At 37.8% G+C, this 144179-nt stretch overlaps 1 protein-coding gene across 4 annotated transcripts; it reads left to right on the plus strand.

The window, feature by feature from the left end:
* Window positions 1-46596: 46596 nt before the first annotated feature.
* On the plus strand, window positions 46597-107810 carry TRIQK (triple QxxK/R motif containing). Of its 4 annotated transcripts, XM_070942129.1 has the most exons (7): window positions 46597-46685; window positions 49144-49187; window positions 52797-52887; window positions 57574-57670; window positions 67466-67545; window positions 95520-95605; window positions 102850-107810. In XM_070942129.1, exons 5-7 carry the CDS (start codon window positions 67485-67487, stop codon window positions 102961-102963), a joined length of 261 nt encoding a protein of 86 aa, XP_070798230.1. In that variant the 5' UTR covers window positions 46597-46685; window positions 49144-49187; window positions 52797-52887; window positions 57574-57670; window positions 67466-67484; the 3' UTR covers window positions 102964-107810. The 4 variants fall into 4 exon arrangements, with proteins under 4 accessions (XP_070798230.1, XP_070798228.1, XP_070798232.1 ...); XM_070942127.1 differs by lacking the exon at window positions 57574-57670; XM_070942130.1 differs by lacking the exons at window positions 46597-46685; window positions 57574-57670 and adding an exon at window positions 46831-46897.
* Window positions 107811-144179: the final 36369 nt, after the last annotated feature.

Below are 144179 nucleotides of genomic sequence, written 5' to 3' on the forward strand. Positions count from 1 at the left end.
GGAATCTAACATATATTATCTTGAACTTTTGGAAGAATACTAAAAATAAATTAAAAAGTAAAATCTGGTTCTCATCTTGGTAATGAAAAAAGCAAATAGTAAATAATAATTTAAAGATTTTAAAAACAGAAACAGATAGAAGAGGCTTGATTTGGGCATTTAACATTTTAAGTGCGAACTATGATGATCAGAGCCAGTATTTTCTCAAGGTGATAGCAACTGAATATTATGTTCATTTAAATTAAACTAGTTCCTTGGATAATAACAAAATAATTAAACGAGTCACCAAGGACAGAGAACCAATTTATTTGAATCATGTTCATAAAATCTACAGCAAGAATCTACAACAAGAGCCTGAAGGTAAAACAATAATATTGTTAGGAAGGGAGAGACATTTTGTTTTTAAAAACACCTTGATATTAAAAGGTCTCATAGTTTGAGAGTAATAGAAATACAGTAGCTCCTGGTTTTTATATTTGTATCTGTTTTTATATTTTTATGTTTTTAAAGCATCTTAACCTCAAAAGTAAATGTTTCATTTTGGCTGTCTTTAAAATAAAACAAAAAGCTTGCAAAGACAAAGGAAACAAAAAAGAATCCAAAAGTGCTTATTTTTTTAAAGTCAAGATAGTGACCATGCAATCACATCCTTTTTTTAACTTATGTTCTGATACACATAAAAAAAAAAGGATACTAGAGATTAAGTTGCATAAAATGGAGAAAAAAACTTGAAATCAGAGTACCAAAGATTCCGTTTCATACATTTGGTTGCAAAAATTGTTTTGATTTACAAATGAAATTTCCAGGCATCTCTCAATGCTGTCAAATATTTATGCAAAAAGACCATCTTCTGGTGGTCTGAGGAACACAATGGTTGGCTTCCCACAATAGTGTCATTCATGTACACTCCTATTGCCAAAGGCACAAACCCTCCTTGCTGTTTTTGATGAACTCTTAGCATATTTCATTACAAGCCCTTTCTTCTCCTTTTCCAAGCCCATTGGAAGTCACTATCTGCTTATATTTTCTGTAATGAAGAAAAAAGAAATAATTGCAGAGAAACTGCAAATAAAAAAGGATTGCAAAGAATATGGCAGCTGTTATGCAAATAATTTCTCATTTCTAAAGAGCATTTTTGAAGTAAAATAGTGTGCACAAAATAAAGATATGAATATGCAATGTATTCTTTCCTTAGCAATCCTAATACAAAGCAAAGCCATCTTCTTTTTTCCTTATTGAATTGAGATTTAGATCAGATGAAAGCTGTTAAGAGTCTTCCCTGATTTGGCACTTCGTAAATGGATCACAACTCTTATAATTCTCAATCAATATATTGGGTGACAGTGGAGCCATAGAAGTTTAAATGATCATTTGCTTCATTGAATACATAATCCTATTATTTTCTAGCTGGAGTTTTCTTCATTAAGTTTTGGCAATCCTATTTGCCAAACAATATCCTTTAACTTAGGCAGAAGCCCTTTTGTTTTGCAAGTAGAGGACTCCTGGTTCAACTCCAGAATAAGTTTCATCAAGAAATGATGGAAAATATTTGGGCATGAGAACTGTTTTCAGAATGGGAAGTAAAAATCTAGGGAGACATATAGATTTAGATGGAATCAAATCATTTCCTACTTTCCAGATGTGGCCAAATCAGTTTTTGATATTTCCTTTAAAAGGGATACTAAACAGAATTGGTTCAGTGGAGTCTTCATAGGATGTGGTTCCCTTGTAGTTGAATTATATAGAATTTGGCTTTCTGGACCAATCATTTCATCCATATTGCTTATGTCCTAGATGATGCTAAAGAAAATATTACTTGAAATGGAAAGAGGATTTATTACTGAACCGCCCTCATCCCTGCCTTCCATTTGCTCTTTTCTGCCATCCCCAGCATAAATTTGGCAACACTGATTGTATAAGTGTCCAACTGCCTGTCTGTCCCATGAGTGCCAACTAAGAAGGATCTTATGGTCTCACATCAGTGCTGTGTCAGCTGCCACCTTACGCTTGCTTGTGTCTTGCTACTTTGTGGTGACAATCTGCCACGAATGCTGGGGTGGGTGATTGGGAGGGGGAATGCTTGGGGGAAAATGAATGTAACTTCTGTATCTTCCCAAGACACTGCCTCAAGGTCACCCGGCTGGGAAAAGAAGGCAGCTGCATACCAACTGTTCTGAAAACATCTTGCTTGAACCTGATTGGTCATGGAGGTGGGGTGGGGGGAAATCAGCAATGGGAATCAGTTAAGGGAGGGAAAAGTTGAACTTATAGATTTTGGTGCATGATTCTCCATTGGCTATACATTACTGCGATGCACTTGACTGAACTATATCTTTCTCAGGAAATGGAGCCAAGGATCATTTCTATAGAAAGGTTTAAGTGGTGGCAGGTCTGACAGGCTGACTGGACAACAATGAAGCATATGCTCCAGCTATTAAGAAGGAATCATTCCTGCTTCAGTTCACTATCTGGACTCTTTCACCATTTGAATGTGTTCCTTCATTTTGCCTAATGATATCTTTGGTGGCATATCTTTGTGGTTTTCTGCTTCTAGGCCAGAATTTGATATGTGAATTAGGATGGTGCACACCTTTGAAGACTGTTTTGATTTAATATAAGATGATGTAAACCACGATTTGGCAGTAGCTTACTTAAGAGATTCTCCACTCCTATGCATTCTAAACAAGTGGGATGAAATGATTACATTGCTTTGTTGCATTAAATGCACTTCTGAACATATAGGGAGCTTACCATTTAACCCTGAGCTACATATATTCTCTTCAATTGGAACAGAGATTATTTCCATCTATGAGATATCCAAGGAAGGATGCATCAGTACAGTTTCAGTAAAAGAAGTGGCATGAAGCATATCATCAAGTGGATTCCACATGTCTTGCACAGCTTTAAGATGAATGGTTTATGGCTTAAATCATTTGAGATTATCAATTATTTCATAGACACGGTTTAAAGATCTAGCTTAGAAAAATGGACATATCTTCCACATATAAGATTATTCAACAGATTTCTTGCAGACTGTGAAAGGAAGATGACATGAAAGGAAGTTAACACAAGTTACAAATTAGCAAAGGGTCTTCTGAATGGAATGATATTTATTTCCTGCAACCTCCAGAGCAGTGTTTCTCAACTTCAGTAACTCTAAAATTTGTGGACTCCAACTCCCAGTTAAGTTCATACATCTTAAGAGTTTTCTAGGTTGAGGAACAATGCTTTAGGGAGCAGGAATAACTCACATCAGAGAACACTGTCCAGATATTTTTCTCTTATCACTTAAAACAATCCAACCAAGTGAAGTTATGGGATCCAACCCATAACCCTAGTGGGTCACTAGGACCCGAGGTTTAGTCTCACCAGAATGTGAGAGAGAAGTTCCCTAAGGATAGGCTCCAGCATGAGTCCAAAAGCTCAGAAGATATAAACCTCTGTTCCCAGTGACTGACCCAGATTGGATCCTGCAACATGTCTTGGGACATGTATATTTGCCTCCATTTGCACATGAAGTTATCCCTGAACTTACATTCTGTGGCTAGATCTAATACAAACAATGAATAAAAGACAGGCAGTGTGGAGTGGTCTCTGATCTGTAATTCTATTCTTTCTATTGAAAGTCTCAGAAAAGGAATTAAATGATGGTCCTCATTATCCCAAGCACATATTTGCCCCAAAGATTATTCTTGTCTGCACACATGTCACCTTTTGACTTTAGCTTTGAGGCTGTCATTCTCAGATGTCTGACAACCTTATCCCCCACCCCTAGACAAACACATCACCCTATGGTGTGCTTTCCAGCATGCTAAATAGCCCTGCTGACCAAACATTCTTAAATTGTTTGAGAAGCTCAGACAGTTTCAACATCCTGCTATACCAGAGAACCCCACTTTCAAAATGTTTACATTCTTATGAATGCCCAAATTCAGTACGGTCTGTATGTGACTCTGCTTCTTCACCCTTAAAGAGCTTTAAGAAGTTGTTTTGGCTAAATAAAGATTATCTTCCTTGTTGTTATTTTCATGGTGAGCAAAGAAACAAATTTAAAACAGTGCTGAGAGAACTTTTTCTGTAGTAAGTTGTGACACTGTACTGATCATAGCTGATCTCAAATGGAGAGGAGAGCTCAAGGATATCGAAGGGTTCTTGGATCACACTTGCTAATGCGATAATAAATTGGTTAATCTTTCAGATGCCACAGTAACTGTTACAGTACAGTTTATAGCCAAATATTTTCAGTTCGATTAACCTGAATAGGATTCAAGCAGTTTCACTAAGTGCAGGATTGAAACCCTTCTTTTTTCGTTTTGCAAACTTGATAGTTACTTTGTTTTTCTTCCAAATGCATTTATCTATTGAAGATAATCAACCAGTCTTAAAGGTTTCTCCTTGATGTCTTTTATGCAACTAGCTTTAATTGAGAACCAGCCAAATCCTTTCACCACGGATGTATTTTTCAATATTAAAATATTTCTTTAAATGCCATTAATGTAAACCGTTGCTGGGCAGGCTTCGTGTTTTATAGACTGAATCGCATAAAAGGTCATTAAAGTTACAGGCTGTGCTTTACTTCCACATGTCACACAAAAGGTGTCTTAGGGCTAATTTAATGACACGTGAAATTGGTAAACACAGGGCAAGATGGTGGCTGCCTGCGAGGATCAGAAAGCTTTAAATTCTTCTGTAGTGATGGCAACTGCCTCCTCTGTCCTAGCAACATTCTGACCTGGAAGGCTGAATCAGATGAAATGGGCCAAGGAACCAAACAGGAAGTCAAGTCAGTTCAATAATAAATCAGATAATGGTCCGATATCATTAACACATGGTCTCTTCTTGAAGTTCACATACAATTTTCTTCCTTACTTTTCAGCATCACTGGAAAGAGCTTAGCAACCTCAAAATTACCCCTTGTCTGCTGCAGTTGTTATTAACAAAATCAGTCTACCATAAGTTTCCTCTAATTGGCTATCCATAAGTCCCAATGATACAAGGGATGCGGTGGCTCAGTGGCTAAAATGCTGAGCTTGTCGATCGAAAGGTCGGCAGTTCAGCGTTTCGAATCCCTAGTGCTGCCTAATGGGGTGAGCTCCCGTTACTTGTCCCAGCTTCTGCCAACCTAGCAGTTCGAAAACACGTAAAAGATGCAAGTAGAAAAATAGGGACCATGTTTGGTGGGAAGGTAACAGCGCTCCGTGCGTCTAGGGCATTTAGTCATGCCGGCCACATGACCACAGAGATGTCTTCGGACAGTGCTGGCTCTTCGGCTTTGAAACAGAGATGAGTACCACCCTCTAGAGTTGGGAACGACTAGCACATATGTGCGAGGAACCTTTACCTTTATCTTAAATCCCAATGAAAGAAGTTCTGGTTTAATCTGAATCAATTCATCTTTAAAATTATTTGCATTCTCATTTGTTTTGTTTTGTTTTACTTTGTTATTTGGCAAGTCCACCGTGCATGGTAAAATGCCCCTTCATGTTTGACACATTTCTAACATTGATTAGAAGTAGCTTTGTACATCTTAAGATAATTCATCTGGTGTCATATACAGTACCAATGTAAATCATTTTATAAAAGTTCTCTCTTAACACAATGTGAATTTCAGTCCTTTTAGTCACATTGTCTCCACACTTTGAGAACCATTATGCTAAGGATTGCTAGTAAGAAAAGGCTTACAAAGAATTCTACTCTATCATAGAACAATTTGCACTTGAGCAATATTTTCTGATGTAGTATTTGGAGATTTGGTAAACTATCATGGCATCCAAAAAAAGATACACCCAGGAAATCAAAATAAACTCAATCAGATTCAGCCATCGATTTTCCATATCTGGATCTAGATACTGCTTTCTAGCCAATGCAAGCAACTCTCTTCTGCTATAATAGCAATAGCAATACCACTTGGACTTAAATACTGCTTTATAGTGCTTTACAGCCCTCTCTAAGTGGTTTACAAAGTCAGCATATTGCCCCCAAGAATTTGGGTCCTCATTTTACCCACCTCGGAAGGATGGAAGGCTGAATCAATCTTGAACCTGGTGAGATTTGAACTGCCAAATTGCAGTCAGCTGGCAGTCAGCAGAAGTATCCTGCAGTACTGCATTCTAGCCACTGCGCCACCACGGCTTATGTTGAGGAATAGGCTACTAGGGCAAAACTGGCTCTGAAATTGAATGGACATGGAATAGGCAATAACTGTTGACAAACATATCTTCCTAGAACTTGCCTGCTCCCACTTTTTTAACGATCTGATGATCAGACAATATCCAATTTTAAGTACAGGATATCTCTCTTGTTGCCCATTAATTTCATAGAATGATTCTAATAGTGGATTCATTTTCTGCTTGGCCCATCACTAGCTCACTACTTCTCGAGTGCTGAAACTATTGCTATCTTTCCAGTCTCGGTCTCTTGCAAATGCATCTCAAAAGATGTTTTATAGCTTTGACTCACAATTGCTGTTTTCTGATCCAAGTTGTCTTAAGCCTTTTTGTGAACGTGGTTTCCAGTGCTTTGTCGCCTTCTAGTAGTAGATCCAGCTGGCACATCTCCTTTCCTTTAGCAGCTAGTTTTTAGACTGCTGTAGTTTCTGCTATTAGATAGTTGCTAGTTCATTAATTTATTATCTTGAGGTTGATCCAATGATGCATTGTGATCAAGCAAATTGATTTGGTGGCCTGAGAAATTTCAAGTTCATGTCTATCCTTGTTAATTAAAAAAAAAAAAAAACAGGAATCTGATTTGTGACAAACCAAAATCCACAGCCTACTTCAGAAATCCAAATATCCTTGAAAGGTTGCCTAGAAGAATCCACATCGCTAACAAATGGGCTAGATGGTCATCCACTTGCTAGTTAAACACTTCTGAACTGGCTTTGAATGATTCTTCTACATGAGATCCCTCTTTTACTTGACGACAACTGGCATATCTCCCAGTAGTGGTCTCCAGGCTACCCAATGCTAATTGTTCCTCATAAGATGACAAGATCCTTGTCATCTTTGGGCTCTCTTTTGGATTTGCTGCCTAATTTCAATATCCTTTATAAGCTGTCATGCTGAAAACCAGAAGCAACATTCTAGGTACAGTCTGACCAAATTAGAATAGAGAGGATTTCTCCTGATTCTCAGATCGCTAGGCTGCTGGTGCAGAATCCCGGGAAAGACAAGACGCTAACGCTTCAGTCAATAAACCTGGTTTATTTACCTGCTACACAATAGCTTCTGTCGGCGCTGGAACGATAACATGAACAAAGTCAGCACTGAAGGCGTCTGCCCCTCAGCTCCACCTTATAGTTCCGCCCTCTTCTAATTGCTTGCTGTGCGCGTGTTCATAATCCCTTTTAGCTGGAGGGTGTTTGAATCTGCCCCCGGTGCAATTCAGCGCGGTCGCAGGGTTATGATGTCATCGGGGTTTCATCGCTTTCGGCCGCTATCTGACATGAGCCGCTCCAAACCCTAACATGATCTTTGCTACATCCCACCACTGGTGTGTATAATACCTAGCTGCCTAATATCACCTCCTCCGTCACCCGTGCCAGTGACCCCTCCTGCATCGCCTATTATTCTCCTGTCAAGACATCAGGGTGTCGAGTGTTGCTTGACACTCGATACTGATTTTTGACTCAATTAACCCAGGAATCCCCAATTCCCGGGTTGTGGTCCACTACTGGGCCATCCCCTCTCCCCCCCCCGACAGTTCACCAAGCCGGAAAGGTTGGGGACTGCTGAATTAACCCATTCAATTTTAATGCTAATTATAATTAAAATTAGCTTTAACCAATTAATATTATCATCCCCCCCACAGTGTACATTTTATTTTACGTAACTTTTTTACAATTTTTCATAGGTGGTCTGCAGTGGTTTGCACATAAGAAATAGATAGAGCTTTGATCACACTATTGTAGCCACTGTCTTGCCTTTTTTTAATCATATCCTGCAGAACCCCCTGATCTGGGGGCAACCTCTTGATATGCTGGATAATTTTTGTTTGGACACTTTTGTTCAGTGGTGGGATTCAGCCAGTTCGGGAAAACCGGTTGTTAACTTTCTGAGCAGTTTGGCAAACTGGTTGTTGGAAGAAATCATTAGGGCAGAGAACCGGTTGTTAAATTACTTGAATCCCACTACTGCTTTTGTTCCTCACCTGCATTGGGATCAAGCAAATTGACTTCGTGGCCTGAAAAATTTCAAGTTCCACAGAGAGATTCCTCTGGATAGCAGTTAAACAGCAGCAACAACATTATAGGCGGATTTTTTTTTAAAAAAAAAATGAAATAGTACCTTCTATAACTTGCAGGCTAAAGAAGAGCTAAGGATTTAATTGTAATACAGCTCCGTTTGCAAGGGGGGGGGAAAGAGTGTCACTCAACCTTTGCTTGCTTGCCTTTGGTGAGCTGTAATTATAGGTTGACCTGCTGACTTACATGATATACCTGAGAAAAATAAGAGAAGTTACATATATCAAAATATGCCTTTATCCTTTATGTGCTGCTCAGTGTGAGATGGCAGGAGAATCATTATTCCATGTCAGCCTTTGTTGACAATCCTGTTTGGAGTTCAGGTAATGGAAAACTATCACACTGATTTGCTTCAGTTTAACCTAATCTTCCTGTCACACTACAGAGCTTTTCCATTATGCAGAGCTTATCTATAGTGATAGGTAAACGATTTGATGAATTCTGACGCAATCTTTAAAATAGCATTCTTTTAGAATTGACAATAGCAGGGGTGGGAAGGGGGAGTGGAAATGGCATCTGTCAAATGTCTATGGTAATTTCATCTTGCAAAAGTAACGTGTGTGTGCGCGCGCATGCATGCGTACATATTACCAGTTGCAGGAGAAGTTATTTTTCAGCTTCAGGATTAAAATTTGGTGGGTTTAACACTTCCTACGTTTCCGCCTCTTGGAGGCATTTTTTCACTCGTGTCACAGAATGCTGGATGATACCCAAACCAGCAGGATTCATCTTAAATTGCCTCCTGTGCACCATTTCAATTGGGTGTCAGCCAGGGGTGCTATTCAGCAGGTTCTGGAGAACCGGTAGTGGAAATTTTGAGTAGTTCGGAGGACCGGCAAATACCACCTCTGGCTGGCCCCAGAGTGAGGTGGGAATGGAGATTTTGCAATATCCTTCCCCCAGGAGTGGGGAGGGAATGGGGATTTTGCAGTATCCTTCCCTGGGAGTGGGGTGGGAATGGAGATTTTGCAGTACCCTTCCCCTGTGACGCCCACCATGCCACGCCCACGATAATAAAAAAAATTGAATTCCACCACTGGTGTCAGCCCATTGAGGTAGACCAGATGAGGAAATCAATTCCACATGCAGACCAAAACTTGACTTTATTGAGATAGGCTACAGGAACAAAATCTTGCAAGTGTTCTAATGCTTTTCCTCCCCTACTTCTGACTTAGGGACAAATCATCTCTCTCTCTCTCCCTCCCCCACTCTTCCCAGAATGCTTCTGTCCTTTGTTGACCTAAGGATTTCTGAATATTTGCTTCAAGGATATCTCACTACCTCTCTATAGGCAGTTTGAATAACCAATCAACATAAAATAAGATTCTCCCCAAGCAGCGAAATATTGAATGCCAAACATGAAGATGAAAATATTCTGCACAAAAATGGTGTGGTACAACCTAAAACAAAGGTTGTTGACTTCCGGCGGTGACATCATCGTGCCAGGAACAAGAGAACGGTGCCAACTTTAAGAGCAAGTCGTAAGACTTGATTGATGTTTGTTTGTTTTGTATGTTGTGTCATTGTATTTATTTTTGTTTGTATTTTTAATTAATAAAATTTAAAAAAAATAAAACAAGGTTTTGTGCAGAAGTTTCATTGAAATGAACTAGAGCAAGGTGTTTCCATTAATCCCAAATTGAAGATTGTCTATAATTACACATGGTTGAAGGGTTCCTTTTAGAATCAGGACACCCAATAGTATGGAACAATAGAACTTACTTTTAAATTTTAATGTCTATACTGCTATATTTTCATAGAAATTTATTACAGAAACATAAACTGGAATTTAAAACATTAAAAAATTACTTTAAAGCTATTGACAATGAAAAAGTCATTTGAAAAGTGTTTTTAAACTCTTAAGAAAAATCAGAAAATATCTTCTTTTGTTTCAACATTCTGACAAATCTGGGGTAGCTATATAGCAGGCTCATCAGCAAGAAAATCCATAGCATTTGAAGCCAAATCTTCTTACTGTCTTCAGAGATCAACAGAATCATATAGAAAGTGGTGTCTCTTAGATAACCAAGATTCAAACTATCTAGATTTTAAAGGTAAAAGTATTCATATTTGACTCAAAATGAATTGGCAGCTAATGCAACACTTTTATCACAGGAAATTGCCTTTTCTGTATCTTAGCACAACAGTGCTACAGTTGGTCTTCAGATCTAATTGTTTAGATAGATGTTAGAGGTGAATTGTGTCAGGACAAAGCACATATTCTTTAGGACCCATTCTTCTTTATAATAATAGAATTCTTGAAGAGCGTTCCATGTATGTTAACAAAATTTTACTGCTTTTCTGGCCAAGAGAAGAATAAACGATAGATACTAATTGACATTGTTAGATAAGAGAGTTTTTGGAGGGTTCATCATTATTAGGTCCTAATCTGAAATTAAGAACCACTAGTAGAAATGAGCAATATTTGTTCAGTTTTAAAATCAATTTTATGCTGAACTATCATCACATTTTTAATTTGCTGCATTTCAAAATAGCTATGTGAATTTTACATTTTTGTTTGTCGGTCTGCTAATTTTCACTTATTGAGCAACTTATTGTTCAATGTGGTGGGTTTGCCATGTAGGTAAATAAATTACAGGGATTCAAAAATTCCATAAGTGATAAGAATTAGGAAACCACTAATAGCAATTGCAAAAACCAAAGTAATTGGTACCTTATGATTCTTGATGAACGTATCTTTTCTTTTATGTACACACCAATATGCACCAAGACAAATTCCTTGTGTGTCCAATCACACTTGGCCAATAAAAAATTCTATTCTATTCTATTCTATTCTATTCTATTCTATTCTATTCTATTCTATTCTATTCTATTCTATTCTATTCTATTCTTTGCTGACTATTTATTTATTTATTTATTTATTTATTTATTTATTTATTTATTTATTGGTTCGATTTATATACCACCCTTTTCCGGAGACTCAGGGCGGCTTACAATACGTTAAGCAATAGCCTTCATACTTTTGTATATACCTGCTTAGTAGGGCTTTCGGCCCTCCCAAGCGGTGTTCTTTTTTATACAAAGTCAGTTTATTGCCCGCACAATCCGGGTCCTCATTTTACCTACCTCGAAAGGATGGAAGGCTGAATCAACCTTGAGCCTGGTGAGATTTGAACTTGCAGTAATTGCAGGAAGCTGGTGCTACTTAACAGCACTTTAGACTGCTGCGCCACCAAGACATTCTCACTGGATGGATAAGAATCCTTGACATTATGGCTTCACAAAAGTGGAACTCAGAAATTCTCAGCAGCCCTGTATTGAAGATAAAAGAATCATTCTGAAGATGGAATTAAAGCATAAAACGGAAAAAAAAGGAAAAAAAAAATAAAGGCAAAGGAAGAGTTTTAAAGTAAAGCAGGTGGTGTTAAACCAAGTCATTCTCTTCTCTGACTGACAGGTATGTGTCAACAGATCAGACAGTACTTTAGAAATGATTTAGAGTTTTAAGCAGAAGTATAGCTGGATCAGAGGTGAAGATTTTTAAAGTAACCTGCATGTGGTCATTTCTTGTATGTCAGACCCACAGGGCAGGAAATGATTAATTTCTCTAGAGTAATTTTCTGCAAAATGAAATGGTGATATCTTTTTAAAACTGAAAATGTCAAGCTTGTACAAAGAATGTTCTTGGGAGCTGCATTTGATCATTTGTTAACTATTATGCTATAAAATGTAGAAAATTCATGTGTAATGCTGCAAGTCTCTAATCTGGTTTAAAAGGTCAGTAGCAGCCTAAAAGGACTTGACATTTTCCCTTTAAAATCTGACTTCTGGACTCTGAGCTAACAGCATTTTGAGCATGAATGACCTAAAGGATAAATGCAAAAAGCTGATTTCAATTGAACTACTTAGAAAGCAGGGGATCTTCTAATTTATAAGATAGCATTCACAGGGCTTTTTGCCATTATGAACTCAATCGACTGAAAAAATGATTTCCTTGGTTATTCCACCAACTTTCTGAGCTTTTGTAAATTTTACACAGGAGGGGGTCAGTGATTGAAGCTCAGGATGTGTAACACCATGCTAAGAAACTGGAAACATCAAGCAGAAAGCTAAACAAACTAGCTTGTACGGTATCCTTCTGACAATATGTCCTTATTTTAGTTACTTAAGGCTGCAGCCCAGTGCACTCATTCCAAGGAAATGAATCCTGCAAAGTAAATTAAAATGTGTTGTCTAACAAATTAGTAGTTTGTTAGAAGAGTGCCATTTTGGTTGTATTGTCTCAGTTATGGAATGCCTTGCTTGGACACTTGTTAGGTGCTCATATTTGCTTGGTATATTACCAACTCATTTATTTAACAGATGAATGTGCCACCCAACTCATCTACAGACGCTTTTAGCTGCTGGTCCTTGTTGATCCCTAATATCTAGGTGTTTAAAGTTTTAACACTCTTTCTACATATGAACTCAATTACATTATTGAATACAATTAAATTACATGTATATCAAAGATGTAGATTGGGTGATTTTTATTTTTACTTCTCAGTATTCAACTGTTTAATAAATATATACAATCTTCTGGAGTCCTAGTGTTGCAGTGGTTAGACTGTGGTACTGCACAAAAAACTCTGCCCTCAGCCTAGAGTTCAATCCTGATGGGGCTCAAGGTTGACTCAGTGTTCCATCCTTCTGAGGTTGGTAAAATGAAGACCCAAAATGTTGGGAACAACAGGCTGACATTTGTAAACCGCTCAGAGAGTGCTGTAAAGCACTATGGAGCGGTATATAAGTCTATTGCTATTGCTTGTTCAATTAGTTATGTTCCAGCATCACTTGTGTGAATTCTGAAAACAATATTCCAGCATCTTTGGCAGACACCCAGCTGGAGAAGACTCACCTAAACTGTTCTTAATGTTTTATGACCCCAAGGAAAAATGTGGGTTAAAGATTACAGGTATACATATACATATACATATACATATACATATACATATACATATACATATACATATACATATACATACACACACACACACACAGATATATATATATATATATATATATATATATATATATATATATATATATATATATATATATATATATATATATATATATCAGGAGTATAAACTGGCGGCCCGCAAAGGCAAAAAACATTGCGATACATCACAATATGCCATGTGACGTGATTGAGTTTGACACCCGTGATATAGATTATAAAGTAATCTATTCCTTTTATCTTGGGCTAAAAATCAGCTAAGCATAGGATAATCAAACACAAAGAGATCAGTTGTAGAATTAAGCTATGCCTGAAACTTCAATGCAAGTCATGAAATGGACAATGTAGTCACAATATTAGATAGGATAGGGTATTTGACAGAGGCATATAAAATTATGGGAGATAACAAAATTTAGGAAATGCTGACCTAGACATCTGGTCATTTATGCTGATGTTCTCTCTACTGCATTCTTTATACTATAGTTGCTTTTCTCAGGTTGCTATTCTCCCATCCCAACCATATCTTGAAGGTGAGCAGGAAAAATAAAGCAGGACTAGAAATACAAAATTATGCAGGCTGTTTTCTCTTCCCAAATAAGTGGATAGCATGCTTTTATTTTTATTTTTAAAGCATGTTAAACTTTTAAAAGCTATCGGCTGGAATATGGCACAGTGAGAGGGCATTTAGATGAGCGTTCCTCAGACATAATGACTACATCTACATCAGTCACTTGGCATTGGAGAAATAGTCATTTTAACAGAGCATTATCACAGGATCAATGTCTGTCAGCTCTCCTTCAGTGTTTATTTTTGATAAATGTCTCTGCTCTAGCACAGCATTTATCCAGCAGTTAGGGGCTATTATAGTGTGACAAGCTCCTATTCCATTGTCATAGTGTCAGATTCTTGAAAAAGATAATAGGCATATTTTATTTCTTTCTTTTAGAATGTTAAAGGGGGGAAATGACATGGTTGTCCCTTAATTTTAATAAATGATGATAGAGGTAATTATAAGATTTCTCCCCCCTCTCTCTCAACCTCAAATGTAATGTTCGTCAACATTACTGGTTGATTGACTAATTTTTATTAGCTATATTTAGTTTGAAATCCTAAACCCATTCTCAGGATGTAAATTTAATTGTACTCACTGGGACTTGTTTCTGATATGCGTAGGATTGTACTGTTATATATTGTTTACCTGCCAAAACATGGAAGGGGTTTTATACAGTAGTTGAAAATAATAGATTGCAATCCAAAATAGAATCTAAGAAAGCAGGGGGAAAAACTTCAGATACCAATTCTTCTGTACATATTTCAAAAGTGAAATAGATATGACATGTCCGTACTCTGAGAAAAGGACAATGCTTGTTTTAAGTTTTAAATTTGAGTAGAAACAATGATATCACAAGTTGACTTGCCAGTAGAATGGATTTTTCATTGTTTTAATAGGTGAATAAGGTGATAATGAGGCTTTCAAGTTTTATTATTGTTTGTGATAAATCATCATGAAGCAAACTTGAGAATAAAGATCAAGCCTAGAATTGTTCCTTCCCACTGTAGACATAGTAGGACAGCTTTGTTAGTCTACGGTGGCAAAAAATCAGAAGACGCCTCCTCGCGTCATTTCTGACATGCCTTTTCATAAAATTTGATAGTTGGAAAAGACATTACCAGGCTCTTTTTTATTCCTTTCCTCTAATGGCAATTCCTATATCATGTTATCAGTTTAAATAGAAATGCTTGCAAGACAATTTTAATTAAGCATTGCTTTTCAGATGCTTAAGGATAACTTTCTATGTGCAATAGATTAATATATATATATATATATATATATATATATATATATATATATATATATATATATATATATATATGTAGGTCTTTGGTTATTCGGGTCTTCTCCCACGTAAAATTGGAAGTGTCTTGGCGACGTTTCGACGAAGTCTCATTCGTCATCTTCAGGCTGGTGTTCTCGGCTTCGTGCTTCCAGGTGCTCCTGGAAGCACGAAGCCGAGAACACCAGCCTGAAGATGACGAATGAGACTTCGTCGAAACGTCGCCAAGACACTTCCAATTTTACGTGGGAGAAGACCCGAATAACCAAAGACCTACATACAAACACCCGCGAAAACCTGAGAAAACATATATATATATATATATATAGAGAGAGAGAGAGAGAGAGAGAGAGAGATACATGATTGCACCAAAGAGCCCTCATAGATGTGGATGCTGTTTAGCTTGCCCCTAACCTGCACACGCCAAGAACCCCACAGTTGGTGCCTGAGCTGCATGCAACTTCTCTAGTGAAGCCAGCTTGCCCCTCTCCCCCAAATTGGCTCCCTCCTTGGATACTGGGGTAGACTGCTCCTTGCAAGTGGAGATTTCTTTCATCCACCCCACCCTTTCTGAAAACAAGCCTCAAGAAAGGCAGTTCTACCCATGCTGATGTGTTTACACATGAGCAGAAAAGTATTTGTGTGTTTATCATTGCCAATTGAAGCATCTTTCTTAAGCAGTCGACTTGTTCACAGGTTGTTCATGGCCAGATTATTGCTTTTTCACAGCCTTCTGCCCTTGAACTACAGTTCCCATCATCCTCAGTCACTGTGCTTTGACAGGTGATCAATTCAGTTTGCAGAGATGGCAGGGGACCATGTTCTGGACAAGAATCCTAACTGAAACATCTGTCCATCAATCTTCTGATAGATTACAATATCATAGAGGATACCTGAGGATATCCTATATCGGACAGTTAAAATTATACTTTTAACTAGCCTGATTAGGTGGCTCAGTGGCTAAGACACTGAGCTTGTCGATCAGAAAGGTCAGCAGTTTGGCGGTTCAAATCCCTAGTAGAGGTCTCCTGGGTGAGCAGGGGGTTGGACTAAATGACCTCCAAGGTCCCTTCCAACTCTGTTACTGTTACATAACCACCCTACATGAAAACACTAGTATAAAAAATAGAGAAGAGATTGATCACCGGCAAACCTGTGCAGGACATTGGGATATATTTCTTCATTTTTCTGTAAGGACATAGCCATCTGGTTGGTTTGCCCCATAAGATTATCATGTCACATACTGTATGTGACTTGCTGTATGCAATTATGAGATCATACATTTTACCACTTCAACTCTTGATTGGACGGAAGCATATCTAAAAGAAACTTTTTCATGAAAGATTGCAGGCTGGGCAAACAATGGTTGCAAACGAATGCGAAAAGTATGACAAAGCAGAGTGTTTTTTTTTCGTCTTCCACTTGACAATTCTAACTCCTAAAGCATCACTGTTCCCATTGAAAATAAAATTTGACAAAAATTCGGCACAGCGCTAATTTTATGTTTTACAATAAAACAGCTGCCAAATTAGTTCTATTGGAAATGACCTGTGTCAAAGCTGTAAATGTTCGCAGTGCCCTGCTGTGGCAGCCACAAATAACAGGACTGCTGCCCTCTCTATCCCTCCCCACACACCATCGCATTGCATTTTTAACCATTTAATCTCAAGACTATTTCCTGAAGTTCCTGCGACTCTTCTTTTATTCACCACCGAGTTTTCAGATGAAAGGGACAAATGATGGAGCTGGAAGTTTTTCAGAAATAATAATGATAATAATAATAAATGACTGCCTTTCCCTACCCCATCTATATAAGCAGATCTGTAAGCTTTGCATTTTTCACCATCTGGCCCACAGTGTGAAATGACATTAGTAACATGTCAGGTTTATTCTCTTGTTGAAAAGAGGGAGAGAAAAAGAAAGAAAAATACATAATCCTAATCTACAATATGAAGAGTATTAAAATGAAACATCTGCCCTACAGAAAAAGCTGAAGATGAACTTTGCAGTCAGCTGCTGGGCTTTGTCAAATACATGATTACACTGCTGATGGCTGTAAATTTCTAAGATGTTGACACGTTCTCTACACTATCTTATTCAAATGTTTTTAAGCACATGGCTTCCTTCTTCTTCTTCTTTACCTTGTCAGCTTAATTGTTGCCAGCATTATTATTTTCCTTAAGTTAACTTTTCTTCATCCCAAAGGCAAAGAATGCTAGGCTAGCAAAGTGGTAGAGGAAAAAATCATGACAGACAGAAGACCGAAGAATTTGGGTTTCTTAATTTAAAAAAAAATCCTAATGGGAGTAAGCAGCAAGGACGTTGGAAAAAAGGGGGAGAAGCATGCATCTCTTCCAAAGTATGCTATGGTTTTCAATGAACCCTACAAAAGATGTTGCACAAGTTCTAATAAAGGTAAAGGTTCCCCTCGCACATATGTGCTAGTTGTTCCCGACTCTAGGGGGCGGTGCTCATCTCCGTTTCAAAGCCGAAGAGCCAGCGCTGTCTGAAAATGTCTCCGTGGTTATGTGGCCGTCATGACTAAATGCCAAAGGCACATGGAATGCTGTTACCTTCCCACCAAAGGTGGTCCCTATTTTTCTATTTGCATTTTTTTGTGCTTTCGAACTGCTAGGTTGGCAAAAGCTGGGACAAGTAACGGGAGCTCACCCTGTTATATGGCACTAGGGATTTGAACCAATGGTGGGGTTCTCCTGGTTCTGCCCGGTTCCGCCGAGCCTGTAGTGGTGACGATATGACATCACCGAACTGGTTCTGTCCCCCCGTCCCCCCTCCCCCTCCCCCGCATTATTCTTACGTTTTATTTGGCCCCACTCCCAATCTATTGCTGCCTCCCGAGTCCCAACTGATCGGCTAGAAGGAAAAAAAACTGTTTAAACTCTTGCCGCGGGGCTTCAAAGGGCCGTCCTACAGCTGAACAGTGTTAAATGTCTACTCATTTGTTTTTGGAGGCACTGGTCTATCCATTTATTTTTGCAGGCACCGGTCTACTCATTTGTTTTTGGAAGCACTGGTCTACCACCACACTGCCTCCAAAAACAAATGAGTAGACCGGTGCCTGCCAACCTTTCGATCGACAACTCAGCGTCTTAGTCACTGAGCCACCACATTCCCTACAAGTTCTAATATAGATTCCCAAATGAATATGCTTAGAATATTAAAGACTTGTCTAAAAACAGAAAACTGTTGGGGTAGGTGGAGGGATTAATTCATCTTTATCACATGTCTTTTGCTACAGTAAAATTATTTTTTTTCACCATCTCTGACCCCGTTGAATAGAGTAGAATAGAATAGAATTCTTTATTGGCCAAGTGTGATTGGACACACAAGGAATTTGTCTTGGTGCATACGCTCTCGGTGTACATAAAAGAATCATAAGGTACAACACTTAATGATAGTCATAGGGAAACAGTCGATATAAATCTTAAAGATACCAGCAACAAGGTTACAGCCATAAGTGAGAAGAGATGGGTGATAGGAACGATGAGAAGATTAATAGTAATGCAGACTTACTTTTCATTTTTAAAATACTTTTCAAAATACGTTGCATTTCAATTCCTAGCCTTAATCCAATACAAGGATTTCTTTCCCTCTTCTTTCATTGAATGGTACAAATTTCCACTGCTGTTGAGTTGGGAGTTGGAGAGAACTTGATCCTGCTTTCATTCCGGTGCTCCAGGTGGAAACAGCTTAGCACCTTCAGTGATGATATCTTCAGTTTCTGGCACTAATTTCTTGAATAATGCCCAAAATGGAAACATTGGAAGTTACTGTATGCTAAGGAACAGGTTCCCACTGAGTTCAATTTCAACTCCAGGAGTCCGGTTCCTACTATTTGAACTGTGAATATGTGTGTGCGTGTATACGTACACACACACACTCTACTGGAAAAAAATTGTTCAAAGGATTTTAGTACAAATTGTTTGGGCTTGATAGTTTATCTAACGGATAAATTAGGAGGAGCAACCTCAATATTATACACTGATTTTTTTTTGTTTCTCCTTTTGTGTGTGTGTATGTGTGTATTATTTACATAGGTATTACAGAGGGAAAGGCTTGATACAAATTGTTTCAGTTGGAATGAGCCTTGCCAAAGAAAACAGACAGGCAGCTGTTTTCATTGCATATAATTTTTTTTTGTTAAATATGGCTGCACCTGTGTAAACACAAACTTTATTTCTAAGAAATGCCCCTGCAGCTGCAAAAGCTTTTAGAACCTTGCCAGACACGTTATTTTTATTAAAGCATGCTGCATATGAAATAGCTCTTGGCTTAGGTACCTTAAAAAATGTATACCATTAGAAACCTTGCACATTTTTAATGCTTATATGCGCAGACGTACACAGAGAAAAATGTGATTCATTGAACTCTGCCATAGGCTTAGCTTACTTCATTGTTTAATTTTTTACTAACTTTTTATCAGTGCCTAAACCAGCCCTTATAAAAGTTTTCAATTACAGTACCATAGTAATTTTTAATAGTCATAGCTCAGCAGGGAGATGGTAAAATCTCACCAGAATCTGTGAAAATTATTCTGTCTGAAGACTTCACCACATTCTTCAGGTTTCACAGAAAAATATGTAGAAAATTTATCATTATAATTGTACACTAATTAACTTGAATAACAGAAATGCATTGATTATACCATTTTTATTTTCTTATATATCATTACTTCTACTGTATGTCCTATATAGCAATAGCACTTAGCAATAACACTTAGACTTAAATACCACTTCTCAGTGCTTTACTGCCCTCTCTAAGCGGTTTACGGAGTCGGCATATTGCCCCCAACAATCTGGGTCCTCGGAAGAATGGAAGGCTGAGTCAACCTTGGGCCTGGTGAGATTCGATCTGCCAAACTGCTGGCAGTCTGTGATCAGCAGAAGTAGCTTGCAGTACTGCATTCTAACCACTGCGCTACTATGCCTCATATCACCATCAAGGGTCTGCCTATCTCACAATTGTTATCTGGCAGCCATTTGGACAGCAAGAATGCACATAGTTTAAGAACCAGCATCCATGCATTCTGGTTTTCATCTTCACATTTCCCTTTTGTGCTAAGTCCTTTTAGGTTGTAATCTTGAGGGAGTGACTGGTTCATTTAACAAACTGCAAGCCATGCTTATAAAAGGAAGAAGCTGAAATATGAATACATAATTCTGCTTATCTTTGTTTAGTTATTATTTCATAACATTTTTGAAAAGAGCACTATTTTTTTCAGTACCTTACTGAATGTTTTGCTTGCTAAGAGTGAAATACTTCACATGGCCATAGGCACATTTAGATTACAAATTTCCACTGATGTTATATCCCCCAAAATATTATTATTATAGCTTATCCGGAAGAATTCTGGGAATTTTTGCTACAGTTCTTATTCTGTTAGAAAACTATCTTTTAGGATTAAGATACTGAAAATGGAACTACAAATGACAAGCTAAGCAAATGATTTGGAAAAGGATGCTTTATTTAATATACAAAAGAAACTATCTAAAATTGTAAAAATTAAAAAGGAAATACAAATGCAAAACCAAGGGAATGACCTGGAATTTATTTTTCTTATTGGAGCTACAAAACAGGCTTGTTAAAGCCTTGAAGAAATCTGTGTAATGGGAAGAACTGAAGAATTGAAGAGAAATTAAAACCTACTGTACAACAATATTTTATTGAATTAAATATTAAGGTTATTAGTAGAAGTAGAAGGAAGGAATATAAACTTGGCTTATTTGATCAATGCATGTTGATTAACCTTTTGCATGTTCTGGCAACGTTTTACGATTTTTTTTTCTGACATCAAGGTTTAAAGGTTTGTTTTATGGATTTGCTTGTAGATAAGGAATGGGATATGAGATGAAGAGATATGTTTGCAACCTTATAAAGAGTATAAGGTTATTAAATGTATTTATATTTGCTGTTATGAAGTTTGGAAGTCATTCTTTTATATACTTTTCTCTTGTGTTTATTATGTTCTTTCTATTCTTTTTCTTCTTTCCTGCTCTTACTATGCTCTTTTCTTTCTCTAAGTTAAGTTTGTGTTAGTTTTTACTATTGTAATTAAAGTTCTTAATAAAAATTATATTAAAAATAAATGTTAATATACATGATCCCTGATCATTTTGTAATATAATTTTCTCTAATGTAGGCTTTTAAAAAGCAAATCAATGTAAAGCTCTTTTTAAGAAAAAAAAATCATTTAAATATTTAATAGAATGTTTTTATATTTCTTCTATTTTTATAGAATATTCACTAACGTACCATTTTATAGCTTCTGATTTTTGATCAGCAAAAGATGACCCCTAACTAGTCTGATTTCCTCTCACAAAGTCCAGTTAAATATGAATGTCCAAATTCATAGTGGGTGGAATCTGAGGTAGAATTCTTTTACAGCGACATGAATTTGGTTAAGTGCCTGGGCAGCTCAATTTTATCCATTGTTTTTTCTTAGAAAGAAGTTGTACAATATATAAAGTAGATTGTGATTCAGTCCCAGGTGAATAAGTCCTGGATCATAGCTCTAGGCATCTCTTTGTTATATAATACTGAGATATAAAGGGGCAGCCTCCTTTGTTGGGCTTCACTCCTGATGACTTCATGGACACTGTTGTACAATTTTCTTGGTACCAATACAGAAATGGTTTGCTGCAGTTTTGTTTAAGACATTTGATTTCCCACTTAATTTAACTGCACTTGACATAATTCATATGAAACCTTTTGAAGAAGCACTATGTGAAGCTTTAGTTTATTATTATTTACTCTTTTGTCTTGAAAATACAGATTATGTGGTAAAGGCATGATACCTTAAATATCCATGTCATGAAACTATCTCAGAAAGCAAATTAAAGTATTGTAAGTGACTCTTGGTGCTAATCATGCTATTTCAGATAACCCTCAGGTTTTGGCAAGTTCCCATTGACAAGAGTTTTTAGAAATTTAAATGATTTGAGGTTACTTTTTAATCGTAAGGATTCTGTAGAAATATATTACAGAGGTATATAGTACTAGACCTCAGTAATACTCATTAAAATATTTTAATGGACGTTTTGCAAGTCACTTCATTCAATGATCACCTTGTTATAACGGCGTTATATAGCTATAAAGCTATTTTATAAGGAAAGTATAATAGCACTATAAAAGTATAGGCTTATACTTATGTAATGGTAATAAAGAGCACGGACATTTTTGCCATGTCGCTTCTATTAACAATCCAGCTAAAATGGTGTTAAATGGAATTGCCTTTTTTCTTTACCATTTTATTGGATTTCATAGGCTTCTCGGCAGGAAAAGCCCTTTAATGTAGGGGTCAGCGTCATCAGCATAGTGTCTGTTTTTAAAGCATTCTTCCTCTCCTTGAGTAAGAGTAGGAAGAGACTGCCCACACTTACATCAGTGGGCTCTCTGCTTCTTCATCTCAGCTCAGTATGGAAGAAGAGAGGAGTTGTTGTTGTTATTAGTTGCAAAGTCATTTCTGACCCATCACGACCCCATGGACAACGTTCCTCCAGGCCTTCCTGTCCTCTATCATCCTCTGGAGTCCATTTAAACTCACGCCTACTGCTTCAGTGACTCCATCCAGCCACCTCGTTCTCTGTCATCCCCTTCTTCTTTTGCCCTCAATCTTTCCCAGCATTAGGTTCTTCTCCAGTAAGTCCTTCCTTCTCATTAGGTGGGTTTCACCTTCACCTTTGAGTTTCACCTTCAGGATCTGGCCTTCTAAAGAGCAGTCAGGGTTGATCTCCTCTAGGGCTGACCGGTTGGATCGCCTTGAAGTCCAAGGGACTCGCAGGAGCCTTCTCCAGCACCATAATTCAAAGGCCTCAATTCTTTGGTGCTCAGCCTTCCTTATGGTCCAACTTTCACAGCCATACATTGCAACTGAGAAAACCATAGCCAAGCAGAGAGTGAACCATAGTAATACAAAGTTCCAAAAGTGTTGCAATACCATTAAAGATAAAATCTAACTTCCAATCAAATATTTATTATGGTCATAGACCATCAGCAGCAGCGGGTAGTGACGGGAGCAGCATGGCGCTCCCATGTAACACCGCTCCTGCGCGAGCTGCACTGGCTCCCAGTTGTCTTCCGGGTGCGCTTCAAGGTGTTGGTTATCACCTTTAAAGCACTCCATGGCATAGGGCCTAGCTATCTTCGAGACCGTCTGCTGCTACCAACGACCTCCCATCGACCCGTGCGCTCCCACAGAGAGGGCCTCCTCGGGGTGCCATCAGCCAGACAGTGTAGGCTGGTGACCCCCAGGGGGAGAGCCTTCTCTGTGGGGGCACCTACCCTCTGGAATCAGCTCCCCCCAGAGATAAGGAGAATCCAAGACCTCAGTGCCTTCCGTCGCGCCCTTAAAACCCATTTATTTAAACAAGCCGGGCTGGCTTAAGATGAAATTTTTAACTGTTTTTTAAATGTTTTAAACGTTTTTAATTGGTAAATGAGTTTTAATTGGGCCAAATTTATATATCTTTTAATTGTTTTTAATATTTGTTCTGCATGTTTTTTAATCTGGCTGTACACCGCCCTGAGTCCTCAGGGAGAAGGGCGGTATAGAAATCAAATATAAAATAAAATAAAATAAATATAGATATAACCTCAGGGACATATCCAGGCATATTTCTTGGCAACAAGAAGGATGGGATTTGTCTTCTGGGATGTTCCCAAGTTTTCTCTGCTAGTCTTTTGATGAAGTATTAACCAGAACTGAACTCAGACCTCATCAATTAGGAGCTGCCATTTGCTAAGGCAACTGATTTTAAATCAATGTATAAAATGAAGATTCATTTAAAACTTTTTCTGTTTCCAGACTATGCAGACTGTCTCTGCAGATGCTGTACTTTCCCCTAGTAATTCTGCAAGGAACTTTTCTATCCACAGGCAGCTGTGGAAGCAGATGCTAGCTGGGGAAAATTAAGGGATTTGCACAAAATGAAAAACACATTTTGTTTTGAGTTCAAAGCAAAGCAGCCCCATCTGGAATTTTCCAGTGGAACAATCTGAATTGGAGGTGTTCTAACTGCACAAAAGTTAGATGGACTTCAGTATGCTATCAAGATGAAAATTAGTATGTTCTGAGCATTCCAGTTAAATAATGGTCATATTCCAGTATGACCTGCTTGCTCCCTTTTGACAATTAAGTCACAAAAGTATGTAGGGTCCTGCAATCCTTATTGCTGGTTGTCACCCAGAACTGAAAGAAAATTGGGTATTGTGCTAAACTTTAATAATATTTTTTAAATCCTTTATTATCACCTATAGGCCGTAAAGCATAACCATAAAATAAGTAGAGTTGTAATTATTAATAAAGCTAAAATGTATGGTTGGTCACATAATCAACCAAGATGTTTAGACTGGATTTGGCACTTTTGTCCACCTATCAAACCCTTCTCCAGGATCTGGGATAGGTAAATGTTGTTGTTTAATAGTATTAAAGGTATCATCGCAGGATGTAAGCTGTTTTGAATAAAGCTGCATTTTGCAATTGACTGTTGGTGATTTTGTCAATGTCTATGGTGTTCAAGTAGTACTCCAGATGTTTTGTGACTGCACCCAAGGTGCCTATTACTATTGGTATGTTTTACTTCAATTTGCAGGTCTTTGTAATTTGTGATTTCATGACATATTCTCTTCTTCTTGACTTTAGTGTTCTAGTTGGATGCCCAGGTATTTATAGTGATTGTCTTCATCACTAAAAACAGATTCTTAATGTTTTTCCATAAGGCATCTTGATTACGGACCATGTTAGGCAGTGATTCTATTGCGGTCATCTGTGTAAAGGCAGTGGGTAAGCTTAGCAGATGTTTTTGATGTTTGATAGCCATGGTCTGACTTGTTCATTATTGTTGTCAGAGGAATCTGTGCAATGACAAATAGTAATGATGATAGTGAGTCTCCCTGAAAGGTTTGTCTTTTGATATTAATACTTCCCAATCTATCATCACTGACCAACAACTACCATATTTTTCAGAGTATAAGATGCACCTTTCCCCCCCAAAAAAGAGGGTGAAAATCTGGGTGTGTCTTATACTCCAAATGTAGCCCTGCCCAGCTTCTCAAATGGCGGTTTCAGAGGCTATAAAAAGCATCAGAAACAAAGCTTCAGGAAAAAAGCCTCCAAACAGCGTTTCAGAAGGTTTTTTTTCTGAAGCTCTGTTTCGTAAGCTTTCAGAGGCAGGAAAAAAAGTTTTTTCTGAAATGGAGTTTCAGAAGTTTCAGAGGCCGAAAAAAAAAGCAAAAAAAAGCAACCACAACCAAGAGCTCACAACCAAGGAACCTGTTGTTAAAATTCACCTCTGGCAACAGCTGATTGGGGGTATTCCAGGAGGCCGATCCACCTGCCAATCAGCTTTTTTCTTATTTTCTTCCCTCAAAACTAAGGTACATCTTATACTCCGGTGCGTCTTATACTCTGAAAAATACGGTCTGTTTTCCATTGTGCCATTGATCTTTCCATAAAGCTTCTCTATATTTCTACTGACTCCCGTTATTTCTAGGCACTTAATTATCCAATCATGTGGCAGCGAGTCAAACGTCTTCTTGTAATCAATCCATACCACATTCAAGTTGTCTTCCTTCTCTTGCAGTTTTCCAAAATCATCTTGTCAATTAGCAACTGATTTTTTTTTTTGCTCCTTTGCAGTTTGGGCAGGTTTTTTCAGCCCAGGTGGAAAGAATTAGTTTTTAACCAGATGATAAAAACAAAGCATTTATTTACTATGAGGGAGCAGTTACTAGGACTTTGACATGAAGGCGGTAATTGAAAATAATATGAAATTAGCTGTGTTGGTCTATTCTTTTAATTACCCCCAGGATAGGCTGCATATAATTCAATTGGCACAAACCTAGATTTTTCCACCTTCTGTCTTGCTCAGGTAATAGACTATGAAGCATTTGGCCGTGGTAGGCAATTTAACAGGTGACACTGATCTTCTCTCTGGCAATGCTATAAGCATACTATTGCAAACTGAATCTGAATCGCATAATGGAACCATAATCCTGATTGCTGAAGCTGCTGCTGGTAGAAAGCACACTAAACGGCTTGGGTCTTTTCTTCTGGAAAAGGTCTGTTTCTTCTTCTTTGCTTGGGTCACTTCCAGGAATTTTCTACACTAGGGGAAATTGTCACCACAATGTTTCCTTGACCTTTAGGCTTTAGCCATACAGGCTGGCAAGCACAAATTCATACTTTGTTTCCCAAGAGGTTCAGCCAATGAACAGTTCTAATATGCTTTTGTGGTCCTCAGAAATAGCCTCTCCTTGAATTTATCCATGGCAGAATTGAGCTTAATATATTATCTCTGTGCTTAACAAGTTCAGTGTAAAGTAAAAGACTTAATTCCATTGGAGAAGAATGTCTTGAAGGAACAGATGTAAAGCTAAGTGTATCTTGAACAAGCACTGGACTACAATCTACCTCTCTTTTACGTTGTGGTGGAAATAACAGCAGAAGACTATTGGTAGGAAACTTCATGACAGCTTTGATGGCCATCCTTCACAATTAGATGGAATTTACTGTTTGTGTCTGTGCTCTGCTCAGAATCACCCCAAACCATATGGATTATAGCCAGCTCATGTGCCATCTGAGCAACATCAGCATCTTGGCATGAAGCCACATCCACCATGGGAGACCTGGAGACATCCCCTCAGTTTGCTCTGAGGATGAGAACCTGTGAATGAGGAAAGAGGGGTAAGATGCTCTTGCTCCAATTCAGAAGCTCAAATGTCTGAGGAAAAGGGAGTATATGTGTTAAGGTAAAACCACTCATCGTGGTTTGATATTTTCCTCCCTGTAGTAGTGACCTGTGTGATGAAGCTGATGTACAAGGAATTCTGATAGTTGGAGACAATCATCCATCAAACTGAAAATATGCTATCTAAAACAATAACCTGACAATATCTTTATTAGTTAAACTAACACATGTTGGAACACAGACACTCTAGTTCATTGCAAATAGCTGAGGCTTAGAACAAAATTTATTAGAAAAGAAAAGAGAAAGTAGCAATGGTATTGAAGATCAATGTTAGAATAGCAAGCATTTTCTAGAAATGGCTGTTGCCTTATTCTCTACTACAAAAAGAAAAACCAAAAGCCGTTTTTAGTTTAGAGCCCACATAAGAAATACAGTCTCCTGTGCAGAGAAGCACATTTGGAATATGTAGCTCCGATCACATGGGAAAATTCATGTTTTATTAAATCTAGTCCTAAAACATAAAACATTAGTTGATTATATGTAACCAAATGCTGCTGGATGTCCATGGGCAATTATACTAAAATATTAAAAACTATTTCATTGCTTGGGAGGAGAGAGAAAAATATAAAGCCGTATAATTTTGATTTAGCTGCTTCAATTTCCATTTTTGGACATTAAAAATGTATACAGTATAAGAAATACCATCTTCATTGCAAAAGGATATGAAACTGCTCCCCCCACCCAAGCCAGAATATCAGACCAATTTAATGTGGTGAGTTGCCAAATGTCACAAGGAGTTGCTGCTGCTTAACCTACTTAAACAGAGACAGAGTAAATCCCTCCATTAGCTTTTATGGGACAAACCCAGCAAAAACAGCATACATAGTTTTAGAGAGATTTTATTTCAGGCAGAATGTCTGTGGATATGCCTCAAAAAAGTCAACATGGCAGCCACAACCATTTGACTGAAGCTCCATCCTTTTTTAAAAAAAAACCTTTTTTACTTTTTCACTCCCTTCTTGCAGACTCCCCTGACTCCAAGCTATGTTGGAACATTTCTAGAAATAATAAGGAAAGTGAATTTGTTTCTGAACCCTTATTAATCATGGGGCTTTCATTCTACCCTAGCAAACATGGCTAACAAAAGCAAGGATAATGAAATTCTGAAAAAAAAAATACTTCATATTTGCACAAAAGCCCATCAGCCATTTGGCACAGGCATATAGTAACAAAATAAACCAAAAACATTGGGTAAGTGAACACCTTTACTTGGTGTTTAGCTGGGACTGGTCTATTCAGCAAGTATGGACAAAGGATACTGTGGTAATGGAGCCATGGACAATGGTGAAGGAGTGCCATCTGTATTTTGAGTCTAAAACTCTTGTTTCTATCCAGGACATTTTTTTCTTCTGTATCATTATGGGCTGGAACAAGTTGATATCCCAGAAGATGCTATGGTCTGATAGTGTTAAAAGGTATTGTTGCAGGTTGTAAGGTGTTCTAAGTAAAGTGGCCTTTTGCAATTGACTGGTGGTAATTTTGTCAATGACTATGATGTTGAAGTAGTGCTCCAGATACTTTAGGGATTGCACCCAAGAAGCCTATAACTATTGGTACCATCTTTGCTTTCTTTGTTGTTCTGCTTCAATTTGCAGATCTTTGTATTTTGTAATTTTCTCCAGTTCTTTTCTGTTTTGCTGTCTCTAGGTATTGAGATGTCCACTATCCAGATTTTTTTGTCTTTCTTATCAACAATTCTTAAGTCAAATATTGCAGATGCTTGTCTGTTTGAATTCTAAAGTCCCAGAACATGTGAGCTTCTTCATTTTCTATTCATTTGTCTATTTTGTATTTATTTATTTATTCTGTCATGGTTATGTAGTGTATATTGGAGGTGATGAACCTCTGAAAGCTATATGCAATGAAATTTCATTTTAATGCATGCCAAGTACATTCAAAGTAACAATAAAGTTATTCTATTCTATTCTATTCTATTCTATTCTATTCTATTCTATTCTATTCTATTCTATTCTATTCGCTAGCAAAACATCAAACTAAGATCCTTTTGAGAACAGAATATTGTTTCATTTTTGGAAAGAAATAACTGGTGCAGGAGTCTCTTGGAAAAAAAAGAAACATCTTGCTTAATAAAGTCCAAATCATTCTTTAGGTTTGCTAATAGAAGCAGCCATGGTTACGAAATTAATCAGTCCCTCCTATTACAGCAAATTGGTGAAGATTCTATTGACATGTCTTCATCTACATGTCTCATCAGAGGTGTCCGTGCCATTTAGCTACAATACCCCAGAGGGTTTATTCTTCACAGAATCTTATAATACTTCAATTAAGGGACACCAAGCTGCCAGCCAGACAGCCAAGCATTTATTTCTTGATGACTCCTTAAGTTGTGCCACAGGCCTATCATTAAGAGAATATTTTTCACAGCATGTTGCAAAGATCCTCGCGCCATTAAAAGGAATTGAAATAGCATCCAATTTGTTGTTTCCACCTAACAAAGATATTTTTCATTGCTGGAACAGCCATTAAAAACAATCTGTTTTATTGCCTTCTGAAAGATCACAGGAAGTACACACAGTAATTTATTTCAGGGATGACAATAGTATTAAAGGCACCATGAATTTGTAGGATTTTGAATAAATATTCAGAAAAACATTAGGGAAGTTTTGTTTTTATTGGTGTTCATTTATCATGTCTCCTGCTTAACCTAAGTTTATTGACACCCCTGACTGACCCCCAAACTCAGATACCTATACGATGCAGACAAATTAAAATGGAGCACAATCTCTGGGAGATTCTGGAAGCCCCCACTGCTATTCATCAATTCCATGTAAGTCTCTGTATTGCAGGCATCTGATGAACTAGATTGTGATCCATGAATTGTTATGTGATAATAAAGTTGTTAGTTATTAAGATGTCACAAGACTTATCTTTGCTGCAGAAGACTAATTATATAACCAGAGATTGCATTTTCCATAGCTCACATTTGCCTCTCTTCTGCTCCACTTCTCAAGATGACAACCTCATGTTGCCTCAGGCTAAAGCTGCGTCTGTTGTCCACCTATGTAAATGATATAAAGATGTCCTTTGGAATAAAAGATTTAAAAAGAAAAGGGAAGAAAGATATACACAATGCTACTGCTGTGAGACCTCCTGCATCGTATTGATGGACAATATAAGTCTCATAAGTCTTCATAAGCTATTATTTCTTCCATTCCTCCCATCCTTTGAGTGGTCAGCAGGGCTGATCAGCCATCCCAGAATGCTGCAGCACCAATAAAGAACGAGAGAGAGAGAGAGAGAGAGAGAGAGAGAGAGAGAGAGAGGGAGGGAGGGAGGGAGGGAGGGAGAGAGAGAGAGAGAGAGAGAGAGAGAGAGAGAGAGAGAGAGAGAGAGAGAGGGAGAGATTCTTGAGGAAATAGGAATGCTGTGGGTGGATGGTAGGAGCACTTTTCTTTGAAGTACCATCCGTAAAGTCACCAATTTGCCAATAGAAGAAATGTAAAAGATGGCTTCATTTCTGATGCCTCCTAAATGGAGAGAAGCAGAACAGCCAGAAGCTAGCTGGGGATATTCCAGGTCAAAGGAGGAAGTGGAGGGATCTGAATTGATTTACCATTTACCCAATAAAGTGAGACTAGGAAGATCAGCTGAAGTAGGAAGGTTGCATGCAGAGCAAAGGAAGAGATTAGGAAAATTGTGGGATGATACAGAAAGCAAGGACACTGTTGTTGTGTTCCAGTTATTAAACACTCTTTTTCTTATTCAAAAATTCCTGTATAGATGTTTCTCACTAAGGAAAGATTTGTATGTTGGGAGATAGCACATTGTGCTAGCATGAGAAATGAAAAACATCAGAGCAGATTGGTGACAATGTTATTCAAAGGAGCTATCTCCTAAAACACTTTAATACATTAAAAAACAAATGTGTGCGCTTTTCAAGCAGTATTAATTCCTGGCAACTGCCTGGACAAGTTGCTTAGTTTTCCTGGCAAAATTTTGGAAATGTTTGCCATTGCTGCCTTCCTAGGGTTGAGAAAGTGACTGGACCAAGGTCACCCAGCTGGTTTATGCCTAAGGTGGGGTTTCTAGTTAGCCATTTCTTCTTAAGCACTATACCAAAGTGGTTCCCAGTATATTAATTAGGAAGTATTGTTGAATACCAATTTTATAAAATGAATGTGTAAAACTCCTTAGACTCTAATCTAAGTAAAATTTCAATATGCTGCTATCTTTTCAAAGCCTTTTTAAAAAATGTGACTTTATCCACTTTTACTGAACAGCTCTCTCATGCTATTCAACAATTGATGCAATCCTACAGCCAATAAAAATCACAAACCCCTCTGGTTAGAGTATGAGCTGGTTGAATTTAATGTTTACTATATTGCTGTGTGCTCAAAAGTCTATCTCCTATCTTCCCACTTACATACACACAAAGACGAACCCAGTCATATTTTTCCATGAGATGGTACCCATACTTGAATGGTTCTAGGTTCCTTTTCTACGGCATTCCAACAGCAATACTGAGTTGCTAGACAGTGGAATGTTTCCCAATAAGAATACTGCTTGATAGGATAACATAGGTTATCATCTGAGATGAAAAGAATCTCTTCATTCTAACTAAGTTGATTCCCCTTAATTTAAACTGTTGAATTACGCTCATACTAAACATGTCGGAATGTCAACATTTATGATGCTTTTCCTGGATATGTGCCAACTTAACATTAATTAAATGTTATTGTGATATTTATGCCATCAGTGACATTTTAAAGGATGCTAAGAGGATGCTGTCAGATGATACTTACTTCAGCTATCAATAAAAAATCCTTCATTTTTAGTCAGCTTCAGTCGAAAAGCCAATCTTCCTCTTTGAAGAAATGGCCCAAATTATACCTAAGGTATTTCCTAACATTAAAACAAAGTTAAACATAGATTGCACATAAAACTGATATTTTAAATTATCAGGCTGACATAGAACTAATTCTGTGCTTCCTGCAGTGATTTTGATAAATGAATTATGACATGCTTCTCAATGTATTTTCTTTAGAAATATCTTGTCTAAAAAATACTATAACTATACAGCCTTGTGGGAATTCTATGGGACCAGAAAATCTCACTGTTTTTCTAGTGGGAAAAAATAATCAGGCTGAATTGTTTAACTATTTGGAGCAGCAACCTGAGCATACGTTGGTTCAGTGCTTAAACTAGGGCCCATGCTATATCTGTGACAGTAAATAAATTTGGATAATTAGTGCTAGTTGGGAAAAGGTCTATATCTGATGAAGAGACATGCCATTTTATATGGAATATTCTTAGAATATAAAATATTCCAAGATGGGGTGATATTTTACATGGTTAAATAAACGTTGTATCAGTCTTTTCTCATCTCATGTTTTCCATATTTATTGTACTTGCCAAAATCCAGTACATTTGGAGGGCAAATTGAGGAAAGCTGAATTACATGAATGAGAAGGCAAATATAATTTGGAGCTCTTGATCTCAAGGGGAACTAAGGCTAAATGTAGTCCAGGGGTCTGCAATCTTAAACACTCAAAGAGCCATTTGGACCTGTTTCCCACAAAAAAAGAAAACACCGGGAGCCACAAAACCCTTTTGAAAATCTAAAATGAAGATAACACTGCATATTTCATTTTTTACATTTATGCTATGTATAAAAAAACGATAGTGTGTTGCATTTATGAAATCAATGAACTGCTATCAAGAAAACAATTTTTTATTTCTGCATGCAACAAAAACATTTTGAATGCCGGAAGAAAAAGATGGGTCGAAAAGCTCAATAAATCACATGCCGATGGCTATCACACATAGGTGACTGTGATGCATATTTTGAGCGACAGGGAGCCGCGGCAGAGGGATGAAAGAGCCACATGTGGCTCCAGAGCCGTGGGTTGCAGACCCCTGATGTAGTCCTATGTGTCCCTTGAGCTTTAGAAAAGTAGATTTTAATCAATGTGGTACGATTATAAATAGCATTTCATGGCAAAAGAAACTAACGTTAAAGGGAACCCAAAATAAGGGAAGGTTCCTAAAAAGGAGTTATTAAAAAATACAATTGCAAATAGTTCCAAAGATGGAAAAATTCAACAAGAGAAGAAGCCAATATATAGGTACACATGCCACATAAAAAAGCTTAGTGAAGATATAAGAAGAAAAAAAAGAGCATGTATAGAAGATGGAAAGAGAACCAGTTAATTAAGGAAGGCTACTTAGAAGTAGCTTGGATATTAGAACATTAGGACAGCAAAATAGAAAATGAGCTGAAGCATACTAAGAATGAAGCATACAAAAGAGCTTATTCAGCTAAGTTTCAAATAATTAAATAAATAAAACAGAAGAGGATAGCAACGGTATACCAACAGCTCAATGAAGGAAGGAAAATACTAAAAGCTTCTTGATTACTATTTATAATCGTTTAGTCTTTTCCAACAAGTTAAGTATTCCATTCAACAGCAAGAAGAAGGAGAAAGACTGAAGCTTGAGGCTTAGAGAATGATGGTCAGGGAAAAAACTATTTCCTCTGAATGAGTAAATCTTGTTATATCTCCAGAACTAAATGAATTACTCTGAAGAAATTGACGGCCTGAACTTATGTAATAGCGGAGCAATTTTGGAGTAATGGTAAAGTACAGGATAACTGGAAAAGAACAGTGTGGTTCCTACCTTCAAAAATGGTAAAAAAATGAAGATTCAGACTAGTCAATCTGATAATGGGAGCTTCTAAAGCAGATAGTGATTGCCTCTCTGTGGAGTCACTAAGGAGGCCCTGAAGCAAATGTTCTGAAACCCTTAGGTAAACACAGAACACAGAACCATTCCTTAAGTCCTGGGAAGGGAGACTCAGGATGACTCACTGGAGTATAATAGCAATAGAAGCCTTATAGGCAATCCATATACATAATCTTCAGGCTATAAAAGCAATTGGGACCAGGATTACGATCACTAAGTGACATCATGTGACCATATCACTTAATGAAAATCCTGGTTGCTGTCATAGCTCTAAGGCCATGTTCCCAGGTGCTCTTTTAGGATAGAATAACAGAGTTGCAAGGGACTTTGGAGGTCTTCTAGTCCAACCCCCTGCTTAGGCAGGAAACCCTACACCACTTCAGACAAATGGTTATCCAACATTTTCTTAAAAATTTCCAGTGTTGGAGCATTCACAACTTCTGGAGGCAAGTTGGTCCACTGATTAATTGTTCTAACTGTCAGGAAATTTGGTTTGATAAGCAGGAAGAGGTGAGAATTCTGGGCAAAGGACCCCTGAATCCTCTGAGAAAGGATGATCAAATTGGAAAGAGTTAACCCTGAGAAAATTGATGTGAAATATAAACACACTCTCCAAATATCTGAAAGGATGTATATAAAAGGTGGTCAAAACTTGTTCTCTATTGTTCCAGAATTTAGGACACAGAGTTATAGACAACTGAAAAGAAGATTCTGAATGTATATTAGAATAGAACACATTAAGAGCAATTTGACAATGAAACAATTACTCAGACAGTAGGTGGGTTTCTCTTCATTGGAAGTGTTCAAGTGGAGACTAAACAGCCATCTAATAGAGATGGTTTAATTTGATTTTTGCATTAAGCAGGAATTGGACTTAATGATCTAAATGACTGGTTCTGACTATAAAATTCTGTAATTCAGAGTTTAGGAGCTTCTCAGAGGCATCTGAGTGGTTTCCGGTAAAATGCCGTTTTGGATGAAAAAGGTGTAAGGGATATTTCATCAAAGCAATTATGACATTCTCTTTCTAAATTAACCTTTCAGATCATTAATGTCTTCAAACTGCCTTTCTAATTGCATTATTTTCTTTTATCTTGTCTAATTTTTTTGGGTAATCTATCCAGAACAGATGCACCTCTTTTGGCAGAATTTTTATATCACTCTATAGAGACAGAGAAATAAATCCACCAGGAAGCATGCCTAATCTAAAAATTCTGGGAGGACATTAAAACAAGCAGGAGGAAGCTGGTCTGCTCTCTTAAAGATAATTTAATATTTAGGAGGGGGCAGAGAAAATGTTAGGTAGTTGTTTCTGCATTCCCATTCCAGCCAGAGGCCTGTTATAATGTTAATTTGTAATATCCAAAGGAGATTGCTTTACAGATAACTATAGATACAAATAAGATTATATGCATTTAGTTATGTAAAGTGTTAAAAACAATAATTTTTGAATAATTAAAAACAGTTTATTCTCAGTTACAATCATTGACCTGCATTGGACCAACAAAATTTCATTCCAATAGGTCTTCCCTGATCACGCTAGGGGCAAGTTTAACTAAAGCTATGGGCAGACTAATTCAGAGCCTGCCCGTTACTAACAATAATGTTCTTTTGTAATAGCCGTGCTGCACTTTTTTCTCAATTAATCTGATTAGGCTTGATTATTTTTGGATATTTTTTTTATTTTACATAAGATCTGCTTCATCTTATATTTATACAAAACTACATTGCTGAAGAAAGAAAGAGTGATATATGTGTAAAAAAATGGATTGCAACTTTAAATCCTACAATTTTGAGTCTGGTAGATACTCAAATATTCCATCAGTTAAAAGAAGAAAACGATCTATATTCTGATTCATTGATGCTCAAGAGGATTTGTTAAAAAAAAAAAAGAGTCTATTGTAATTTCAGCCTTATACCATACACCAATCCTGAATTAAATCCTGAATGTATATGTGTTTTAAATATATGAATTTGATATAATGTTTTATTAATTGTGATGTCTCTTTAGCAAATACTGTATGTCTGAAAGCTAAGAATATTTTGTGCAAGAAGCCCCTATGTATTTTGTAGTCTTCTGGCCAGGCTCCCTCTTCAAGGGACTAAAATGCTTTGGTCGCCCCACTAATGGTACAGTAAATTGCATTTTCTCATTTGGAACAATGTAATAGATTTCTCTACAGAGTGATATATCATGCAACAATTAGGAGCCCTGGGGAATTAGATGACCATTTAAAATTTTATCAGCTTGTTTCAATAAACTGTTAATGTGACCCTAATGTTTGGGAAGCACTTTAATATAATCAGATTTTAGTTGTTCAATCTACTGGCATTAATGGCTAACTCATTAATCATGGTGTTCTCATCGAGACCTTCGACTCTGTGCTAAGTTCAGTGGGCCAGTTCTTGCAATAATAAAAACTACAGGCAATCTTGTATGGAGGAAACAAAAAAAAAGAACCTTATTTCACAGGAAGATATTGTTTTGGTTGGTCTCCAGCAGCTGACTGGGTCAGTTAGTAATTCATTAAGGATTCTGAGGGAGAAATTCCCTCTACACATTTTATATTAGAAAATAACAAAATAAAGTGTATTCTGTTACATTAATTCCAGAATTAGGCAATTAAATAGAAACTATTAATACATCAGTCTTCTGTACCAACACGGCTGAGGAGAGATGGTGAAAAGTAACTTATGTATTGATTCATTTACACATACACAGCACAAAGCTACAACAAATGCAACAAGTTTCTGGAACTGGAAGCATTATTATGCAGATGCTTACAGAATTGTTGAAAATGAAAGCACTTTTGATTTTATTTCGTACTGACCATGCTTGATCAGGTTGTTGTTGTTGTTTTTGCACCATTCACATATCTCAAACAGCTTGCAAAGCTTTATCCCAACTATATTTGGCTGCTTTATAGAAATCATGCTTCCTCTGTCTGAACTGTGGCGTTTGTGCAAAGCAATTCTTTGAAAAATAGTTTTTGTTAAAATATTTTACCTATACAATAAAAAGCATATTCAAAGAAAAAATATAGAAATGTGAAAGAGAAAAGGGAAAAAAAGAGACAATGAAAAAAAAAAACAGAAAAAAAAAGAAAACATGAAAAAAATATAAAGTAATTCCAACCTTCCTCTTGGAAGTTATACATACTTGGAAGTTATAATCAAAGTGCATAAGGGGTTTCCAGTCGTTGATGAATGTCAATAGTGACCTTTCTGTTATCAAAGAAATGCCTTTGGCCATCTCAGCAAGTTTTGTCAATTTCACCAACCATTCCTCTCGGGGTGGGAGGTTGCAAAATGTTTCCATCTTTGTCCATATAATAGTCTTACTGTAGTAATCATATTTTGAAATAATCTTCCATACTCTTTTCCATCAATTCTAAAAGATCTGATTATGGCTTCAATTGAATATTAATTTTTAAGTTCTTCTGTATCAATATGTTTATTTGAATCCAAATTTTTTACATGTCCACCAAGCACTTGGTTGTTTGCTTACAGATGTCTCATTAACCAACTAGCTAACGTCATCAATGCTGGTGAGTGTGGGGTTTTCTCCCTGTTTTAAATAAACATGCCATATATAACTGCCATACAACAACACTGCGAGACATCAAAAACTGCCATACAAAACACTGCATACAAAATACTGCCATATGTCAAAAACACCTTAAAAAAAACTTACTATTAAAATCACACAGCATCACTGTAGCATCTAAACCAACTAAAGCCTTCAAAAATATCTTAAATAAACCTAAGAACCCAGTAGCCCATAAATTAAAAGGATAAATCATCTACAATTTACAGTGTAAGGACTATAATAGCTGCTATGTAGGATAGATAGGCAGAAAACTAGCAAGGAGCATCCATGAACATATCTAGCAGTCAGAAAACACAATAAAAACTCTTTAATTTCACAACCCAAGGACTGACTCAACCATAGTTTCAATTGGGAAACTGAGCATCCTAGACCAAGAGAAATTTGATGCTAGGGAATTTCTGGAAGCTTGACACTCAGAGAAATCAGCCATCAATTTACATATTGAGATAAATCACATACACAAACCATTCAAAAGAGACAATAAAACATTTGAGAAGGGAACAAAAAGATCAGAACATATCTCTCTAGCAGACAACACCCAGATAAACAGGGATTAACACCAGATAAACAATTAAGCAGAACAATATCCTAATCAAGGAACTACCAAGAAGAAAATCACACACCTACAAACAATGGCAGGGTAAGCTACTATACAATCTGGTATATAAACTGGGAACAAACTCCGCACTCAGGAGCACTAATGATGTTACCTAGGTGGGTAATAAAATGTCTGCAAGCAAGCAACCAAGAAAACACCAAATACTGTCAAATCTGCTTTTTCTGTTTGTACTAAGTATTCTAGTGCAGGGGTCCTGAATACCGAAGCTGTGAACCAGCACTGATCCACAGCCCACCAGGAACGGGGCCACATAAGCGAGCAAAGCCCATCCATGCATGCATGGGATCCAGGCAGCGCATGAAACCATGCATCCCTCGTCTGCAGAAAAAACATCCTGCACAGAACCGATCCCTGGCATCCAAACGTTTGGGAACCAGTGTTTAAAATCTGTTTTTTGCCTGTATCTGTTGAGCCATGTCTGTGAACCAAATTTGTTAACTTCTTAACTTACTCAATTCTATCTGTTTACTTGGCAGAATGGCTGTTTTCAGTGATCAGCTTTCATTGCAAACAAAATGGACCAATGCAGTTGTATTTACTTGCCTGTTATTAATATTAAAGAAATAGGGAAATCCCATGACATGATATTAGAACACATTGACACTACATACTGTATATAGATTGCCATCGTACTTTTATTTATTTTTATCTGCCTTTATTATTTTTACAAATAACTCAAGGTGGCAAACATGCCTTCCTCCTACTTTCCCTACAACAACCATGCAAGGTAAGTTGGGCTTTATGGCTAAAGCAGGACTAGAACCCATAGTCTCCTGTTTTTGCCACTAGAACAAACTTTCTTTTTTCTTTCTTTCTTTCTTTCTTTCTTTCTTTCTTTCTTTCTTTCTTTCTTTCTTTCTTTCTCTTTCTTCTTCCTTCCTTCCTTCCTTTCTTTTTATAAATCGGCATCATTCTTTTACATTGTACATACTGCATATTAAAATGTATTTAATAGACATGCTGTATATTAAAATGGCTAATTTAATGAAGCAACTCAATGGAATGCTGCTGTATTTGGTTGAAATTTTTTTTAAAAAACGTATCTGTTTCAAATGATCATATAATTTCAGGTTATTGTTCTGAACCTCTTTAGTTAGTATCTTAATGGGAATAACAGATTACCTTGATTTACATACTTTGATTCCACAAGCTTTTTTGGTGTCATATAAGGCAGCCTTCTCTACCTGGAACCCATTAGATGAAAACATCAATTTCTAGCTATATGTAACAGAGATATGCTTTAATGAAAAGGTAATTTAAATAATAATAAGGTAGTTGTCTTTATTCAAAAGTAGGATCTAGCTATATGTAAAGCCATTTTAACTGTTTTTTTAAATACTAATATTTTTGCAAATAATAATGTACCTTTATAACTCATGTCTTATGTCTTATATGTCTTATGTCTTAAAATATGTCTTATATTGGGGAATATTATATTAATGAATTGGGTCTAATTTGGATATTAGGCATCTTTAACAGCAATGGAAGAATTCATTTTAAAAACTGACTTTGAAGAGCTTTAGATTTCTCTAATGATACTGCAATCTAAATTATGTAATGCAATATATAAATTATTTACAGCACTGTCAGCATTGACTAATGCATATTTAGTCTACAAAGACAATTAAATAAACAACCAGTGTTAGGAAAAGTACTTTTATAGTGACTATTCACATGGTAAGCAGGCTTCAGAATTATAGGTTGGATAAAGGCTAACTTAAATCCTATTGATGCAAAGCTCGATTTTGGATCTAATCCAATGCATTAAGTTAAGTCACTAGTAATACAATACAAAAAACCTAGGTATACTTTAGTCTCATTTTGTTAAAGTTGAAACTGGAAGGTCTAAATGAATAGTCACTTGATCGGGAGATGGGCAACATATAAATTTAATAAATAAATATTTAATAAATTAAAGGTGGTCTCACTGATAAAGCAGATATAACAGAACGTTATTCTTACTCTTTAGATAGGAAATCAACTTGGTAAAAATGGACTGGACTTCAAATTTCAGAGTAAATTATGTAGCTAACAAATCAGATGAAATGGGCCAGCTACATTTAAGGACTGACATGCCTCACATTTATTAATCCAGAGCTCAAAATAAATATGTTGTTTGATGCATCAATTTAGGAGAAAGCTTCCAGGGGAGAAAAACAAACTCAAATGATTCAAGCAATTGCAAGAAGACAACAAAACTAGTATCTCTGACTCACTTCCATTTGAATCATGGTATCTAAAGATGGAGTTATACATGAGAAATATTATTTATGAGAGAAATATCTGAGTAAACCTGGGAAGGATTGTTAGATTAAAGTATGACAGCACTTGCTGGATGGCAATTTGAAGATGCAATGTTGGTAGACTGAAATACCATTCTTTGGAACTACCTGGAATTTGGGGAATGGTACTCCCAACACATCTAGAGAAAACCAAGGTAGAGAAGGATATTTTATATGATTGCTTTTGGCATGTTTCAAGTTCTGCGGGTACAGGAGCGCATGATACAACTGAAGAAGCAGAAAGGTTAATGAAAAGATGAATGTGAATCAGAGATGGACAGTGCTCCAGGGAAAATAAGATTTTAATTTAACCTGCACTCTTCTTCTACTTTAAAGGAAAACTCTCCTCTGTATCAATGGCATGAGTGGGTTTCCAAGAGTGGACCAATATGATATACGACTTGAGTGCAATACATGACAGCTTTAGTGCACATTATCTGCAGTCCATCATGGAATAATGTGTCACATTAGCTGCTGGAGCCCTCCTGGCTTGATTTAGGTGACTTCATCTGTAGTTAGTGGGCTATTTTGAACTACTTTGGTCAACTGACTCCCAGATTACATTGCTAGTGAATCTAGTTTGTTGTATGGGCATAAGAAAGCATTTAATTAAGTAAGGAAAAGCTAAATTATGATAGGAGAGATATTCAAAACTTCAGAATTACACATCTTTAAAATTCTGCTTTTTTAAAAATGAAAATATTTAATATTAATAAAAATAGATTTTAGAAGCAGGAAATGCAGCAGCAATATTTCAAAACTGTAATATGTATGTATGTATGTATGTATGTATGTATGTATGTATGTACGTATAATATGTAGTTTTCTTCCTGCAGTTCTCTCCTTGCGTACAAACAAGTTGTACTACTCATTAGCTGTTAGGTGAAGAGTAGACATAAATTTCCATAGCATTGACAAAAGATAGAACTCCACAATAATGCCAAAAGGAACGGATTAACAACATAATAAAAAATTAATGAAGGCTGAAGGGGAAAAAAACTTAAGTAAAATGACTTTACTAGAAGGGCTTTATTTGCCAACTTCTGGGATTTATTTGTTTAAGCATCACACTCAGTTTTTTGATTAGAATGCAATGCCACATTTTCATGTCACTCCCTTTGTCTCAGCCCCATCCCATAACAGAAGTAGCTTAAAGGTGTCTTTAGCTGATCTGCCTTTATCGTAGTGTTTATCCAACACACTTTTTGCAACAGACAGGATCTAGCACACTTTACAATGCTTGGGTTGCTAGACACTGTTTTATGGAATAATTGTGATCTGGCTGCAGGAGAAACTGGACACTTGATATCTTCAGGGGCTTTTGCTGGCAGAATTCCCAAATGGCTCTTTATACCTTTGTAATTGACTTAATTTTGGCAGTAACACTAGGTGCCATTGTGATGATTGCAAGCACACATCAATCTCAACTACTTAATTTTAACACATATGCTCTCTCTTGCTATTTCCTGGCAACTTTCAGGTACTGGCCATAATGTCAGAAGTCCTTGGTCACTACCAGAACTGCTATTCCCTTGCAAAGAATTGTCAGGCAGAAGCATCAGAACAGCCCTCTCTCGTATCATCCTGTGTTCCCCTGTCAATGGGATATCCATGTTCAGAAATAGTTCTAATGATACATAAGAGGTATGGACTACAGACTGTGATGCGAACAAGAAGTCCCTTTCACTGTACCCTGAACCTCTTTTTTTCTGTCACCTATTAATTGGGCACTTGTAGTTCTAAGTGTCAATCTAAAATAGCTCTTCACTGTTCCACTCCATTTTAGGGGGGGGGGTTAATAGTTCTTTTCTCATTAATAGGTGATGGTTGGTGGGAGTGGAAAAGAGTATGGGGAAATATCTCTGTCTTTATTACTTTATTACTGAAAAATTTACTGTCTTTATTACTGTAACAGAGTGGAGATAACAATGGGGTCATCACAATTTATGCTGACTTTTCTGGTTGCTGAAAAACTGATGGATATAACTTTAACTTGGTTACGGGAAAGCACTGGTTTTAATAGAAACATAGGATACAGGCTTATTATTATAAAACAACAGAATATTATTTAGGCCACTGAATTAAATTGATTGCCCAGTTCAGGAAACAAATTAAAACATCCCTGATAAATGGCTTTCTCGTCTCTGCTTGAACATATGCACTAAAGGAAACCCACACCATTTTGACAATTGATTGCATTGTTGAATTGTTCAAAGTGCTATGAAATCTTTAATTTTTTTTCTTAATTAATCTCTACCTACACACTGGAATGATAGAGGACAGATCTTGATTTTTTTTCTCTTATGATATCCTCAGATTGAATCCTGCAAGACCCACTGAGTGCCGTGGAACTTACTCCCAAGTACAGAAACCGAATTAAGTATCAGCATCTTTCAACAGTAGAAAACATGTTAAATCTATTTTTAAAGAAACAAAACAAAATAAAGGGGAAAAAACATGCATGATGCTCAAATATAATGAATAAAATCTGCCCCACTTCATGAGGAAATGTTAGAATGCTCAACATCTATGTTCTCAATAAGTAAATAACACATTCTTTGGCTACATTATGACCAGATTATATCTATTAGTTACTGCTGTGCACCATGTAAATCTCCAGATTCCCCTGGGAGATGAGAAAATCATTTCAGACTTCAATAACTAACAATCAGTTATTGCTCTGGGCAATAATAAAGCTGAATGCAATTACCTAAAGTGAAGTTAGTAGTGTAACAAATGAAATACAGATTTCTCCCTTTCTTTCTCTCTCAAAGTAAATGTAGCATCTCCTCATCACATACAACTGCATAGTGTCATAGTGGCCTTTAAAATGCATTATTTGAACACTCTGCTTGACTCCTTGAAATATATGTGATTAAAACTTACAGAAACAAAGATAGTCTTTATACCATTACTTGTGTGGTTAGTAAATGAGTTGAAAGACAAAGAGCTATAAAATGGAAAAAGAAAAACATTCTACTAATAAAGCAGGCATCTTTAAAATCTATGTATTTTTGCATGCCCTTCTTTATATAAGTCATAGTACTTTTTTTACACATACACACATGCACACACATTTGTGCAAATACATGCTTACAATACAAATAATTATAGAATTATTACTATGGATCCAAAAGACATTACAATGCATTTCTCTAATTGCAGTCCCACTCTCATATTTATAGCAAGCTTCTCTGAAACTGAAAGGACAGTATTAAACTAGAGCTTGTTTCTCCCCTTCTCTCTTTGTTTCATGATTTTTAGACTGTATATCTAAAGGCAGAAAGTATCTTACTACTAATCTAAGTAAACCACTCTGGAATCTTTTTAGTTAAAATCAAAGTAAAATGTCCAAATACATACCCATTAACAAATCTGATTTTCATTTCCTAAGGAAGCTAAAAAATATAAATAATCCCTTTGGAGTAAAAAGTTATACAGAAGACTAATTGTAGCTTCAGGAATTTGTCCTATTCAATTTTTGCTAGATCGTATTTTCATTTATATGTCAGTGCTCTGAATTTGGCTATAAAACAGAATTTGTAAGTACTGGCATGGGGAGAGACAAAAAAAATAAATTAAATGCATCTTCCAGTGAAGCAAGTACTACGAAGAATTAAATAGGACAAATTCTTACTCTATCTGGTTCATTGACAGTATAAACAATGCAAACACTAGTAATAATTAAAACATAGTTTCATGCTGAGATGAAACTTTCTAGAGCCTCAGTTGTGGGAAGTTTATGATTTTTCCATTTTTGTATTTCTGATCATAATTATGTCCCTGAGGCAGCAAGAGCTGGGACTTGTCATTTCCCATTTCCCTTCCCAAAACAAGATTAATTATTTTATATAGAAATCCAAAAGTTGATGCCAGAACAATAATAACTGTAAACAAAATATTTTATTATTATCTTTAAAATCAAGAATGCATAATTTAGTGGCATCGTTGAATAAATAATGAAAAAAAATCATATACTCTAGACAATTCAGGGTAAAGCCAAAAGGCAATGTTTAATGAAATATTGACTCACATTGTCAACAAAATGATAGCTGACAACTGTATGGATGACAGCATTTAGTAAAATGCTATAAAATCAATAGGGTGAAAGCAAGGGGTGCAGAGAAATAGACTCACTAGCTTCAAATAATAGAATATGAAGCTATTTGTCCTTATTCCCCACATGAGAGAGGTTTAAGTGATAGTGCACAACTTTCTAATGGCCAACTTTATTTTCAGAGGGTTCCCCTGTGAGGAGATCATTACATAATAACATTATTATATACTATTTCAAATTATACATAGTCATTCAGTATTTATTAAACAAATGTATATGGCCATGCAACTCATACAGCAACTCCGTGAGTCTTACACTGTCACTATATCTTTTCATTGAATCAAGTTAAGAGAATATGGATAGAAAAGCAGAGACATGGGTTCATAAATTGTGTCTCAATGTGCAAAGCTCTGTTGCATGTATACCCTTTGGTTGGTTACTGACTGATTTGTTTTTTGGGGGGTTTTGTTTCCAATTAGATAGTTTTTTAAAATCTTGATATATTCATCTATAATTTGCTCAGCATAGTTGTGAAGTCAGAGAGCTTCAAAATTGAAATAATAAATATCCTTTAAAAAAAGGACTATACCAACCAGTAAACCAGTCCTCCCATGAAGCAGAGCAAGGTATCAGAGGTATTCTGAAAAAAAGTACATCTGTTTATATTTATTTATTGTATTTTCTGTTTTCCCAGCTGAAAGGGGAAAATAGGCTTGAAGAATGTTTGGGGCAGCTCTGAATGCAAGGAAGATTGTTGTGTTTGGGATAACAATGTCTCCAAGGGCAAAGGTTTTTAAATATTTATATACCTGACAAGAAATAAAAGGGATACTTGGGGACACAATCCCAAAGGATGTGAAAATCTGCTCATTGTCTCTGAAGACTATAGCCATGGAGACTTAAGCTGGTGTTTGCTTGCATTGTAATAGAAAATGGACTCAGCTTTACTATTGCTGTGACTGCTACTACCACTGCTGGAATCTCTGCAGACAACTGCCTGTATCAAAAGCTTTTCTGTTACTACACAAGTACTGCATTTCACAATTGCTCCTATCAAGAGTCCTCAATTTGGTCCTGCCAAGTATTCATTTATTTACTGGACTTAAATATCAATGCATAGTAAATAAAACTTGTTCATTCTCTTGATGTTTAACCCTATTTTTCACCAACTAGACACATCTTACAAAACACTTTCATTTGTGAAGTTGGGCAAAAGTTTGAAATGGGCACACTTATCTATTTAAATGTCCACCTGAACTGGGGTATGACACCCTCACTGCTACACCATCCTGTCACACTAGGTCAAGCCCAACTTCTGCTGACTTCATGGATGCACACCTTGGCAACAAACAGGTATTGCCGCTATTGCGTGCTTCTTAGGCTGAGAGAAAGTGACTGTCCCAAAATCACCCAGCTGGCTTTGAGCCTAAGCCGTAACTTGAACAGTGTCTGCTGGTTTCTAGCCAGGTTCCTTACCCACTACACCAAACTGGCTCTCATGACTCCCAAGTCATAACTCAGTCCAACACCCTATTTCTCCAGAACCAGATGCAAGTATCCCTCGAGTTACGACACAACTGAGCCCAACATTTATGTTGCTAAGTGAAACATTTGAGTTTTGCCCCATGTTACGACTTTTCTTGCCACATTTGTTAAGTGAATCATTGCATTCGTTAAATTAGTAATGTGGTTGTTAAGTGAATCTGGATCCCCTGTTGTCTTTGCTTTTCAGAAAGTCTCAAAAGGCAATCACATGACCCCAGGACACTGCAACCATCATAAATGTGAACCAGTTGCCAAGCATCTGAATTTTGATCATGTGACCATGGGGATGGTGCAATGGTGCCAAGCAGTGGTCGGTTGCTACTGGTTCGCCCCAGATCGGGCGAACCAGTAGCGGCGGTGGTGGGAGGCTCTGCCCATCAGGGGTGGGTTCTACTTACCTTTACTACTGGCTTGCAATGGGATCGTGTGTGGACCCTAGCTTTGCTCATGCGTGCGCATGCGCAGATCACCAATGACGACATATGGGGCAGTGGGTGGGGCCTCCTGCCAGTTTTACTACCGGTTCTTGTGAACCGGTCTGAACCAGGGGCAACCCACCACTGCCGCTCACCCGCCGGATGCTTCTGCACATGCCCAAAGCATTGCACACAAGCTCAAATGCACCCACCATCGAACCGGTAGCAACGGGTTTTGAAACCCGCCTCTGGTGCCAAGTGTGAAAAAACGGTCACGTCACTTTTTTTTAGTGCCGTTGTAACTTTGAACGGTCACTAAACGTACTATTGTAAATCGAGGGCTACTTGTACTACAATTCCCATCCCACCAGCAGCTGATAGGCTGACTGCTGTACAGGAGGATCAAACACATCTGCGGGTTGGACAACAGGCAACCGCGGTAAAAGGTCTCAGCAGCCGGGGCAGCAGCTGAGAAGAAGTCGAGGGAGGGCGGCTACCGCCCTTCCCCAGTCAGCGGCGCTACCGAGAGCAGCCTTTGCCTCCCGCGGGGAGCCAAGAGAGGCGGGTCGTTTCCTCCTAACGGGGGAGGCGTCTCTCCGCCACCGAAGAGCAGCGGAGGCGGCGCTTGATAGGCTTGACTCAGAAGGTACCGAGGCAATAACCGCTACGGTTGGGAGCGTGACGGCTGTGGGGGGACGGGAAGGGCCGGAGAATAAACCGCTCTCGCTTTAGCCTGACAGCCTCGAGAACGCGCGCGCCTGGCAAGCCCGAAAAGACCATCCTAACCATAGCTCATTTTCGAGGAAGAGAGGGGGCGGACCATTCCGTTAGTCAAACTTCGTACGTCCTCTCTGATTGGTAGGGGAAGAAGCTCTTAGGTCGTTATTGGTTAGAATTTGCTGCCCATCTAAATAAGGTCTCGGCTCATACGTATTTTCTTCGGCGGGGGTGTTGTCTAGAGAGCGATAGAACCGCCATATTGATTTCGGGCAATATGTCTTGGGCAATGGGGTGGAAAGAGGAAGAACGGGCAAGGCAGAGCGTAAACTCTTCTCCACTGATTTAAATCTTTGCAACCCATCATTCAGCTTCAAGTCTCTCACAAAGGGAAAAGAAATACGGTGTTTTTTTTAAAGTGGGAGTTCTTCCCACTTTATTCCTTCTGCCATCCCTCTGATTGTTAGGACGTTGTTTTTCATATGGGTTTTCTTGCCAATCTCGCTTAATTGGAGGGATCGCTTTCCTAAAGTCGGATTGCTTTGGGAAAGTTTGCTGTGTTCGTCCGCAGTTTTTAGAAATCGCTAGCCAGGCATAGATAGGTTAGTGCCAACTTTGTGTCCGCTGATGGAGGAGAAAAGTAATCCTGATTATATCTAGCGGCCAAAGTAGATAGGCTACATGGTAAGAAGTGATTGAAATTGGGAAAATACAACTCGCCGTTTTGCAAACGTAGCAACTTTAAGATTTGTAGACTTCAACTTCCAGAATTCCCCAACCAGCAGCTTGCTTGCCAGGGAATTCTGGGAGTTAAAAAAAAAGTTTTTCCCCAAACACCATCACTCTGCTAAACAAATAATTCCCTCAACACTGTCAAACTATTTACTAAGTCTGCACTATTAATCTTCTCATCGTTCCCACCACCCATCTCCTTCCACTTATGACTGTATGACTGTAACTTTGGTGCTTGTATCCTTACAATTTATATTCATACTGATTGTTTCCTGATGACTATCATTAAGTGTTGTACTTTATGATTCTTGATGAAGGTATCTTTTCTTTTATGTACACTGAGAGTGTATGCACCAAGACAAATTCTTTGTGTCCAATCTCACTTGGCCAATATTCTATTCTATTCTATTCTATTCTATTCTATTCTATTCTATTCTATTCTATTCTATTCTATTCTATTCTATTCTATTCTATTCTATTCTATTCTATTCTATTATTCTACTCTATTTGTCCACAGATCTTAAAGTTGCCAAGTTTGAAAAACTTGATATAATTCATGAGATGTATTACCCATTTACTACCTGCTTTCAGCTTGATTTGAGACAAGGCTGGCAAAAGCTTCCAGCCTTGGATACTCCAAATGTGCAAACATTTCTCTTGAATACATTGGATAGAGATCACAGAAGGTATAGTTCCCAAAACATCTGGAAACCAAAATTAGGCTATAGATAAGAATTATCTAATTGACTTGCTTTTTTTCCCTTAAGAACTCTAAAGTTTTGTTCCACATCAATCCTCTTATACTTGAATTTGATAAGAGAGGATACAGCAGGAAGAGGTTAATTTTTTTTGGGTTGATGATGTTGGGTTTATAACTAGCTAGTTAATAACAAAATATTATCTTAGGGGTGGTGTCTATCTATGCAAATATGGATGCTTTTGGCCAAGGTGATTGAGTTTGTGAGACTATACCCCTTTTTTTCAGTCACAGATAGAGATAACAATGGTTCAAACAGTGAAGATCATAGAGCATGTTAAATTGTTTTCTCATTACTTCCTTTTCCCATCAAATTGCACACTTTGTTATTCATTACTATATAAATCCACTAGGACAGGACTGAGGGGTGGGGAGGGGTCTCTGAGCTTGCTTGTTTTGCTGGTGTTTCATTACCCAAACTAGGTAACTTCATCAGTGCTAGGACTGATGTTGATAGAGTATATTTGCGGAGTTCTAGAATAGTAAAGTTCAATTTAATTGGACCTTTGAAAGTATAGGTCCAAGATATTTTGTTGTCTATGGCAGCAATAGATAATCTTATAAATCATTAGACAGGCTTTGACCCCAAAGTGGATGGGATCTCACATTTTTATTTTTGAGCCATGATTTCCTGACAAATCAGAGGTATAAGGGATTATACATCATCTTAAACTATAAACCTCAATAGTTCGGCTTCTACAGTGTGCTAAATCAAGAACAAATGAACTTCTGTATAGCTGCATCTGTTGTATGAATTTAGTCTGGTTCTTTTTCTGTCTATTGCTTATGCAATCACCTGTCAAAAAATCCCTTTTTGAAGAGGTCAGAGCACTTGGAACCAGACCAAGGGTCATGTGAAATTAGTCTAAGAGCTATATATTATCTCCTTCTGTTCTAGATCATCTTCCTGAAGATACTCTTAGTGGTGCTATTGCAGCTCCAGTAAGTATTTTTCTTAAAACGTTGTGTATTCTGATGGATATTGGGTGATCCATCAAGAAGTTTTTGTTTTGGCAGTGGAGGTAATGGGCTAGGTAATTTTGGGGCTGAGGAACGAGCAAGCTCACATTTTTACCTTTCTATTATATCTTGTAATATATTTACGAGTATGAGAAGTAGTGTCACTAAACTCCCTTTGATACTAAGAAAATTGTGCCTGTAAATAGCTGTTATACTACGGAATCCAAGCTTGTGTTGGCAGCTTTTCTGCTAACTAAATCAGGGCTGTCTTAATGCATGGGCCTGATGGGCACTTCCCATGGGCCGCATGAGCATAGGGGTCCCATACTAATCTGTACATGTTAACCCCTCAATCAGCGGTGAAATCCGGCCGAATCTATCCGGCTCGTGTGAACCAGTAGCGCTGGTGGGGAGAGGCTCCACCCACCCACTGGGACATCATTACATCTTGTTTTTGACCCTCTGCACATGCGCAGAAAGCTCTACGCATGCGCAGAAGAGGCATACACGCTCACAATCCCGAACTGGTAGTGAAGGTAGATGCATTTCACTGCTGCCTTTAATGCACCTTGTATCATATACACCATATACTTCAATGCACCTTGTATCATATAAATACAGCAACATATTTATTACATTTTATTGCATTTTTTATTACTAACATGCAAATATACTACATTTTTAAAAAACTAATATGCAAATATATGTTGAATTTTATCGACCATTTACATTTTTATTCTTGTGAGTAGTTGTTGTAGGGGCCCCAGTACACTGCTTTGCACGGGACCCATAATGCTGTTAAGACGGCCCTGATCTAAATGTATGCAAGCATATAAAAAGTCAGTCTGGTGGCAAATTGTAGAGGGAACTGCTGTTGCTCAGTGCAATCTGGGAACATTTCATTGGATGCCAATGAGAAATAAAATTTTAAAATCAAAATAGGAGAAGGAGACTCAATATTGTTACTCTGTATTTATTACTGTATGTATCTAAATACTCTGTATTTAGCCAAGCTAAAAGGATCATATTGTGATATGAGTCCCTAAACAGGAAAACAATGAATTTAAACATGAGCAATGCCTTAGGGGTGCAGAGCTAATGGGATTTGGGCTTTTAAAAGGGAACAAGACCTCTGAGCATGTGTTTATTCAATACAAATATTCAACTGCCCAAACAAGTTTTGTCTGTATTTTTTAGAAACGTAGGTCAGTGGTTTCAAATTTCATGAATTCACAGTAATGACCAGGATAGATTGAAGGAATTTCCAAACCTAGCTGGTGTTTTAAACCTGTATCTATTCTTTTTCAAAACTGGTCATGTAAATGCCACATGCATGTATCTTTGTTTGCTTTTACTAATATTTTATACTTTATCTGTCTGACATATGCATATATAACACATTTGGCAAGTATTATTGTTGGCTGAACTTCTTTGGCTAGGTTTGGTTTTTTGTTCCTGTCTATTTAGAATATTTCTCTACTTTAGTGGAACTTTGAGAAAAGCAAAAAATCTCGGTCAGTACCTTCACACATGAAAAATTAAAAATAAAGAGCAGGGCAAACTTGAATGAATATGCATAGAGGAATTAATATTTCTTATGTTAAGTGTCCATTGAACTTTTTAATTTTAAATATATTAATGAGTTTTTGTTAAGATTACTTGGAGTTAATATTTACTGAGGAATATTGTCATAAATCCACAAATTCAGTTAGATACAAAAATCTTTAAGAATGTACATTGTGAAAATTGTCACTACTTGTTTTTTAAAAAAATATTCAATTTTTTATTTTATTACCGGTAGTCCATTTAGTAAAAAATGAAAGAAAGAACAATGAAAATACACTAAAAAGAATACATTATGTGTAAAATTAATAAAAATGAAAGAAAAAATGAAAGAAAAACCTCCATGAACTGATAACCGTCAGCTTATTATATATGCTGTATTATTGCTTATTCTTTTCTGTTTGTAATAAGAATGCCTCAAGAGTCTAATAACAGGTTCAGTTTACAAATATTTCATGCTGTCTTTGGCTGGATCTTGTTTCTTTTTCCAGAGCAGATGATCTTGGCAAACTGTAAATTGAAGCCAGAGCTGCAACAATTTTTCAACACATTAGCAGCAAATTTAGTGCTTATGATGAAGAGATAACAATCACATTAGGTTCAACAGTGGTGAGAGGGATGGCGTGAACTGTAGAAGTTCTGCAGAAGGCTTTATCGGCTTGTTTCAGCTCCATGTGGTAGCATTTGCCATTTCACTTCTCAAGCAAAACATGCCACCTTGTATGTTAGCTTTGTGATATACTCTAAGAAGAGCCAATCATTAACTTTTACAGTACTAACTTCAGCAGGTTATGAATATTGAACTGTGTAGTCTGTAGTTTATTGTGACTCTGTTGTCCTAAGACAGTGATGGTGAACCTTTTTGGCACCGAGTGCCCCGGAACCCTGGAAACTCAAAGACCAGCCCTCTCTGTAGGCCACGCGCTGTCGCCACCTGGTTTTCTGGTTTCCGGCATACGCATGCTCTCCAGCCAGCTGGCCTTTGCGCGTGCTGGAGCCCCGGAAACTGAAAGACAAGGTGACTGGCGGGGGCATGCGCGCATCGGCCACCTGGTCTTTGGGTTTCTGGGCCCCCGACGCGTGCAAAGGCCAGGTGGCATGCTGGAAACCAGAAGACCAGGTGGCAATGGCGTGCGTGCCCACAGAGAGGCCTCTGTGTGCCACCTCTAGCATGCGTGCCATAGGTTTGCCATCACGGTCCTAAGGCTAGGATTCTTGGTTTTTTTTCAGGATGAAGTTTTCCTTTAGTCTTGGAATGCCTGCACTTCCAAAAATAGGAAAAAAGGAAACTAGATTTGATTTTGTGCCGTTTGATTAAAATTAAATGTAGAAACTACTTTTCTTCAGGCATTTCTTTCATAATTTACTGCTTCAGTTTACATGGTAGCTTTTGGAAGTCTCAGTGGGCTGTAGCCAAGGCTTTTAAAAGGGTTGAATGCAACCTTGGAGACTTGGATTGTGCATCATTGCATGTTTTCAGTGCTTTAATTCTGCATTTTTTTATAAAATACATGAATGAACTGATACTATTTATTGGATTGTCTACACTTTAAAATACTGATAGTGAGCTGTTTCCCATGTAAACAGGGAAATGTATGTTGTGTCTAAACAGTCTAGATATTTACATTTTAGAATTAGCAGGCAGCTTAAGCAGTATTGCCAGTTACTATTTGAAAGGCCAGAGTTATATGGGGTCCCAAAGCAGACATAGAAATAGTGTACTGAAGCCTAATGTACTTGATGGTTAGACATAGCCTTCATCAATATCAAATGGACTTTTCTGGTACTTTGTACAATAAATAATAGATAAGATAAAATAAAATTAGACATCACATTACCAAAGTGGGAGTTATATATTACATATGGAAATAAATGAGCTGTAGTCCACTTTGGTTCAATGATGCTGCCCAGGAGCTAGAAAATATTGTCTCTGTTTCAGAAAAATCTCAATCTTAACAAGAATCTTAATCTTGCAATATTATGTAGTGATTTGATGTAGCTAACATTTGATCTACATTTGTTCTATAGAACCGGTAGTAAAACCGGCGGGAGGCTCTGCCCACCCGGCACAACATCATTGGTGATCTGCGCGTGATCCCGCTGCGAACCGGTAGTAAAGGTAAGTGGAACCCACCTCTGGTCTGTTGGACTGCTCTGGTCATTCAGTGAGAGATACGAACCCAATCAGATGCAAAAGGATCTGCAGATGGTCTTCTGACTATTAAAATGTGGATTGATATACCAGTTATAGGCATGGAGATGTTAATACCATTTCCCTGCCTTTGAACCTTCTATTTTGCTTAATGGAACACATCCCCCTTTCAGCCGGCGCAACGTGCAACATGCTCATTTTGGCGCAATGTATTATAATGTAATGTTATGCACATATATGTATAGTGGATTGTGTGTTTGTTAGTATGTTTTACTGGGTTAGGGATTTTCTGTTTTTCACTGTGAGTTATTGAGATGTGTTGGGAGGGTGCACTAAGGGAGGCTCAGCCAATCTCATTGTACACATGTTGTGCATTGGCAATAAAGATTTGAATTGAAATGAATTGAATTGTAATAACTATCTCAGTACTACCGATAAAAATTACCTCCCCTTTCAGGTTAGGACTTTGATTGTGGATCTTTGCTGTTACAGATATTTCAGCCTGTTAATAAATGTCAGGAAAGATCCACTGCACCTGTAGAAAAAGTATGACAATTTTGGCCCAGGCGGCTATGGGATTTAGGATCTTTCCCCACGATTATAGGCTATCCACTCAAACCTGAATCAGCAAAACCTAATGTTGCTGTGAATTTTTCTGTTCCTATCACTAGTGTCTCTCCTCTCTGTTTGATTTCTAAGGACTGCCAATATCTGGGGTTTTTCCCCCAAATGTATGGGGTAAAACAAAACTAACCTATTTTGCATGTGTTGAGGTTACCATTGGACCATGTTAGAATAAGAGGAAAACTACTGTGTTTCCCCCAAAATAAGACCCTGTCTTATATTTTTTTGAACCCTGAAATAAGCGCTTGGCCTTATTGCGATGCGCTCAAAAGCCCAATTGGGCTTATTATCTGGGGATGTCTTATTTTGGGGGAAACAGGGTAGCACTATTAGAACATTAGAACAAGTAAGGATGGCTTAGGTCACCTTCTAATGGGCTAGACACAAATGTGGGAAGCATAATGGAGATCAGGTAGGAAAAGAGGAGGTTGCTAGTTTAGACATGTTTATGTCTTGGTGAGAACATGTCCAGGCATGGAGAATTGTTTTGACAGACTTCCAAGGAAGCCCAAGTTTCCCTTGAAAATCCCTAGCTATGCTGCATCCATTCTTAAAGCTAAACTATGGCATTCAGAATTTTGATCTTTCCGGGCTTCAGATTCATTCTTCCCCATTTCTTTTTTTGTTGGTTGCCCAAAATCTGAATATTAAAGTTCAGAGTGCAGAAACATTTTATACAATAGTATATATTAGTACGTTTGTAATATTTTTGTAACATAGAAATTGCTTGGGTTATTTTCCTTTTTAATAACCCTCCTCCCTGCTTCCTATGGGACTTTTATATCTGTTTCAACACCAAGGAGAAAGCGTAAGCTGCTCTTACTTTCCTGTCTCATTTTTACTTTGCAAAAGAGGCTTTTCTGTTGCCATGAAACATGTATTATATGGGCTTGCAGGCAATATATTGTTTGACTTTCATATTTAAAAGCAAAATGCTTTGTTGCTGTTTATCAGTCTGGTTTGTATGTAGCCAGGTTTGGCAGATCACAGTTTTAGCAATAAGACTCTTGCGCTGTTGTGCCTAGAGTAAAGGGCAACTGTTGTTTTCCGTAGAATTGTGATGTTTTGGAATAAGAGATAATCCTCTAAAATAAAGCACATCTGGCAATCCAGTCTGTTGTCTGCAATGAATCCATCAGCTCTGAGTTGGACAGTTGCCATGGAACAGTTGTGAACTGAAAAAGTGTTCTGTGAACTGACATATGGTCACACCTGAGCTTTACTGCACATATATACAGCCTTCACATCAGAATGAATTCTCCCAAACTATGCAGAGTCTTCCATAGTATGGCATGTGCTCTTCCTCCTGTGCTTAAACTTTTTGAACAGTAGAAAGCTCAACAAAATGAAACACATTTTCTCTTCCGACATAAATAAAATAAACCCTGCTTCAATTCAAGCTCAGCTCATGGTGATTTCAAGCACAGCTCATGTAGGGTTTTTTGGCAACAAAAAATGTTTTGTTATTGCTCTTCATAGATTATTTTTTTAAAAAGCTTCTGAATGTAGTTTATCATACCAGAGCATCCCTTCTGAGTATGGAGTAGATCAGGTCTTTCTTAATCATATAAGATCACATAGCAAAAGAAATTAAATTATTAAATTAAATTAATTATCTTTGAATTCCAAGCACTCTTTTGGACTGAATTTTGCTGAATTTTTGTTGAAGTAACACTGTCGTGTTCCACTAAGATCCAGTGGAAAGGCAGAAAAATCTCTCTCACTTCTCAGGACGATGGCTGAATATATCACTGAAGAAATATAAGCTTGCTTAGAATAGATAAGAGATCAAGAATTCAAGGATCATCATTTTTTTTAAAAAAAATGTTATAAAATGTTCTTGTGAATCCTTACAAAATGCTCATGCTGTAATCCATATCTAAATTTGGCAGTTTTGCAGGCCTATAGAATGCAATTTTTTAAAAGCCAGTCCTTTTAGGTAGAATTGTCCCCGACTACATCGCAGTCAGCACTGACCTTCTGACCCCAAACCCTCCCTTTCCATTCCCCAATTCTCTGTGTCTCATTGGCCATCTTCCAAGTCACTCTCCCCATATCTACTACTTCAGCTCACAGGAATGTCCCCCCCTCCCATCCCATCTCCTAGGGGATAATATCTTCAGGGGAAATAAGTAGGTGAAGAGTCAAGCGTCCTCTTCCTTATGTCAGCATTGGAGTGAATGTAGTTTGGAGTGCTGACAGGTAGAAGAGTTCCAATTACCTTTGGAAGTTATTACTTTTGTATATAGAGAATGCCACATCTCCTTAAAGTGACAGATGTCTTGGCTTTGCCAGTTTAGCTTTTAATAATAACTCTCTGTGTTATTTTCTTTATTTGTGTTCAGGCTGTTTACATAATATGATCATCCTACTGGAACTGTTGTCACCTGGCATTTTGCCAGAGCCTACCGTACATCCAAGTAGAGAGCAGAACATGCTAGACTCTATTGCCTACAAGACTAGCCAGTTACATTCAGACATCTTATAATTGCTTCACCCAAAAGAATTGCCCCAAAGTTAAGGATATACAAGCTAGTCAACTATTCTATATATTGGACCACTTCACAGGCAGCAAAAGGAAGTTAGTGATGGCAGAGCTGCTTTTTCTCTCCTAACAATCACTGTTAGCAAGGGGTAACTCTGAGGAAGAATAGTTGTCTCCATGCCTTTGTTAATGAACTTCTGTATGGCTGGGCAGGAAGCTGGATTGAATAGAGCATTGATCTGATCAGGTTGGATTCAGGATTGTGGAGGACAATACATTAAGTCCACATCACTTATCACCTTAATTCTAAATGCTTGAAATAACACATCTGTCTCCAAAGATTTTTGAAATATTGGTGACAAAGTTATTCCAATGTGTAATGGTCTGTGAGAATAACCTTGGAAGACAAGAATAGGAGAAGGAGACACAGCCTAGGCTATGGTAAGACAAGATATGTCTCAGGCTGTAGAAGGAATGGGGAGCACCGGAAGTATCTCAGAAGGGACTCTCCCCAGTTCTCTGGAAAGCAAGGGTGAGAAACAAGAGAAGTGATTTAAAACTTGCAAGCTATGTAACCTTACAATAAAAGTAGTGTTAGACTCATGATTTTGGTTTCTTGTCTGGATTACCTTGAAGGGCTAACACAGTGAGACCTCAAAGCCAGCTTGGTGTCAGGCTTTAGGTCAATAGATTTAAACCAAAATCAATTAGTTTTCCCAGGATCAAATCATACCAAATCTATTATCAAGATAAATGAAGTGAAAGGAATGGGATAACAAGGACTTCTCCAACTGAACTATTTCCCTTTTAAAACCAAAATGAAATGAAAACCTAAAATGAAAGGATTGAGGCTTTTAAAACTGTCTTATTAATGGCTTTTCTCAGAATTAACAAGAAGGTGTATATTTTTATGGTAATTACTTATTTTGCTAGTGGTTTTTTTTTTTTTTGAATCTGCTTTCAGAATGCTTATCAGCCTGAGAACTGACCCTTATATCAGGGTTAGATTTGCTGGAAATCGATGTAAAACAGTCACATCATCCCAATATGCTGATATTCACTCAATTCTTGTCACTCTTCTTATTCCCCAGTACCCTGACTGCCTTGAATACAAGAATGGGGAAATACAGTAGTGGCATTATGCTCTACATAGAATATCATTCACATATTTAATTAAAGTTGAAAATTCATGGAAGGGATTTCAGAATATGGCAGCAGGAGAAGCCTCCTTCCCTTACAGGCACAATTATATCCTCAGATGTTAGTGTAATTATTGTTGTAAGCCTTCCTAAGCATATTTGCAGGCCTAGCAAGTCTTTGGAAGAACACTTACTTTTTTATGTGGCAGATGTTGAAAACTATAATACTACATTGCAAAAGAGAAGAGGACAGCTGAATAACATTTATGAAACATATTTTTAGTGAGCGGAAAGTATTCGTGTTGTTGATGTGCAAGTTCTATGTATAATTACACACATATGCAAGCACACATGTTTATTCAGTTATTTTCATTTCCATTAATACATGTTCTTTATGGCTAATAGTGTGATCCAGATTGGTCATTCTGTGAGCAGATGGTACCCCTTCCATTTATGGAAAACACTAGGATTCAACCGAGGCTTTCCACTGGAATCAGGCTAAGTAATATAATTTTCCTTGTCACTCCTGTTGCTCTGGAGAATCCCTAGTCTGGATGAAGTTTTCCACATTGGGACAAAGGAGGATGAAGAAGGAATCTTAAAATTGTTTCCATCAGATCCTGCTCACACTTTCCTTGTTTTGAACTTACTAGTTTATAGTTCTGATTTCTGTAATCGTTGCCTCCTTTGTGAATAATTAATTTGTCTGAATGACAACTCGCAGGAATTCCCTAGAATTTTTGGATTTATTTTGGTCTAGAAGTTTATAACTTCCCAGCTATGAACTTTCTAGCTATGGTTAAGTCTGTCCGTGTATTATGAGATGGAGTTTTCATTGGGTCATTTGATCGTTACTTGTGTTCAAGTATGTATCCTACCAGTCTTCTGTCTGTCTGCATCACCTTCTGCATCGCCATTGTACACAAACCAATTAAAGCTCTCCAAAACAACTTAAATAAACCAAAAGACCCAGTAGTCCAAAAAGAAAAAAAAAATCAGCATCTACAGCATGTGTAAGCACTGTGACAGTCACTATCTAGGAAGACAATTGTGGTGACAGTATCTTGCACTTCCTTCTGTTACATACCCACAAGAATTTCTTATCGGGTATGTTTTAAATTAATGAAAGCAGAAATTAGGAAGCTGTCCATGAATCACTAAATTTTCCCTTGTTGTATCAGCCTATCACCCTGTTTTCAAAGGTGATGGCTCAGGGAGGGGTGTCTTATCATTAAGGCATTATAATGCTTGCTCTCAGCACCTAATAAACATCAGAACACTATCTCTAAATATGGAGGGCTGATTTACCTAGATTCCTAATAAGCATGAATAGACTTACTGCTGTTCAATTTGTCGCTTTTGTAAGCCATCAAAGTTATTGACTACTGTAATATCTCAGGAAAATGAATTCCATGAACAAATGAGTTCTGTAAATTAATTATATGTTTCGTGCATTTCTGTAAGTTAATAAACATAGCTGTTTGCCCAACCTCATCTTGAAAATCTCTAAGGAAAGACATTCCACAGCTCAACAATTATTCTATTGCTGAATTGTATAAAGTCAGGTTTTTTTCCTTCATTTTTCTGAACTAAAATGTGAAACTTCTATAGGAATGGGAATAGTAACTTATCCATTTTCAAAGTCTAAGCATGTGTTCTCTTCTTCCTCCTCCCCTTCGCCTCACTTATTTACCCTAGATGGCTAACAATATACTGCAAACATAAAAAATATCCCAAAAAGCCTGCAATTCATATAAATAAATTTTAAAAAATTTCAAAAACCCTCACCAAGAAATATAAATGCTTCCGACCCCATATTCAAATCACAGAACACACTTCTCCTGTATAACATAGGTCTTCGGCATTTTCCTCAGGCCTCAGAAAGATGGGGATGGTCTAATTTTTACAGAGGGGGAGAGCAGCTAATAGAAATGCCTGCTTTTGTTGTTCCCTCATGCGACAGCCCAGTAAGGACAAGATCTATAGGAAGTGTATTGCATTTTAACTGGTTGAATGGGAACAAATTAATACAGGAAAAGGCAGTTCTCAGATAATTGGGTCTGGACCAGTGGTGAAATTCAAATTTTTTTTACTACCGGTTCTGTGGTTGTGGCTTGGTGGGAGTGGGAGGGGAAGGAGACTGCAAAATCTCCATTCCCATCCCTCTCCAGGAGAAGGATACTGCAAAATCCCCATTCCCTCCCCACTCTGGGGGAAGGATATTGCAAAATTTCCATTCCCACCCCACTCTGGGGCCAGCCAGAGGTGGTATTTCGAACCAGAGGTGGTTCTCCGAACTACTCAAAATTTCCACTACCGGTTCTCTGAACTACTCAAAAATTCTTATGTGTGTTTTATGTGTTTTATATATGTTTTAATAAAGTTTATAAATTTTTATTAAAAAAAAAAATCCGCTATTAGTTCTCTAGAACCTGCTGGATGTCACCCATGGTTTGGACCATGAGAAGTCTTAAACATAGCTATCACATTGAATTGCATCTGGAAATCAACTGATTACCAACGCAGCTACCAAACCAGCAAAATCATCAGCTTCCATTCTTCATTCTTCATATGATATCTATAGAAACTTAGAAATTCCTCCTTCCTTTCACAATAAACTGTGACTATGAATGGTCTTATGGTGGAATGTAGTCTGGATTCCCAAGAGAGAGGAGCTGCATTTCAGAGGGCCAAGAGATAGCAACATTTAGATAGTTTGGTTGGAGAAATGGAATAAGAGAGGTCCTCAGCAATTACCCAGAGTGTATCTTTAATAATGCAAGTATAGATTTCTGTCTATAGATGAGGAACAATTAAGGAAACTGCTTGGAAATAACTATACATGTCTTTCTTGGTTTTTGGTGCCTGACAGGACTAGAACCTAATTCTCTCTGTTGTCATTCCAACATCTTAACCTCCGCACTATAATGGCTCTCAAAATGTAGAAAATTGAACGCTTATAGTAATTAAACACAGTATATAACATTTGTTGCTGGATCGCTACTTAAAATCTTAATTCATTTTATTAGCTACAGATTCTTAATTTTGTTTCTTTCTAATGAAGAACTACCTTTTAAAATTTCATTATCTTCATGATCAAAAACACTTATTAATATTTTATCATTTTCTGCAACTGAAGGAAAAAGCATTAAACAAGATCCACTAATTTCCTGAATTTTTCTATGCCAGTAGATATTGCTATGTATACAGAATGTCCCTTTGGATATTATTATATTTATTAATCATTTAGTGCATATAGAACCATCAATGAATGAAAACAGTATGTGTGATTTATAGCTTGTACATTTGCATCTGTGTGTATGTATATATATGTAGCTCTCTATGTGTGTAATCAATGACTTCTGAAGATAGTGAGATCAGGAAATAAAATTCCTTAAAATGTAAAAACAGTAGGTCATTTACGGTGAGCGAGTTCCAATATGTTGCCTAAGAGAATATGTGTGTGTGTGTGTGTGTGTGTGTGTGTGTGTGTGTGTGTTAGATTTTTAAAGGTAACCAACCTTCATCTTTCCATTTGAAATGCTTAAACAGCAAAAGTGTTTCCTTTATGCATCTTTAAGGATCCTAATGTTAGACCATTCTAAGATGGAACTGATCATTCATACTTGATTGAATATAAATATACACTGTAAATAGTGACATAAATACTAGCTGAATTCAGATGCTGTTGAAACCAGAACCCTTTGAATGTTCTGGTTAAATTTTGCCCGTACTAATGTCTCAATTGACATTTCCAGGAGAAATTGTATACATGTACAAGAACATGTGGAGAGGCTTCCACTTAAATCAGTGTTCTGTCCCCAACCCCATGCACACACACCAACAGACGTTCAGGAGTTAAAGACCAAACCAGCCGGCAAAATCCTTTTCCTTATGATAACGGAACTTGGCAACAACCTAGTGGCTGCCTGCCAAGAGTTTATTATTTACAAAGAGGAGAGATAACTTTTCCCCACTTCTGATACATCAAAGGAAAGCAGCTCAATAATTACAATCAAGTCCACAGATAATCCAGTCTTAAAGCAAAAGTCTGGCAATGCAGAATGGTGTGAAAGCTTTCAGCTTTGTTCGTCACAAGGTTTGACTGGCCACCACGCTCCCTTTTATATCCTGTGGGGTGTGGTCCAGTGACTCAGCCTAATCTCGGGCACGCCCTTTCTTCTGTTGTGCGCGCTTATCTCTGCGAGGCTGGCATGGGTCCAGCCAAGACTCATTACCCTCATCACTGTCCATCTGTGGCTGCGTGGACATGCTTGGCCCTGGCCCTATCTCTTGCCCTTCGGTAGACACCGAAGGCATTGCCAGAGAAGAGGGTCCTGGAGAGGGAGGCCTTGCCAACTCCTCCCCTTCACTCTCGGAGTCCTCTCCTAACGATGACACAGGCTCCGGTAACGGAGCCACAACAAATCAGGATGTTGTGAATGCTGAGTCCTCTTTAGTATTCTGTATGTATGTAGGGATGCGGTGGCTCAGTGGCTAAGACACAGTTCAGCGGTTTGAATCCCTAGTGCTGTGTAACGGGGTGAGCTCCTGTTACTTGTCCCAGCTTCTGCCACCTAGCAGTTTGAAAAAACATTAAAAAATGCAAGTAGAAAAATAGGGACCACCTTTGGTGGGTAACAGTGTTCTGTATGCCGTTGGCGTTTAGTCATGCCGGCCACATGACTACAGAGACATCTTCGGACAGCGCTGGGTCTTTGGCTTTGAAATGGAGATGAGCATTGCTCTCTAGAGTCAGGAATGACTAGCACATGTGTAAGGGGAAACCTTTACGTATGTAGGCTTTCCTTCTGCAGATGTTAAAATAGCAACATTGGCTGAGGGATTATCTGCAATACTGCGCTGGTCATTGTATTTCCATTTTGGAATAGTATCCACCTCAAAGACCTGTGTGGGTTTCCATCTTACTGTTCTGTCCCCGTCTCACACACGCACACAAACAGACAGCCGGGGGTTAAATAAACTGGCAGACAACAAATTCTTTTGATAAGAGGATTGGCAGCAACCCAGTAGCTGCTTGCCAAGAACTTTACTCATAAACAAGATACACACAAGAATTGTCAAGTCCAGTCCGTAATTAAATCCAAGGCAGATAACGTTGTTTCCAAAGATGCAATGTGACTCAATAGTAATTAGTTTTGTCCGTCACAGAGTCTGAATGGCCACCTCACCCCCTTATATCCCCTGTGGGGTGTGGTCCGGTGACTCAGCTTAATCTCTGGCACGCCTCCTTTTCTGTTGTGTGCGCTTGTCTCTCCGACACTGGCGTGGATCCAGCCAAGACTTATCTCCTTCACTGTCCGACTGTGAGGAGATACCTGGCTCCTGGTCAATCTCTTCTCCTATGGGAGATACCTGAGGCATTGCCAGAGAGGAGGGTCCTGGAGGGGGAGGCCTGGCCAACTCCTCTCCTTCATGTTCGGAGCCTTCTCCCTCCGATAAGTCGGCCTCGGGGGTCAGAGCCACAACACTTACCTGCATTGAAGGATTCTTTAAAAAGACTCCCCCTCCCCAGGTTTTTGGTTAAGATAGAAGGAGGGGCCCTTTTGATGAACAGAACATAACAGAATAACTGAACTGAAGGCGGATGGGAAAAGATGGTTTTGTTCCCTTGGATGGTAATTTTATAGTGTTTTGTTTTTTCTTTATGGAATTGTTGCTTTTCTAACTTTGTGACTTTGCTCAGGACTGTCTAGAATTGTATGGCTTAGAAATTTAATAAATAGTACACGAATAAAATAAAAAGCTCAAATAAATAAGATGTTCCACTGGAATGGGGCTTTTGTGGAAAGAGAAAGCCTATGTAGGATTAGAACTATACATTTAAAGACATACTGGAGCAATAGAATCTCAACAGCTCAGGTCTTATTGTCCCAAAGGTGCTTTTCAAAAGGCAACTGGACTTTCTTTGTTTTTCTCATCCAAGAAGCTTCTTCGGTTCATTCCACTGTGGAACTCAAATTGTAAACTTCTGCATTAAGGGAATGTATGACTGGCCAGAGCTCAGAATTACCGTATTTTTAGGACTATAAGACACACCTTTCTTCCCCTTAAAAGGGGGTGAAAATTTAGGTGCTTCTTATACACTGAATGTAGCCCCGTCCACCCACTGGCCCCCACCCTTTGGGCTCTGCCTCGCAGCAGTTACCCCCTTGCAGCAAACAGCAAGAAAAAACAGCTCCTTTCAGCTTCAGCACAGTCTAATTAGCACAAGTTGATTGGATCAGTCTCCCGACTCTCAACTGTTCTGCTCTCAGCTGGCAGGGCTCTGCTGCTTGCTGCAAGGAGGTAAATTGCTGGAGCAGATTTTTTTTTTTTCCTTGTGCTAATCAAGCTATGCTGAAAACGAAAATGAAAGTAAAGCAGGCTGTTTGCTGCAACGAGGGAAAATTGCTCGAAGGCACAGGGAGATTTCTTTTTCTTCTTTTCCTCACCAAAAAAGGTAGGTGCGTCTTATAGTCTGGAGCGTCTTATACTCCGAAAAATATGGTAAATATTTGGGAGTCCTTCTCACTATGGGACTTATCTCTAAAAACCTCAGTCCAGGAGGAATATGCTTTCAAAAAGAAAAGTACTGACCAATTTGATTTATTATGTATTTTGCATTGTTTTTAAGTAGGGTGGTCATCCAATTAAGGAAATTATTTTTATTGCTGATCTGTGCCTTTAGCAGTTCATCAGTTTATCCATTGATTGCACTAATAAATTGGAATATTAGCTAAATCCTTAATATAGACTTTTTGAGCTAGTGTAAGAAGTGTGAGATAAACAACTTAATAAAAGTGCCATTGGGGTATATTTAAAAATGTTTCATTTAAGGATGGGATATAATTACTGTTGAGAGTTGATTGAAGAAGAAAAGTACATGTGCATACATAATGGCTGGCTAATACTGGATGAAAATTGGATGGATTTCTAAGCCTTGAAACAGGATCTAACACATTTTACTTGTAGCACAGAAGTAATACAGCATTACTTATACTACAAAAGTAAAAGAAATGTGAACCAATATAGAGAAAAAATAAAGAAGAAGAAAATAGCTACAAAAAGTGTGCAGAGATTCAAAAAGAAAAAAAAGAAAGATCAAGAAATAATTTCTGATCTTCTTTATAGCAGTTAAACTTATTCCTTCTGCTCCCTTTTTAAAATTTCATCACAATTTCCTTCTTCCCATGTTCAATCACTTTTAATCTGCAAATCCACAAATTACTAGTTCATTTCTCACCCACCCTCCAGTTTCCAATAAAAAGTTCATAAGATATTTCCAGTCTTTAATAAAAATACTTATTGTCTTATCTCTGATTAAACAGGTCAATCTTGCCACTTGATATCTTATGTAAGATTTTCTATAAATATAGAGTTCATGTGGTTATTACTCAGGTAAAACTTACAGTAAAGATTGGTTAAAAAATGTATAGGAAATTAAGAACAATGCAGATTTAACAAAACAAATGGTTTACACATAAACAAGGCATTGCCAATTTCTACCAAATTCCGTCAGTACACAATGCCTGAACATATTTTTTTCTAAATTCAGAAATAAAATTCCTTATTCCATAGTGCTTTGATAAAGTTTCTTTCAAATGTAGATTTACAGAAAGAGCCAAATGAACTTCTACTGCATTTCTACACACAGAGACCGAGTAGTGCTTGCCCAATTCAAAAATCAAACGTATTTCCAAATAATCTAGGACTGTTTCTAATAGAGTTGGTTCAGCAGAAAATGGGGCTGTGATGTGGAAGAACAAATCTTACATTCAGTTTTGCTACTGCTGAATATTTAAAGTTGATGGTAAAGTTCTTAGTGTTTTATAGCTTTAGCTTCACATAATACTTTGGATACTTTACTGTTATTTAATAACTCTGGTTCTTAAGAGACAGAATTGATGCATTTATATGTTATAAATTATAAATATAAATTCAACGTGAACGCTTCTTTTGGGGAAATCTAGCTTTTATCCATTTTACCATTTTTTTTTTCAAAGTCACTTTTTCAAATATTTGAATCAGACTTTGAATGTAACCTCAAAAGTTACAAAGTTATGTTCTGTTTCAAAAGTTACCCCCCCCTCTTTCTTTCTTTCTCCCTCCCTCCCTTTTGTTTATTGTGTTGAGAAATGAGTGGGTAGAAATGTTAAGATGGAGACAGTGTGCTGTAGCTGAATTGTTTCACTATGAAAAAGGATGCTGGCTCTTCTACTCTGCTCCTTATAAATTAGAAAGCCAGGGTGGAGACAGGGAAGTGGTACTTCTCTTTTGGCATTTTGATGCAATATTTTAATCCCAAACCAAACCCTTATTTCCACTATACATTGCCAGAGCAAAGAAAAACATTTACTTCTGCTATATTTGCCATCATTAGGACTTTCTCATGTTCATACAGTAGAAAAAGGGTTCAACTCATTCCTTCTTAAAAAAAAAAAAAGGAAAGGAAAAAAGAAGGAAGCTGGGTTAATTGTATAAAGAGGAGATGGTTTCCTTTGTAAAATATTTCATGAGCTGGTATGATGATTACAACAAAATTGTTCCTCAACAGGATGAATAAATAATCAACATTCTTTTCCTTATGAATCCATATTTTAGTTAACAGTCTTAGAGCAACTTGCAGGATTTTTTTTTTTAATCAGGGAAAGGTGATGAGCTTTGGTCCCCTGGGAATTCAATTGTGAAAACAATCTTGGTTTTGTACATGCTAATATAGATCTGTTATTCCCTTTCCACATCTATTGCAAGACATTTTAAATTGTGGCTGATCTTTTATGCAAATAGCTGTCTTATTAGACATTGTGGCTGCATGTGCTAATGTCTCAGTGGGTTTCTTGGGAGTTTGCTATCTAACTATCAAAGCAGTTGAAATGAATGATGATTACTGAGCTGCTCTGAAGAACAAAGAAAAGTCACAGCAGTTTTAGAGGTATTGGCTGCTACAAAATCAGTGACAGTTTGAAGCACATACACCTCTAAGTGCTTCATCTTACTAGCCCAAACTTCTTCTACTTTAATAACAACATTGACATTATGTTCCATTAAGTATTTTACTGGAAGTTAAAACATTTTTTTTCATTGCTGATGTTTTGTGGCAAATATTAAATTGCAGTAAGCATTTTTTTTAAAAAAAAAAGTTAGCTCTTTCTGATGAATGAAATAAACTATAACTTGGGTATAATACCTATTCATCTAATTGTCGGTTTTTATTTCTTTTTGTTCCTCATATCTGAAATTGAAGGTAGGATAAAGAGGGATGAAATAAAAAAAATGCATTTATGTTGTTTATCTGTAGTTCCATTGTGTGCGTGCGTATGGATGGATGGATGGATGGATGGATAGATTGATTTTGTACTTACATTATCTGTAGTTCGTGTGTGTGTGTGTGTTTTTGTGTGTGTGTGTGTGTGTGTGTGTGTGTGTGTGTGTAGACAGATGGACAGAGAAACAGAAACAGTAGGGGCAATTATAAATGTTCCATACAGGATTTATGAATAGTTTATGAATGATGCTCACAATTCAAAGAAAAGGGGATAAATCTATTAATATCTCTAGTGTATCTTTGAAGAGTTAAAAGATAATTAGAGCTTTCACAGAAGCTATAGTGTAGTTATTTTGAAGGACTGATTCTTTAGAATAATGTTGAAATGCCTTGTTGATGCAGGCATTCATCTGATATTCCATGGTTTAGAGGTTGTGAATGGCTGTAAATATTACAGATCAAGTTGATTCCTCCTTGATTTGCTAGTACTCCCCCACCCACCCACTGTATTGTTTAAAACTTCACAAGAATTCTGCCTCCCACCATTGACAAGAGAAGGAGGATTAAAATAAGTCATGGACTTTTATAAATATGCTTTTCTTCTTAAGGAGGGTGAAATTTGCTGGCAGGTGACTGGTAAAACCTTAAAGAAGCTAGCACTTGTTGCTTGGATCATTGAGAAAAAGAGGACAGAGCTGGACCTTTCAGGAATGTTAGGAAGAAACAATTGGAAAATACAAATACAATCAGGATAAATTTCATTTTGTCAAGCTATGTAACATATGTGACTTGAAAGAGATAGATTTAGTTTGTTTCACTACACATTCAGCACCAATCTATGCTGTGCCTTGAGGTTTTTCAACTCTATTTTAGATTTTATGATTTTCTCCATAACCAAATTCTGTCCTGTTTTTATTTTTCCTGTATGTATATAATTTATTGATTGATTGATTAGTTATGTTGATGCATGAGACCTGCATTTAAAATGGCTGTGAAGTTTCTTAAGCATTTTTTAATCTTTTACTATAGAGTTCATAAACACGGAAAAATGGGTAGAAAGGATGCCTCTTCTGCAAAAATACCTATGGATCAGTACAGAAAACAAATAGGTAAAACTTTCTTGGATTTTATCTTTATCCCATCTCATCTTACATAAAGTTTTGCATTAATACAGTTTCCTAATGAAAACACAGTGAATATTAATATAAATTTGCTTTCTTTTTAAACAAAAATCATGGAAAAACAGAATTGCTATTATGTTTCTACAGTGTTGCTTATACCAGAAGTCTTTGGATTGGGGTGGGTTACAAAAATGGTAAATAAATAAGAATAACTGAATGAATATAGACCGTATATATACATATACATATACGCGCGCGTGCATACACACACCAGTGGTGGGTTTCAATTTTTTTTACTACCGGTTCTGTGGGTGTGGCTTGGTGGGCATGGCAGGGGAAGGATACTGTAAAATCTCCATTCCCTCCCCAATCCAGGGGAAGGTTACTGCAAAATCCCCATTGCCTTCCAATCAGCTGGGACTTTGGAGGCAGAGAATAGATGGGGATGGGGCCAGTCAGAATTTTTACTACCAGTTCTCCAAACTACTCAAAATTTCTGCTACCGGTTCTCCAGAATTGGTCAGAACCTGCTGAAACCCACCTCTGACACACACACACACACACACGAGAATTAAATGTTTAATAATAATCGTAATAGTAAGCCATATCAAAAAGCATTATTAGGGAATCCAGGTATTATATGTTCAGGATAATTTTATGGTCAGTTGGGATAAAGTACGACTAACATATAACATATTAATTAAACTAATCCCTGATAAGGGCAGTTAGGAAGCTGTTGAGGATAGCAACAAAATGACAAGTGATTATTTCATTGTGCAGCCAGTCTTCCAAATTCTAATATGAATTCAAAAATTCATATTAGAATTTTAGCCTCCCACCAACCGGTCCGCTCGCACATAGAGGGCCTCCTCAGGGTGCCGTCGGCCAGACAGTGCCGGCTGGCGACCCCCAGGGGGAGAGCCTTCTCTGTGGCAGCACCTGCCCTCTGGAATGACCTACCCCCTGAGATACGCACGATATCAGACCTCTGGACTTTTCGTCGGAGACAAAAAACGGAACACACACTTATTCCATCTAGCTGGGCTGGCTTGATCCCATCCTCTCAGTTTTAATTGAATTCGGTTTTAATTGGGTTGTTTTAAATTTTGGGCCGAAATTATTTAATTGTTTTTTAAACTGTTTTTAAATTTTATATGCTATGTTTTATCTCGCTGTACACCGCCCTGAGTCCCGCAGGAGAAGGGCGGTATAAAAATAAAATAAAAGAAATAAAAAGAAATAAAAAGAAAAGAAAAAATAAGGAAAAACAAAAGTAGCAAACATTTAAAATGAATTTTTACTAATCAAAGAGTCAAAGTCAGAGGATATTTTATGATGCTCTTTCCTGTCTCCTCTATATGGGCTGTAAACCCATTTTTAAAAATTTTCTAGCAAAAGAATAAAATGCTGCATGAAAAGATTACAGCATTTATTTTTTTTTGTTCTAACAGTACATGTTCAGGAGCTTCAGCAACACAGGATTGAATCTACACTGGCTGCTATGTGGTTTTTCTTTGGTTTGCGGTGAATAATAGAAAGTGCTCCACAGTTTGTTCCTAGATACCTTTTCAACTGAAAAGCACAATTAAGATCTAGGAAACATGTTTCAAGGCACTGTGGAGTTTTCTGTTGTCCATTTTTAATGACAGATTTCCTTCGAAACTCTGTAGACATCAATGTGAATGTTCAAAAAGTCATAGTTTGTCACAGCAACAGAGTGGTCAATGCCTGGAATGCACTTCCTAACTCTGTGGTCTCATCCCAAAACCCCAAAAATTTAATTTAAGACTCACCCCATTCCTAAGAGGTCTGTAAGGCCATGCATAAAAGCACCAGCGTGCCTACCATCCCTGTCCTAATGTTTCCTCTATTCATATCTATTTTATGTATTCAATTCATGCTTATATTTATATTTATTACCTACTATATTTTTGACAAATAAATAAATAAAATGAATAGTGACTTCTGTACCAAGGTATTTATACTTCCCCAAAACTGATTTTTCCTATTTGCATATTTGTGCAATGAATAGCCAACCCCACCTTGAATTTACTACATGTTGCTTATTATCATATCTGCATTACAAAAGATGCAACAAACCTCAGTGAGCCTGACAACATTTTTGCTGCCTTTAAATGAGATGTTAGGTTTTTGAACTTGAAAATAGATTTGAACTCCTTAATCATTTTTCTTCTGATATGAAAATACTCAGTCATATCAAGTTCAGATGTTCCCTTTACCACACTTTACACATCATTCCATGTCTAATTTGGGGAAAGGATTTCATCAGTCCACTCAAGAGTTTGCACCTCTAATTTGATGAAAGTAAAATGTCTTTTTCTTGTTTTCTCTGCAGTTCTAATTATCCTCTGAAATCTGTGTCTGTCTTGTTGGGTTGCAGAACCAAACCAATTATAGAAGTACAGTTATACAGTTATAGAAGTGCAGATGACAGACTCAATAATTCCTCTGTAGAACTGTATCAAGAGTATAAAGTGAAACTTGCACTGATGATGAAAAATAAGTGATTCATTCCTATCTTAGGCTAGAATATTTTGTTTACACTCACTGCTTACCCTGGAGAAGCAGATTGTCTTATTCCCTGATATCTTGAATGTTGGAAGAGCATGGTCCAAGGACATGAAGTACCTAATGGCAATACTAGATGCTAAGTGTCTAGGATGCTACTCTTTCAAGGCAACTGGGACAGTTGGAGAAATGCCCACTAGCCAATTAGAAAGATGGTTCTGGGTGACTGGTAACTGAATTGTAATTTTGCAAAGCATCAAAAGCTGTCAAAGTTCGCCTCCAAGGCATATCTTAGTATATTTTACTGATGAAATTACCAGCAAAAATCTTGGATAAATATTTCCAACTCACTATCGGCTATTAAACTCAGTGTCATGACTTTGAGGAGAGATGCTGTATATATTTGTTTATGTATCATCACTCTTACATCTTAACTCAGCAGCAGACACAAACTGAATGTAGATAATTACCTCTGTGAGCAGCTGTGGAAAAGACAACTCTGAGAACTACTACAACTCAGAAAGCTCAAACTACCCAAGGAGCTGCTGGTATACTTCTACAGAGGAATTATTGAGTCTGTCATCTGCACCTCTATAACTGTCTGGTTGGGTTCTACAATGCAACAAGACAGACAGACTACAGAGGATAATTAGAACTGCAGAAAAAACAATTACTACCAATCTGCCTTCCATTGAGGACCTGTATACTGCACGAGTCAAAAAGAGGGCTGTGAAAATATTTACAAATCCCTCACATCCTGGACATAAACTGTTTCAACTCCTACCCTCAAAACGATGGTATAGAGCACTGCACGCCAGAACAACTAGACACAAGAACAATTTTTCCCCCGAACGCCATCACTCTGCTAAACAAATAATTCCCTCAACAATATCAAACTATTTACTAAGTCTGCACTACTATTAATCTTCTCATTGTTCCCACCACCCGTCTCCTTCCACTCATGACTGTATGACTATAACTTTGTTGCTTGTATCCTTATGATTTATATTGATATTGTTTCCTGATTGCTTACTTGTACCCTATGGCTATCATTAAGTGTTGTACCCTATGATTCTTGATGAACGTATCTTTTCTTTTATGTACACTGAGAGCATATGCACCAAGACAAATTCCTTGTGTATCCAATCACACTTGGCCAATAAAAAATTCTATTCTATCTATCCTATTCAACTGTGCAAATCCTTTGAAAGAAAGGATTTGCACTATACAAGCAGACGTGCATTAAAAATACCTCCTTTCTTAAGATCATTAAAGCAGCTGTATCTTTTTCCACACTTGCACAGTTGCTTCATAATCTGTTACTGTTTGTCTGTGCATTCAGTTAATGAGGCAGTTCTACCAATTTGCATAGGGCTGCTTCAATGTTTCAAAGAGATTGCTTCTATGAGCTTCTGCACGATCACTTTGAAAGGATTTGCATAGCCCTAATACTTGCTAAAAACTATCAAGCCCATATCATAAATATGGACTGTTTCCTAAAAAAGAGAAAAAAAATTGTCATATAATATTGATAAGAGAATAAAAATATATCAACCTGAAAAAGGTGTGCATGATAGCATGCTAATGCTGTGAGTGTCTGATAAAAATGTCTAGAAAACTCCCCTTGTAATCGAGTTTTACAATAGATAAGTTTGGAACACTACTTAATAACTTTTAATAATTGAACTATTTGATGAACTTTAATTACGGCAGAAAGTTGTAATTAATCACTGAATGAATTAATCATTACCAAAAAGTGTTCAATTGATGTCCAATTTTGCCATTAACCAATATTATGATTTAATTACTTGGGGAAACGGATGCTTTTGTTATAGTATACCATGCAAAACACATGCAGTAAACATTAATGGAATAATCGACACAAATTCTTAAACATATAAGTATATCTTCATAATAAGAAGTTTTCTTCATAAAATGTAGATTAAAAATGCTGCATATAAAATACATACTGTATGCTGTAATGCAACAAATATATATTTTAAAAATATCTTTTATTACCATTCAAACTGAATTTAAGTGTCCAATGTTCCTTTGTTCTTTGCCTTGCAAAGATAAGTGAAATAAAAATTCTTTCGCACATCTATATAATGGCTAGTTGTACAAACTGACTGTTCACTGTCAAAAGATAAATCCAGTAATTCACATTTTAAGAAACCACTTCTATTTTTCACATCCTTGTATTAATTTCGTACATAGAGTTAAAAGACTGCATTGTAAGAATGTTGGGATGTATACTATTTTTTACCAAACTCAGGAAGAACTAGTCAAGATCCCTAGTGGATCTATGATTGCATCATACATTGAACTTTTTTGTTCCACTGCCATAGAATTGTATTCTCTAAAGTCTCCCACTGTTATCCATAGTTTTTCCTTAGCTGTAAGTAGTACTGGAGAAGGAGATAAAAATTTCCAGTAAATGCCCAAATGCCATGTTTAGCCCTTCATGTCTGGACTGTGATATATATACCCTTAGGCATGACTAATTCTAGGGAAGTTTTCTGCAGATAAAAAAATGAAGGTGCCTTTGAATGCCAATTAGAAGGAAGCATGGATTCCAAATATATAACAGCAAAAATGGAATTTTGCAAAATTCTCAGCAAGTTCCTTGCTACGGTAGATTACCCACTGGAACATTAGTTCTGGTCACAAGATGAATGGATCAGAATTTTTGGTTATCAAATCCTAGCTTGGCGTTCCCTCTTTTCATATGACATAGGACTAATAACCTGCTCTTACGTAGCATTTGACAAATGTATGCTGTAAAGAGAGGGGCACGGTGGCTCAGTGGCTAAGATGCTGAGCTTGTTGATCAGAAGGTTGGCAGTTCAGCGGTTTGAATCTCTAGTGCTGCGTAATGGAGTGAGCTCCCGTTACTTGTCCCAGCTTCTGCCAACCTAGCAGTTCTAAAGCACGTAAAAAATGCAAGTAGAAAAATAGGGACCACCTTTGGTGGGAAGATAACAGCATTCCATGCGCCTTTGGCATTTAGTCATGCTGGCCACATGACCCACGGAGACATCTTCGGACAGTGCTGGCTCTTTGGCTTTGAAATGGAGATGACCACCCCCTCCCTAGAGTCAGGAACGACTAGCACATATGTACAAGGGGAACCTTTACATTTACCTTCATTCTTCATCTACCTTTTTCTGTTGCCAGTAGTCAAAAGTCAGGAAAAGAAAACAAGATATGCTTGCAGGAAACAGTCACTGCAGATGAATTGAAACAAGAGCCACAGTATTGTGATACACGTATTTTAACAAGAATGGATGCTGTATTCATCATGACCAATGGTGTAGTTCAAAAGAATTCACAACAGAATGATTAATACTTTTATTTTGTTGAATTAAATAAGAAATACATGACTGCATAGTTATGATTAAATTTTGCCAAGCATCCTTTGAACTGCTACATCTATCAAAATGATACAGCAGAAATGGGCTTGTTTCCAAGCAGCACTTTGTAACAATACTGTATTTTTAACCTGTCAACCACCTCAGTGTCACTGCTGTATCTTCAGTACAGTTATGAACAATAATATATAGTTTGAATTATAAAAGAAAAACATATCCTCTTGTTCATTTGTCAATACAATGATTGATGAAACTGCTCTAATGTCACAGAATAAAGATAAATATTCCCATCAATAAGACTGTTCGTCATGAAAAAACAATCCAAAATCTATTACTAAAACAATTATTATATTGTCTCAAAATGGATTCTACAGTACCTTGTTGTAGAAAAAAGGGCTATCCAATGGAATACATTATTTGATGAGATACTAAAAGGTGTTCTTATTGAGCCAGATCCTTGATGCAACTAATGCATTATTTTCAACACTGACAGAAATCTCCAGGCTTCCAGTAGAGTTTTTCTAATTCTTTTTGGTAATATCAGAAAATGAACTTAGAATCTTCTCATACAAAATATGCACTTTACTGTTTGATGCAGGTTGCATTACTATTAATCTTCTCATCGTTCCTATCACCCATCTCCTCCCACTTATGACTGTATGACTGTAACCTTGTTGCTGGTATCCTTACGATTTATATTGATTGTTTCCTAATATGATTTGATTGCTTATTTGTTCCCTGTGACTATCATTGTGTTGTACCTTATGATTTTTGACTAATGTATCTTGTCTTTTATGTACACTGAGAGTGTATGCACCAAGACAAATTCCTTGTGTGTCCAATCACACTTGGCCAATAAAGAATTCTATTCTATTCTATTCTGTTCTAGGCGGAGTTCCTAGATTAGAGATAATAACCACTGTGTCAGGTTTCGATGTCGTCTCAAATAAAATAAATTGCATTTCCAAACAAATAGTCTTTGAAGAAATCTTTCATTTTATTAAGCACGACAACCTGACCCGATTCTGGCGTAGCCAACGATGACTTCCTGACCCCAAACCTTCCCTTTCCGTTCCCCAATTCTCTGCGTCTCATTGGCCTTCTTCCAAATCACTCTCCCCATATCTACTGCTTCAGCTCCCAGGAATGTCCCCCCTCCCATCTCATCTCCTAGGGGATATTATCTTCAGGGAAAATAAGTAGGTGAGAAGTCAAGCGTCCTCTTGCCAGCTGCCCCCTCTTCTCCTTCTTATGTCAGCACTAGAGTAAATGCAGGTTGAAGTGCTGACACACTGTTTTCTGCATGTGGGTATGAAAGAGGAGTGGTGGAAAGCAAGGAACCGAGGATGTAGTGGGGAGAGGACTGTCTGTGTCTAAGAAAAGCTTTACATAAAAGAACAATAGTGGATTTTTGCTAGGAAGTAATAATAAGGATGTGATGAGTTTACCTTCATATTGTGATTAAATGTTTTGTTTCCAATTCACAAATAGCTTTCATATAATAAGAATATCAATAGACTACATGAGAGAAACCTAGAAATAATTCCATTCTCATCTCTGCAAATACAAGAACTCTCTCCTTTTTTAAAATTTTATTTAAAAAGTTTATTTATTATAACACAGTAAAACAATACAAGACATATAACACTTATATACAAGACTCTTTTTACAGCTTTTTAATAGTGGTCCTTCCTTACTATTTACTATTTATTCCATATTACTATCTGTCCCCATCATTTCATTTACAATATATTTCTCTTTTTCATTTCAATCACTAAATTGTATTTTACCAATTTTTCCCAATTTTGTTTTTGACATTTCTTTAACTCCCGTATTTTTCTTCTTCATTTTTCCTTTCCTCCAACCACTCATACCATCAATACCAAATTTTATAGTATTCTGTATCCTCTTTTTCTTTGAGTTCTTTTGTCAATTTATCCATCTCTGCGCATTCCAATTTTTTTTTTATCAACTCCTCCTCTGTTGGTGTATTTTCTTTTTTCCAATTTTGGGCATAAGCTATGCGGGCAGCTGTTAATATGTGTAATATTAAATATTTTATTTCCTTTGTATAATTTTCTGTAAAGATCCCTAGCAAAGAACTTTCTATTGCCTACAGATAAGGAGATTGGCATTCCCACATGTAAATTCCGTTTTTCTTCCTCTATTTTGACATATGATATACAGAAATCCCATTCATTTATTGGAAATTGTTGTGTAATTCTCTCTCCATTTTACTTTATTTTAAAATTTTGTTCTGTGCCATGCCATGATTGGTGTTCAATTTGTTCAATCTGTTCAATCTCAGAAAGTGATCTCTCTTTCTCTCTCTCTCTTCCTCCCTCCCTCTCTCTCTCTCTAACACACATGCACACACACACGGAAAGAGAGAGGTTACATTAGTTTTCAAGTCTGGAAAGTTTTGCAATTGTGCAAAATAAATATTTTATTGAACAAATAAAAATTATGAGGTTTATTTATTTAATATTGTGCTGTTAGGGAAATATTTTTGCAATATATTATTATATTAATCTTATAGTTACCTTTAATTCTTTTCCATCGGTGGAAATTCTATGTACTAGGGTTGAATGCGAAGTAATGCCTCCCATATTATAAATAATCAACAGATGGCAGTACTGATACGCTAGAAGCTCTGACGTGTTCCTTAGCATCTTTTCTTTCATTTCAGTTGGTGGACAGTTGTTGTAAGAACACGTTGCGTTGCTGTTGTTTGTGAAATAGAAACCGGCAGTAAAATAATCATTGGTATGGTTTAAGCAACCTGCCATGATTGATTTTTGATTGCCGAAAGAGTTGACATTCACTGCCAAAGGCAAGTTGTTTATGGTATTGATTATGTTGTTATAAGTGTATCACTAGGCCAGAAGAAGATGGTGAATTGGAAAGAGCTTATTTGGGTGATCAAGAACAAAGTGGATGATCTGTGACAGAAACTGACAAGTTTCATGCGAAAAAGGTTGAACTGATTTAGGTCAATTGGTGGATCTTTCAAAAGAAAATTGCTATCAAGTTTCACAGAAATGTGTTGGGTACATTACTAATGTTCTACTAATGTTGGAAGTTTTGTGCAAGACAAGTTCCTCACATGGCAGAAGGGAAAGCTTCAATAGTTGAAATTTCTCAGCAGTTATCCTGCTATGAGAATGAATGTGAAGAATATCTACACAGCATCATGACAGCTGATTAAATATGCCTTTGTCATTGTAACCCAAAAACATTATCAGTCCACGGAGTATTAACACAATGTTTCACCTGTGGGAGGAGGAAAATTATAACTCCAGTAACAAACCCTAGTTTAAATCATGATAATCAAAAATAAACTGTATTCCCAACTTTAAATATCAGGCTGTGCTCTTTCAGCTGGTTTGTTTGCCTGCACAGACCTATAGAAGCAAGCAAGAAGGTCCCATTATGAATCTATAATTCAGGATTTTAGACTCATTATTATTACATATAAATAAAGCTAGACAGCTGATTTTATCCAGGTGCTAGACTTCTGTAGTTTTGGACACGTTTTGTGGTTTGTTTTGTTGGGAATGGGAGTCTCTGTGTTGAAGAAGATGGTTTCTTAGGAATATTTTTGAGAGTTCCACTTGCAAGATTCTGGTTAAGAAGTTCCTGGTTGTAAGTTACATCTTAGGGTTCCAACTGGTTTTGCGTAACTTTCTTTGATTCATCCGTTTTCAGAATCCTGGCAGTTGGTCTGAAATAGCTGTTATAATCTCCCTTCTTAGATGGATTGTTTGGATTGTTCTACTGGGTCTACTGGTTTTATTAATAAAACCTATTTTGGTTCAATTTAGGGTTTTTTTTGTACTTCTTGGTACCATGCGCCATATGGTGGCATCCATATACTAAAATAAATTGGGCTTCAACACAAAAAAAAACCCCTATACTTTCATACTGTGAAAGGAATAGAAATCAGATAGAAAAAGGCATAATATAGTGTTCAATCTGGTGGAGTAAACAAATCTTCTCAACAATTTGTTTGGATTAATTAGTATTTCACTGAAAAAGCCTCAAAAGAGATATTATGTGTTAATTTCTACTTGTATTTCCCACTGAACTAAATCAGAGCTTTTGCTGGGGATTTCTGAAACCACAGCAAGCAAATCCATTAATGTTGTTTTCTTTATTTCAAATGAATGTGAACTTCGTTTCATTAAATTTTTCTTTTTTAAACATCCTGGACATCTTCAGTGCACTATTGCCAACTTCCTGTCTATCTGTTGGCAGAACTAAAATTTAAAAGATACACTTTTTGAATCATTTTAGAAGCAAGCATATAGATGATATTTAGATAAAGTGGGATTTTTATTTGCCATTGTTTTTCCCTAAAAGTTTAAATTAGGTTTGCTCTAATAATAAAAACTAACTTGCTCCGTATTTCAGCAACAAAATTCATGAAACAAAAAAGTTCACAGTTCAGCAACAAAGCTCATCAATAAAGTTTTTCAGCAGCAGAATTTTTATTACGTTCATTAAACAGCAGTGAAATTGAGCACCTTATAACTATTACAATTTTAAGAATATAATTCATATAAAAGCAAAGACTAGCCTCTATAATGTCAAGATCAGAGAAAACAATTTTCTTCTCTATTATGTGTTGGTCAGACAACATATAGAATACACCATCCAGTTTTGGACTTCTGAGTACACAATGATCGATTGAAGCTGACTTTGTTTTCAGTGGAACCAATGTAGCAGAACAAGGAGCTCTAGTGAATGGATCAGCACCTCAAAATTCCTCTTGATATGGGTGAAGATCTGGGATCTCCCACAAGTGAGCCATACAGAGGTTTCCACACAGAAGACCATAAAACAGTGGTCTCTGGTGGGATGTTAGAATTCTGAGAGCCAAGAAAATCCAGCTTTGCCTAAACCATGATTTGGACCCTTCAGACAGACACTGGGTTTGCCCATTTCCTTTCTTAATCACTTCTGGAAATTGCTTGTTAATTGCGTTTTGGATTTTAAAAATCTTCAAAATGACAAGTTTTATCATACTGGATTGCTTTCCTTCAATTCTCAGTTTAAAAAGTTTCATGTAAGTTTAATCTTAAGCAAAATGATCACTATAACACTGATTTTGGAAACTCATAAATAGATTAAGGGGCCAGATGAATGGAATTTTTTTTGAAATTAATTATAAGAATCCATCCTGATGCTTGTTTAAAATCCCATTAAAATATATGAATATTTTGAATCAAAATGTAAGAAATCTTCCTGTGGAAAATGTGGATTAGAGAAAACCTGATAAGAGGAGACTTTGAAGACTGAATACTAGAGGCAATGAGCAAGAACTATAGAGACCCACTAATGCGGAATGGAGAAAACACTTTAACTTCGGAAGAATTCAAGGATATTTGGGAACAATGCATGTAAAATTTCTCTTAAGATTATCTGCTACCATAAAAAAATGGATTTAAAAGAGGAGATTAGAAGAGGATACAATTGAAAGGCAGACTGTTTTGGATGTGGATTTAAAAATGTCAAGTTACAAAAATGAAATGGAGAAAGATGCTACACTGCATTTACAAACTGACTGATCTCTTAATGTAAGAGATATTTGGACAACTTTCTTAGACTTACAAAATACACATCTTAAACTTATGATGGAGTTTCTGAGCAGAGACAAAGAGAACATGAAAAGAAGTAAACTTTTGAGACATTATTTAAAGAGACTATAGATTTCCTTCTAAACATCTAAACACAAAAGGAAAGAATTTAAAATTGACTTATCTGATCAAGCTTGAAATAGATATGGTATTCTTTCTAATGGCTCTTATTGGGTTTTTCTTGACCAGGACTAAATGAGCAGGTTTTAATAATGTGTTTATAGAAGAGATAGGTAGAAGAGAGGTGGGTTTTTTTTGTATTTTCAGAGAAAGTAATAAGTTATGGTGTTAAAAATAAAGGAAAGTAAATTAAAGTTGGCTTATTTGATTAAGGTTAAAATGTAAAAGTTATTGTTGGTAACTCAGGACTTTTGCTGATTAGGACTGAATGATAAGGCTTTAAAATTGGTTCAGAGATGAGATATGGGAAGAAGAGAACTTTTGTTGGAATATTAGAGAAGTTCTGAAATTGTACTTACCATGATGAAGGGGGATGTAATTTCTTTAAATATCTTTCTTGTTTTTCTTTTAGGATTTTTTTTTACTGTTTACAATTTCTTTATTTTTCCCTCTTTTAAAAAATATTTTTTCTGTCTGCACTTTTTTAATTTATATTTTCCTTAGTTTGCATTAGTTTTTTTAATCTTTATATCTGCAAACTTTAATAAAAAATATTATATATAAAAAAGAACACTGTATCCACCTGAACTACACATTTGAAAATTCACAACCTGTGTAGATGGAGATAAAAGCATCAGAATGATAAAGGGCCAGGAAGGAAAAACTTAGGATGAATGGTTGGGAGTACTGGATACATTTAATTTGAAAAAAAAGACATCATAATTGTCTTTTTCTTCAAGTATTGAAAAGCCGTCATGTGGAAAACAGGGCAGACTTGTTCAACGTTTACAGAGAACTGGCTGAGAAACATATTTACATTGCAAAGAAGTATATTTCAGATGGCTATTGGAAGAATTTTGTAATGATCAGAGCTTTTACAGCAGTGAAGGAGATGGCCATCGAAGGTGGTAGGCTCTTTGCTGAAATCATTGATGCAAGATGTCAGAGATTATTTAGTAGTGGATTCCTTACATTGGGCCTGATTCTTATAGCCATTATATTCTAATTCTGGGTAAAATTATCATTTTGGGCAGTTCAGAAGTTCTTCTGGATGTTAAAAACCAAGAATGCCTTCATAACAGATATTGTAAAATCTCTCTGAAATGATCAAATGTGTTCCAGCCAATCAAACCAACCCAGTATAAAATTGGAAGCCTGCTGGAAAGGAAATGAATAAACAGTGGAATAATTTGAAATTACAAATGGGCGAGCCAAAATTTCGCCATGGAAAGAAAACAACTTGTTAGAATTGCTGGAATCAATAGTCAAAGATTGTTCCTTGACTTCATTCCATCACATGTCCTTGCCTGTGCCATCTGTGCTCTATATCAAACCGATAGAATTTGCAGGTAGATATTTCCCAGTGGCCTTCTGACAATTATTTTGTTGAAAAACCCTTCCCTTACCGAAGTCTAAGCCCCAGTAGCTAAACAGAAAGGCTTTGGAGTGGCATTTAACACCTAGGTAAACAGATGCGGAGTAATATTTAATTTTTATTCTGCATTCTGCACACACTGACATTTTCATGGCTGTCACTTTTCCATGATCTGAGATATGTTAAAATTTGCAAAGGTAGCATTCCATCCATCATTTTCAACACTTGCTTATTCTGTGCTTTTTTAAAAAACATGTCCAGTACAAATCATTCTCACAGTTCAAAGCTGCAGTCCCTTACTTGACTGATATTTTAGTTAATATTTCTCCATACAGTTGGAGCACATGATTTTGCATTTCTCTGCTCATGCTCCATCTGGTTATAAGTATCTACAGCCTCTATTCTTTTATGTAAACTAATATTGGTGTCATTTATTTTATGGTTGAATTGTTAAGGCCTGTCAAGTGACATTTATTTTGAAGGAAAGTAGTTTAGAATTACAAGTTCCCTGAAGATGATATAGTGCAAAAATTATGAGTGATCCAGAGAGATAGAGATGATACAGTAGTTTGCACTGAGGGGAAAAAATACTGTTAGCACAATTCCAAATAATGCCAATGAAGAGGAAAAATATGGAGGACAGCTGGGGAAGCCAATGTGGTTGTAGAAAAAAACTTTCTGAATACATGATTGCAAGAAACACATGTCTTCAGGCAGAAGCTAGATGGCCATTAGTCTACAATGCTTCCATTTGAATTTTTTTATTTAGTTGTATATTAGCATATTTGCTGAAATGGCCTCATGTAACTCTACAATTTTTCTTTTCTATTATTATTCTTCACAAGTAGATTTAGCAAGAGATAAAATGGATGCAGGAGTAAATCCATTTCATATGAGCTCTGTGAAACATCTTTGGGAAAATATTACCAATATTTCTCCAGTTAAGTGCCACCTGCACTTAATACCTTGTCCTTGTTTCTAAATCCAACTACAAATGGATTATAATAGTAGCTGATACCAGAGGCAAATTATATGTCATAGGAGCCTTCATTCAGAGAGCTGATTTGAGCTGGCCACAAAGACTACTGATTATAGAATTGAAAAGTGTCAAATCAGAATGGCAGCCATGACTGTGCAAAGCCTGTTGGACTTACTAGGTCCATGATGGCGAACCTATGGCATGCGTGCCACAAGTGGCACGTGGAGCCATATCGGTGGACACATAAGTATTGCCCTGGCTCAGCTGGAGCACACATGCGCATACAGGACCTTCCGGGCCCACCAGAAGTTTGCAAATGGTCCGTTTCCAATCTCCGGAGGGCCTCAAGGTGGGTGGAGAAGGCTGTTTTTGCCCTCCCCAGTCTCCTAGAAAGCGTCTAGAGCCTGGGGAAAATGGGCCTACCAGGCCCACTGTGCCATCATATGCCAAATGCGGGGGGAGCACAGAGGGTTCGCGTGTTCATGCGCGGGGGGTGGGGCGCATTGAATTGTGAGTGTGGGCACATGAATGCGACCCCCCCTCGCTCCCCCTGCTCTTGGCACGTGACAGCAAAAGGGTTAGCCATCACTGTACTAGGTAGACCAGGAAACATGACAAGTTAATTCTACTTTATTATAAAGCTACATTAACAGAACCTTGCAAATCTAAAAGTACAAATCTCATTTGCAGCCTAAGACATTAGGCTCCCATCCAAGAATCTTGGCCTACCCACTATCCAGCTGCAGGTTATGCTGCCTCTTATTTGACTGTTCCCTAGGCATCATCTCTTCACCTCTTCTCCCAATGTCTTTCCCATATACCATTACAAAGTAATCCCAAAGGTGCTTTTTCTGAAGGCAACTGGACTTTCTTGTTTTTTCTTTTTCTTTGAAGATGTTTCGCTTCTCTTCCAAGAAGCTTCTTCAGCTCTGACAGGATAGTGGGTAATGGAAGAATTTATATTCCTTGCAGACAGCTGCTCATTTGCATCCTTTTAGAGGGTCATTGAAGCACTTGGAGAATTATCTCTGTCCTCAGGGTCACCTGAGTAGTGCTCCTGGTTCCTGTAGTCTGCATTTTTCCCCCTTCTGGAAATCCATTCCTACTCCCACACCATTCAAAGGGTGTTCATCCCAAATTGTATAGCTAAAAGTCTGTAGAGATACTCAGTCTCAGCAGACCATGACCTGGATGACTGAGACTCTCTACAGACCATTACAAAGTAATGCATCACATGTAAACAGAAAGATATAAGCCTAATATTTAAAACTGCTTGAATGCGGAAAATGGTGGGAAGCTTCACATAGTATACACAACAATGAGATTCGTGGGCCTTTTGGATCTCTTTTCCTAGTTGCTCTCTTTTAGTATGCAACATAGAAACAGGAGCTAGAGGTAATCCTTGACTTATAACCTCAATTGGAACCAAAACTTCAGTTACTAAGTAGTGCAGTCATTAAAGCCAGTCATCACATAAAGTGGACCTGATTTCACAACCATTTTTACCACCATCATGAAGTGAATCACACAGTTGTTAGGGTTAGGGTTAAGTCAATCATATCTTTAAGCAAATCCCGATTTCTCCATTAAGTTTGCTTGTTGGAAGCCAGCTGGCAAGGGCCTAAGTAGGGACGCTTCAACCATTGTAAATGCAAGCCGGTTGCCAAGCACTCAAATTTCAGTCATGTGACCATAGAGGTGATGCAATGAGTGTAATTTTGTGGATGAGTTATAAGTCATGTGTTTCAGTACCATTGCAACTCTGAACTGTTGTTAAATGAATGTTTGTACATCAAGGATTATTTTTAAGCATGGATACAAGTGTGATTGCTTTGCAGAATCTCCACGCTAGCAGCAGACCAGAGGTGGTATTCAGCAGGTTCTGACCAGTTCTGGAGAACCGGGAGCGGAAATTTTGAGTAGTTTGTAGAACCGGTAAATACCGCCTTTGACTGGCCCCGCCCCCATCTATTCTCTGCCTCCCGAGTCCCAGCTGATTGGGAGGAAATGGGGATTTTAGTAGTAACCTTCCCCTGGAGTGAGGTGGGAATGGAGATTTTTTTTTTAATTTGATTTATATGCCACCCTTCTCCGAAGACTCAGGGCGGCTTACAGTGCGTTAAGCAATAGCCTTCATACTTTTGTATATTTTATACAAAGTCATCTTATTGCCCCCACAATCTGGGTACTCATTTTACCTACCTTAGAAAGGATGGAAGGCTGAGTCAACCTTGAGCCTGTGAGATTTGAACTTGCAGTAATTGCAGACAGCTGATGTTAATAATAGTGCTTTAGTCTGCTGCGCTACCAGTATTCTTCCCTTGCCACGCCCACCAAGCCACGCCCACAGAACCGGTAGTAAAAAAAAGTTGAATCCCACCACTGCAGTAGACGTACTTGGTTCTCAGGAAAAGATTTAGGTGAGTATGACCCGTGATAGGTTGCTTTGATTTGCATGTAGTACTTTGTATCAATTTGGCTTTCTGTATTTGTACAACTTTTCCAACAGGATGCCCTTCAAATATATTAGGACAAACATCTCCCAGAATTCCCAGTATCCAAACTGGGAGATATCAGTTTGGGGAAGCTCGCTTCAGCATATAGAAAAGGATTGCCCTATGGATTTAAAATTACAGTTTAACTTGTGCAAGCAGATCTCTCAGCTGAAACTGCAGAGGGAAGGGAATTAATTGAAGGTATACATATTGCTATACTCAAGAAAGGCTTTTATTCAGGGAAAGAAACCCTTGGTGATAGCATAAAAGAAACTTATTCACTTTAATGCATCCTTCTTGTTGGCTTAAAGCTGAAATACAGTTACTTGAAAATTAATTTACCTCTCATGAATGCCTGGCTGGATTATCTTTGTGGCATAAAATGTAATGATATGTCAGCCCTGAGCTCAGAATGCCTGGTGTCTGCTATAAAAAAAAAAGTTGTTCCTGAGCACTTAATGTTGTGTTAAATGATGATGTGTCCTTTGCAAATGTATTATTAGTGTCAAGCTGTTCCATCTCTCAAGATTGAGAAATGGCCAATGATTTGAGCTACCATTAAACCTGAATTAAAAAAAAAAGAAAGAAAGAAAGAAAGAAAGAAAAGGGCTGTGTGCTGGGAAGGAGGTTCATGCACACTTGAAGTACTTACGCTCTGGCTATATTCAATGCATATCAAAATGTTTCAGTTAGCAATAGACTCCAAAAACATCTTTAATCACAGCAATTGAAACTGTATTAAAGCAAATCTCTCTTCCTCTTTTATAAAGGAAAAATCCCCACATATCTATGGGTGTTAATAGTAAGATCCAATAAAAAGGGCACTGTGATATTGCTGATGAAGTTATAGTTTGATGGGTTTGCTATTAATTTAAATGCTAGTGTAGCTGGAGTCCTTTTATTTGAAGTGTGAAGTTTCATATTACTAATACAATTAGCTTTGTGAATATTAACATCCCATCTCCATAGGCTTCCAAAGAACGCTTTGTAATAGTGCCTAGCCCAGAGGTCTGCAACCTTAAACACTCAAAGAGCCATTTGGACCCTTTTCCCACAGAAAAGAAAACACCAGGAGCCACAAAACCCTTCCCGTGCCTGACTATTTCTTGAGCGGCCACAAAACTAGCATATGTAGTTGAATTAAACGGTCTGTTTTCTTCTGAAACTTTTCTTTTTTTGGATTTATCCATGGTTGGCCTACTGGGGGTTGAAAAGATCAATAAATCACGTGCCGGCGGATGTCGCACATTGATGGTTGTGACACATATTTTGAGTGACAGGGAGCCGCAGCAGAGGGGTAGAAGAGCCATATGAAGCTCCAGAGCCGCAGGTTGCTGACCCCTGGCCTAGCCCCATGGTATTAGTCAGAGGAAAACAGGGACCTGATACCGTAATGAGTCAACTGTTCTTCCATCAGAGTTTTGAGAAAACTTCCAAAAATAGGATTTATATATCATCTCTTCTTCGACAACTCATTTTAATTTAAAGGTATTCTTGCCAGCATAGAGAAATGTGAAAATAGATTATGATTAACTAGCATGTCAATTAACTGCAAAATAGCTTAAATGTTTCTTGTATGAGGTTGAAGTTGAAGTTGTACATATCTAGGACAATCCCATATATTTAGCACAAACATCAAATGTCGAATTCCCTTGCATGTAAATATGTTTTTCAACTTCATAGCATTAACGACGCCCAGATGGTGGGCAGAGAAACCTATCTTGATGCCTACAAAACCTACAAAACCTTCTGCCCTATTATGATTAAATTTCATACAGAGGCCTTCTTCTTCCTTTTCCCTTTTTTCTTTTTGAAAAATAGAAAGTTGTGATGCAAAGGACTCCTCTCTAACATGATCTTGTTTCTAAAAATGCCTCCAGCTTTTACTAAGCATTCTTATTAAATAACAATCATGATTGTAACCCAATGCTTCATATCCACTTTCTCTAGAAACAAATAGAAAAACAAGTTGTTCAATTTGCCCCAAATTTATTTGGCTTCTCACAGTGGCTGAAAACAAAGGACTGTGGTTATAGTTATAGTTTATAACTATACTCGGGGCGGTGAACAGCCAGCAAATAAAATACACAGATGCAAAATTTAAAACAATATTAAAATCCAATTAAATCAATTTGGCCCATAGTTAAAAACCCTATATTAAAACCCCTAATTTTTTAAAACAATTCTTTTTAAAAAGAGTAGGTCAGGCCAGCCCGGCTTGATGAAACAAAAACGTCTTTAGGGCAGTTCAGAAAGCAACTTGTTCCAGAGGGTAGGTGCCCCCACAGAGAATGCTCTTCCCCTGGGGGCTGCCAGCCGGCATTGTCTGGCCGACGGCACCCTGAAGAGGCCCTCTCTGTGGGAGCGTACTGGTCGGTGGGAGGCTACCGGTGGCAGAAGACGGTCTTGTATGTACCCGGGTCCTAAGCCATGGAGCGCTCTAAAGGTGGTAACCAGTTGAGAGTTGATAGAAGATGCTGATTTGGGTTGAAGGTTTTTGTATTTTATATTTTTATTATTATACAATATTGCATTGTTAAGTGTTATGAGCCATTGAGAATTCATTCATGATTGTGGCAGGACACAAAATTAATAAATGCATAAATAGAAGTGGTATAGGGAGTATAATGGAGTATGATAGCAACTATGGATGGATTGTTTTCTGGTAAATTGCTGTTAAGGCATCAACAATGTCTATCTAGTATAGCTCTTTGGTAAATGATAAGCCTTATTTCACTCACTAAACCAATTAGAAAAGAACTTATTTGAAGCTGATAAGCTGGAAGTGATGATATAAACCACCCCAAGGACACTAAATATGTTTTAAATATTTTTCTTTTTTAAAATATATGTCAAATATTAAGGGCATATCCTAAATATTGGGAATGCAGGATATATTTTCAGCAGTAATGATAAATTCAGAAATGTGTCTTTTTAGATTACCTCCTTCTCTGTAGATTTGCCTTGTGTACTGTGAATACTTTTAACGATGCCACATCCAATAAATAAAATAAATAGGTAAAATTACACTAGGAAAAGAGCTCATAATAAATTCAGACAGCAAGGATATTCAGTGCACCATGGATGAGAATGTGCTTGCTTTCAACTTTGATGTGTTTCATGAAAGAGATATTGAAAATAAAACCAGGGGGGAAAAAAATCACAATTTTAGCAAAGACATCTGCAAATTAAACCACACTTAAAAGGGAGCACACACTGAATAAATTAGTAAGTAGGAATTGGTGTTGTAGGTATCAAATTATCCCTAACATTTAGAGACAAAGAAGTAACAGCTGACCTCCCAGTGCTGGAAACACAAAAGCTGACTGAGCATTGATGCTATATTATCTTCTATTCCAAAACCATATGTGTGCTTATTTTGTCTTCTGGAGTGGCAGGGTTATATCCATTTAATAAAAGGTAAAATAAAGAAGAAGATAAAATGAGTTACCTCACAGAACAGGATGCATAGAAAACTTAAAGGAATGTAACAGGACAGCCTGATGTAGAAAAATCATGAATTTTTAAAAAAGTCCTTAATAAAAATTAAATATTAGACAACCTAAGCTGCATTGTATAGGAAACTATGTATTTTTATTACTGTGGTACAAGCACAAAAATATTCAGGACAGCACTTTCTTGGCAGATATAAATTGGAGAGAAAGTGCTGAAAGGGATTTTAAATCTGTAATGTTGATTTCTTTTACTGTATTTGTCAGTTTTTGGCATGCAGTAAATAACTCATTTTCAGATACTTTGCCTGCGTAATTAAATTTAGATTGTACATTTCGCATTTCAAATATTTTGACTCTTCCTTGTTTGTCATTCAATTGTGGCATAATTGGTGTGGTCTGTATAAATGGGCAATAAATTTATGGACTTTTGTTTGGGAGATCGAGCAATGAATAGAACTTGGTAATCATCCCAGGAGGAATTATCTTGAACATGCACGTGAGAATTAAAGAACTGAAATTAGTTTTGTTTTTGAATTAAAGACAATTAGATATTTCCAGGCGACCATAAAAGACAATGAATTGAGGAACAAGTTAGAAGCAAGTCCATTTGCAGGTGAAAAGAAATGTTTTTGAATTTGAACCAGCTGTATTTTCTATGAAAGAGAGTGTTTGCCTGATAGCATAATGTGCTCCTACGCATCGTACACTGTGATGATACTCAAGAAATAGTAATGCATTAATTTTTAGAGTTGCAAATGCAAGCAAGGAACAGCTTTGGCTGAGGATCGGGATGAAATGCTCCCGGTTCGGACTGGATCGTCCGAACCATTAGCGATGGAGGCGGGTGGTTCGGAGAACTGGTAGCAAAAATCCCTGCCCCCCCCCATGCCCAGCTAAGCCGTACAATAATCAGAGGCTTTTTTTAAACTTTCAAAAGCATTTTTTCTACAACCTCTTTGGCCAAAAAATGCTTTTAAAAGTAAAAAAAAAAAAGTCTCTGATGATCGCGCGGCTCAGCTGGGATCGTCAAAGTCTTTTAAAAGAAAAAAACCCTTTTTTTCTTTTAAATGCCTCTGACGATCCAAGCTGAGTTGCCTGATTGGCAGAGGTTTTTAAAAAAGCCTCTGCCGATCAGGCAACTCAGCTGGGATTGTCAGAGCCTTTTGAAAGCATTTTTTTACAACCTCTTCGCCGAAGAGGTTGTAGAAAAAATGGTTTTAAAAGTAAAAAAAAAAATTGGCCATGCCCACCCAGTCACATTACCCCCACCACCAAGCCACGCCCACAGAACCGGTAGTAACAAATTTTAGATTTCACCACTGCTGAGGATAATAATAATGTCTGTGTGGGCTGGACCAAGGGCAGGAGCTCAAGTGTCAACTAAGGAAGTCCTGAAGCTTACACGTTTGTTGTTCGTTTATTTTAATTTGTCAAACAAAAACAGGAATAATATAAAAATATAATGACAGGATGATAGACATTTTGGTGCACATGCACGCCCCCTCTAGGAACCTCTTAAGTATGACGTGAAGTCCACGGAAGTCAATTTGTGACTAAAATTGTGAAAATTAGTAGGTGAGACAACTGAAACAAGTAAAGCATTCCAGGCTTTGACAACTATATTATAAAAATCGTATTTTTTACGGTCAACTTTAGAACAATTTACATTGGGTTTAAAACGGTTGTTCGTGCGGGTATTATTGTGATTAAAACAGAAAAATTCATTTACAGGTAAAGCATTACTAGGTATAATTTAGTATGCAATACCTAAGTCTGATTGCAAACGACGCAGTTCTGAGTTATCCAGACCAAGAATTTTGAGCCTAGTAGCATAGGGAATTCTATTATGTACAGAAGAGTGCAAAACTTTTCTCATAAAGTACTTCTGAACCTGCTCGATCGTACTAATGTCAGATATATGGTAGGGATCCAAACAGTTGAACAGTACAGAACAAGTCATCTGCTAGATCAATACCACCCAGCTTATACATTAAAATGTCACCAGATCCTAATAGGCTAGTTATGCTTGGATTGCAGTAAACACAAAACACAAAGTGGAAGACCTGGTTAATAGCTGCAATCAAGACATAAAGGAGAAAAGAAACACCCTGATAAAGTAGCTTTAAGTCATGGGTGTCAAACTCTATTTCATTGAGGGCCAGATCAGCATTGTGGTTCTCCTCCGGGGGCTGGGAGGAGGAGGGGCATGGCCATGGTGGTAGTGGGCCATGTGGGATGGAGCAGGCACATCTGGTGGTCTATATAATGTGCCTCCCCCCCAACTCTGCCTGCTGCTGGTGCTGCCTGTTTCTTGGAGGGCCAGCTGCGGAGCCCCTGCTGCCGGAAAGCTCCCCCCTATGCGCACACACAAGCACACACACACACCTGAAAGGGTGGAGATTCTGATGTGGGTGTGGCACTTATCTGCACCCACACTGAAATCAGGTGGGCTGGGCTGAGGCGACGCTAGCCTAATGCCTCCTGTGTGCACAGGCTCAGCCCATTCCAGGCACATGTGCACACAAGAGGAGGCGGGCCCACACCAGCCCATGCCATCCCGGCAGGCGTGTGTGCGCTCCGCCTCCTGTGCGCACGTGCGCCTGCCCAGATGGCATGGGCCGGAACTGTGAGGGCGTGCGCCCACCTCCTGTGCGCACAAGCACCCACCCGGATGGGGTGGGCTGGGCCGAACCAATGCGGACCAGCCCCTTACAGTTTCTAGGATGGCTGGGTGAGCCAGATCTAACCACATCACGGGCCGCATCTGGCCTCCGGGCCTTGAATTTGACACACCTGCTTTAGGTGATTACTTAAGGCCAGTCATAAGCCAACTAAAATTCTAGGATATTTCCAGAATAGACTGATGTAGGGAATCTGGCTAAACTGTTGAACAAGTTTGATCCCTACAAAGACCACAATGTGAATAATCATAGCAGGCTAATAAGTGAAAAGTGATGGCAAGGTATCAAGGCACTTGATCATATTTCTTAACTCTGTTTTTTGGAGTGGAAATATATGCAATGATATAGAGCTGGGGGACAGGCAGAGTATGCTTAGTTTGCATTTATTTATTAAATTGATTTATATAGCTGACCATCTCACCAGTTGCAACTCTGGGTAATGATCAGTAGAGTAAAAACCAGCCAGGCATTTAAAAGCCCAATTTGAACAAATACTTCAATCAAAATGCATTTATCACTCAAAACATGCAATTCTTCAAATTTTGTTGTATGTATTTATACATCTAGTCAAAAATGCAAATATTTATGTAAATTAACAAAATGAATGAGAAAAATTAATGCATTACCACCATCTTGACTTTTTTTTGACTCCTTCCGGATGTCCCTGTTCACACTTAGTAGTTGAAGCTGACTCAGTAGCATATATGGCTAGACAGATCTTGTTCCTCTACTTCTATGTACAGTTGTACTGTAATATTGGAAGATTACATAAATACTTGATTTAGCAGTGTGTGGCATTCATAGTTCTGCAGTCTAGCCAGTGGACTCTGGAGAAGTGGGGGACTGGAAAATTCAGTGGAACTACTGACTGAAAAGTGGTTTGTGGGGTGAGGTTATCTGTTAGTTAGACAGACATAACAGCATGTGGTTTAGTAGTTATGCACTGGTAGTCCTTGACTTTTGACTGGTCACTTAGCCACCATTCAAAGTTCTGATGGATCTGTTTGGGTGGGTACTTACAACCCAGATTAGAAGTTCCAATGGTAACCCTCACTTGCAGTCACATGACTGCACTTCGGGAGCTCATCAACCAGGCCACATGTATGGCCATTTGCAATGGCCCACGATCACATAAGTATGTTTTATGACGATTTTGCCGGTTTTTGGCAAAACTGACCCATAAGCAACTATTGATTTGCTTGACAACATTGGTACACACTCAATGACCGCTGCAAAAAAGTTGTAAAAATCAAGACAAGCCAGTCCCCTAAATGACCATCACTAATTAGAGCACGATGGGTAGACTCTCCATTATGGTCACAACTCAAGGACTACCTGTACTTTGCACATTTAACTACTATCACTTTCATTTACCTGATTAGCCCAGATGAATGAAAATGATCACAAATTCAGTTGGATACCTCTGGAGATCATCAAGTGAGAAACACTGATCTAACAAATGTATAGTTTGAAGAACTTTCAAATGCGTTTGCATTGCTTGTATAAGCTAAATATTTTGGTTGGCAATCTTTTGGATTCATCTGGTAGCTTTGCCATGCAGGTGGCTAGCTAGGGATTTTTATTTTTTGTTTTAAAAAAGGATGAGTCAAATATTTAAAGGAAGTTACTATTTTTCTTTTATCTTTCATTATGTCTTTTGTAAATTTTTGCACACAATTGATTCAAACTTGTATTCTCTCTTCTGATTTTAATACTTAAAAAGGAAAGTGAAAAAAAAATTAATCACAGATGCTTTGTTTTTGAGATTTACCAGCTGTAGATTCACCATAAAAATAGATTGTTTACAGTAAAGGTGGTTTCAGTTCTTCATAATGATGTTTGCCGCAAATGTAGATTCAAGTTGTTAACGCTGACTTTAAATTCCGTCTGCATATATTGCCAATTATAAATTGATTCACAGTCAGATTTAGGAAATAATAATAGAGAACATAAAATTTATTTCAGCAGACTACCTGAAACCATTTACTGATATGTTGCCCTGATTAATGGGCTCTTTCTGGATACTTGGACATAGTCATGCAACACATCAATAACCTTTTGTTGAAAGCAACTGATTCTTCTTAAGACATAATGGTACCGATTAAAATCTTGTATTACTTCTCCTCAGATGGATCTGATGTGCATCCAATGCACGTAATTGTCCTTAGACCTTGTGCTTCAGCCCAAACTATTTTTATCTGCATTTAAATTTATTGCTGCAGAAATTATTCCTACATATCATTGTTTTCTACTGCATAATTGCTTCGAAGATGAATGATTTACTGGAAGAAGAAGGTACTTTGTTTTATAGCTTTCTACTTAATGGAAAAAGAAGGTATATTGCTTTAGGGCTGATTCAAATATCCCTCCTAACACCACCTTATTTAAGGGTTTTTCGTGAAAGAGCAAAATAATTTTTGATGATTATAGATAGACCTGCAGATCAGTATAATGATAAACCAGGTGCTAGTTGTTGTTGTTTTTTTTAAATTATGTTTACATGTTGCCTTTAGACTAAACATTTATTTCAAGAAGGCTTAAAAATCCTATATCTAAAAATGTGAACTAAAAGTGGCTGGATAAAATACATATTAAAACCATAACTTAAACTAAATATTTAAACCATTAGTTTCTTGACAACAAAATTAAGGTTCATTAAAAAGCAGTTCCCCTCAACTCTTGCTATGCTACCTCATTGTCATGGGGACAGTCTTCCTGAGAAGAATGAGCAATGAATTTGTGGAAGTAGCGCCAAGAACTCCTCAGACTCACCCAAGGTGTGAAAGTTATCCCAAATGGTCAAATAAAGCAAGTAGGCATCTATATTGAGACGCAGATAAAGGAATATGTTGAAAATGGATGACCTTAAGTGATAATAGGAAAAATCACATGGCTAAATAAGATAAACTGGCTGACAATATGTTGCTGCATGATGGGCCCACCATCATCATTGGATGGCACTCAACATGCTACTGAGGAGCACCTGAGGAACCTGTGGTATTTGTAACACAGCTAGAGAAAAGCTTTTGGAGTATCTAGTTGCTGATGTTGCTTTGCGGGAAAAGAACATCAATAGCTGCAGAGATAGAATTACTGTGGGGATGTGGAATGTAAGAAGCATGAACATGGGAAAGCTCAGACAATGAAAAATGAAATGAATCAGCTACACATTGGCATATTAGGCATTAGTGAATAGAAATGGACTGCAATTGGAAGCTTTCATTCAGAAAATCATACTGTTTATTACTTGGAACACAAAGAAGATATGTTGCTTTTATAGGAAAAAAGGACGGTACTTAGGTGGGGTCAATGGTGAAATAATACCAATTACACTTGATGAACTACCCTTTAATAAGATGGTGATTATATTCAAGTTTATGCTTCAACCACCGAAGCATAAGAGGCTGACAGCTTTTATAGTTACTGTAAGTTCAATATGATTTGAAAGAATGTACAAGCTACCATAGTTGTCCTTATTGCAGTTGTGGTGCTGAATCGCAAACTATTAAACATATTGTGCAAGATTGCCGACTGTGTGTTCCCTAGAAGATCTGCACGAAGCAATACTAGGATAGCTGAATTGGACATCCAGTTACGAGATCATGCTGTATCCCCATAGAAGTTTTGTATATACTTATGTAGAGTGTGTGTGTATGTTTACTCCTCTTTTGTCATGCTGTCATCATATACTAAATAAATAATAAGCTACCATAGTTGTCCTTGTTGTGGCTGGAGAATGGAATGCCAGTTGGAAATAATGAGAAAAGATCATTGAACTCTATGGCCTTGGAATGACTTGCCAGATTGTGCACATCCAAATATTTTATCATTGATGGAGATCCAAAGGAACTGTGGAATTAAATCAAGGAAATTGTTAAGGATGAATACTAAGAGACTCTAACCCAAAGTATGTCAGCAAATCTGGAGAACCACCACTGGAGAACATATTAGAACAGGTTAACCTATACATCTATATCAAAGAAAGGAGACATAACAGTCTGCAAACTATCGTACAATAACTTTCATTTCATATACTAGCAAAATAATGCTTAGGAACATCCAAAATAAATTACAGCCCTAGTTAAAAGGAAGATATCAGAAGTTCAAGCTGGTTTTAAAAAAAGCTGAAGGGAAAGGAACTAGCAATCAAGAAAAACACAGACTAGCATTTGATAGGGTAGATTTGCAGAAATGACATTTAAATTTGCGTTCATTGTGGAGTAGGACACTTTTTTTATATAATGTAAGAATTCTGAAGAGTAGATTCATGGGAAAATCTTTTTTTTAAAAAAATGACAAATAGCTCTCCGCAGTATCAAAGCATATTATGAAATAGATTTTTCTGATACCTTTTGCTGATCTCCCATTTCTTGCCCCAAATGGTATATTACCATTGTTAAACTTGAGTCTAACAAATACTTGGCATGGCACTTATTGTCAATATATTTGCCTATGATTGTAGCCTAAACAACAACTTTATAAAGTGTAGCTTTCTGCTAATCTGACTCTGCTAAGGCAGAAAAGCAAACTGCTATAAGTTGTCAAAACCTATCATTACTAAGGACGAATGCATCTTATTTTAAGGACTGAATATGGGAGTGGGGATAATCATCTTTTATATACAGTAGAGTTATTTCCAAAGAGTAGTTTTTCATGGCAAACAGATAAAGTGTGCTACCCTCTGGATGGATGGCTCAGGGATTCTGGGAGTTGAAGTTCACAGGTCATAAAGTTACCATAGCTGCCCATCCCTGCTGTGAAGTTACATCCCCCCCAGATCCCCAGAGATTTGTGTGACTCCCATCCTAATGACAATTTGGTTTTTTTCCATGGGTCTTGGAAAAGAATGATTATGGTCTCTCCATGATCTTGAGGTTTTTTTATTGGTAGTGTAGATAACTTCCAGTCTGCTGTAATTTTTTCTATATATATTGTTTTTCTTTTTTAATTGCAAGCGAGCCAGAGTTATTAAACAATTGGGTGGCCTCAAAATGTAATTTAATAAATTAACCTCACTGCATGGAAACATTTTATGCATTTTGATTATGACTGGAATTGGCATGACAATGTGGTATGTTATGGCAGCAGTGTTTTAGAATTGTATGTGATCATCCCAAGCACAAAATAATAAATTGTTTCAGACTAGAGTCTCATGTAACCCCCATTTAAGCAAATATTTCAGTGTGGTTCCAACTAGCTCTTTGTGGCTATTAAAGATAGCAATTGTGTCTTTTTTGGGATACTCCACAGTCATTAAATTATTGTCCCTCATTTACTCTGGAGGGCATTCAGTGATACCTATACCCCTTCCTCAACAGGAAAACAAGATTATAAGAAAAACAAACCAATGTTAAAAGCAGCAAGACTGAAAGCAGAGGCCAAAAAAACTGCACCAGGCATAAAGGTATGACTAGTTTTTACATCAATATCCAATAAATATTGAATTCCATTTCTCCAGAAAAAAGTGTTGGGTGAATATTGTTCTTTAGAGATTGTTTATGACATTGATGTTTTGTTTGAGAATTAGTTTATGGCACTGCTAATTAAAACTGAATTCTAGAATCTAATATATTCATTGACTTAAGCCACCCAACAAACTACAATTACCAAAAAAAAAAAAAACCCCACTGTAGTTTTGTTTGAGAGTCAATCACTGAATTTTATGAAACATATTTTTGGGATCAACATGCACATAATTGATAAACATCCTTGTTTTAAAGTAACTTATGAGTTATAGTAGATGAAAATAAATATTGTCCCATCTGTACATCTTATTGATTTATTTAATGAAATCTAAATCCCATTGACTTCACTAAGATTTACAGAGAAGTTGTCTGTATGGGGTTAAAGTCATTCTAGTCATTATGTCATAGAATCATAGGGCTGGAAGGAACCTTGGAGGTCTTCTAGTCCAATCCCTGCCCATGGCAGGAGACTTTATGTCATTGTCCAATCTTTTCTTGAAAACCTTCAGCAATGGTGCACCCACAACTCCTGGACACAAACTGTTCCATTTGTTAATTGTTCTCACTGTCAGGAAGTTTCTCCTTATTCCAAGTTGGATCTCTTTTTAATGAACTTCCACCCATTGCTTTTTGTCCTTCCCTTAGGAGCTTTGGAGAATAATTTAATCTCTACCTCTCTGTGGCAACCCTTTGTGTACTGGAAGACAGTTATCATGTCACCGCTAATTATTTTCTTCATTAGGCTAAGCATATACCTAGATCCCTTAACAATTCCTTGAACGATTTATCCTTATTATTTAGTCGCTCTTCTCTGCACTCTTTCTAGGATCTCGGCATCTTTTTTGTATTTTGATGGCCAGAATTGGATGCAGAATTCCAAGTATGGCCTCAGTACTATCTCTCATTTGATGCAGCCAAGGACTGCATTAGCTTTTTTGGCAGCTGTAGGAAATGCTAGGTATTGCTACATTGGATGATCTATTATTGTTCAAAATGGAACTCTAATTTCATTACATTTCAGAAAATACTCAGTGAAACATTCTTTCAACATTTACTTTGTTTATTGCGGTGATTGAATTTTCATTAGGAATGTAGGTGTAGGAGATAACCAGGCTGAACCCAAAGGAGGGGTCAAGCACGTAATCAACCATGAATCCCTTCGTGCTCACAAGAGATCTAAGTCCAGCCCATTGTGAATTCTTATCTCCCACCAAATTGCTTGACCATTAGTAGTTCAGATTCTTGTAGACAGCTTAATCTTACAATAAATCTTTATACCCATTTGAACTGCCTGGATCTCCTGATTTCCCTGGCACTTGAAGTAGGTTTACAAAAGTTTGCAAAAGTTTGATTTTTTTCCCCCTGAGTGTATGGCCTTAAACTTTTCTAAATCAACCCCAGTGTGATACTTTTGATTTCATCTCTAGCATGTTAATTAGTTTACTCTGGTATATTTTGATTGCCTGCCATTTTCATGTAGGCTTGAAAATAAAAAAGTTTCATTTAGTCATTGCCATTTAATACTTTGTTAATTTCCCCAAAGAGTGATTTTTATCTATGTTGATAATGTCAATGTAGCAACTTGTGAGCAATAAATATCCACTATTTTTTACTCTTCCTGAAGAAGGATGACTGTTTGATTGCTGTATTTATATGCTTTTTGATACATATTATGAACTATTCGTGTGTTGATAGTTTCAGTATTAAAATGCTAGTTTCATGGGTATTGTTTTTAGCTCTTCAACAAAAATCACACCTGCATCCAAACCGTGGCCATCATTGATAATTTCTCCAAGTTTAGAAATGAACAGTTTCTTGCCATGTCTCACAAGATGTTTTGTTAAACACCTCATCTGCTTTAACATAATGACCTCATGCACATTTGCACTAAGCCAAAGTATAATTTGTTTATTTTTGGCATATGTTGAGCAAACCCAAGTAGTTGTAACTTATATTGAAAGCCGTGGTTGAGTAACTATGGCTTAATGTGATATGGGAGACAAGCCAATGGATTTTCTTAAACGTCTAAGAATGCTTAACATATCCACTGATCCAAGAAACTGGAATTTCTACAACTGGAGGGCATCAGCTTGATAAAGGCTGTTGCAAAGATCAGGAACATGCTTAGGAATCGTCATAGGAAACATTAAATGGTTAAGATTTACTGCTAACATCTGAGAACAGAAAACATGTAATTATGCTGACATGCATAAACCTTTATTGAAACTTGAAATGGAAGAAAAACAAGCGGAAGACTCTATGAGAAGATGGACTAAGAACTTTGAACATAACATATTGATTGAACACCGTGAAAATATGTGATTAAAAGGATTAACATTTATATTGTGTTATAACTTAACAGAAATTTTTTTAGAAAGTAATGTACCAGTGGTGTTTGACTCTAGGAAAATTGTCTAAAATGTATAAAGGTACTTCAGATTTAAGTTGGAAATGTGGACAACATGATGAGTCATTTTAACATCATGGTGGACTTATAAAAAAGCCAGAAATTTTGGGGTTCAGTTATTTATTTATTTATTTGATTTTTATACTGCCCTTCTCCAGCAGGACTCAGGGCGGTGAACAGCCAAGGTAAAAACATAGCATACAAAATTTAAAACAATTTAAAAAGATATTAAATAGTTTCGGCCCACAATTTAAAAACACCCCAATAAAATCAATTACGAATTAAAACCGAAAGATGGGATCAAGCCAGCCCGGCTAGATGAAATAAGTGAGTTTTAAGGGCCCGACGAAAAGTCCGGAGATCTGGGATCTTATGTATCTCTGGGGGTAGGTCGTTCCAAAGGGCAGGTGCCGCCACAGAGAAGGCTTTCCCCCTGGGGGTCGCCAGCCGACATTGTCTGGCCAATGGCACCCTGAGGAGGCCCTCTCTGTGCGAGCGTACTGGCCGGTGGGAGGCTATTGGTGGCAGAAGGCGGTCTCGTAGATACTCAGGCCCTAAGCCATGGAGCGCTTTAAAGGTAATCACCAACACCTTGAAGCGCACCCAGAAGACCACGGGAAGCCAGTGCAGCTCGCGCAGGAGGGGTGTCACATGGGAGTGCCCCGTCGCTCCCATAATCCCCCGCACGGCCGCATTCTGGACCAGTTGGAGCCTCCAGGTGCACCCCAAGGGAAGCCCCATGTAGAGAGCATTGCAGTAGTCCAGGCGGGAAGTGACGAGTGCTTGAGTGACCGTGCGTAAGGAGTCCCAATCCAGAAAGGGACGCAACTGGCGTATCAGGCGAACCTGATAAAAAGCCCCCCTGGCCACGGCCGTCATATGCTCTTCTAAAGACAGCCGTGCATCCAGGAGGACGCCCAAGTTGCGAGCCCTCTCCGTGGGGGCCAATGACTCGCCCCCAATAACCAGCGATGGCACCAGCTGGCTATATTGGGACACCGGACGCCACAGCCACTCGGTCTTGGAAGGGTTGAGTCAGAGCCTGTTTCTCCCCATCCAGGCCCGCACGGCCTCCAGGCACGGGACATCACTTCAAGGGCATCATTGGGGTGGTCTGGGGTGGAGATGTACAACTGAGTGTCATCAGCATACTGATGGAACTCCACCCCAAAGCCACAGATGATCTCACCCAGCGTCTTCACATAAATGTTGAACAGGAGGGGCAAGAGGACCGACCCCTGCAGCACCCCACAATTTAGTTACATATAAACAGTGGTGCAATTCAGCCGGTTCTATCTGGATTGCACGAACCAGTAATGGCGGCTGCGAAAGGCTCCGCCCACCTGCCCTGATGTCATTTTTTATCTCTGCGCATGCATGAAACACTGTGCATGCGTGTAGATGGAATAGGTAGAACGCTCTGTAGGTGGAACGCTCTGCACATGCGCGCTCACATTTGCGAATACCACCCCTGCATATAATGATAGAAAACTTTTTATCAATCAATGGTCAACTAAAATCAGAACCTTTTTTTGCTGGCTTAATAACAGTCAGTTAGAAAAGAACCATGGAAAATTATGTTTATATAAGATTATTGCTGTGAAAATGTTATATGTGCAAAAATGGAAAGACTCTGAAATACATGTTGGATGGTTGGTCTGTGAAGATGACCGAACTAGCAGAGATGGCAAAATTAACTTGTTTGATTAGAAAAAGATCAATAATTGTATTTATTAGTAACTGGAAACCCCTTATGGACTTTGTTGAAAAAAAGAAAAAAATAAAGTTGTGATTTATGGTAAGATCTAAAAAGATAGCTTACAGAAAGAAATTATGATGTAACCATAGAGAGAGAGAGAGAGAGAGAGTAAAATAAAAAGGTACAGTATCTATAACCACTTTCAAGAAGATCAGAAGCCTTTAGAATCTTCCTTTTCTGTCTCTTCTCTTCTCTTCTCTTCTCTTCTCTTCTCTTCTCTTCTCTTCTCTTCTCTTCTCTTCTCTTCTCTTCTCTTCTCTTCTCCCCTCCCCTCCCCTCCCCTCCCCTCCCCTCCCCTCTCCTCCCCTCTCCTCCCCTCCCCTCCTCTCTCCTTTTCTAGTTTTTCTTCTCTGTATTTTTTTCATTTCTTATTACTTTTCTTTATTCTTCTTTAATTCAACGTTTGTAGTTTTTAATTCTGTTTAAAAATTTCAATAAACATTTTTTTAAAAAAGGAATAAAAAGCATGGAGTACCGTGCTGCAAGGTGAAGTCAACAAACTGACTTTATTTTTTTAGTAAGAAATTCTGATGACATTCTAGTTCTCAGTTTAAAAACACCAGTGGAAAAGGAATGGCATTTCCTATAATTTTCAGAGGAGTTCAGTGCACAATGGGATTTTGGTGAGGTTTAATATAATGAGAGAAATACATAATAACAAAGGCATTAATCAACTGGGTCCAATTTTGAAGCTAGTTTAGCCTAGGGAGAAAGCCAGCTACTAGGCAAAATGAAATGGGAAAAGCAGGCACAGTAGAAACTATAATATCCAGGGAGATAGTAGGATCTCATTATCTGTTCCTGAGCAGAAGAAGCTTGTAGTTGCATGCCATTCATGCATTGTGTTTTCCTGAGATGCTGGATGATCTGCCGTTTTGGTTTACTAGAATAATTTTGGAGATGATCTGTGTTTTTACTTCTATTAGATGAAACCAGAAGATGATACTGAAGATTAAAATAGCCTTCTTACATTCTTTACAAAAAATGGAGATTGGTAGTAGAACACCAGCAATATACCGTAAATAGGTTTTTTTAAAAAAAGAGTTCATGAGTCAAATTATTTGTGTGGAAAAGAAAATTTGGGCTATCTGCAGAATGATAATCCACAAAGAACCTTAGCCCAAGGAAGCTATATCCAAAAAGTGTGTAAATGGCATATACTGAATTATGCATTTAAAATACTGCAAAAATATAAAATGGATTCTTGTAAATGTGAGTAAAGTATGTTACAGAAAAACATGTCAGATCAGCCAGCAGATCTCCCCATTCTCAGGGCTTGACAGAAATTTAACTCTTTAGAACAATGTTCATCCTTTTAAGTTTTTTAATGTTCATGAAAAGAAAATCATTGCTTTGAAAAAATCATTCAGTCCATTCTGATTTATGTAATGCAGAAGAAATCTGTTTCCAAATCCCATTTATCTCTTTTCTCCTCCTCTTGTTACTTTATCTAAACCATTATTGATAAAATGGTGATTTATTTTATTTAAAAATTGCATATGGTGTCTTCTCAAGTGCTTCATGCTGCAAATTTGAGACCTGAGTAATAATTATACCCTCCATAAAGTTCATATCTTTCAACAAGTTTTACGTACCTATTATGGATTTCAGTTGTTTTGCACACAGTAGGCAAGTTGCTTTTTAAAGCTGAGAGAATTTAAAGAGCTATATTCTTTTATGACTGGATGGCATGAAATATTAAATGAGCCTAAAGTCTTCTGTGAATTCTGCCTCTCACAAATTAGAATGATTGCCCATTGTTGAAAACATTTTTCAGAAGGAAACTTTCTAGGCTAAACAATTACTTAACCAAAACTATCATATGTGTGTATATATTCCATGTATGCTTGTACACACACACACATCAACATGAATCAGTCCCCTGCAGAATGCATGTCCCAAAGGTGCTTTTTCAAGAGGCAAATAAACTTTCTTTGTTTTTCCTTGAAATGTTTCGCTTCTCATGCAAGAAGCTTCTTCGGTTTTGGCTGAATGACGGGGAATTCCCCACCATTCAGTAAGAACCGAAGAATCGGGATTGATTGGTCCAAAGTCATCCAGCTGATTTCCGTGCCTAAATGCGGAATAGAACTTGGGTCTACTTAGTCCGGACTAGTACTGTAACTAGTACACTACATAGCCTCTTATGCATATGTGAAATCATGTTGATGCCCACCAATAGAAAACATTGCTGACCCCTAATATAACTGTATAACCACTCTGTAGAGAATAAGCAAGACTGAAACCACAATGAGGGCAATAATAAGAGCTTTTATTCCAGTTTGAAACAGCATCCTCTGACAAATTGTGTGTCTAGTGGGAGGTGAGAAATGAGTTTCATTAAGATTGTGGCAGGAAGAACTAAATTCCCCATCTGACTTATGTTTCTCCAGATCTCCACATAATATTTCAGGTGTGTTTATGATATGTCATTTTATAGTCTAGAACAGGTTGGAAACCATAATCTGAAATAGTTTTGTGCTGAAGTATAACACCTCAAATCCCTCACCACTGACTGTATTTTCAAGAGTTACTAACCAATCTCCCAGCTTTGCTAACCAATTTCATAGCTTTGGTCTAGAAAATATTGGGAAAAAAGTAGCTGTTTCAAAATAATATTGTGTTAAGATGTAGGCTTCAGAGTAAAAACAAAAACTCCCTCAAATCTTCTGATTATGTAGATGTATTAAGTTAGTTTACTTGATAGCAATACAGATATGGTTTGCCATTGCCTTCTTTCAGGATTGTTCTTAAATTTGCTCATAATCTTCTATCCAGATAGATATTGCCATGTGTTATGATTCTCTTGGATACGAGATTAAAAACAAAAAACTTTCAATACAATACTTAACATATATTTTAAATTGCAGGATTATGGTCTGTGTTAAAACTATTTGGAGGATCTCACTGGCTATTACTGATTATAATCTTTATATTTATAAATGTAAATATCACATCAGCTCTTACTTAACTTAAAATGATGCTTAATTCTTTTTTTTCTTTTCTTTTTAATACAGGAAGTCAGCCTTATCCTTGTGGCTATATTGGTATTTTTATTGGCATGTTATGCTTTCTTTTATTTTAATCTTTCTGAAGAAGACGACCTAGGTCTGGAAAAGGATGGAAATTAGCCAAATTGTTTTTGAAGATTTCTTCTAGAAAAGCATTACTCTTGTCGACTTCAGCCATGAACAGCTGCTCGTCATGAAAGTGGACAAAATGGGAATCAGTTCCTGCAAATCTGAAATTAATAATACACTTGAGACTATCTCAGCCAGTCTTATGGATATTAATGAGATTCTTCTCCTTTTCAAACTGTAGTTTATTGGCTAAAGTTGACCTTTTTCCTCCTTTCTTTTTTAAGCTGGAAATATTTCATTCCAGAAAACAATTTTCTATATTCATTAGTGTTATTATGTGGGTGAAAAGAATTAGATTTCCTTAGAGCTTGGCAAACAAATACAAATTACAGATATGACTCAAACACAAACTAATATAATCTGTGAAATCTGTACACATATTTCTATTACTTCCAGGTTGGACTAATTGTTGTGAGTGATTCGGCACGTTTTTAATTCTTATCTCTAACACAAAAAGAATTTATGTGTGCTGAATGTATGTAAGTCATGCATGATATTTTTTGGATTAAAAACTGTATATAGCTGGTCCTTGATTTACGATTGTAATTGAGCACAGAATTAGAGTCGTAAGTCATGCCACTTTTTAAGTGGTCACTATGTGACTACACCCAATGTTATGACTGTTTTTGCAGGTGCTGTTAAGTGAATGCTGCTGTTGTTAAACAAACCTATTATACCCAATGGGCACTTTTTGCTAGAAACCAGTTTCTAGCAAAATGCCAGTTTAAATGCATTTCAAGCTAAAAACATAAATCGCCATGTGATTGGTGATGTAACTATGGGATGCTGCACATGCAGGCCAGTCACCCAGAACTAAAATGTGATCATATGACCGATGGGGGGGTGGCGGCCATTGGAACTGCAAAACTGAATCATAAGACATGCTGGGGAAGTCCATCATAGCAATAGCACTTAGACTTATATACCACTTCACATTGCTTTACAACCCCTCTCTAAGGGGTTTACAGAGTCAGCATATTGCCCCCAACAAGCTAGGTCTTCATTTTATTTATTTATTTATTTTATTTTATTTTTATTTTATTGGATTTCTATACCGCCCTTCTCCCGAAGGACTCAGGAAGGTGAACAGCCACAATAAAACACATAAATGCAAAAATTTAAAATAGAATAAAAACAAATTAAATAATTTGGCTGAAACAAATTTAAAATACTCGATAATTTAAAAACAAATTAAAATTTACATTTAAAAGGGGAGAAGATTTAGGCCAGGCCAGCTTGATGAAATAAGAGAGTCTTGAGCGCGTGATGGAAGGTGCGCAGATCCGGGATCCTCCGTATCTCCGGGGCGAGCTCGTTCCAGATCGTAGGTGCCCCCACAGAGAAGGCTCTCCCCGCCAGTCGACATTGTTTGGCCGACGGCACCCGGAGGAGCCCCTCTCTCTGGGAGCGTACTAGCCGGTGGGAGGCTATTGGTGGTAGCAGGCGGTCCTGTAGATAACCAGGTCCTAAGCTATGGAGCGCTTTAAAGGTGATGACCAAAACCTTGAAGCGCACCCGGAAGACCATCGGTGCAGCTCGCGCAGGAGAGGTGTTACATGGGAACTCCACATCGCTCTCATAACCACCCGCGCGGCCGCACTCTGTGCCAATTGGAGCCTCTGAGTGCACCTCAAGGGGAGCCCCATGTAGAGAGCGTTACAATAGTCCAGACGAGAGGTGATGAGGGCATGAGTGACTGTGCGTAGGGAGTCCTGATCTAGAAAGGGACCTTTTACCGATCTTGGAAGGATGGAAGGCGGAGTCAGCCTTGAGGCGGTCAGGATTAAACCCCTGGTAGTCAGGATTAGCCTGCAGTAATGCATTCTAACCACTGCGCTACCACGGCTGATCATCATAACTTCTAATGGTCATTTAATGACCAGTCATAAGTTGAGGACTACCTGTAGCATACTTCGTTTTATAAGTTAAATTGATTTGCCGGGAAGTGAGCGTCTTATGCACAGTTCTATCATTACAACATTATAAGGGCTTCCTCTTTGTACCATAGGACCATGTATCAAAACCATATTTCATATACTTTTGATTTTAATAGGACAGAAAATCACATGCCTACATTCCCCTTCATTTGAATCTTTTAAAAGTTTATTTTTTGTAGTATGCAATAATTGATGTTAATATTATGTAAAAAACCTGCATATTAGCCCTGTAGCAAAGCCCTAGAAAGCAAAAATTTTCACAGTAGGTCTATTAGGAATAGAATACAGAGCACAGTCTAATTCAAATAAAAGGCCTTTGACTTAAGTGGAAACCATTGAAATATGCATGTTCAAAAATTCTACCAAGCTGGTTGCACCTCTGCAAGTGCAGATGTCAACAAAGTACTTTTTATTTATGTATTTTAAAAACGATTTCCAATGGCTACCTTGACTTCAAAGTTTCTTTTAGAAAAAACAACAACTGGGGATTCTGTTAGAATAATAGTTACATTAAACCAAAACCAAGAAGATCTCAGAGATGTGCGATATATTTAAATGTATTTCCAAACACCAAATTAAACAATGTTTGAATACTGCTGTTTGTGAGAAAAACCAGAATCAATAACAAGGGAAAGTTATTTCAAACCCTCTAATAAAAATGGAATGGGTACTATGCAATATGGTCTCACAGAAAGGGCAACCTCAAACTACCATTGACTCATGTTCTACTACATCTTTTTATGGAAAGTAAAAAGTTTCACCGTAGTAAGAAATAAAACCTTTGTGTTTTCAAGAGAAGCTGAAAGAAGAGATCAAATGGTCATGTATTACTCATTTTTAATTTCAACATATCTATATGGGGGCTACATCAAATCTCTCTGCTCAGGAAAAAAAAAAATCATTCCCATCTCATCACCACTTCGGCGCAAATTTATTTTCAGCATTCTCCTGACTCCTTTATAGCTGGGTATCAGCAGTCATATTTTTTGTGCATTGCCAACTGTTCAGAGCACATGTGTTCTGTCAGAAATGGCACCTGGATGATAGAAACACTAGGATTCACATATGCTCTGAAGCAAAGTTCCTTCCTCTTGGGCTAACTGAAAGCATGTAAATAGAAAGTTCACTCAGTGTTGATTTTAATTAGTACAGTGCTTCATTAACATAAAGATGAAAATTCTGTTTTAATCGTATCATGCAATATCAGCAAGAAATACAAAATATATGGTAGCTTTAAAACAGTTTTCATCTCAGTATTGGCTCTGAAATCTTTCTCGTACAGAAAACAACAGTAGAGTTTCTTTATACTTTATTGAAAGATATTATTCTAGTTATGTTATATCATGGCTGCCCCCTCTTCCTAACCTTCATTACAAAGAAATATTATTTTAAAATATATATGAATAAAGTATTTGATTGGTGTTTTTCTGTTCAGAAATGTTGGCTACAAAGATTATAATGAGGTCCACAAACACGGATGCTTACACTAACCATATAGCGTTGGGGTGCTAACATGACCCTAATTATTGATCAGAATTAGGAAGTTTAGTAAATAAGGTTTCAGTTGGACTTTGTTTATTAGCATGGGATTACAATACTTCTTAGTTCTATTCATAAGCTAATTGAGAGAACGCTGATTATTCCAAACTTAAAACAACTACTTTAAACAGTAAAAATGTGTGGAGTATATATGTAGATTTGCACAATCATGAAAAATTGTTATGATTAAGCAAATGATAATACGGTTCTTTGAGACAGAAAAAAAATTGTAGTATTGGAAATGTTTCTCTGATACCTTGCTAATAAATTCTGATATTATGGAGAATGAACACTTGAATTCATTCTAGTAAATCAGTTGACTGGCAAATGTTCTCTCTCATTGAAGGGGCCACTTTTATCAGTATGCAATCACGACCTCCACCTTGCACAGTCTCTGCCTTTTGTAAGGCAATTTACAGTGATTAGGCTACATAATTGATCACTTTCTATGGTCAAGGAGGGATATGTATTTGTGTATGTGTCCATTACCACTGGTCTGTGAGTTTATATGATTGGGCCCCAGTTGGATATGATCATTTTTTAATGCAAATCTTATTTAATGTAATTCAGAATTCCATGTGTTGTATAGTAAATGCATTTTATAGATACATCTTTTTCTGAAAAGACGAAAACAATTTCAAATAGCACACCAGTATACTAACAACAGCTTCTCTTCATGTTTACTAAAAATCCAAATTGGTGAGGAAACAGCCAAAATGTTAGGTGCTAGTATTTCTCAAACAGATGTCTCAGCATAATTTCGTCACGTGGTTGAAAGAATAAACATGCATAATTCTGAATTACTACACTGTAGGTGCCATTTATTTGTTTATTTTAATAGTTTCCAGTTCTGTAAATATCAATAGCAGATTTTGCCAGTTTTTGGAAGCGATAGCAGCCCTGCCCTATAATTACTGGGATGAAACAAGTAGTTAGGAATTTCATAAGAACTTACATAAGCTAAATGTTGGAATTACTATATAATTTTACTACATTTCGTTTGCCAATTTAAAGACTATACATGCCATTGTTAAAAATAACAGATTACTCTCGCTAACATATTCTGTATATTCTACTTTTTTAAAAAAATAATCTCGGGGTTCAATAATAAAGATGAAGCCATGCATAATTTTTCCAAGTCTACTACTTAGCATATGGAATTTATTAATAATATAAACTTGTTTGCTGAAGGTATTTGGTAGAGTGTGACTTTAAACAATTCAACAGTCAGTTTTGGCTAAATCTATACCTGGCAAAAGTGATGAAGACCAAGTTTGTAAATAAAGCCAACAATCTTGATCAAACTTGCTACAACTAATTTTTCAGATTTGTACTAAAAATATTAAAAAGAATTGAGCTTGACTCCTGGTGATTTTTTGGCTATGTCAATATATTGATCTTGTCAATAGTAAAAAAGTGGAATGTCACTATTATCATCAGATCTTTTGTACCCTCCCAAATCTTGTAATGTTGTCACATCATTTGTTGGGCTGGGAATCCTGGGAGGGATGAGCAAATAATGCTGGTACTATCTTCAGCAGGGAGACTCATTCCAGGTGCCCAGATAAAGTAAGCAGGCAATAATATGCTGCTGATAAATAAGAAGATGCTGATCAGTTTTGTGACAATGACAAAGGCACCATTTCATACTGCATGGCAGAAGGCAATAATAAGAAATTCCTAATTTTACTACGAAAACATTATGGATAGACAAGTTAAAGTGATTGATGATATAATGCTAGATGATGGGCCTCTCAAATCTGATGATAGTAAAACATGCTACTGAGGAGCAGTTGAGTATATTTGAGAGTACTAATGGTGCTTATGATGTGCATAAATTAAAACCTTTGGGAAGTCTAGTGGTTGATTCCTTTCTATGCATGAAAGAAAATCTAAAGCTGCCAAAATAGGGTTATAGTGGGAACATGGAATATAAGAAGCATGAATATGGGAGAGCGTAACACTGAAATGAAGCAACTGTACATTAACATCTTAGTCCTGTGATGGCAAACCTATCACATGTGTGCCCGAAGTGACACCCAGAGCCATGTCACCAATTCCTCTTCCAGGTTTCTGGCATGCATGGGCCCACGACAATCAGCTGGCCTTTGTGTGTGCGGCAGTTGCAGAAACTGGAAGAGCTGGCCTTTCGTTTTCCTGCGTGAGCATGACAGTAATTGGAAGACTAGCTGGTGTACTGGAAACCAAAAGTTCATTTTTTGGGGGTACGCATGCACCCTGGGCTGCTCCTCTTCCGGGTTGCGGCCCTGACGAGTGCACGCTCCCTTTTCGGCACTCGGTGCCAAAAAGGTTTGCCATTACTGTCTTAGTCATTAGTAAAGTGAAACAGACTACAGATAGAGACTTTCAGAAGATCATACTGTGTACCATTTAAGACATGAAAAAAAAAAAAGGAATAGCATTGCTTTCATGGGAAGAATGTAGAAAGGACAATGCTTTTGTATGATGTTATCAATGATTGAAAGGTCAATTAGAGTTTGTTGAACACTCCAACATAACGATTATCCAAGTTTATGCTCCAACCACTGAGGCAGAAGACGGGGTTGACAATGTGATGTGTATGAAGACTGGAATTCAAGGTTGGAACGAAGGAGAAAAAACTAGTTCAACTAAAACCTGGCCTAGGAAATTGAAATTAAGTAGCAGGAGAATGACTTCCCAGTTTCTATCAATTATTGTTCCATATTTAACGCAGACTTCAAACACCAAAATGATATCAATGTACATGAACATCTCCCTACAGAGTACACCAAAAATTAGAATAACTTAAAAGATCTGATTTGGATAAATAATTTACTTACATCTACTCTACAACATTCAAATACTTCGGCCTCATTAGGTTAATGAGAAGGAAGGACTCACTGGAGAAGAGCCTAATCCTGGGAAAGATTGAGGGCAAAAGAAGAAGGAGACGACAAAGAACGAGGTGGCTAGATGGAGTCACTGAAGCAGTAGGCGTGAGATTAAATGGACTCCAGAGGATGGTAGAGGACAGGAAGGCCTGGAGAACGTTGTCCATGGGGTCGTGATGGATTGGACACAACTTCGCAACTAACAACAACAACACTCTACAACATGGTATTTCCTGATCCAAATAGTAACCAGGTATGACTGCTTGGGTTTTTAAGATCAGCCAAGTGTAATTTTCTTCAAAGAGGTGCTCTCCAGATGCAATGGACTGCAGTATTCTCCACCATCTATGCTCATAGATATTAGACATTACAGCTCAATGTATTTGGGCACCAGATTGGCAAATGCAATAAACGCTGGTCTTGGACCACCATTGCATATCAAACAATGTTTACCTAATGATATGAAGTGCATAACCAATATTATACACTCAGATAAGGAACTTGTGGTTAATGAAAGTAATCAAAGTTCCATTTTTAACCATATATCAGCCATATGCATTAAGTTTTTCCAAGGAAATTTAAAATGGAGTTCTACATAGGCTCTGGAGCAAATGTGTATTTTCACCAAGCTTCTTATCATAACTCAAAAGAAGGCCAAATAGAAGCTGTGCCTAAATGAATGTGCCTTAGCTTTGTTAATGCAAGCTCTGTGTGACAAATACCTTGTCAAAGTGAATACATCTCTGCAGATCAGGTTTCGGAAGGTACTGAATTCTCAAGTGACACAGGGGAAAGACAAAACTGCCCTATTATGTTGAAATCTCCTCTCAGGGTATGTGGCTTAGATTTTAGATTCATTATTAGTCTTTAATGAGGATACAGCCGAGCCCTGGAACTCCTGTATTTTATTTATCACAACTTGTGTCAGTTGTGGGAGAGCCCATGCGAAGAATTGCCAGAGAAGAGCAGCTTGAGAATAGTGAAGATTAATGAAGAGATAAAGACACATATGATTGCCTGTCTTTCCAGCACAGGCAGCTACCAGCTCATTAAGCCAGCGAGAACTCTTGAGACAGTTGTTACAAACAGCCTTGCTTTGATGAGGGACCGGTGGCATCTCTGGCCACATTTATAAAAAGGCTTCTTGCATGACAGCCAAGGAAGCAGCTTTAAAAACTGCACATTTTTTCCAGAATGTCTGTGTTTAAAAGTTGAGCCTAAGGAATTGCTTTTTTTAAAAAAAAAAAACTTACCTATTCTTTAAGCTGGAGATGGGGATGGGAATTCTGTGTTTAAACTTTATTGCAACCAATTACAAATAAAATGAAGCAGTAATTTTCCTCTGTTGGGTAAGCACATTTACTATACATCCCAAAATGTTATTAAGCTACAGAATTTGTACATTGGTGATTAAATGTTTCACTTTATTTTAAAACATAGCTATAGTTAAAGAGCCACTTTGGAATAGTGGTTAAGGCAGCAGACTAGAAACTGGGACACTGTGAGTTATAGTCCTGCTTTAGGAACAAATCCAACTAGGTGATCTTGGGCCAGTCACTTTCTTTTAACCCTTTTAATTCTGCTTTTATTATTTTTATAAATAACACAAGGTGGCAAACATACCTAATATTCTACCTCCTGTTTTTTCCTGTGATTGGCCAAAAGCCTTCCCTGGTTTTCATCCCTAACAAAGGCCTAGAAATCTGGTTTCTAGCCTGCTGGTAAACCAGGCAAAGCAAACCACTTCCAGAATCTTGCGAAGAAAACTGCAGGGACTTGTTCAGGCAGTCACCAGAAGTCAACACTGACTTAAATGCAACATCCCACAAGACCTCTTTAGTTAAAGAGCAAAGCCTTTCATCTTGATATCTTGGAATTTGTTGATGTTGTTGAGAAAGAGCAGTAAAACCAATGTCCTTTGTGTTGTCATTATTCATGGACCCTTTTAGAATTTTCTGATGGGAGAACATGGGACAGCTACATAACAACCGCATGGACAGGTTCTCCAGGTGGACTCCCAAATGTCAGCTTCCACCAAAAGAAAGAAGCATTTTGTTGAAGGCCTCCTAGCCCAGATGAAACAAGGCCCCCAAAGGCCACATTCCCCATATCTGGGCTTTTGGGTATATTTCCCATTCCATTCTTGGCAGTTTTCCCAACTGAAAACCTCCAAAGAGAAAACTACAATTGCCAGAATTCCAGCAGCTGGCTGGATGATGCCATTCAGGCAGTATGGCCAATAAATATATGAATGTGTTTTACAAGACCAATATTAAAAGTGAGAGCCTATTTGATGCAGTGGTTAAGGCACCAGGCTAGAAACTAGGTGACTGTGAGTCCTACTCTCACCTAGAGCACAAAGAAAGCTGGATTGCTCTGGGCAGTTATTCTCTTAGGCCTAGGAAGCAGGCAATGGCAAATCACTTTGGAAATCATGTCAAGAAAAATGCAGGCGCCAGGCAGGAGCATACACTGAATGAAGGCACAAAAAATGAAAAGAGATGACCTGTTACAAGACCTGTTAAGATATCCCCAACATGAATACTCATCAAGAATATAGGAAACACCCAACAGTCAGGCTTTACGATCTTATATTTGTCGTGTTCTACCACTGCAAACATAAAAACATACCTTGTAACTAGGTTATCATGAAGCTGATAGAATAAATGAATTCCTTAGTGCAGCTGTTGATAAGACAGCAAGAACAATGAAAGAAATTGAAGCTCTTGACAACATAAAAATAAGCTTCAAATAGCTGCTCTCCATGGGATCCTGCAATTTGGGAAAGTGAGGTATAAATCAAATAAATGGATAAATAAGAATACTCCAGTATTACTGAATCAAGGTAACACTTTGTTTTCTGGATATATCTGCACAGGTGGTGAGTTGAATGATCTCCCTAATATTTTATCACCTTGGGAAGTTTCGTCTTTGTTTTAAAAACAGAAAGCATTTTGTCGGTTCTTACAATTTAAGAAATAAAACTGAAATTTCCCAGTGCCAAAAGACAACTTACAAGTCACAGGAGAAGCTGAGGAAAATTTCCAATAAATTTTGGGGTACCATGGGGTACCTCTGTAACTAGCAAGTGATTTATTGTACACATAAAAAAAGAAATTCAAATGTGTGCTATTTATATCACTTACAAAAATTCAGTTTTCCTTCTAAAAGGTCAATTAAATTTTAATTTAATTTTTAACATGCAACACTAAAGTTCAAACATTATTTTCTGGAGCATCTGTGTTTGTTGCTTGGTATAAATAGCAAATATCTCACACATGTTCAAGCTGTAAAGCAATGAATCACTAAATGTTACTGACTCAATCACAGATTCTCTTGTACATCTGCTGGCAAATACTTAAAAGAAACTCCAAAGGTGATGCTTATATAAGCTTTTCTTTCCCTTCTTCCCTTTATTTGTTTATTTTAAATAAAAAAAGTTACATTAAACTGGTAAAGTTTAACTTGCCCCATAATTTTTGATGTAATTTTTGATTCTTTTTTTTCAGAAACCTTCTCAAGCTAACCTATAGAACCTATCTTACTGTGCCATCCATTACATGATTTATATACTTTTATTATTTAGGAATAACTAAATAAAATGGAAACTTATTATTTAGGAATAACTAAATAAAATAGAAATGTGAACTTTATACTTCACATTCTTTTGTTCTAAGTGTCAAATATATGTAGCATCTGATCCTGGAAAGAATTTAATCTCATATTTATATGTGACATGTTATTAAACACCTTCTTCCAAAATAATCTAAATCTTTATCGCATTCCCACCAGAGGTGAAATAACATTCTCCTCAATTTACAGCCTCCCCAGCAACTTACTGAATATTTAAAAAAATATATATGAGACTTTATTAGACTTGGATGCCACCAATGGAAAAGTTTAAGATATATTTTCTGTATAGATGCTGATAACAATCTCTCATCCTGCCAAAGACCGTTATCTAAATCTTTTGTCTAAATCTAGGCCCAAGATTTAGTCCTGAGGTAGATTCACTATAATTTATTTCAAATAAAATATATATTTGAAATTATGCCTTTAGATTCTGTGAAATAATAGTCTCGCTGCCAAAAAGTGTTGATGTCTATTTGCAATCTCTACCACTTTTTATTTTGTAAATAAACTTTAAAAAAAAAACAGTAACAACATGGTAATTTTTGTTCTAATTGTTCAATTTGCTGTTAACTGAAAGCTGAGTTTTTTAAGCCCAAAATGTTGGAAATGTAACCATCATCAAGGTACCTTCTTTCATGCTTGGTGGCTATGTCCTGAAGTGAAAAAGTACTGGACTAAGCTACAAGGATGGCTACAAGAGCTAACAAAATGTTAAATAGAATTAAACCCAGAAACATTTTTCCTGGGAATACTTAAAACAAAATTTGATAGAAAGATAAGATATTTGATTCTACATATACTAACAGCGGCAAGAATTGCGTTCGTGCAATACTGGAAGGAATGCAATTCACCACCAGAGGGATTGATCATTCAGAAGATATATGAATGTGCTGAAATGGATAAACTGGCCCTAGAATTAAAAGAAAAAGATGATTCAGAATATTATGAGGTTTGGGGAAAATGGTGTACTTGGACAGATAATAGAAATAAAAATTGGAAATATTCATAAGGCTATTGAGGATTAAATACTGAATGTATATAATGTATATATTGTATGGAATGTTGATCCAAAGTATATGAAAATGACACAGACTGTTGATTATGTATTAGAGTTGTGTAAAGGAAAAATTGTAATACAAATTATTTTTTTAAAAAAAGAAAGATGAGTTTTTATAAAAGTTTTTTATTCTATAGAAAAACTTTATTTTTCCATGGTTTCCACTGTATGATTTTAATGACATTTGGATATGTCTCCAAAGCTTCTTTTTCCATATTTGGTATATTCTTCAGTTGTTCTCGAGACAAAAGTAAAATCAACACTGCACATTCTTTCCTTTATTTTCTTTCTCCTATTCTATCATCAGCACTCACCCAAGATACAAAAAAATGCTTCAAGAAAGACAGACAGATTGATATAATACTAGGTAGCCCCAAGTCTGTCCATTCCAGTGTTTAGATTAGAATTAGTCCAGCTCAATCACTTTTGGTTACATTGTATACAATGTGATTTAAATTATACACAGTTAATAACCTGTATAAAACAACTGAACCAAATAGTAGGGTGAGGGAGAACATCTCTCTTTGCTCTGAGACAGGTCTCTGCTATAGTCAATAATGAGGGAAGCTTAAAGCTGTAGTTCAAAACATCCAGTTTATGATCCACCCCAACTTGTGTCCTCTAAAAGTGACGGGCAGGATTCCCAAGACCCTGTCCTTACTCTTTGGTAGTTACAGCAGTCACCAGTCTTTGCCACAACAAATCAAGTGTTAGGTCAGAAAGAGGCACTTGACACCCCTCTTTCTAACCCAGTGTTTCTCAACCTTGGCAAGTTTAAGAGGAGTGGACTTCAACTCCCCAAATTCCCATCCTGGCTAGTAATTTTGGAGTTGGGAATTCTCTTAAACTTGCCAGGGTTAAGAACCACAGTTCTAATCCTTCCTGTAAAAGAGGATGCTATAAACAGTCTCATCATGCAACATGAAGCCCATCCATGCTAAGCATCCAGTCTCTACATCAGTGATTCCCAACTTGGACAACATTAAATTGGCTGGGAAATTCTGAGAGTTGAAGTCCATATATCCATAAATTGCCTCGGTTGAGAAATGTTGCGCTGCACTCTGGAAAGCAGGGTGGGGGCTTTCAATCAATGAGGACTCAGTTCTACAAGTCAACAGTCCTCTACAATACCGTAGAATCACGTTTATCTCAAATCTGATGTCAGATATTCCCTTTTATTTCAGAGGAATGCCAGAGGGGGATAAAAAAATCTTTTCAAGAGAAGATGGAAATTAATTCCCAAATTTATTTCTAGGAGGGAAACTTTAAGGCTACATTCCTGTGGTTCCTGAGAGGATATTCCAGGAGGTAGAAAGAATTTGTTTGTTTGTCTTTAACCACAACTATTCACTCTGCCAATGTGAAAAGCATCACACCTAGGATCTTTCACTTGTTCTTATAATCAGAGTGTTTCATTTGTAGGATATTAATAGTAAGTTGTCTATTATTATTATTATTATTATTATTATTATTATTATTATTATTATTATTATTATTATTATTCATCACACAGTCAGCCAGATGTTCAGACTGGTTTGGCATTTTTGTCTACTTATCGAGTGTTTACCAAGGACCTGGGATAGGCAAATCTGGATGTTTGACAGTGTTACAGATATCATCGCAGGATGGAAGCAGTTCCAAGTAAAGTTGCCTTCTGCAATTGACTGATGGCAAATTTGTTAATAATAATAATAATAATAATAATAATAATAATAATAATAATAATGTAATAATAATAATATTGCAGACGGATAATAACAGACGGATTGTCACTTGGAACACAACACGCCAGATATCACAGTTGTCAAAAACTGAAACGTACAATTTATTGACATCGTGGTACCAGGAGATGCCAGAGTTGAAGAAAAAGAACTGGAAAAAATCATGAAATTTCATGACCTGGCATTGAAACTACATGGCTATGGATGAAACATGTATATCTATGTCATCGGGGCACTTGGTACCATGTCCAAGAATTTTATAAGATACATCAACAAATTGCAGCTTCCTGCAATAACACTAGCGGGATTGCAAAAAACTGTGCTACTTGGAACATCATACATCTTAAGAAGGTACTTGGTTGATATCTAGGATGCTGGCAGCAACCCTTATCAACCATTAGTACCAGTCAAAGGTATTTGTGATGCATTTTTGAATGTTCAGTTGACCGAGTTTCATGTTTAATGAATAAAGTAAATAATATTGCTGTTGTTGTTTATTTGAAGGTGCTTTTCTAGCTTGGATGGAAATACATAACAAATAGCTATTTTGCCCTGCCCATAAATTGTGGAAAAACAAATGAGGGGCTATTCCAAAATTATTTTTCCCCACGTGGACACATTTCTGGAAAACAGCTGACCTTTAATTAACATTCCACTCATTCACGGCTCTAGGAGCTGCCAAAAAAGTTTTAGAAGACAAAATCCAGAGGTATAAATATAGTTAGAGAGTCAAACTGATTAGTGGCCAGCCAGCCGTGGTCTCCCATTTGTTCCCTAACAATTCTACAGAGCTGCCATCCCTGAATTGCAAACATCCAGATAGCCATTCTGTCACTGTAGAGAGGTGTTTTTCTGGCTCTCATTTCTGCTGCCAATAAGAGCCGAGGGCAGGAGTGGTGCAGAGGGAAAGTGAGATCAATGGTGGGTTTCACTTACCTTTGCTACTGGTTCGCTCGTGAGCGCACCCTCACTTCACTCATGCGTGCACCACTTCTGTGCATACGCAGAGGCTTCTACACATGAGCAGAGCATATTTGATGACGTCCGGGTGGGTGGACGGAGCCTCCCGCCACCGCTGCTATCAGTTCGCCTGAACCGGGGTGAACTGGTAGCAACCCACCACTGGGTGGGAGGTCTCACCATCATTTTCAAAGCAGTAAGGGATTTTTGAATCTCTTTCAGCATTTCGGGAAACACACATCTGAAGGAAAAGAGCACAAGAATACGATGGAATAAGCTTTCCAGGAAATGAAATGGAAGAAGTAAACTTTCAACTTTGAGTTGGGGTTTGGGGGTGCAGGAGCAGGGAATACTGCAGGAGAAGGTTTCTCACCCCAGGGAGAAAGTATCTGAAACAGTCATTTTAGGACTACTGAGAAATCCATTTAAGTCCCCGAGGAAGCCTAGGTGAGGATAGCTTTTTTTCTAAAGCAACACTACAGGAATGCAAACATTCAGGGTTTGACAACAAGGTCCCAGAAACAATAACTATCACAAAGCGACTGCTAATAATGTATATTTTTCTTCTTTAACTACCATCCACACTGCTGTCCCACTTCTAAGCAATACAGCTGTGAAGGTAATTAATGTAGGAAGAATGTTGAATAATAGCACAGGCCTTCTCACTGGCTGATGGCATCAGCCACCATGCTGATCACAAGTCCCCTACCATTGTTGTCACATTGCTGGAAAATTAGCCTTTAATTAACTTTAGAGATCTATGGAATTCTTGCTATGCAGGCCTTATTTGTATCTTTCAAAACCTAATTCTTTTTATATGGAATAAGACACTCCAGATGTCCAGAGGAGTTGACTTTAGGAAAAGGCAGCCAGGCAGTCATAATCATAACTCTGGGTTTAGGAGCAAGAAGAATTAAATATCCTATCTGCTTACCCATATCTGCATGATAACAAGAAGGGAACACTGGTTTTAACATTTTCAAGTTTACACTTAATCTGAGCTACTTCCAACCTCAAGAATGCCAAATTGTGAAGAATCTAATGATATGGCCTTTCCCCACTCTTGAAATGAATTCTATTGCCCTTTCTTGGTTAACAGAAAACTACACTTGCAGGAGATGTGTTGTCCCTATTCCTGAGCCCTATCTTGCTTTTATTGTCACTGCTATATTACTGCCAGACACCTATATTTCCAAACTAGGAGGTGACAAAGCTGAACAGATTTTATATGCCTTAAGGCTGCCGTTGGAAACTCAGATTATGGTCTGTGGTGAGTTCTCTTAACGCTGGTATAGGAAAAGGTGGGTTACGTTTTCTGACTCATAGGATGGAGAGGAATTTAGCAGAATATCATGGCAGAAAAAAATTACTAGAGTATGTTCATGCTGTGATTAGGTACAGGTGAGCATATGACAAGAATATGGCCCTGAACATTCTTTTGCATTATTTCAATCCTTTTAATACAGTTTGATGGGGAGAAAACTTTTGCAAAGACAAATGTTGACAAGAAAATTTCAATAAAATTTTCATGGATAGGCTGACTTTATTTTAACAATGCGAAGGCCAAGGGCTATCTGTGATTGTACTGCTATAATGCAAATTATGTCATTTGGGCCTTCAGTCATCCTACCTTCTCACTTTTCATTTAAAATCCAGAGAAAGATATGAAGCAATTTATTCCCTTGGACTTTTTCATATCAGCTATCTAATGTAATAACAGCAAAAGAATTTCTGAAGTTCTGAGAAGTATCTTTCACAGAGAAAGTTGAAGGGTGATCTCAGTGCAGTACTATTTAATACAATTATAACATGAGACTGTTTTTGCCCCTTGACATTAGCAGTTTATAGCTGGAACACTGGAGCACCTTTTCAATCCCTATCTGATTTGTCTTCCTATTCATTTTATTGGTGAATTAACATTTCTGTGTACAATTTCTTTCTTGAGTGCATTGCTCTTCCTTTTAAAAAGCAGCTGAAACTCCTAGTCATAGGTTTAACTAATTTCAGCATCCTGTTTCCATTAGCGAAACATTCAGTAAATTCAATAAATCTGCAAGGACAGGAATATAAAATCCCAAAACTAATACATTGCTTCTGAATCTGAATGATTCTAGATCTATCATATGTATAATAGGCTTTGTCAGATTTATCTTCCATGAATTTATCTAATCCTTTTCATAAGAGATATAAGACTAGCAGCCATTACCATATCTTGTGCTGTGAAGTTCTATAAGTGAAGCAGGGAAAATCTTTCACTTTATCTTGAATCTATTCCCAATGTGGCTGGCCATTTATGTATCATCAAAAGAAAGGACAACTGACACCCACTTGCATTACATTCAGGAACTAGTTTATTTGTATATACCCATATTTTTCAGACTATAAGACGCACCTGACTATAAGACACACTTAAATTTAGAAGAGGAAAAGAACCAAAAAAGGTTTTTGGCCTACCTTTTTTCTGCCCTTTTTTCTGTCCTTTTCCAGTCTTTTTTCAGCCTGTTTCCGAGGGTTTTTTCAGCTTTTTTTTTTTGAAAAAACGGCCTGAAAAAAAGCCTCAAAAACAGGCTGAAAAAAGACCCCAAAACGGACTGAAAACAGCCAAAACAAAACAAACAAACAAACAACAACAACAAAAAAAACAGGCCCCCAAAGCCTCAAAAACAGGCAAAAAAGCCTCAAAAATGGGCCAAAAAAAAAAAAAAAAGGAAGAGCTGAAAAAGGCCAAAAAAGGGTGTGCGGAGGCCAAAAAAGGCTGACTGGTGGGCCAAGCTTTGGCAATATTCAGTCTATAAGATGCACAGACATTTTCGCCCCCTTTTGGGAGACAAAAAAGTGTGTCTTATAGTTCAAAAAATACTGTAATGACAAATTTGGAAAATTTATGTAATTTAATTAAAAATATATCTTGCATCAGTGATGGGGAGACTATGTGTTCTGACCCAGCTCCCCAAACATTTTTATTTTATTTATTTATTTATTTATTTTATTTCGTCAACCATGTATTTTATGATTGATACAAGTGTAAACATAATTATAAATACATGAAAAGGATACGAATAAAAGAAAACATTAGGACAGGGACGGTAGGCACACTGGTGCGCCTATGCACACTCCTTACAGACCTCTTAGGAATGGGGTGAGGTCTGCAGTAGACAGTCTAAGGTTAAAGTTTTGGGGATTTGGGGAACAAACCACAAAGTCAGGTAGTGCATTCCAGGCATTGACAACTCTGTTACTGAAGTCGTATTTTCTGCAGTCTAGTTTGGATCGGTTCACCATGAGTTTGTATCTATTGTGTGCTCTTGTATTGCTTTGGTAGAAGCTGAAGTATTCATTGGCTGGTAGGACATTGTAGCAGATGATTTCATGTATTATGCTTAGGTCAGACCGAAGACAGCAAAGTTCTAAATTGTCTAAGCCCAAAACTTCGAGTCTGGTGGCATAAGGTATTTTGTTGCAAGCAGAGGAGTGGAGGACTCTTCTGGCAAAAGTTTTGTATGCCCTAGTTTGCAGTTCAATATTACCGGAGAAGAAGCTATGCAAGATTAGGTTACCAACTCTTAATACTTTTTTAGCAATGCTGTTACAGTGAGCTCTGGCACTTAGATCATTTGAGATGAGTACTCCAAGGTCTTTGATAGACTGAGGGTCATCTGTTAGGTTGTATCCGTCCAGCTTGTATTTTATATTCTAATTTTTTTTGTCAATGTGTAAGACAGAGCATTTGTTGGCTGAGATTTGGAGTTGCCAGTTGTTTGACCATTCTGACACATAGTCCAGGTCTTTTTGTACAGTAGCAGCATTGTCAGTGGTGTTGTATAGTTTTACATCATCCGCAAAGAGAATGGAGTTGCTTATAATATTATTTATTTATTTATTTATTTTTCATATTTGTATACCGCCCTACTCCCGAAGGACTCAGGGCGGTGAACAGCCATAATAAATACAAATACATATAGAAGTTAAAAACTATTAAGAAACAGATTAAGTAATTTAGGCTCAAAGATTAAAAAACATCCAAATTTATCTAAAGAGGTTTAAAACCCAATTTAAAAGACAGTTTAAAAGCCAATTAAAAAGGGAGAGTTAGGCCAGACCAGCTTGTTGGAATAGAAATGTTTTCAGGGCTCGGCGGAAAATGCGTAAGTCTTGGATGTTTCGTAACTCCGGGGGAAGCCCGTTCCAGATGGTAGGTGCCCCCCACAGAAAAGGCTCTCCCCCTGGGGGCCGTCAGTCGACATTGTTTGGCCGACGGCACCCTGAGGAGTCCCTCTCTATGGGAGCGAACTGGTCAGTGAGAGGCTATTGGTGGCAGGAGGCGGTCTCGTAAGTATGATTGCAAAGGTCATTTATATAAAGTATAAAGAGTGTGGATCCTAAAACGCTGCCTTGGAAGACACCACTGTTAACAGGTGCAGTGTTAGATGTTCCCTATTTTGACTACTTGCTGCCTGTTTGATAGGAACGCAGCTATCCATTTATGCAGGAATCCGGAAATGCCATAAGATTTTACTTTTAGAAGTAGCTTGTTCTGTACCACTGAATCGAAGGCTTTACAAAAGTCTGTATAAATTGCATCTATTGATTTACCCTGGACGAGTTTTGAAGTCCATATGTTTTTGCAGTTTTACAATTTTTTTCTAAAGCCAAATTGCTTGTTAGAGAGTAGGTTGTTAGTCTATAAGTAGAGGGTAATGGATTGGTTTATGATTGATTCCATGACTTTGCAAGTGACACAAGATAATGAGATTGGTCTGTAATTATCACCTAGGCTGGGGTCACTCTTTTTGAAGATAGGGTTGACCGTAGCTAGTGACCATAAGTTAGGTAAGGAGCTGGTTCTGAAAGATATTTCGTAGATTATGCTAAGTGGTTCTGCTATGGTGGTTGAGAGCTTCTTTAGGAAGTAGGCACATAAACATGACAAACCCTTTTGAAGTGAACTCAAAAGATTCCTTTATTAGGAGTGCCAGCAGCTCCAGCAAAAAGTTTCTCTCTCAGGCTGACAAGTCCGGCTGGCCAGAAGTTGAATAGTTGTCTGCTACACCTATTCATCTCCACCCCTCTGCCTTTTATCCCCAGAGCTAGGGTGGGGTCTCGCTAGGAGCAGTAGCTCTTGCTTCCCCAGGATCAGCCCACAGCTTTCCGCTGCTCTCCTCTCCTCTGCCTTCTGCACAGCCGCGTGTCAGGCACTGGACCCAGCTATTCCTCCTCTTCTTCATCAACCACCTCCAGACCTGGGGGTTGTTGACTCTTCATCTGAGGGCTGACAGACGGCCCAGGCTCAGCCTCTGTCTGTCTCTCTCTGCCAGCTCTATTCCCTCTTCCCACTCGGAGCTCTCAGGTTGCCTTGAAGCTAACCCTGACTCCTAAGCCTCCTCCTCCTCTGATTCTGCTGCTGGAGGGGCCAGCGGCCAACAGACCACAACACTATGGCTTGTGTCCATCTGGATTACACTGTTGAAGTAAAATTTCAACACTCATTTTATGGTTTCTTGAAGCAGACAGAGGTTAATGGTTTTTGGCATCCTTGCAAGGTAGGTCCGTTGTTCATCTGCTGGCCGTCAGCTTCTGGAAGCAGTAGTATTACAGAAGATGGGGCTTTGTCAGAAATAAGCCTGACTAATGTCTTACTTTGAGCTCTGAGTGTGGGGCCTTTAAAGCAGGCTGTTTCTTAATGGAGGAAGATGTAGGGAGTGGCAACAGGACATTATGTCCTCATTGAAAGGGACAGGTGCTTGTGTTGTGAAGGGATAAGTCCCAAGGGATGGTAGCTCATTCCTGCCATTACAACACGTTGACAGGTAGAGCCTGACAGCACCCATCAATCTCTCCTTTAACAGCCTGAACTTTTGCCATTTCAATTCCTAAGAGAAGCACGCAAACTGCGATGGGCTGTCAGTGAGGTAAAAGTCCTTGGTGTCAGAGCTTTTCCTGAGGGGATTGGCTACTGTTGTACATTTTTCAGCGAAGAGCAACTGTCCTCTTTTTAAATGCCTATATTATTATTAGGGTTGGTTGCACAGTCAACTCAATGTTTAGGCTGGATTTGGTTTTTTTATCCACCTATTGAGTTCTTGCCAAGGACCTGGGAGAGATAAAATTATTGTTTGATAGTGATAAAGGTATTGTTACAGGAAGTACGCTGTACCAAGCAAGCTATCTCTCACAATTGACTGATAGTGATTTTGTCAATGCCAGTGGTGTTCAAGTAGTGTTCCAGATCTTTTGCAATTGCAACCAAGGTGCCTATTAGTATTGATGCTTTCTTTGCTTTCTTTTGCCAGTAGTTATTCTACTTCTAGTTAATCTCTGTTTGCAGGTCTTTGCATTTTGTGATTTTCTCCAATTCTTTCTCTTCTAGTCTGCAGTCTCCAGGTACTGCCACAATTACTTTTTCCAAACTTTTTTTGTCTTTTTTATCAATAATTGTTAAAGTCCCAGAGCACTTTAGCTTCTTCATTTTTTATGACTTTCTCTATTTTGTGGTCCCATCAGTTCTTGCTTGCAGGAAATGGTATTTGTTGCAGATATTACAATGCACTCTTGTTGTTACTTTTGTTATACTGTTGTTGAAGGTAATCTGGGCAATCTTTGCAACAGATAACTAGGTGGACCACAATTTCTTCAGCTTCTTTGTAGATATGACATTTGCAATCTATTGCTGTCTTCTCAATTCTGGCTTTGTATGCATTTCTTCTTAAGGCTTGGTCTTGTGTTGCCAAAATTAGTCCCTTTCTGTCTTTCTTCAATTTGCCCATTGTTAGTCCTTGCCAGGTTCTGTTATTATTATCACCAAAAAAGATAGGTGCGTTTTATACTCCAATGCGTCTTATACTCTGAAAAATACGGTATTTTCATATTTACTTAATCAAATCTGGTGTCTTTATTTGAATACCATATTATTTATTAGCACTAAAAAAGCAGAAACAAACCCCAAAGTCCAACGAAAATTGCCATGTTTTCCTTCTCCTATTCTTTTTTCATAATTTCTTCTCCTTTATCTATACTTATTTGTTTACTATAATTGTATTATTTTCTTTAAATACTTGTTCTAAATTTCAACCTCAAAACAATCCTGTTGGTTTGCTTACAAGAAGAATTGGTAACTGGTTCAGGGTTCTTGTATGAGATTCATACTGAGGGATTTCCTAGGCAAGATCAAATATTTGTTTGGTTAAACTTCTGGCTTTCAGAGCATTGCTTCTTCTGCAGTTGTCTTGATTATAATTCTCCATCTTTAATAGCACTACTAGGATTGAGGGGAATCTGATTAAGATGTTTTTTTGAGAGGGCTACACATAAGGGTGATGTGATGATTAAATTCAAAGTTGATTTGATTGAATGTTTGAATTGTATTGACTTTCTAAATCAGATTTAAATTGAATGGTTAAATTGAATCAGTTTTCTGAACCAATTCTATGATTTAATATATTTTTTTGCATGTACAGAAGCCTTCGTTTCTGACCCAAATCATCTTTCTGAATTGGATTGACCCAATGTGACTATTTGATTCAGAAATCCAAATTGGATCATTCAAAGCTCCTTTAATGTTTTAATGAGATTTGCATGCTGCCAAGGAAATCTGCAGGAACACCAAGCATCTCCATTCCTTCAGAAGACTTGTAAAGAAGAGAGGCAGAGAAGAAGAAGGCAAGAATCTGCTAATTGAGGAAAGAAGTCTGCAGCTCAGGACCCTAACGGGTATCAAACTGGTAGCCGGTGGGCCAAATGCTTCATGTGCAGGCCATGCCCATCCCAGCTCCGTGAAAGGGAAAACCGTCACAATACATTATGTGATAGCAACGTAATGCTGTGAGTTTGAGACCCGTGAACATGGAGTTTTTGGTCTGGGCCGAGTGGACTAATTCTGGCTTTGCAGCTGTCCCTGTAAATAGGGCAAAAATACTGGCTAAAGAGGCAAGTCTTTTAAATGGGATTTATTACATTGATCCCATTTCCCTTTCTTTCTAGATAAATGTAATACCCACTTTTTCAGGGCTTCTCATGAAATATTGCTACATCACGTGAGAAGACTGGGTCAATACTTAGAATATCCCAAGAGCCTGTGAGCAAAAGATTCATGCAGCGGCAAGTATAATTCAAGCCCCTTTAATAAGCCTTTGTGTTATTGTAGGTAAGTCCTGCAAAAGTAACATCTGTAGCAATTTCAGCTTTATATATTAAAAAAGGAAAGGAAACAGAAATCGGGAGTACTTTGTGGGAAGAAAATATTGTATTGTTAATTGAACATAGAGTTTAATTGTTTATAATTGTTTTACTTGAAAACTGTTCGCTGTAAATGTGGATTTATTTATGATTTAAATTAATAGAATAGAATAGAATAGAATAGAATAGAATAGAATAGAAGAGAAGAGAAGAGAAGAGAAGAGAAGAGAAGAGAAGAGAAGAGAAGAGAAGAGAAGAGAAGAGAAGAGAAGAGAAGAGAAGAGAATTCTTTATTGGCCAAGTGTGATTGGACACACAAGGAATTTGTCTTGGTGCATATGCTCTCAATGTACATAAAATAAAAGATACGTTCATCAAGAATCATAAGGTACTACACTTAATGATAGACATAGGGTACAAATAAACGATCAGGAAACAATATCAATATAAATCGTCATACAGTCATAAGTGGAAGGAGATGGGTTACTGCTATACTGTTAATTTTGGTGAGTCACAAACAGGACTAACCTACTGATATACAGGAGCTTCTTCATACCTAAAGATCTAGTCACATAAAGAAACAAAGAGAAAAACTGAGTTTGCCTGTTGATTCTAGAAATGAAACAAAACATAAGCATCCCTGTTATTTTAAATGTAGATCATTCTTCCATTCAGAATTTCCTGGGTGATATTATGAAGGTGGTTTTGTCTTATTTTATGTAATATTTTTCAAAATGGAAACATGCTTTGAAAGAGTTAATTGGAATATTTCACGTGCTTCCTTTACAAAGCGAGAAAGCAGATGTACTGGTTTAAACAATAGCTGGGTACAGTTTGCCCAACTGGGGTGTTCTCAGAAAGGTTCCTTTTAAAAGTATGATGTGATTTATAATTTTGAATTAGAAAAGAAAAGGGAAAGCCCAGGGCTCCTGGTAGAACGGCTGGAAGTTAATAAGGTGTTAATTGAAGCACCAGCTGACAGTAGCACTTCTGGGCTTAGTTGACAACTGAATTTGATAAGGAGGAAAGTGGAAATAAAGAATGTTTACAATATATACTGGAAAAAGAAAATAACAGAAGCATCATAATCAAGAAATAATTGATGGACACAATCTTGAGCACCATTAAGAGAAAATGGGTAAAACTGTGAATTATGCTTTTTCATTTCTCCTAATGTGTGTTCATTTGAGGTAATCTCCATTAAATTTCGTATTTTTTTTTATTGTTACAAACATATACATTTCTTCTATGTAATTTGGCTTAACATATGCAATTTTGCCATTTTTCTCATTATACATGTTTGCTCTTTTTACTAATAATCACATAAATTTTGACTGTAAAATTACATTGCACTATTCAAAGAAGTACAAATAACAGTTTTATTTGCATATTGGTACAGGAAATGTGAATTAAATAATTTTCATTTACTGAACCTATTTCCCTAAACATTAGGCAGATGAGAAAAGTATGAATTCTTTCCAGTTTGGATTGTCATATTTTACAAATACCTTCTGATATTTACCATATGAGCAGTATGAGCTTCATTATGAGGTGATAATCAGTGGTGGGATTCTGGGGGTTCTAGGGGGTTTGGCCGAACCCTTTGTTAAATTGCTGGCTCGCCCCACCCCTTGCCCTGCCCCTCCGCACTACTATTTATTCCCAATAAATGGGGCGAGTGAGCCAGCAATTTAACAAACGGTTCGGTGTTTTTTTGTAATTTATTGACCCCGCCAGCCAGCTTGGCTGTCTCAGGAATTCTTGGAGTTGAAGGCCACAGGTTGTAAAAGAGCCACAATTGCCCACCCCTTCCCTAGCCTGAGTTCCGCTGCCTGGGATCCACGTGGGCTGCCACGTGGTTCCCCACTGGCTCCGGACGCAAGAGAGCAGGATGGAGAAAGCAGCTTCCACGCCTTCACTCACCCTCACTCTCTGCCGTTCGCTTACCCCGCCCACTCCCAATCTATTGCTGCCTCCGGAGTCCCAGCTGATGGCTAGAGGAAAAAAAACTTCAAATTCTTGCCGTGGGGCTTCAAAGGGCCGCCCTATAGCCAGTGGTGCAGCCGAACCGTTTGTTAAATTGCTGGCTTGCGCCGCCCCTCCACACCACTATTTATTGCCAATAAATAGTGGTGGGCGAGGGGCGGGCGAGCCAGCAATTTAACAAATGGTTCGGTGTTTTTTTTGTAATTTTATTGGCCCATGGAGCTTCAGCATAGGCTAATTAGCCCCTTGATTCTATCGGTTTCCCGGCTCTCAGCTGATTTGTCTCAGCTGTTTTGCTCAGGGCTCTGCTGCTTCCTTGCAAAGAGTCCTGGAGCAATTTTTTTTTATGCTGAAACACGAAACTGAAACTGCTTTGCTGTTGCTGCAAGGTTGGAAAATTAGGCAGGCAGAATTCTTTTCTTTTTCTTCACCAAAAAAGGTAGGTGCAAACAATGGGAAATTTAGGGAAAAAGAGGAGAGTTCAGGATTTTAAAACACAAAAGAAAAAAAGCTCTATTTAACTAGGGAATTGTAATAATTGAGATACTATTAATTGTATATTTCTGAAAGCAGAAATGGTTAAGTTGTGGTTTGGAGGAATATATGGGGTAAATTATTTGGTTTATTATTATTGGTAAATATAATTAATTGATTTGTAAGAAATTGGATTGCATGAAAATAATTGGAATATTCATGTTCATATTGATTAATATACAAAAAAGGTAGTTATATAACTAATTGATTTATATTAAAATGTTGAATTTATATTAAACAACTAATATTACATAATTAACCAATGTGAGGATGGATATAAAAATAGATGACAATGGGAAGGGGTATAATATAGAATAGAAGGGAAAAATTGAATTTGATTAAGATTAGAGATGAAGATAAAGGGTAATATTGGTTTTTTACAAAAATAGATGAGGAATAAATATGGCAAAAAGGAAATATAGAAATTGTAAATTTAACTGAAATGACTAAACACTGTTTAAATTTGTGAACCGGCCAAATACTCTGTTCAAAGAAAATACATTGTATGTTTGTATGTGTGTTTCTAATTATTGTTATTTATTCATATTTGTTCTCTTTTATTCTTTAAAGTTTAACAATTCATTCTTTATCTTAATATCTTTATATTTGTTTGGGGTTGGCTTTCTTCATCTTTTTTATTGTACAGCAATCTTTCTCCTCAAACCTACCACCTCTCTCTTTTCTTTCCTTCTTACTTTCTCTTCCTCCCCCTCTTCTTCTCCTCCCTACTTCCTCTTCCTTTCTCCTTCTCCTCCTCTCTTCCTCCCTCTCTTACCCTCCCTCCTACTCTAATTTCCCTTCCCTTCCTTCATCCCTCTCTATTGCTGTATCCTTTTCTGCATATGGACTACTCAGAGGGCTGAAAAAGTTATTTCTGACTGTTCCTCGCACTTTTGACCAGTCCTCGAACTTACGACTGTCCTCACATTTTATGTTTTTGCCCTATCTTGTCACCATGGTGAAGAGAAGCAGTTGTGAAATGAGTGACATGGTTGTTAAGAATGCTACAATGGGCATAAATGATGACCAGTCATAAGTGCGAAGACCGGTCAAAAGTGCGAGGACCTGTCAGAAATCACTTTTTTCAGCCCTCTGGGTAGTCCTTTTGTGCATATGGACTACTCAGAGGGCTGAAAAAGTTATTTTTGACTGGTCCTCGCACTTTTGACCAGTCCTCGAACTTACGACTGTCCTCACATTTTTGCCCTATCTTGTCACCATGGTGAAGAGAAGCAGTTGTGAAATGAGTGACATGGTTGTTAAGAAAGCTGCATGGGCATAAATGTGAGGATGGTCATAAGTGTGAGGACCGGTCAAAAGTACGAGGCCCAGTCAGAAATGACTTTTTTCAGCCCTCTGAGTAGTCCCTATGCACATAGCCACGCCCACCTGGTCACATGACGAGCTAGCCATGCCTACACAGTCATGTGACCAGCTAGCCATGCCCACCCAGTTACATGATTGCCAAGCCACACCCCCAACTAAGCCATGCCCACAGAACCTGTTGTTAAAAAAATTGAATCCCACCACTAGTGATAATTATGAGCCTTCATTGGTGTATCCTTCATTGTTACCTATTATATTAATATCTGGATTTCCTTCTAGTAATCTTAATATTCCAGGCATACCTGGAAACAGACTTCATTTGATTCTTACCACAACCCTGTTGAGTTGAGAAAAAGTGATATGCTCAAAGTCACATAACAATCTCCATAGTTGAATGGATATCTTGTACCTTTAAATTGTTGTCCAACATCAACTATAACCATACCATAGTGGTGCAGTGGTTAGAATGCTGTATTGCAGGCTAATTCTACTGATTGCCAGAAATTCAATTCTCAGCGGCTCAAGGTTGACTCAACCTTCCATCCTTTCGAGGTCGATAAAATGAATCAGATTGTTGAGGGAAATATGCTGACTCTGTAAACCACTTAGAGAGGCTGTAAAGCCCTGTGAAGCAGTATATAAGTCTAAATGCTATTGCTATTGCCATTGGTCTCACAATATTGTACATATCCTACAGCAGCTGTTTCTCATACGTGACCTACATTTACACATTCACTTAGCAACCTTCAGGTATATTGAATTGCAAACTTCAAAAGTCTCCTAAACACAAATAGAAATTGCCAGAGTGCGAGAGGCTATTATAAATAACATTATTTTATCCAAGAAAAACTTTGATTTACAAACACTTGTAAATTCACCAATAAAATAGAGGATTACACTATGCTACATCAAACTATTGTATTTGGGTCAATCTTTACTAGTTTTAAAAGGCTCTGTTCTTAAAAAAATCAATTGATAATTGTCTAGAAGAGTTTATGAGGTATGAAATTATATATTCATAACTTGATTTGATTTTTCTATTTTGCTTCTCTCATGTCACATTCACAGTAGACCTTCTTCACTTTGAAATTATAGATCTCCTTCATCATGCAACTGCCATGTAATAATCTTTTTACACTGTATTACAATTGCAAATTAAAGCTATCTTTAATTTAAAGGTACCCCTACCCCCATTTTCATTATATAATGGCTGTCACATCATAAATTATGTGGGTGTATAATTCTCCTGGGTACTAGACCTGAAACACTGGATGAAATGAAAGATACAAAGCCTGAATTTTGACATGAGAATAAATCAATAACATGCTGCATAAATATTGAGACATTGAGCATAAAACAGTTCATGTGAAAATGCAGCTTATTTAATTCCCTTAATTTTTATTAAATCCGCACACATACTCCTGCTTTTTTTAACCCAAGGGCACAGTAAGCTGTGTGTCTAAATGGGCTCAGTAGGAGAGCAACTTGTTTTTTTATAAATTCCTCAAATTGGATTTCTGTTTTATATTAAATACAAAATAATATATTTCTTCACAAAATGTCTTTTGGGGGCCAGACTTTATATTATGACAAAAATTTGGCTGCTGTTTTAAAAAGACATTCTATCTTGTGTTTTCCCTTACATTAGCAAAAGGCCACAGGGTAACCTTAATATCACTGGCCACATATTTTGCTGCCACTCAACCTATTTATCCATCATCAATCCACCTGCTAAGAGACTACTGTCATATGGAAAAACTCAGTGCATATCCATCTGTGTATAGTATCTCATGGCTGCAGTTGCTCTGGTGCCTGCATTCTCAATTGTATGGTATTTGATAGGGTGTGACCCCCAGTTGCATCCAATGCATGAGGGAATCTCTTCGTTGCAGAGGACATGAGAGTGTAGGAAGACTGATTTTAGTGATATCCCTGCTAATTTAGTCTAACAAACAACTAAAGAAAGATTGAGGGTGGTGGTGGTAAGATAGTAGTCTTCCAGTACTTGACAGGCTGTCACAGACAAGAGGGGATTGACGTATTCTCTAAGCACCTGAGGACTGGTGTAAGGTAACTAAAGAGAAATCCAACCTAGAACTAAGGAGAAATTTCAGGGATAATTAGAATAATCAGTGGAACAAATTGCCCCAGAAGGTGCTCCATGACTGGAGGTTTCTAAGAACGGACTGGACAGCCATTTGTCCAGGATAATATAGGGTCTCCTACTCAACCAGGGAGTTGGGCTAGAAGACCTTCAAGGTTGCTTTCAACCTATCTATGTTCCATGCCATACAAATAGGGCTTTGAGGATCATCTAAGATCAGGAGTGTCAAACTGGCGGCCCACAGGCCAGATGCCTCACACACAGGCCACGCCCACCCCAGCTCCATGAAGAGAAAAAAACATTACAAAACATCATGTGACAGCAATGTGACACCACAAGTTTGACACCAGCGTCTTAGATAATCTTTTGCTGATGTGTATTGGCTTGAGTAGTTAAACAAGGAAAATGGCTCTTGCTGCAGCTGATATAATAGATAACACTGATGCCTTGTTATTTTGTGGATACAAGGTCAACATTCAAATTAATTCTAAAACCCAAAACTAAATTTTGGGAAGTAATCATTCCCATGAATGGCTTCATTTCAGTCATTTTTTGTGACCTTGTGCAACTTCTGCTTAACTACTTTTTCTGTTCCTACAGATATACTTATTTTTCTCTTTGCAGGGGAATCACTTTAAAATCACTTTCCTTCCTGTTTCTGCATATCTGTGGTTAAGAAACATTGGTTTTACATATCTGGAAGGTGGCAGGTTTGGGAAAACTGGTGTATAGTTTATGTTTATAAGACTGCAAGAAAACATCACTTCAACTGATATGAGACATTGCCACTAGGAGAGAAAAATATAACTATTCTGGACAGATTGTTCTCACCTAGCTTGGAAGTAATTCTATTACATTTCCCAATTTTTCCTACTCAACAACTGAGTTCTATTCTTTCAATCAGCACCAAGCAGGGGGTAGTCATTTGTAGTAGCATTTGAACAAGTATATTTTAGCTTTATTTGTTTTGTGAGTTCTGCCTGTTCAATTTACAGAATGTTTGCATAAACCCACAAAAAGGGGTTAAGCCAGTATACAGCAGTTCAGTTAAACGTGGGTAGCCATGTCATGCAAATACAACCGGAGCATTACCCATTTCACTTGGCTATGACTTAATTGCTTTTAATTAGGTTTTCCCAAGAAGATTGTTTTGCCTTTCTGACACAAAGCAAGGTCATTTGTGTGTCATTATTGTTTTCCTCCAGGCTGTGAGGCATCGGTTTTTGGTTAATTTGCCAGGTATGTAGGGAGACCAACAATGGGAGGCATTTTGTAGCAGATATTTCTCGAGGAAGGAAAGCAGGTGGCACATCATTATATCTGTCTCTGACATCCAGGTGTTCAGTAGGTGAACTTTGACATCAATCCCTTTATATTCTGCTCCTCTGTCCTGCTCTTTCCTTTTGTCATTTGAACCTTAAAAGGCTGAGATATCAGCTTCTACTGCTTAGACAGGATAGTTGTTATCATCCCTGGAAACTCATTAAAAAATAAAATCAGATTCAATGAGTAATTTGTTTGCCTACGAGTGCTATTTTAAAAACTATGCCATTCAAAGTCTTTTGAATGAATGAAGTCCAATTATATGAATCTCTTGGGAACCAAGTGCTTTTGACAGTACTATTTTGAGTGACAGGATCCCTGGAAGGAAGTACTTGATATTCACATCCACATGAATGTCACTAATCCTGGTTGTTGATCACTATTGGCCAAATGGATAAGGAAGCTAAAAGTATTTCTCTTAGGGTAGTGGTTAAATGTTGGATTTAAACCAAAGAGATTCACTACCATTTTTCAGTCTAGACCAGAGGTCTTCAAACTTGGTAGCTTTAAGACTTGTGGACTTCAACTCCCAGAAGCTATGCTGGCTGGAGAATTCTGGGAGTTGAAGTCCACAAGTCTTAAAGCTGTCAAGTTTGGGGACCCCTGGTCTAGACTCAACAAGTATCCCTCGGAACTTTAGTTCTAATAATAATAAAAAACAATAGTCAAAGTGCTAACAGTGTCTGCAAGATACCCTTGTCTTTAAACTGTTTGACATTAGGATAGCCAGGTGCAAAACAAACAAAGTTAAAACCCATCCATTTTAACAATATCAAACATCTCATAAAACCTGAACAAAAACAAAAAAATCTTGAAAATGGCTTTAAAATTATGCAATAATTTATGTGTAGTGAAGGAAGAGATTCAGAAATTGGGGCAATAGACAAACATTCAGGACCCAATCTTGGTCACCAGGACAAAAGGTTTAGTTTTCAGAGCTTTCAGACTCATGCTGGAGCCCATTCTCAGGGAACTTCTCATTACTAGAACATAGAAGTACCCCGAGGATGGGGTCCAGCATGAGCCCTGGGATATGTACCTTTGCCTTAGTTCATGAAATAAATGTTCATTTTGTACATATTCTACAAAGACGTCTAGAGCATATGTTGCCACCCATTAGATTTCTATGGATTGTCAGCATTAGAGAAGATGGCAGGAAGACAATAACACGAAATTCAGTTGTTTTAATTATTTAATATGTTAACAAGGACACCTTGAAGATGGTCCAAATTACTTCATTAGATGAAGACTGCATGGTTTGTTGCTGAATGTGATCAAAGGAGTATTTATTTATTTATTTATTTATTTTATTAGATTTCTATACCGCCCTACTCCCGAAGGACTCAGGGCGGTGCACAGCCAAACAATAAAAACACATACAATACAAAATTTAAAAAATAGAATAAAATCAAATTAAATAATTTTGGCCCTGACAAATTTAAAACCCCAAACTTTTAAAACCAATTTAAAATTGAATATATAAATACTAAAAGATATTTAAAATTTTAAAAATCTTTTATAAAAGAGGGGGAAAATTAGGCAAGGCTGGCCTGGTGAAATAGTAAGGTCTTTAAGGCGCGGCGGAAGGTGCGCAGATCCGGGATACTCCGTATCTCTGGGGGGAGCTCGTTCCAGATAGTAGGGGCCCCCACAGAGAAGGCTCTCCCCCTGGGGGTCACCAGTCGGCATTGTTTGGCTGACGGCACCCGGAGGAGCCCCTCTCTATGGGAGCGTACCGGCCGGTGGGAGGCTATTGGTGGTAGTAGGCGGTCCCGCAAGTACCCGGGTCCTAAGCCATGGAGCGCTTTAAAGGTGGTAACCAAAACCTTGAAGCGCACCCGGAAGACCACCGGGAGCCAGTGCAGCTCGCGCAGGAGAGGTGTTACATGGGAACGCCATATCGCTCCCATTACCACCCACGCGGCCGCACTCTGCGCCAGTTGGAGCCTCCGGGTGCTCCTCAAGGGGAGCCCCATGTAGAGAGCGTTGCAATAGTCCAGGCGGGAGGTGACAAGGGCATGAGTGACCGTGCGTAAAGAGTCCCGATCCAGAAAGGGACGCAACTGGCGAATCAGGCGAACCTGATGAAAAATCCTCCTGGTCACGGCCGTCAAGTGCTCTTCTAAAGACAGCCGTGAATCCAGGAGGACGCCCAAGTTGCGAGCCCTCTCCGTGGGGGCCAATGATTCGCCCCCAATAGTCAGTGATGGCGTCAACTGACTATATCGGGACGTCGGAAACCACAGCCACTCAGTCTTGGATGGGTTGAGCCTGAGCCTGTTCCTCCCCATCCAGATCCGTACGGCCTCCAGGCACCGGGACATCACTTCAAGGGCATCGTTGGGGTGATCCGGGGTGGAGATGTACAGCTGAGTGTCGTCAGCGTACTGATGGTACTCCACCCCGAAACCACGGATGATCTCGCCCAGCGGCTTCACATAAATGTTGAACAGGAGAGGCGAGAGGACCGACCCTTGCGGCACCCCACATATGAGGGGCCTCGGGGTCGACCTCTGTCCCCCTGTCAACACAGACTGCGACCGGTCAGAGAGAAAGGAGGAGAACCACCGCAACAAAGTGCCTCCCACCCCCAACTCTTCCAACCGGTGCAGCATGATACCATGGTCGATGGTATCAAAAGCCGCTGAGAGATCTAACAGGACCAGGACAGAGGAGCACCCCCTGTCCCGAGCCCTCCAGAGATCATCAACCAACGCGACCAATGCCGTTTCCGTGCTGTACCCGGGCCTGAAGCCCGACTGGAACGGATCCAGATACGTCGTTTCATCCAGGTGCTGGGGGAGCTGTTGCGCGACCACACTCTCAACAACCTTCGCAACAAAGCGAAGATTGGAGACCGGACGATAATTTACCAACATTGCCGGGTCCAGGGAAGGCTTCTTGAGGAGAGGCCTCACCACCGCCTCTTTCAAGGCGGCGGGAAAGTCACCCTCACTCAGCGAAGCATTTATAATCCCCTGGAGCCAGCCTCGTGTCACTTCCCGGGAAGCCAGTACTAACCAGGAAGGACACGGGTCCAATAAACAAGTGGTTGCGTTCAGTCTACCCAGAATCCTGTCCACGTCCTCAGGGGTCACAGGATCAAACTCATCCCAGATAACATTCTCAAGACCTGCCCCTGTCTCTCCCCCTGAGACTACCCAGTCAGAGTCCAAATCTTCCCGAATCTGAGTGATTTTGTCATACAGATACTGAACAAAATCCTCGGCTCTACCCTCCAAGGGGTCCTCCCGCGCTTCCTGGTGGAGCAGGGAGCGGGTCACCCTAAAGAGAGCGGCCGGGCGATTATCTGATGACGCAATAAGAGCAGCAAAATAACTACATTTCGCTGCTTTTATCGCCACTAAGTAATTCCTAATGTGGGATCTTACTAGTGTCCGGTCAGATTCAAGAAGACTGGCCCTCCAACTACTCTCTAGGCGTCTTTTCCGGCGCTTCAACTCCCTCAGCTCCTCGGTAAACCAAGGAGCCAATTGAGATCGGCGCCGGGTCAGAGGCCGCAAAGGCACGACCCGATCCAGAGCACCAGCAGCCGCCCTATCCCAGGCGGCCACCAGGTCTCCAGTCGAGGCGTGTGCCAGAACCTCAGGAAATGGCCCAAGCTCCGTCTGGAATCTGTCAGGTTCCATCAGGCGCCTGGGGCGGAACCATCTGACCGGCTCCGCCTCCCTGCGGCGGGGTGCAGCGGTTCGAAAGTCGAGATGAAGGAGAGAGTGATCTGACCATGACAAGGGTTCAGTAACTATATCCCCTATATCAAGATCCCTCAACCACTGTCCAGAGACAAAAACCAGATCCAGCGTGTTTCCCCCTGTGTGGGTAGGGCCATGAATTAACTGGGTCAGGTCCATAGCTGTCATGGAAGCCATGAACTCCCGAGCCATCTCTGACGTCTCACCCACGGACGGCAGGTTGAAATCCCCCATGACCATAAGCTTAGGGGTATCAACCGCCACCGCGGCGATGACGTTGAGTAGCTCGGGCAGGGCTGTTGCCACGTGGCAGGGAGCCAGGTACGTGATCAGCAAACCCATCTGAACCCCATGACCCCATTTCACAAAAAGGGATTCACAGCCGGCCGTCTGAGGAACAGTGGCCTCCCTCGGTCTCAGACCTTCTTTAATGATAACCGCTACCCCCCCCGCCCCTCCTCTGTGACCTCGGCTGATGGATTGCTTGGAAACCTGGCGGGCACATTTCAATGAGGGGAACCCCCCCTCCTGGCCCAACCAGGTCTCCGTAATACCTGCCAGGTCCGCACCCCCCTCCTGCACAAGATCACAGATGAGGGGGGCTTTATTTACTACGGACCTGGCATTGCACAGCATCAGCCGAAGGCCTGGGTCCTGAGGGTCTATGCAACCTGAGGAGCGAGTAGAGCCTTGGGGGCCGGAGCACGCCACCGCTCGTAGACAGCGAGTGCGCACTCCCCTAACACGATATGGCCCCCTGCTCCCGCCATATCTACCCCTCCCACCTACAGTACTGATGTTCAAAAAACTATCCGGACAAGCTCTAACCCCCCCTCGATCCCGGGTCCCCCATCCCCCATGCCACGCTTCACTGCCAGACCCGACCCTCCCCCTTGTGGGTTATCCCCCATACCCACAGCCTGAATTCCAATCTGACCCTCCCCCTCCCTAGGACCCCTTAAAAATTTGACTAAAAATTTTGTTAGAAAACCCCTCAATCCCCTCGTTTTCACATGCCACCTCTCTGGGTCCCAAAACCCTTCCTTGAGGTGGGCCCTCGATAGTGAGGAGGGCCACATCTGCGAGAAGGGGGAATCTCGCAGCGCAAGAAAATCTGCAGTCGTATACATCTCCAAAATGCAGCGATGGAGGCCCAAAGCTCAGACAGGGGACTTCACAAAAGATGTAACACAGCCAATTGTTCATCGATGTGCTGTTGGTATCTCACCTGTCCTCCCACAACAGCAGGAGGGTCCTAAATTATCTCCTCCAATGGGGGCGACCTCCGGCCCGCCCTCTCACGGCGGAACCCCACGGGGCCGTAGATTGAAAAAGTTCTCCCACAGACAAGAGTCATGATGTAATAGAGGACCCCTCAACAGTTGCATCAGTTTGGCTGACCATGGTCAGAAGAAAGATTTATCAATCTATCAGTCAGTCTATGAGTCATGCCAGGGGCGAAGATGGAAAATCCTTGGCAAAGTCTTATACTCAAGATCATATTCGAGTAAGTCCCGATGAAAAAGGGAAGGGGAAGAAGGAAGAGGGGAAGAAAAGGGGGGGGAGAGAGAGAAGATTCCCTCAATTAGAGCGAATAATAAGCCCATTTAGGCAGACACAGTACCTGGGAGGGGGAGGAGAAAAGGGCTGGTATCTATGAGACGGAAAACTCCTCCGTCCCCCCCCCAGCCCTACATTCCTCAGATAGTTCAGTTCTTCCGGGATAACAAATCCAAACCCCAGCCTCCATTGGATGTCACAGGGGGCCTCCAGGTCCTCTACAGCTGCCAAGATATCCCGGGAGGGGGTCTTTCTTCTCCAGTCCGTTATGCTCCTCTCAGTTTTCACCCTCTAGCAAGCCCCCCTTCTCCGGCAATAGGGCCTGAGAACAGCTCCAGTACTTCCATGGGGTGTGCCATGGCCCAGTTTAATGTTGGGGCCGGCCTCACCACCCCCGCTGATATCCACGCCACCATTCCCGGATTCCAGGAGTAAATCATTGAGGTCATAACAGGGCTTTTCCTGAAGTTTCTCAGAATACCTCTTGCTCTAATGGGTTACTAATAGAGAACAGCACATGTTTATTCAGCTAACAGAAGCTTAAAGAACTGAATCTATATGTTTAGAATATAAACTATTAATATGATTTGGAAGCCACCTCAGTACTTTTACCAAATTTATAATAGTATAGAAGTTAAAATTAACTTTGTTCTAAAAAAAGCTACACTGGTATGTTTGTATGTATGTAATTACAGCATTTACATGGCTGCCTACCTCATATAATGACTCTTGAATGATGAGAAAATATGGCTTATTTCTTTATGCCTATTAATGGCTTATTTGTCTTAATGCCACATTTCCACAGATTTCCTATATGTTTCACCTGTAGATGTATGAAGAAAGATAAATATTATACAATGAATTCAAGAAAATCAAATCTAATCTCCTTTTTTACCATCCTTAATCCCTTATTTCATGGTAGAATCGGGTGACTGGATGGAGCTGAGTATTTACTGGCCAGATGCCCTTTTGAACACCACATGAGTTCACAAGAGATATTCTTTTCTTTGCTCCCTAGGAGAGAAACATCTGCTGCTACCTAGGATTGAACTCTCAACCTTCTGAGTGGGAAGCAAGCATCTTCACTACTAGGCCATCATACCACTCGAGAAAATCAAATGTAAGTACCTGCTTTGCATTCATAAAGTGCCAGATTTTGTTCTTGCCCAGGTAGAAAGAGATGTATCACTAGAGGCTTCACTTGTCTGAAACCACAGATGCTCAGGATTGCCAATTTCATCTATGGGAGTTCAATGCTTCTGTACTCTAATGTAGTACACATTGTTTTTATATTCTAATGCGGAATTAGACATCTTTATCAGAGAAATCCTATCCTTTCTAAAGTTCAAAATTAGTAATTTCACTCAGAATAAGGAGCATCTATCTGCTTTATGTTTTTTTAAAAAAACCATTAGAGTTTTATATTCTGGTACAAAGTTGGTAATTGTCCACATATGGTTTTAGTTTTTGAATGATATGTAGATATTTCTAACAATAGTTTTTCCCTAAAACATTTTAAAGATGTTTAATATTCTGATTTAATAATATTAACTTTACCAGTAATGCACTTTTTTCATAACAGGTTTTAAAATTATATTCCAGAGAATTCCACAACCTTCCTTTTTGTTGTTGCTTTTAGAATTCTGGTAAATGATTGTTCTATTTAAAATATTTATGAGGTATATTCCCTCATAAACATTCTACATAAGGGGGGAAAATGAACAGAAAATAGCTTCTCCACAGCAGAATATGTTGTAGTTAATAAATGGAAAAAAACCGACTAAGTTGGATGACAGTGTCATAAGAATAGAGAATGTAACCATCTATAAACTGTACCACAATGCTCACCTGTAGATGTATAAACAAACAAGTATTAGAAAATGTATTCAATAAAATCAAACCAAAGTAAGAACTATGTTCTTGGAATGTCTCCTTGCTAAACGGGAAGGTTATTATGCAATGAATGTTCATAATTATTTCTAAATTAGTTTTTTAAAATTTATTTTTCAAATAAGCCACCCATTCTGCATCAACATGTTATCTTTAAAAATATAGAAAATGACATGAGCCCAAGTGGATATTTATTCTTGGAAACTCTCCATACCTAATTTGAGATAATTGTAGATTGCAATGATTTAAAAATTTGCACCAAGAGATAAACAGATGCATAGCCCATGCAAATTAACAACAATAAAAAAGATATTGAATAATTCTGTCAATTAGTACTTTTCAAAATAAAAATCAAGAGATGTGAGCTAGTGACATATTTCACCTGGTGCTTAACATTTTTAATGTTGCTCTTGTTGTTAAAGACACGTACCTGAAGTTCATTAATATGAACTAAAATAGAAACTAGAAAATCATAATGAGAGGTAAGCAGCAGGAATAGTAAACTTTCACAAAGTCCACAAAATTCATTATTCAGAAGATCAGAAAACAAAGTGCTGTTTGTACAATATACACAGGTAGTGATCAATTTACAACCATTTGTTTATCAACTGTTGGTGTTTGGCAACTAGCATGTATTCACAATATTTGCAGTGTATTGGAGCCATGTGATTGCCATTTACAGTCTTCCCAGCTAGCTTCCAACAAGAAACTCAATGAGGGAAGCTGGATTCATTTAACACTTGCATGATTCACAACTGCTGTGACTCTTTTTAACAGTAACAAAAAAAGGTCATAAAATACTTAAAAACCACCTTGCTAAACAATGGAAGTTCTGGTTCAAATTGCAGTTTGTAAGTTGAGAACTACCTCTATTTTACTGTTAAAACATTAGCAAATCTTTATTTCTATAGATATATCTATAGTTTCCCAACAGGTTTTAATCTGTCTATCTCACACATTTGTGCAGGAGGGATGAACTGTTGTACAGATAAGGGAAAAGTTTGATGAATTCTACCATCCACATCCTAGCGGTGACCTTTCATAAGAGCTTTCTGAGGAATCTCTTGGTCTAAATATAAGTGGAAAAGAAGACTAAGTTTGATTTCAAGAAAAATAAAAATGAAGACAATCAGGAGAAGAGAAGGATCAATAGAGAACAAGGACTGTCTAATAAAATTGACTGTTCATTGCATTTCTGTAATGTTTTTTTTTTCTTTAATTTATAGGCCGCCCTTCTCCAGAGACTCAGGGCGGCTTACAATGCGTTAAGCAATAGCCTTCATACTTTTGTATATTTATACAAAGTCACCTTATTGCCCCCACAATCTGGGTCCTCATTTCACCTACCTGTGAAAGGATGGAAGGCTGAGTCAACCTGGAGCCTGGTGAGATTTGAACTTGCAGTAATTGCAAGCAGCAGTTGTTAATAACGGTGCTTTAGTCCACTGTACTACAGGCTCTTTCATTTTTTTCATTCCTTTCCAAATATCTAATTTGGAAGGACTATTAATTTTTTGGACTTTGCAAGTAACTTTGGTAATTGTTTTGGTTTAAGAATAGAATAAAAAATATTCTACCTTATACAAGCCATTGATCTTGGCCTCAAAATATTCAGTGGGACATCAACTAGGGAATCCCTTTACACCTACATCTAATGTATTCTTGACTTGAAAGGTAAATTCTTGATAGCTTTGTGGATATGTCCATAGAGTTTTATTGGCGACTGTATGGAAATGATTTGTCATTGCCTTTATTATGTTTTTCTACATCTCAGTCTAGCCTATAGTGTAGTGCTTTTTTCTCCAAGGATCATCCTGGGGGGAAAATATTGATATTTGGATCTATGCACTTGGGCAATGTTGCTTGGATACCTTACAGCCAATTAGAAAAATGTATTTCTTGAATAAGCATGATCTTGCTAGGGGTATAAACAAACATACATGCATACCAGGGTGAAATCCAGCAGGTTCTGACAGGTTCTGGAGAACCGGTAGTGGAAATTTTGAGTAGTTCAGAGAACCAGCAAATACCACCTCTGGCTGGCCCCAGAGTGGGGTGGAAATGGAGATTTTGCAATATCCTTCCCCCAGGAGTGGGGAGGGAATGGGGATTTTGCAGTATCCTTCCCCTGGAGTGGGGTGGGAATAGAGATTTTGCAGTATCCTTCCCCTGGAGTGGGATGGGAATGGAGATTTTGCAGCATCCTTCCCCTGCCATGCCCACCAAGCGACGCCCACCAAGCCATGCCACGCCCACCAAGCCATGCCCACAGAACTGGTAGCAAAACAAATTTGGATTTTGCCACTGATGCATACATATATATCTAACACATGAATCATTTTCAGTTTAAGGAAAGTTATTCAGAGCACACGCAGTGAGTAAATAGTAAATGAAAGAAATTAGTGCTAAGAGGTAAACTCCATTCACTGTCTCTCTTCATACATGGCATAGGACCAGGATATCTACGGGACCGCCTTCTGCCACCAACAGCCTCCCACTGACCAGTTCACTCCCACAGAGAGGGACTCCTCAGGGTGCCGTCGGCCAAGTTACGTCGGCTGGCGACACCCAGGAGGAGAGCCTTCTCTGTGGGAGCTCCTGCCCTCTGGAATGAATTGCCCCCGGATATTCGTAACATCTCTGACCTTCGGGTTTTTCGCTGTGCCCTCAAGACCCTACTGTTCCGACAGGCGGGGCTGTCAAATTGAAAGATTTTAAATTGGGTTTTAATTTTGGGTTTTAAAATTCGGCCAAAACTATTTAATGATCTTAATTAATTTTAACTATGATATTGTATATTTGTATATTTGTATTTTAATTCTGGCTGTACACCGCCCTGAGTCCTTCGGGAGAATGGGCGGTATATAAATAAAATTATTATTATTATTATTATTATTATTATTATTATTATTATTCAACTACTTGTGTTCCTATCAATGCTTTTGACTTTCGTTCTTCAGCCAAGGGCCATATCCACACCACAATGTGCTTCCAAATATGATTCTATTTCCATGGCTAAATGTGGCTCTTTATGTAGCTGGAGCAATATCTTCCATGCAGGATAGGCATGGATTACATAAAGCTACAATTGATTTACATAAAGACTTGCTCTTCCTCGTGGCACCTATTGTTAAAATGTCCAAACAATATTATCCCTTTAAGTTCCAGTTCTGTAAACACAACAAATATGTCGATATTTTGCACAAAATAATAAAGCTTTGGAAACATTAATCTTTTAATGTAGGCAGTGAGGCTGAAACATCTCTTATCCAAAGGCATATAAAGCTGCCTATCGTATACAGGTATTGAGTGTACTAGATTTTGTGATAGAAGGAAGATGATGAACTGTAGCTTGTATCAGGAGACTGTTATGGCATAAGTAATTTCTTTGTAACAGGCTGCTTGACCCCAAATCATTTCCATTCCTAGTCCAACATTTAGAAACATAATTGCTGCTTCTTGCATACAGTATTGAATTTGTACCTTCATACAGGGGCTGATTGATTTATGATGCAATTATGTATTCACACAGGCTGTCATTTGGAGTTGATCAATATCTTTGATTAATGTGTGCTTATTTTATTGTTTATGTTTGAAAGTACTGATGAAATAATTGAATTTCAGGGCTTGTTGTGTTGAGGACTGCTATTATGCTTGAATACACACACACATACACACATACACACATTCCCAATTCTTTGTATGAAAAGGGTCTTAAGTTGACCATGTTCACTGGTGACCACATGGCCATATCATGTGTTATACCTGCTTTATTTATTTATTATTATATTTTGGAATTTCCCATCTCTCTCACAGAGGCACAATGGCCAGCATACAATAAAATATTGAAGCATGAAAACAATATTAAAAAGTTAAAATTTAAAAGAGACAAATTTATATTTGACAACATTTACCACTGCAAACATCTGGTAGGTTTTTCTCAACAAGTCTACAGCCAAGGGTTTTCAAGATATGCACTGTTTAAAAAGTTAATTTTAAGAAATAGTCTTGTCAGAAGAAATGGAAACCACAGGGGTGTTCAGAAGGTACAATAATAAAAAAGTCAAGATTGAAGATTTGCCCAAAATCTAGGTTGATATTAACTGTTCAAAATATGGCAGGTCAGGAAACATATTCCATAATTTTAACTTGAACTGCATTTTATTGATACGTGCTTGGGTAACAGAATCTTGAAACCTGTCAGTCTTCCCTTCACTCCCTCTTTTATCTAAGTGAATTAGAGTGAATCCATCCTGGCTTTCCATCTCATGTTTTCACTGTTTCCCGGAGCTTCAATCCCATTGTTGCAAGAGCCATCTTGACTTAATTCTTTACCATAACTGCAGATACACTGGTAGAAAGTTGGTTGCTGCAATCTGAAAAAGTATGCTAATAGCTATATGTTGGCTTGTTTTGTAAAATAACAGGTATGGAAGGAGTGGAAAAAGTCACAAATGCTCTACCTTCTACTTTTTAAAAAAATATTTTTTATTAAACAGTTTTGTTAAAAAACAAAAAGAGATATTAACACTTTCTTCTTTTCAACAGTTTCACCTTGGTAATCCATACTTATACATTTTCTCTCTTATCTTAGTATATCTTTTATACATATATTTCTAATATATCATATATATACCTTTATAATGTATTATATTATTCTAATTGTTTTATTTACATTTGACATAAATGTGTACACAATTTCCTTTCCACAATTTTTATTTCTTCCCATTTCTTCCTATATTTCTCTACCTAGTTCAACCGTTATTTAAGTCATGAACTGCTTTACCTTCTAATCTTCAGTTGCAGTACTTTGGGGAAATGAGGAAGGAAAATGAGAGCCAGTTTGGTCTAGGCATCAGGGCACCATGCTAGAAAGCAG

This window comes from Pituophis catenifer, unplaced genomic scaffold (genome assembly GCF_029215685.1).
Source record: "Pituophis catenifer annectens isolate HBS135680 unplaced genomic scaffold, rPitCat1.0.hap2 SCAF_3, whole genome shotgun sequence".
In the NCBI taxonomy this organism is placed as follows: Eukaryota; Metazoa; Chordata; class Lepidosauria; order Squamata; family Colubridae; genus Pituophis; species Pituophis catenifer.

What these genes read in the sequence shown, in the direction of transcription:
- TRIQK (XM_070942129.1), top strand. Translation starts at nt 67,485, where the DNA reads ATGGGTAGAAAGGATGCCTCTTCTGCAAAAATACCTATGGATCAGTAC. An exon ending in TCAGTACAGAAAACAAATAG is followed by an intron (nt 67,546 to 95,519) that starts GTAAAACTTTCT and finishes CTTCCTCAACAG; the next exon opens with GAAAACAAGATTATAAGAAA. An exon ending in AAACTGCACCAGGCATAAAG is followed by an intron (nt 95,606 to 102,849) that starts GTATGACTAGTT and finishes TTTTTAATACAG; the next exon opens with GAAGTCAGCCTTATCCTTGT.